Raw genomic sequence first — 103,476 nt, forward strand, 5'->3', positions numbered from 1 at the left:
TAGGTCTATAAAGTTGGACTCTGACTCTTAATAATTATCTACAGATATCTAGAGAAAAACAAGCTAACAGGTTCAGTTCCATCCGAGTTATTAGAAAGATCAAAGACTGGATCACTCACCTTAAGGGTTGGGGAGAATCAGGGACTCTGTACCGAGATTTCTTGCGGAAAAAGCAACAAGAAAACACTAGTGATCGCCCTTGTCGCATCATTGTTCATTCTCCTTTTACTCTCTGGTGTGTTTTGGAAGATCAAGAACCGAAGGAAGAAGTCTGGTAAAAAAATCTTATCTTATTAGTTATTACATATATGTTTAGTTTATCATGGTACCAATTGTTGAAATTTCTCTTGCATAGTAAACTCTGCGGTTGTGAAGGCAAAATCAGAGAACAAGTTACTGTTTACATATGAAGACGTTGTGAAGATGACAAATAACTTTGGTCGTGTTCTCGGCAGAGGAGGATTTGGAACAGTCTACCATGGCTACTATAACAACATTCAAGTCGCTGTTAAACTTCTATCAGAAACATCAGCTCAGGGATTCAAAGAGTTTCGCTCTGAGGTAATGTTAAATCTCAGATACTGATACCAGAAGGATAAATAATCTATAGTTAAGCACTAACTAGACGTTTTTTTATATGCCAAGCTGATGGACAAAACATTTGGAACCTAGGTGGCTACTAAGCGTTAACAAAATATTTATTTATTTATTATATTTTATCGATTTATATTACCAATTTTTAAAAAATTTAATTATAAAATTATTTTGACAATACAAAATCCAAAATCAGACAATTTCGTGGACTTACACTAACATTGTTAGTTGATTTAACCGATTAGACCGATTTTTACAACATTGCATGTATATGTTCATATAGGTTGAAGTTCTTGTGAGGGTTCATCATGTAAACCTCACTGCACTCATCGGTTACTTCCACGAAGCTGATCAAATGGGGTTGATCTATGAGTTCATGGCTAATGGAAACATGGCTGATCATCTCTCTGGAAAGTATGACCATATGTTGAGCTGGAGACAAAGGCTTCAGATTGCACTCGATGCAGCACAAGGTCTTGAGTATCTTCACTGTGGATGCAAACCTGCGATAGTTCACAGAGATGTGAAGACTTCGAACATATTGTTGAACGATAAGAACAGAGCTAAGCTTGCAGATTTTGGACTCTCGAGGAGTTTTCAGACAGAGAGTCGTTCTCATGTCTCAACTCTAGTCGCTGGAACTCCTGGATATCTCGATCCGCTGTCAGTTTTCTCTCTTTTGTCTCCCCAACAATTTAACAAAAAAATAATAATAATTGAATAATTGTTTTTGTTTTGTTTTGTTTGTGTAGATGCTTTGAGACAAATGGGCTAAACGAGAAGAGTGACATTTACAGTTTTGGAGTTGTTCTGTTGGAGATGATTACAGGCAAGACTGCGATCAGTGAGTCGCAGAGGAAACGTGTTCATGTGAGTGATTGGGTGATATCGATTTTGAAGTCTACTAATGATGTGAACAATGTTATAGATTCCAAAATGCCTAAAGATTTTGATGCGAACTCTGTTTGGAAAGTTGTGGAGCTTGCTTTGGCTTCTGTTTCACAAAACGTTTCTGAGAGGCCAAACATGCAACAGATTGTTAAAGGACTGAATGAGTGTCTTCAAAGAGAAGAGTGTGACAAGAATTATTGATGTCAACACCACAAATGTGTAGAAGTAAAGGGGTTGGAAATGAAAAAATGTGGAAAATTTGGAGGTGTTTTTGTAAGTTTGTGCTGTGTATCTTAAAGCCCTAAAATAGTTGAATAATGAGTAATTCTCATGTTGTGACTTGTGATGCAAACTTCTTAGAAGATTGGTTCTCTTGTTTGAGGGATAAATCTGCGGTGTTACATGGCAGTTTTGGAAGCCCATATATCAATTTACCGGGCCAACAATAAAAGTTTTGGAAGCCCATATGGTTTGCTTTCAAGAAACAAAGGAAAAGTAAAATGAGGGAGAGAAGAAGATGGTGACAGGGAGACAAAGACCCAATACCGCGTGGTACCCACGTACTTTTTTGCAAAAAAACGCAGATTCCTTTGGACTTTTGAGACGCACGGTCTGTGCCGCTGTCCCTACAAATCTTCTGTTTAACTCACGCGATCGCTCACTCCACGGCTTCGTTTTCAAAACGTGCTTTTTGTTATCGCGCAACATGAATGATTCACAGCGCAGAGTTCGGTGTTTCTTCGCACACGCGCGCGTCTCGTAGCGTCTATCTCTGATTTTGGGTTGACGTCAGACAAATTTAGTTTTGTCTTACTTGTACATTTTAAAATAAAAAAACTCTCGAACACAAAAACTTCGTAAACATTTATAGTATGGGACAAAGATACTCCCACCTTATTACTTTAAGTGGTGTTTGGAAGAAAAAAATTTGTTTCAAAATAATTGATTTTTTCATTATTTTAGATAGAATTTAGTATCATTTAAACTTTGTGAACAATTGTAAAATAATAATTTTTTCCTTATTGGTTGAATTAATTTCATTTAATGATATTTTTATGTAGCCAAGATAAATTGTATAGAAGTTTGTATTTTCTTAATCCAAGTGCAAAAATCTTAAAAATCACTTAAATTGATACATAAGAGGTTATACTTAATGCATGTGATTAACTAACAGAGATTAATGTTCCAATTGTATTAGTATGATTATGTGTATGTGTATGATATTTCTAAACAATCATGGTAGAAGTTAAGAGCACCTCCAACCTCACTCTATTTTTCACTTTAAAATAGAGTTTATAGTAAAAAATATTCTAATTGTACTCTATTTCTCACTCTATAATAGAGTGAAAAATAGGTTTACTTCAAATATAGAGTAATTTGTTTTTTTTTGTTCATCACTCTATTTTCTACTCAAAAATAGAGTACCATTGGAGCAAACTCAAATTCTATTATAGAGTAAAAAATAGAGTGAGACATTGGAGATGGTCTAAGTAGTACATTGGTTGAGAATTGATGATATTATGTGCAATGGATTTGATTGATTAATTTATACATTTGTATTGATATGTCAACAACTCCAAGAATTGTACTGGCTGTGTGACTAGCTAGAGTCCGATATTATTTGCAACTCCAAGTTAAGTAGTACATTGGTTGAGAATTGATGATATTATGTGCAATGGATTTGATTGATTGATTTATACATTTGTACTGATATGTCAACAACTCCAAGAATTGTACTGGCTGTGTGACTAGCTAGAGTCCGATGCGTTAACCTCTTCTCTGGCTGATAACTTTATTGGTTAATTTCAAAGAGAAGAGAACAAAATTCAAAAGAAAGAAAAGGGCCAAAAAGTGGAAAGGGTTGCACATAAATAGAATAGGTCAAATATTTAGACAAAAACTCAATGAATAACCCACTAAATGTCACTGTCAAACTAGAAAAAAAATAGTTATAATATTCAGTCTGTAATGATAATAATGAGTGATGTTGAAAATAATAAAAGCCAATTCTACCTGGGACTGATATAACTACGACTACAACAACCTCTCTCCATCCCCATAGGTTGGATAATAGCTGTCAGATTATGAAAGAAAAATATCAAATGGTTACCACGAGGGTAGTATCATCACTAGGAAATTTAATTTCTTATTGGTATAGTAAGTAATAGTCCTAAGTAATAAGGAGTAGTGATTACTATTTTTATTTATTTTTATTTAAGTAGTGATTTTTTTTTGGAGCAACTTATATAAGTAGTGATTATAATGGAGTATTCTGTATTCACTGTTTTTTTTTTCTGAACAGTTGAAGACATCTTTTAAAAAATCAACGTGAATATTAATGTTTTCGTAACTTTGATAGATTGCTAAATGTCAAACACAGTTTAGTTATTCCGGGTGAAACAAAATGCAACTAGTCTGCTCAATTAGGAAGAATAAGTCTTTTACTCTTTAGTCATCTGTTACAATTCAACCATTAAAAATAGTTTGCACATTTGTCAAATGGTAGGTGGTAGTCTGGTAGATGATAATGTTGAAGATCTGATTTATATAAGGTAACTACTCCATCGGAAACTTCATTGAAGAGCGGTGTCCAAAGAAGGTAAAGGAATAATGTATGGATTGTATACTTAAATTATGGGACATCATTTAAATCTGAAGCCCTATGCATTTAACTGAAGATATACAATCCCAACGTCTTTATTGAAACTCTGGTTTGGGGTTGAGACTTTTAGGAATAAACTAACTAACTTGCTTTGATAAGTCCAGCTCAACAAAATTATAAACCACCACAAGTTTGAAACTAGCTACTAATCTAAAAAACTTAGTAGTATTTTGTAAGGAAAAAAGTTTCTCAGCTACACCATGTTTAGTATAATACTAGGTGATTTTTCCGTGCTCATGCACGGATATAAATATTTCTAAAGTAAATATCTATAATAATTGATTGCTATTTACTTTTAATTTTAAATTAATTTATAATTTGTATGCATCATTTATATTAATAATATTATATTACTTTAATTATACATATGATTTTCTATATGTTATATCTAATCGGTTTTGTTGTTTTTACAGTCAATTTAGTTATCATTTAGGTAAATTAGATTGCATCTCTGAATTCAATTGTAATATTTTTTTATTCTATATATTAAAGTTTTGATTAATTTCTTATTTGCATTTAGGTGGTTGTTGTCTTAGATATGTAAATATACTTTATGAAGATTATGTATAACTTAATATATATCGTGCTTAGAATGAAATAAAAAAATAAACTAAAGTATATGATTCCAAATTACATAAATTAATTTAACAATAATATTCTGAAGTCTCATGCATATATATAAATTTTACCAAAAAAAACTAAATTGTAACAGTTGGTTAAAATTTCATTTTCATTTTTAATATGTTTTGAGTTGTCCTATGATTTATATTTATAAAATAAATTACTAATCTTATAAAATTATATATTCTTATCGTAGTTAAATCTATGATTTTATATATAAGTTGGATTAGTCGAATCACTCATATTATGAATATATTGAGTTATATATATTCTTTCAAATTCAAAATGAAGTATAATTCTTTTATTATAATTAAGTCAAATCAGGTCAATTTTATTTATCGTTTAAATGTGCATGTATTTTCATAATATTTATCAAATTATATGTTGATGTTTTTTAAAAGAATATTAAAAATAAAGCGGTGATCAATAGGAACTTACATGCATATGTAGTTGATACATTTTTGGAATCTCATGAACACATATCAATATTTACAATAATTAAAATATTTTATAAATTCTAAATAACTTTATGCCTTTGATTTATTGAATGGAAACTGAAATTTATTTTAAATAATCTTAAAAATGAGAATTCAGATTTTCTTTGATATTTTGATTATGGTTCTATTAAGTTCCACAAACATAAAAACATAAAATATAAAAGCAAATTTAATATTAAGAAAACAAATAACTTTAAAAATGATAAAATATAATATATCTACCTCATTAAACTATTTTGTAAGTATTTGATCAAACCATGTTTATTTTTAAAATTTATGTTCAGTTTTTTTAATATTTCTTAATTTAATGAAATCACATTATATACAAATTTATATTTTTCATCTAAGAAATATAGATATAAAGAAAGTATTTGATTACTTCAAAATATATTTTATGTTATTTAAAATATTTTTAAATGTAATATTACTATTTTGTGAACTTTCCTTTTTTTATGAAATCATATTATATATACATATATTCGTTTTTCAATTTGTTTTTTTTTTAATTTATAAAAGTTTTCCTTTTTTATTATATGTATATGTTTTTTGGAAATTTTTAAAAAGAAAACTAAAAAAGTAGAATTTCAAATGTAATATTTTTAGTTCATTAAGGGTATCAGTGTAATAAACCATCGTGAGAGTTAACGTGAGAGCGACACATAGGAAACTGACTTCTCAAATAATATTATAGAGATGGTGCAAACCATCCAGAGTTTAGAATTGTGTCGAAACCTACACGATGTATATGATAAATACATGCCACATATATGACGTTAATAAAAATATGGTACCAACATCATAACGAGGTTTAATTGATTTTAGTTAAAATAACTGGGGTCAGCTCGTAATTAAGTAAAGTTAAACTCCAATTAACAAAATCCGACCTGAACCAAACGAAAAACCCGACCCAGACTTAACCATTTCCTCCCCCAAATCGATTTCATTTAGAAATTTAGGGTTCATCGTTCAAAACAGAGAGAAAGAGAGATGGAATTTGGTGGAAGATGGAGCAATAAGGGAAAGGGCAAGGCAAACGAAAGCATGCAAGGGTTCTTACCTCATTGTCGCCTTATTTCTTCAATTACCACATCCGGATTCGATTTCGCCGAAACTGAATCGATCTCTCTCTCTCTCTGTCTCTGCAATCTATCTTTGTCTCTGACGAATCTTTCACTCTCTTTCGAAATTTCCAATTTTTTCTTGTTTGAAACCCTAAATTTCTAAATGAAAACGATTTGGGGGAAATGGTTAAGTCTGGGTCGGGTTTTTCGTTTGGTTCGGGTCGGGTTTTGTTAATTGGAGTTTAACTTTACTTAATTACGAGCTGACCCTAATTATTTTAACTAAAATCAATTAAACCTCGTTATGATGTTGGCACCATATTTTTATTGTCGTATATGTGGCATGTATTTATCATATACATCGTGTAGGTTTCGACACAATTCTAAACTTTGGACCATATTATACTAAACATGGTGTAGCTGAGAAACTTTTTTCCAATATGTAATCTAAATACGTTATATTTGCCGACAAAATGTCATTACTTGCCCCCACAAAAATGTTGAGAGGAAAAAGACATATAGAAAGCAGTTCCTTTCTATATTTCTTTCGTTTGGTTTTACCATTCACAGAATCAAAGACACAGTTTCTTCTTCTTCTCTATCTCTCTCTTTTTCTAAAGAAACGAGGTCATTTTTCGCTCAAGCCTGAGCTCTTCATCAATAACTGATTTCGCGTTACAGCACGATCATGAACGCCATTAACGAAGGAAAAGACTGGAGTATATACTAAATACCATCATACCAGTTAGACTGAGAAAACTTAAAAGAGAAAGAAATATTTATGTGTCTTATCGGGTGTTGTGTTGTCAAGAAGCTGTAAGGACAAAAACAAAGCTTTTTATGAGTTTCCTCTGCCAATTTGTGAGTTTCTCTCTCTCTCTCTCTTTCCCTCTCCTCTGTTTTTCAACTTCTTTCGCTCTGTTTCCTTAGTTCTTTCTTCTGTTGCTCTGTTTGGTTTCTCCATTTCTGGTTTAACTACTCTCTCTTGTTCTTGGTTCTATTAATTTCAGTCGGATTAGGTTTTGATTATCGTTTAGATAATTCTCCTGATCAAAAATGTTCCCATCTTTGATAGTGTTAAATGTTCTACTCATATAGTTTTTATTGTAATGGAGTAAGTTAACTTATAGTTTTAAGTTAATTCAATAATTCTCCTATAATCCATGGAGAATTCTGTGTGGGGTTTCTCTTGTTTGTTAGGGACGCAAGTGATTCATGCATATAAGATGTTCTTGTCAGTAAGTAAGTATACGGAAAATAGTTTTAGTAAGTTATGATAAGATATTCTGTTTGAGCCATGATTAACCCTAATCTTTAACTGGGTTTTTATCTTCGGGTAAGAGACGATTCTTAGTTTTTAAGAAAAATTAAGAACCGTCTCTTAAATAAGAGATATAAGAGCCGTCTCTTAGCCGAAAAGTGTAACAAAAAATAAAAAAAAATATCAAATCATGAGTTAAGAATCCGAGACCGGGGTTAATCATGCTAAAATAGTTTTGCTAATGAATCCTTAAAATAATGCTTAAGCTGATGTCAACTCCTCGCCTACTTCGTTGACCAATGAATGTACCTTTTGTCTTGGTTTAATATTCTTAATCCATGTCCTGTCTCCCAATGCATTGGTTGGTCCAAAAACATTCATAGATCTTTGTAATCAATGGTCTTGGTCTCTATAAAATTGCATTAGGATGGTAACGTCGTACATCATGTCAATTCTCATTTCTTGATGTTTTCCTCATTGACAAAGGGGGATGGATTTTTCTAGTAACGCCGGAATGATGATGGAGAATAAGAGGAATGTCGTCTGCTCTCTCGAAGAAAGCAACATCAAACGCCACAAGTCTGATCTCTCTTCCAAGGTACTGCTTAAATTAGTCTTTCCATCTTTTGGCTTATTAGACCAAAGAGTGCAGAGTTAGTGAACCTTTCCTTCTCTTTATGGTTAAACAGGAGAGGAAGGACAAAGTTGGAGAACGTATCTCGGCTCTTCAACAGATAGTTTCCCCTTACGGAAAGGTAACTTTCTCTGATTAGAAAATCATGAGTTTTCATCTCTTTTCTCTAAATCTACTTTTGACAAAAATGCCACAGACCGACACTGCGTCAGTTCTTCTAGACGCGGTGCACTACATAGAGTTTCTTCACGAGCAAGTCAAGGTCTGTATTCTTCTCTTCACCCGTCAAATACCATTGCCCAGCATGGTTATAACATCTGAGTTTTCATGTTCTTTTTGAACAGGTTCTAAGCGCTCCGTATCTGCAAACAGCACTGCTACGCTGGTGAGCATGCACTTGAATCTTGAACATATTATACTTTTGTTCACTGTGTTCTGAGAGCTCGAATACCTTCCACAAAATATTTTCTTTATAACTAGGTGGAGATAGAGCAGTACAGCCTGAGCAACAGAGGATTATGTCTTGTTCCAATGGAGTCTACAGCTGGAGTTGCTCAAAGCAACGGAGCTGATATATGGGCGTCAGTGAAAGGTCCTCCATCTCCAGCTTTGAATGTCAAGTCTCAATCACCCTTTAGATGACCGCTTCAGACGCCCCACAACCTACTAAGAATATCTTTCTCTTAAAGTCTAATGAAGAATAACAATTATTTTTATGATTTTAGACAGACACATAAACATAAACATGTTTTTAGAACAGCTTATGGTTGGCAATGGCTGTTATTTATTTAAATGCTTAATGCATACCCTTACTCGGGGACTTATGTAGAGTTTTAGAAAAATTAAATTTTTGAAAGCTTTATCTTTCCTTTGAAATCTCTGAGTCAGAGTTGGGTGATGACATTGTTTTAGGATTAAAATGGGCACCGATAGATAAAAGACCAGGAGTAATAGGTTCCACGAAAACCACCAAATTGAGGAGACTCTCCAAGCCTAAATGAAAAACTTCTCTCTGAGCTCAATGTGTACAAGCCTTGGCTGGCTAGACCGAAGGGACCGTACCTCCTTGATGTTGGTGGTGAATGTGAGCTGTGCGATATTATAAGAATCGCCAGAGGTGTGATATAGACCACTGATTCCAGAAATGTACTCAGCCGGATGGTTCAACTCAATCTGCAGACAGTTATGTCAAAGTTAATATTGAAGAAAAAAAGAAGATAGGCAAATGAAGATCATTGCATGGCATCTTGTTGGAACTATTTTTTGAACATTATGAATAATATTTTTTGAACATTATGAATAATGTATTCATATGTCAAAAATGAAGTTTTATTTGAATGAGAAATGGAAGTCTAATATGTGTGTGATTTGAAAATCTTGTATAAAATAGCAAATAAATACATTAGATATTTGATCTTGGATTTGGGTTTTGATTTGTTAGTTGAACTTTATGTTCATTAACTTAAATCAAATATATGTTATTATTTTATATTGATAAAATATAAAAAAAAATTCATTTTAAAGTATATTATTTTGTTTGAATTGGTCAAAACAATAATAATTTTACTCTTTAATTTCTTGGTCAAAATGTGAAATAAATTCACATACTAATTGACAAGAATTAAAGTTTTCATTAGTGCACTATGAAAGTTTCATTTTTATGTTGAAGAATGAAATTTGTGATTCTCATTATTTTTCTATAAAAGGGCTTGTAAGCATTATAGAAAAAATAGATTTTGAACAACAAATCACTTTCTCATACTTTGAATAGTTATGTTAGTATTTTTTATTTATTTTGAGTATGAGAGTACACTTATAATTTATTTTATAACAAAAATGAATTTATTTTATTCTAAATTCTTCTAAATCAAACATAAAATTCTTGGAAATTAATAATTTCATGTTCTTCGTTATTAACATTTAATTAGATAAAATATATAATAATATAAACTTTGAACTTAATTATGTGACATTAACACTTATAATTTATTGAAATATAAAATAACAATAAATTAAAATCAAGAATTAGTTTGAGATTCATGAACTAACGCGAAACAAAGAGTAACGTAATGAAAAATAAAAGGGTTTTTAGTAATTAAACCCCTCAACTAAAGATGAATTGTAAAATAAATCTTCAACTAAAAATCCTGTGAAATAAACCCTCAACTTCAATTCCGTTAACATATGTTACCCTCCGTCTAAAAAACCGTGACGGAGGGTGACATACGTTAACGGTTTGTAAGTTGAGGGTTTATAATGTTGAAAACTTAGTTGATGGGTTTTTTTACGATTGAAAAATAGTTGAGGGGTTTTTTCACTAAAAATCATTAAATTTTTAAATCTTTATTATCATTTATATATTGTTTTAGATTGATTTATAAGTCTTTAAAACTAATTTATAAATTTTAATACATTACTTTATAACCGATTTATAAAACTTCATAAACATTTTAATACTTTTACATATGATTAATACGGTTTCACAATTATTTTATAAGTTTTTACAGATTCTGATACTTTTTAGGATAAAATAATTTAACATTATTCGTGATACTACTGAAACATATATTGCAATACAATAATAATATATCAAATATATTTCTATTGATCAAGAAAACAAACAAAAATATAATGTATTGGAATAAAAATAATCATGCATTATTTTTTGGGATATGGGGAAAGTATGAGCCAGATGACGGAAAATCATGAAAATAAGAAAAAGTGTGTCCTAACTCTAAATAGAAAGATTGACTTCGTGGATGAATTATCCTCCACAATTTTTAAGACTTAATATAACTTAGAAAAATTAAATTATTTGATAGTTGACAATGACAATATAAACACACAAATTTTCTTATATCACTATTACCAAATATCAAATAATTTAATATTTTGAAGTTATATTAAGCTGTAAGTAGTGTTTAAAATTATTAATTTAGGATCTATAAATTAATTTTATAATAAAGTTATGTATTAAAATTTATAAATTAGTTTTAAAGGTTTATAAATCAAACTAAAACAATATATAAATGATAATAAAGATTTTAAAAAAATTAATGACTTTTAGTGAAAAAACCTCTCAACTGTTTTTGAATCTTAAAAAAAAACCTCAACTAAGTTTTTAACATTATAAACCCTCAACTTATAAACTGTTAACGTATGTCACCCTCCGTCACGGTTTTTTAGACGGAGAGTAACATATGTTAACGGAATTAAAGTTGAGGGTTTATTTCACAAGATTTTTAGTTAGGGGGTTTTATTTACGATTCATCTTTAGTTGAGGGGTTTAATTACTAATAACCCAAAATAAAATGATCGATATTCTGGTGAATGATTTAACGTACGATCACACTCACATTCCACAGAGTGTAGCAGCAACAACATGCGCTACTTTGTACGGCTCATTAGTTATCGTTGATCATATACTGTTTCTCAATTAAAACACTATATTCCTCATGCATGGAACCATACATTAATTTATTTATTTATAGCGACATTTTCATATGTATTCATGTATAATTTTGATTATCGTTTGTTCATAGTGAACATTCAGTAAAAAAATATTATTAGCCCAAGACAATCTTTGACTCCAGTACTTTTGCATTGCTTTTATCTATTTTGGGTTGAACTGTTTTAGGCCTGAGGTAAAAACCGATGTACTGTAGTCCGGATGCATCGTAAGTCCCATGGAAACCGCCAAGCTGAGGAGATCTCCCGAGTTTAAACGAGAATTTTTCGTTGCTGGAACTGGAGGTACCAAAAGGACCGTATTCACTAGTGTTGGTAGTGAATTTGAGAGATCTTATGTGAGGATTGCTACCTTCGTATTTGTAACACTCTCCACTTATTCCAATTATGAACTCGTGCGGATAGGTCAGCTCTATCTGCAGGATCCAAAATCACATGTTTGAGTTCTAAACTTATAACCATGATCATGGATCAATCTGTTATATACTCGTACTAATTAACCATATATATATTCTATACTCTATCATGTGGGTAACTACTTCAAAAATAAAAAAAACTTATCATGTGTCTCTTGTGATCTAGTATCACATATTAGCTAAAACAATGCAAGTTTGACGATAATTATTTGTTTGTTTTGTAAAAGGTTTATGAAATAAATCTTCTTATAATAAAGTGAATCCCTAATCCAAGATGTTTCATCTTGGTTGTTCTTAGCGTTTAGTTTGTAAATAAATATTGTGATGGAGAAAAAGAAGAGTAAAAATCAGACTTACAACGTCAAACATGTTGCCCAAACCTGGACCGTGACAGTCGGATAAAACAAACTTTCCGTCTACCACGAACTGGAACTGAATAGACATGATTCCTGAGGTATTATGAGATATAAAGATCTGAGAGAGGATGCCATTGTGACTTCCTTCATCCCAGTTAACAATTGTTGTGCTTCTAGCATCATGCTTCCCTACTGGTCCTATCTTCATCAACTTTCCTTCCATTCTTTTACGACCAACTCTCTTAAGCTTTCTTATTGATGTTACGTTTAATTTCATACAATATAGCCCATATCCCTTATATATTAATTGAGGAACATTTGAAAAATTATAACCTCAATTTTGTATTAATTAAAAAATAGCCCATCTTAGGTGTCAATCAATTAGGATGTTAAATAAGGTGACGTGTCAGCTGCATAATCAATTGAGAAATTGGTGAGTCCATGATTAAATGCTAGAGAATGTGACCATATCCATCGATATTTATAAAAAAGGGCTCATGTATTATAACGAAAGAAACACATAATTTAAAAACGATCAAACACTGTATAAACGAAGCGTTTCATCCTAATAAAAAAAAGATCATACAGTAAAGTGGATACTGTCGCGTGGCCACGTATATCGAAAGTAATCCGTATGGTTGTGAAGCCTTTATTACTCAGAATTGTTTCATAAGAAGACGTCATGAACAATAATTAGCGTAGACCATGGAACTGTCGAAAGTTGGTTGCCATGGCGTCATCTATCGTGTCTAATTCAGACGTTGGGATTAAGTGATCATGTATCTGTTTATAATTAAAAGTACACAATCAAATTAACACGTTGCTAAGAAACCATAGAAGTAATGTCAATAGTGTTCTGTAAATAACAGAGTTTTGATCAAGGTAAAGCTGGTGGCCGGTTTATAATTTTAATTAGAACCGAACCATATGTGAAATAAAACAGTCGGTATGAGTATTATTTGAATTCTCGCAAACCGGGATTTTGACATGGTATAGCGTCGAAAGTTGAATAAACTTGGCATGCACACTTCTGGATTATAAGGAAATGGAAAAATAAATTGAATATGGTAAACCTTAATCCCCAAGGCTTGATTAAATATAGATTGGAGCACATACGGAAAACTAAATATGTAATAATAATGGTATGATTTTTATGGCTTTTTTACAAAAAAATAATAATAATACTGGTACGCTCTTTCCTAAGAAGTCGTTATAATTTCCTTTAATTCGTAGAAAAGATATTTTTACTTGCTAGAGGGTTCTAAAAAAATCTATGACGGCAAGTCCCTAAGTAAAATGGAAAACGTTCTCACCAAGGTAAAACATTCCAATTTTTTTTTGGGAATTTAGTTAATGTTTCATAAGTGCAATATTTGATTTTTTCTTAATCATCGAAACATTTAACCTAAAATATATTACTATAAAAAAAGCTCGGTTTTCACCTTTGGTTGAGCACATCATATTGCGACGCTGCCAATAAGAACAAACAATCGATTCCCACAATATGGCATCTGTAACTTCTATTGTCGATTTGAAACCGTTCAAAACCAGCTGGACGATCAAGGTGAAGGTTATTCGATTGTGGAAACAAACAACTGGTGGTGGTGGTGAGACCATTGATATGGTTCTGTGCGATGTTAAGGTTTGGATGTTTTTTTTAAAACATTTCCCATGTACTATTATAGGGGATATGCATGCATCTCTTGACATAATTCTTTCTCCGTTTTATACACAGGGAAATAAAATTCATGCTTCAGTGAAGAAGGAGTTGGTGGCTAAATACGATCCCTTCCTGAAAGAAGGACACTCAAACATGTTCATCAATTTCTCCTTGGTGCATTCTGTTGGTTCGTATAGAACAACAACGCATCCTTACCGGATTAGTTTCCTATCCAAAACCCGTGTCCTACCCAGTGAACAACTGCCGGGGGAACTTTGCGGATTCCAACCCGTGAAGTACAACGAAGTGCTTGACGGCAGTCTAAATCCGGATTATTTAATTGGTTAGTGTCTTTTATAAAAATGTACTCTTTATTGCACCACTTATTAGATCTTACAAAACAAAACGAATCGTTTATATGCAGATATAATCGGCCATATTGTTAAGGTTAGTCACATTGAACATGTTAATGTCAATGGACAGGAGACAGAGAAACTCTGTGTGGAATTGCGAAACTCCGAGTAAGTGTTTTCATTTTATTTGATCGAGACCTTCTTTTTCGTTAATATAATTGTTTTGTTTTCTAATGTTATTATTTAATATTTTTTTTTTAATTTCAGTGATGAAAGAATTCCATTGGTGCTGTGGGGAAATGCTGCATGTGATGTTAATTATGCAATCCAGGTGCGAAGCGAGTACACAACCATATGTGTCTTGCGTTTTGGAAAAATCAACGTGTGGAATGGTAATTATAATAAAGCGTTTTTGTTTACTATTATTTCATAAATTATTAAGAGCTTAAAATTAACGTACCAATTGATCGTTATAACAGGAGAACTATGTGTCAGCAATGCTTTTAATATCAGTGATATTGTATTGGATCCGGCGATGACTGAGGTTAACAATTTCCTTGCTAGGTATTCACGGTTTTTTTTATGCCTCTATCAGTTGATTTATTTTTATGATATGGACATTCGTGAGCATGGAAAGTTTCAATGTATTGCCTGCTATTATATTTGATGGATTTGAATAATTAGTTTGCCAGAGGATGATCTCCCTTTAGCCATTGTGGAGTCACAGTATGAAGCCGGGGTAAACGGTTCCTCAGATGGAGATGCTTCCTTCCGCCCTACACCTAGAAAAACACTTGCGGAGGTTTTACAAACAAAACAGGTTTGTTACAAATGTCTAATTAACTATTGGTTTCTTTAACTTACAAACAATATATTTTCAACTTGGTTGTGACTTTAACTTGAATCATTACTTTCATGCAAGGTTGAGAAGTGTATTGTGCTGTGCACAGTCGCTGCCATTGATGCGGACATGGGGTGGTTCTACTGGACATGCAAAGTGTGTTCTAAGGAAGTCTGGAGTGTGCCAAAGTATAAGGATGATGTGCTCGAGCAATGTTGTTATTGTGCAACGTGCAATACTTACAATCCAAAAACTGATACTAGGTATGGGATTTTTTTATTTTTTCATTACTTTGCAATACACGTTGAAAAATTCAGGCCACTAACAACTGTGTATAATGTAGGTATCGGTTGCATTTGGTTGTGCTTGATAACACAACCAACACTAAGTTTGTGTTGTTTGATAATCATGTTGCTCAACTACTCAATCAACCATTGTTACATGTTGGTGGACCATCCGATAAACCGGAGGTTGTAATCTTACGGTTGCGTCGTACATAATTTTAATGTGGAATCTCCAGTTCTGATCTTTTGTTTGCAATTTTGTAGATTGCCCGAACAGATGTCCTCCTACACGCGCTTAACACTGTAGTTGGTAAAACATACCTCTTCAAGATAGGAATTGAACGAGAGAATCTACTCAACAAACACCAATCGTACCCGGTCTTAAAGCTAATTACAGACAAGAATTCGAAAAATCGGTATCAGGACATTGGTTGTACGAATGTAAGCTAGCTTTTTTTGGTTGATCTCATATTTTACAAAGGATTTTGTTTTAGTTTTTTTCATTCTATACGTTGGTTTTCTTCAGGCAGCTGAAGGCACCAACATTGATAGTATGGACATTCACTCCGATTTAGCAGATATGTCAGATTCTTTTGCTATGAGGCCTGCTAAACGAATAAGGGCCTTGAACAGGGACTTTGGTGAGAGCAATGCTCAGAATTCGGGATCAAACTGTTTCAGTTCCGTCATGATCAAGAAGGAGAAGTTAGACAAAAGTGGCTAAAATTTGGTTGAGTTTCTAGAGATATTAAGGCTTTCATTTTTTGCATTTTATAAGGGAGTTAGTTTATTTTATTTTGTTTTGTTTAATATTGCAAACTTATATTGCTTTAGCTATAAAGCACTATCTGTTGATTTCTCAGGTATTTTTATATTAAAGAAAGCCTCTTTAACGATTCTTGACTTCAATTTCATTCTACTCTATTATGTATTGTCTGAGTTGTTGTTTCATTCCTATGATGCCTAATTCCGCATCGATTTTAGTTTGTTTGTCGTGTATAGCTTTCACGCATGCAAGTATAAGTTGTTTATGCAACACTTCATAAAGCACGTCCAAACGAGAAGAATATTATTCTTCGTGATCTGCATCTTTAGGACGTTACATTCGAATTTACGTGCATACATGCGGAAATTTTTTTAAAATCAGACAACGTACTCATCCGTTCAAAAATGACAGGGTGTTAAGCTTCTTGGAAAGATTAAGTCATGTGTTTATTTCGTGTTTTGAAGTATATTCTTCTCGCCTTTATTTAAACAATTAGTATTTCTTTTAAGTATAAGAATATTTGTTATTATCATATATATTTCTAATATATATATATATATGGAGGAATAACTGGTTTTGTTATTTGAGATTTGGTAAATAGGTAAAAAAAATATTGGAAAACAAACATTTATTATAATGTTGTAGCGTCTGTGAATTTGAATTATATTAATATTATTGGATTCTTGCCGCTATGTAAATATTATTTTCCATATTAATGTATTTATGTATATAAACACTATATACATTGCTCCTACGACCAAGATATAGCGATATAGGTTGACGCCTTACAATTTCCTAACTCTTTTTCAAGCAGACTTATTATCGTAATACTTTCCTACTTCTTTATCAAGCAAACTTAATGGCGTCATACTTTCCTACTTCTTTATCAAGCAAACAGTTTTGGAAACTTTAGTACCATACACATATATATGTATTGAATGTGAGTAAATATTTAGTCATTAATACTTAGCTTTCTCTTCACGTTGAATTCAATACAAACCCTAAATACCATGGCTATATAACCAATTCGAGAGTTTCGGACTTCAATACACAGAAACACCTTCATCACAAAAGCTTAAAAAAAAATAATGATGCGTACCAGCGCGATCTCTGAACTCAAACCGTACAAGTCGATGTGGATGATTAAGGTTAAAGTGATTCGATTATGGAAGCAATATTCGGCTGCCGGTGGAGAAACTATGGAGATGGTGCTCATTGATTCAAACGTAACTTTACAAATATTTTTCAGTACTTCTGTCCAAAATGTTTGTCTATATGGCTTCATGTTCTCTTTGGCATGAAATCTAACTTATTGTCTTATTTATTGTTACATGTCTTAGGGTGACCGAATCCATGCATCAGTGAAGAAAGAGCTGGTTGCACAGTTTGAACCAGCTCTGAAGCAAGGTTACAGGAAAATACTCCTCAATTTTGCACTAACCCAATCTGTTGGTTCCTATCGAACGTCCAAGCATGCTTACAAAATCGGATTCCTTTCCACCACCCGTGTTCGTTACTGTGATGATTGGACAGATAATGTCCCGGAATTCTCACCTGTGAAATACAGAGAGGTTCTTGAAGGGGCTATGAACCCTGATTATTTGGTTGGTTAGTACCGATCTTTCCCTTTACTCAAATCATATTTTGAATTCATTTCTTTCGCTTATAGTGGTCTATTAAGTGTTAAAAGGTCTATCTGTTCTATATTGCAGATGTAATTGGACAGGTTGTCGAGGTGAGTAATGTTGAAGTTGTTGCTGTGAATGGAAAGGATACAAATAAGATAGCATTGCAACTGCGTGACTCGGTGTAAGCTTATTATACACATATTTGTGTGCCCCATCAGTAATATATTGCCCATCAATTCCTGGTGAAATGCACTGTGTTTGTTAGCGTATCTGAAAGGTGTATTTACAAATGGTGTCGTAGGGATGATCGGCTTACAGTTGTCCTGTGGGGAAAATTTGCCAATGATATTGATGATGCTATCCAAGGAAGTAACGGACAGTCTGTCATATTTGTGTTAAGGTTTGGCAAGATTAAAGTGTGGAAAGGTACAAATTGAATTATTGAATACTGAATATACTGTTGTACTTTACGAATTCATATGATGGTCCTTTATTTGTATCAGATGAGTATAGCATTTCAAACGCTTACAATGTTTCTGACATCTTTGTCAATCCAACGAGCGCAGAGGCTCATGCTTTTATTGAAATGTAAGTTTTTTCATCAATGTTGAATGTTATTAAAAATATATATTAATTAGCAACTAACATTGTATAATCTTTTATTGTCATTAGGTTGCCAAAGGATAACATGTCTTTATCAATTGTCGAGGCTAATCCTAACAGAGCAATTTCTGGCGTGTCTGATAAGGATGATTTTTTTGTGCACACAAGCAGAAAGAATATCGCTGAGCTTTTCTGTACTAAACAGGTTAGCGTTATACCTCTGCGTTAACTTTTTAAAATCTGGGCGTTCGTATCCTAGCATAAACTCTTTTAAATTTTTCAGTTGGAGAGGTGCATTCTGATGAGCACGGTTGTTTCTATTGACGCTGATATGGGGTGGTTCTATCTTAGCTGCAAAGTGTGTTCCAAAAAAGTTTTAACTGTACCAAATGAGACCATAGAAGATGGTAGTGGCGAAGATGTGATGGGGCATATATACTTTTGTGTCAAATGCAACACGTATAAACCTTCGATAATGCCAAGGTGAGGAACACGTCTTTGTTTTTATAGTAAGGTATATTTTATACCATAGATTCACTTTATAAACAGCATACCTATATGAGTTCAATTTATTATGAATTAGGTACAAGTTGCATTTGGTTGTTGTTGATGAAACAAGATTGACGACAAAGTTGCTTCTGTTTGATAACCATGCTGTGCAACTTCTTCGTCAACCATGCACTGAGCTTGCAGGACCGATGCTAAACGATATGGTAATCCGTTTTAAGTTTATTAAGCGTTTTTTCTTAGTTTTTTTTGTGCTAATATATACAATTGTTCATTGTAGCTGGAAGAGACTAATGTCATCCCTGAAGCTCTCAACAGTATTATTGGGAAAACGTTTCTCTTTAAGCTAAGTATTGAGAAGGAGAATTTACAATACAAACATGATACCTACAAGGTGATGAAAATCATCAGCAACAAAGAACTGATTGAGGAGTTTGAGCAATTCGTGTCGCCTAAGGTATTCACATTTGCCTAAAAACTTTGGTCTCCCAAAACTATTTACCTTTCCAGATTTTTTAACTAACTATTCCGTTTTTCTAGGCAAGTGAAGACACGATGGTGCCATATATGTCAGCCCAATCCGATGCTCCTGAGGTATATCTACTGGCTAATTCGTCAATTTGTTAATTCGTGTAGGGTTATATTCTAAATGTACTTCGTATCGATTTCACTATTCATTATAGGCTAATCTGACGCTACCCCGATCGTCGTCACCGAGCTCAGTTTCAATTGATCAGTCCACACCAGCGAAGCGTTTACGTGGGCCCGTACTGAATTTACAGGAAGCATTTGACGAGAGTTCCGTGAGCAAAAAATCATGTCCACTCAAAATCAAGCAAGAGAAATTAGGAAAAAGTGGCTGAAGAGTGTTGACGATGAGCTATTACGGAGGCTTTCTATAGATTTTTAATATTATAGCTGGTTTTTTTCCTTTCAGTTGGTGTTTTGCTTTTTGTTTACGTTGAGCAACTAAAGTGGAGTTTACTCCTGTTTTAATATATAATAGAAAGCCTCTTTCAATTTTATGTTATTTGCTTTCTGGTGCTGCATTGCAACTTTACTCTTTTTTGAATTTCGCTATTTAGTACCGGAATATTCAATTATCAAAGAAACATTGATTTCGTGTTTTGGTTTTGTCAAGTATTACACAGGTTTTTTATTGTCATCGCCCTTGCCTACTTTGAGTAACAATAATAGTTACTAAACTGAAATAAAATCTAACGTGCTATGGCCGAAATATACAAGGACGCACTGTTTAAGATTCAGCAATTATTAACAAATTTACAAAATAAATTTGACTGCCATGTCAATGACCTCTTTAATTGTATCATGATACAAAACTTGGATGACAGATGTAATATATTTGCGTAAGAGATATGAGATTAGTTTCCCATATGACATATATTTACTTTCCCTAAAAGTGATTCCATAATAGGGGAAGTACTTTTACTCTTATAAAAATAGTAATTGACTGTTTATTCCGTGTGTAGCAACCATGGATAAGCACACGCATACAACGGATGGTGGAGGTAAGCACTATATGTTTGATGGGTGAAAAAAGAATTTTGGTTCTATCCTTGCTAAGCACTTTAAATTACTACCCATCTATATGATATGCAGAGATACCGGTGGGAGACACTGGTGAGTTTACACAAAGCACTGTAAATCACATTGGAAGACAAGGGACATACAGAGCTGCACGATCCCAAAGGCGTCGTATTTTAAGCCAAACGAGATTAAAGAAGCGTGCGTTTTTCTAATCTATAAAACGTTAATGTTAATTTGATATATTTTCGCAATACGCCACTGTTGTATCCGCAGAGATCCGCGCAATGGGAAGCGCTGAAGACGAATCAAGAAATATTCATAGTGTTCAGAGGGATGCAAGGGCTAATAGGCGTCAAATTTTAGGAAACAAGCGAAATTTCAATGATATTCACTCTTCTAATACAGAGTCAGCTGATCTTTTAGAATCCAGTTCTACAGAAATTTTGACGAGAAGGAGTTTCTGCAATGGAATTGTTTTGACAGAGGGTACGTTAAATTATATTAGGTAGCATATAACCTCTTTCTGTAAGTTGAGAGTCAATGTAGTTGCTGTTTTTTATGTTAAAATTGTAGTGCCTATTTCGCAAGTTGATGTGCCAGTGAGAATAAACGTAGCAGAGAAGCAACCATCATTGCGTAATCAAGAGTTGTTCAGAGGAATGATATTGACAGACGGTCGTTGACTATATCTTTTCAATTAAATTTATACATACGAATAAATTGTTGCTACGTTTACTAATAAAGATTTTCACTTGCTTTATGGTTAATCATAGTGCCTCTCAGCGAAGGGTATGCTCCAATACATAAAGGAGCGAAGAGGCAACAAGTTCGCCAACAGACTTCAAATCAAGTGAGAATGGATGTGAATACGGTGGCATGGAGTTCTACAACGCGTATGAAAGCAGGGCGAATTCAAAGTAACATAATTTGCTCCAACACTCAACAAAATGTTTCGAACAGTCAGCAAACCATGAATCTGTCTGGTATGCGAAGTCATTTAGGAAAGGATAATATTATTCAAACATAGATGTTTCTTAACAGACATACTCATGCATGTTTCATATTATTAACTAAGGCGAAGTTGTCACACAAAAGGAGGACCTCCGACAGAATAACCGGGAGACCAATTCAAGATCCACTATCTTTAATGACATAACAAATGTTTTGGGAACTTCTAATAGAGTTGGCACTAATCAACGGCCAGTTCAAGTGGGGCAAAAGAGAAAATTGAGTCGAAGGGACTCCATATGTGTATCCCCGGGCGTTGATAATGCGAATCAGAACAGCAGAGGTAGTTTTGATTATATGCTTCTTATTTGTTTTAAGAAAACTATGACTAAGAATATATTTTACATTCTGCGCATATTTCAACGGATATTTGCGTTACGTTACAGGGACGGATTTGGATTGTCCAGTCAAGAAAAAGTCGAAAGGGCAAGAGATAATGAAACCAGATACTCTGCTTAACGTATCTAAAAATAACAGCGTAACCATATCTCAGCCTGTAAAGGATCCAGATTTTATAACTTGGTCTTCTACATTGTCATCGATACGAAGACATGATACTGGTTTAGTTATCGACTGTGATCCTACCCAGCCTTTAGATAAGTCATTCGCACCCGAAGTTGATGTAAGTTGTCAGACAGCCCCGGAGGTGGAAACTTTTACTACAGTAGATGAGAGTGATGAAGAAGGTAATACTTTATTATATGCTGTCTTTTCATTATGTTGTTTGATAATTTTGAAGCGAAAAGTAAACCACCTTTATTTTATTCTTTGTGTGTAGATTCGGGTGATGAGTACTGGGACTGTTCTAGCAATGATGCAGATGATTTGAACTCTGATTCAGACATTGACGAAAATGGTACTCTCGCCCAGAGGCAGCAACGTCAGTTATACATTAACAAGGTGTCCGAATGTTTTTCAAATTCATTTGGGGGGAATACGCAGAGTAATGCCATAACTTCAGTGTCTGGACCGCCTACCAGAAAAGAAGAAGGTAAAATGATACATACGTTTAAAATAACCCAACAGTATATGACAAACTATATAAGACCCTGTTGAATTCATCATAACAAGTAATTGACTGGCAGAGTATAAAGATGACGGAGATTTGACCAACGAATGTGCATACTGTGGAGCGCTATTTTGGTTTAACGAACGAATAGGGAAGGGCAGGAAGACAAGAAATCCAGTATTCACCATGTGTTGTATGAGAGGCAAAATAAAGCTTCCTGTTCTTAAAGAACCACCGGAACTGCTTTTAAGGCTGCTTACTAATGATGATGTTATCAGCAAACATTATCGGGACAATATAAGACCCTTAAACATGATGTTTTCCTTTACATCACTAGGAGGGAAAATAGATAATTCTATTAACACGGGAAAGGGTCCAAAAGTTTTCAAGATGCATGGGGAGAATTATCATTTAATTGGAAGTGTGAAGCCAAAACCTAACGAGACGGCAAAGTTTTCTCAGTTATATATCCATGATACAGAGAATGAAGTTCAAAATCGATTGTCTGCATTGAGGTAATAAGGTCGATAGAACTATTTCCCTTTCTTCATACTACCCTATCACTTATCGTGTTTCTGGTTCAATTTTGTATGTTGCAGTGGGAACAAAGAGAAAAGCAAAATTAGGGCGGATCTGGTAAAGGAAATTATGGAAATGTTGAGGGCATGCAATGTTCATGTGAAGTCTTTTCGGAATGTTATGGATAGATTTAATGACGCAGACGATACGGAAACACTGTCTTTGGTCTTGCTCCATACGCGTTTACAAGATGGACGTGTTACCAATCTACCCACAGCTTCGGAAGTAGCTGCGTTGGTTGTTGGTGATTTTCGGGAGAATATGGACAAGCGTGATATTATTCTAGAGAAAACGTCTGGGAAACTTAAGAGGATAAATGAGTTGCATCCTTGCTATCTACCTATGCAATATCCTCTTATTTTCCCTTACGGTGAGGACGGTTTTCGTCTAGGAATAAAAAATGGTTTCACAGGAATAACTAAAAACAAGAAACCTAATATAAGCATGAGGGAATTTTTTTCCTATCGGATTATGATTCGCAAAGTTGGATCGCATGTTCTTCTTCTCAGCCGACGTCTACTGCAACAATTTCTGGTTGATGCATATACTATGATTGAAAGCCACCGTCTTCGATTCATCAGAAAAAACCAGGCAAAACTAAGGACGCTAAAGTTCAGTAAGTTTGTTGCTGCTGCAAATGAGGGTCATTCAAATGTGTCTATTGAGGGAAACCGCATTATCTTACCAGCTTCTTTCACTGGGGGTCCTCGATATATGCATCAAATGTATTTAGATGCCATGACGATTTGCAAATACTTTGGATTTCCCTCTCTATTTATTACATTCACGTGTAATCCAAAATGGCCTGAGCTGGAAAGGTATATGCAGAAGTTTAATCTAAAGGCTGAGGACAGACCCGAACTGTGTTGTCGACTCTTCAAGATTAAGTTGGATAGGTTAATGGACGATCTTACAAAGAAATATCTGCTTGGGAAAACTGTTGCTGGTATGTATATACTTTGTGTGTATTGTGAATTTTAAAGATAGGTTGTGATGTCGTTTTATAATACCTAACTTATTCAGTGTATTACTCACAGCAATCTACACAGTCGAGTTTCAAAAACGAGGCCTTCCACATGCGCATATTCTGCTATTTATGGATGCGTTGCACAAGCTACCGGGAGCGGAAGATATAGATCGTATAATTTCTGCTGAAATCCCTGATAAAGAGTCTGAACCGAGATTATATGAAGTTGTGAAAAACATGATGATTCATGGGCCATGTGGTGTTGTGAACAGAGGATCTCCATGTATGGTAGATGGACGATGTAGCAAGTTTTTTCCACGGAATTTTGTAGAGACAACGACAGTAGATGCTCAAGGGTACCCCGTGTATCGAAGAAGGGACAATGGAGCTTTCATTGAGAAGAAGGGAATTAAATGTGACAACAGGTTTGTAGTCCCCTATAACAAGGAACTCTTACTTAGCTACAATGCACACATCAACGTGGAGTGGTGTAATCAGTCAAGATCTATAAAATATTTATTTAAATACATCAACAAGGGCCAAGATCGTGTCACCGCAACAATAACTCAAAAATCGACAACTGAGTCTGCAGCTGAAGGGAATACTGATGCATCTGGGGTCACAGCAGCCTCTGTCACTACGAACGCCTCAGAAAACGTTGAACCACAAGTTGATGAAATTAAAAAGTACTTTGAGGCCAGGTATATATAAAAGAGCTTTACTTGGGTAACGGTTTTTTTAGCTATGTTGTACTGTTAACAACAACTATATAATCCATTCCAGGTATATTTCTTCTTGCGAAGCAACGTGGAGAATACTGGCTTTTCCAACGCATTACCGATCTACACCCGTGGAGAAGCTTACATTCCATTTAGAAGGCGAACAACCGGTTATATACAGGGAGGGTGATACGGTTTCAAGTGTTATGGAACGCAGTTTTTTATGCAAGACAATGTTCTTAGCTTGGTTTGAATGTTGTATCAAGTACCCCGAGGCGAGAGAACTGACATATGCGCAAATGCCAACAAGATTTGTTTACGACGCAAAACAGAAAGAATGGAACCCACGGAAGAAAGGTTTTGCGATAGGTAGATTGGCGCCGGTATCCCCAGGTTCAGGTCCGCAATATTATCTAAGGGTTTTGATAAATAAGGTAAAAGGCCCAACGTGCTATGCAGATATCAGAACTGTCAATGGTGTTATTCACCCGAGTTATGAGGATGCATGTTTCGACCTTGGACTGTTGGATGATGACAAAGAATATATTGAAGGTTTGAAAGAGTGTAGTTTCTGGGCATCAAGTGGATATGCGCGCAAACTGTTTGCTAAGATGTTGATATCGGATAGTTTGTCTATGCCTAAATTAGTTTGGGAAGAAACTAAAGATATTTTGTCTGAAGATGTGCTTTATATGGAGCGAAAAAAACGACGTAATCCAGGTATATACTGATTGATTGTTAATGTATACGTCTATATGGTAAGGAGCGTTAATTTACTTTAAGTAAAAAAAATCGTAATTTTGTTTTTGTAGGTCTGATTTTGACCGAAGAAGAGATTCTTAATTCAACTTTGATTATGATTGAAACTATTCTACGTCAGAAGAATACTTCTTTGGATAAATGGACAACAATGCCAAAGCCAGTGTATAACTGTAATTCCCTCTGCGAGAATCAGTTGTTACAGGATGAGCTCAACTATCCAAGAGATGAGTTGCGTGTTAAACACGCTGAATGGCTTCCGCAGATGACAGATGAGCAAAGATCAGTGTACGAGGAGATAATATCTGCAGTTATAAACAAAAAAGGTGGAGTTTTTTTTGTTTATGGATTTGGAGGAACAGGAAAAACATTCATGTGGAATATTTTGTCAGCTGCAATACGATCTAAAGGTGATGTTGTACTTAATGTGGCATCCAGCGGCATTGCCTCTTTACTACTACCTGGTGGGAGAACAGCTCATTCACGGTTCGGAATTCCTATCAATCCAGATGAATCCTCCACTTGCAATATTCAACCAGGCAGTGATCAAGCCGAGGTAATAGAAAAATCTTCTTTAATTATATGGGATGAGGCACCTATGATGAGTAGACACTGCTTTGAAGCACTAGATCGGAGTTTGGGTTATATTATGAAGACTGCAGATGGAACACCTTATGGCGGAAAAGTTGTCGTTTTTGGAGGGGACTTCAGACAGATATTACCAGTTATTCCAAGGGGAAATAGGGCCGACATTGTAATGGCGACGCTTAATTATTCATACTTGTGGAAGCATTGCAAAGTTCTTCAACTGTCAAAAAATATGAGGTTGTTAGCAGAAACAAATATTCGCGAAGCTGAAGAGATTAAAGAATTCTCAGACTGGATATTGGCTTTGGGAGATGGAAGAATCAATGAACCAAATAGTGGAGAAGTTCTGATTGATATTCCGAAAGATCTATTGATTAAAGAGGCTAATGATCCAATTCGTGCTATTGTTTCAGAAGTATATGGAAACACTTTCAAAGATTCTAGAGATCCAATATTCTTTCAAGAAAGAGCTATTTTGTGTCCAACAAATGCAGATGTTGAGGTGATAAACAACTACATGCTTGATCAGCTAACAGGTGCGTCAAGTTGTACTATATATTAACCGCAATTTTCAATTAATACTTAGCAGTTCGTAAGCAAAAGAAATATTTTAAAAATGTGTTTTTCGTTATAGGTGAGGAGAAGATATACTTAAGTTCTGACAGTATCGATCCAACTGATACGAAATCGCAAGATGATTCTATTTTCTCTCCGGAATTCCTCAATAGTATAAAAACTTCAGGGTTACCAAACCATACTCTTAGACTGAGAGTTGGAACCCCTGTTATGATATTAAGAAATATCGATCCGGAAGAGGGTTTGTGCAATGGAACGCGTTTACAGATAACCCAGCTGGCAAATCATATTCTACAGGCGAAAGTGATTACAGGAACTAGAGTCGGTGAGATCGTATGGTTACATCGAATGTTAATTACGCCATCTGATACAAAGCTTCCATTTAAAATGCGGCGTAGGCAATTCCCATTAAAGGTTGCGTTTGCGATGACAATCAACAAGAGCCAGGGTCAAACATTATCAAACGTAGGGTTGTATCTACCCAAATCGGTGTTTTCCCATGGACAGTTGTATGTCGCTGTGTCTCGGGTGAAGTCAAGGAAAGGATTAAAGATTCTGATAACCGACAAGGATGGAAAACAGGAGAATAGTACCATGAATGTTGTCTATAAAGAAGTTTTCCAGAATTTGTTTGACAATGAGCAATGATTTGACAATATTTCGACATACTTGGCATAGCTTTGGTTGGTAAACATATATGCTTTCTTATCACATAAATTATACTGTAATTGTGCGTTTAGTAGTTGCGGTTACATGTTGTGTTGTCTACATGGTAGGTTTTAAAGAGAATGTCGATTTCGTGAAGGAGTGATCTCATTGAAGTATGACATCTACATTTTGCTCGACTATCTTATATTTTAACAGACGTATAAAATATAAATTTGTACACCGTAACGGATTGTTTAGAAACTATTATTTTGACTAACTGAAAAACTAATTCTTTTGACATAAGATAACAACAAATGCATTGATCTTTTTTCAAGCAGGTATATAGCTTAACAAACATCAGTAAGCAAGCGGAGACTTAATCCGGGGTTCACTAGGGCTAGGCTACAACGAGTAAACCTAAATGCTAGAAAACCTAAACCAAAGTCAAACATTGATCTACTTTGAATTAGAACTATTTTGTGTTATTGTGAACTGACCTATTCGGTATAATATTTTCCGTCACTGCAATGTGGAAACGCAGATCCATTTGAATGCTTTTTCTTCCTTTGTTGATGTTCAACGACATGTTCGTGTTAGGGCTGTCATTATTTATAAAAAATTTGGTTAGTATAGTAGTAAAACAACTCATTCTACCTAGAATGCATATGTCATGTTTAACTGGCAAGAATCTATATAACTTGATTATTGGTATTGAGCATCACTATTATTTTAGAAATTAAGATTAGAAACATAAAGGCTAAATAGTACATAACATTGTTTACGTTTTGTCCAACCCATCTACTATAGTTGCACGTAGTTATAAATTATTTATGGAGCAGCTAATTATGAGTATTAGAGCATACTGCATTTAATATCCAAGTTCGTCATTTCTTTGTAGTCAGATGATATATATAATCGTAGAAACCGTTTACAATAAGAAAAAATGTCCAGAATGTACATAGGACGGCAAACAAAAGTGGGCCACATTTAAAAAAAAAACTAAAATCCAATAACTACGGAGTACTAATAAGGTCCCGTCCAACTTTAAATAAAGGTCCAAGGTATTTCTGTATCGAATTAGATGTGCGCACGAAGTCGCTTGGTCCATCAAGGTATATGAGAGCCTTTTAAAAATATACTGGAATAATAATGAATGCGAGATTATAGATACTTTTCCATAACTATATAATCATTAAATACTATAGAAATTGTGTTTAACATATAAAGAGTACTTTGTAGTGTACTTACACGCTTAAGGAAATCTCCAATAATGATTCTAACACGCTTCTTTATTCACTTTCGATACGTAGCATAATATCTACAGTGCCGTTGCTCTAACAATTCCGTGACATTTAATTGCAAACATATCTAATGTTTTAGATTTCCTGTGTACCACCGAGTTTTCGCAAAGGTAAAAAAAATATTTATCACTGTCGTAAACAAGCTTACAAATATTTTATTACCTATACATCTAGGTTTAAATCTATTCTTTCTTTGCCATGCACGTTATTAAACTAGATGTGAACCCTAATTACTCTAAGACCTATATATATATACGTCCATGCCAGTGCACCAAAAACACACACAAAGTCTTCTATATTAACCTCTTTTAATTATGTCTGCTTTTACCTTACTGTCAAAACTGCAGTATGAGATTAAGAAACCTGCTATTCGTGTTCAAGTTATTAGCAAATGGAGGACCACAACTTCAGAGACAGAGCTGTTAGTTGTGGATGAGATGGTTTGTGTTTTTTTCTCATAAATTGTATATCTTTTCTTGAGGCCATAACTAACGTTAGGATGTATTTGTTTATATAGGGTAGTAAAATTCAAGGAACATTTCATGATGAATGCATGGAATCAAACAAAATCATTGTCAAGGAAGGTGAATGGTATGAAATATATAATTTCAAACTGATTCACAATTTCCGTATGGTCAAAACTACAACAAACCGCTACCATGTTGTGACCAACGTCAACACCGTTATTACCAAGCTGGAAGCACGATTGACATGCAACTACTATGTTTTTAAAGATTTTAAAACCATAATCCGAGGCCTTGCCCATCCCAAGTTCTGCATAGGTATTGTGTCTTGCATTAACTTATCTTTAATTATTTACAGTCTACAAAATCAAACTAAGTTTTGGTCTTTTACTTCGTAAATTTGAGTTGCGGTTTGCTTATACGTGTAGACATCTATGGATCTTTGGTGTTTGTTGGGAACCTTGAATTTGTTGAAGTTGCTGCTGGTATTGTGAAACCTAAAACGGTTTTTAGCTTAATAAATCCAGAGTAATTTTTCTCACATTTATACAGTTCAATTGTTAAATCTAACTTTGTTAGATTTTGTCATAATCTGACACTGTTTAACTACATCAATGGCAGGTACAGTCCTATTAATTGTGTTGCATATGGAACTACTGCTGTTGAATTACTAACTTATTGGAATTCAAGGAAAGCAAATGTTGTTTTGTGTGTGTTAAGTGTTTGGCAAATTGAAAGGGACGAAGGTAATAATATATAGCTTTATATTACAATGTATATAACGCTTACCTTTTCATTGTTTAAGTTATTAGTTTTCAATTTGAAATCGGTAGGTGGATTCAGATTCATGACCAATATTGAAGGTTGTTCGAAGATTGTATTTGAGCCTAACATTCCAGAGATTGAAGAATTTAGGAAAAAGTGAGTAGTACTTTACATTTGTATACCGATAAAGGAAGCTAACCCATAAAAGTGATTTTACATTTCCTTTTTAAAATTTTTAATATTTTGCAGGATTCCACCTCATGCCTATTGACGACTTGCACGAAGACAGACAGTATGACAAGGATGTTTGGTTTTTTTTAATTTACGCAGTTTTCTACAAGACTTTACATTTTTTTATTTGTTTCTTTTTCTGCTCTATTATGGTTTTCTTTTAAACTATGCTAATGTGCTTTACTACCTATTCGTTGTCTTATGAATAATATTATTTCGTGTTTCTAAAACATCTAACTTATATTTACACTTGATATATTTGTTCACTTTTCAAAGAAATTTATAGTTATGGATAGTTATACTCCTAATCTCATAATTTTGTATTTAATGATTTCGTGTGAAGTTCATAACCCAATCACAAACATGTATGCTTTCGGAAGCTAACCTTGAATCAAGTTGAACAAAGGTTCTTCACAATGCGCGGACAGTTGTGAGGCAATATTTCATCGTTACGAATTCTGTATGCCTCGCTTTGTTAATGGCGTTAAAATTGTCTGCATTACATTACTCTCGATTCATATTTTAGGATTAATTAACAAATAGAACTTACCAAAAGGTTTTGTTGAAAATACCTGCTTAAATCAGCATAGGATCCGCTTTATTATTTAGTTGTTCAGTGTATCCACTTTCTTCAACCGACTCCTTTTTTCCAGATAGAAACACCCAGATATCCCCTTTACAAGCATCACATAATCGATCTTCTGTGCAACAAAGAAGATAACAAATATAAAACCTGCATCCATATCAATTGGGATTTTGCAATTCGATTTATATAGCCGAAAATTATTTTGCGTTGTTTCAAAACCTCAATCTAATACATGTCCGGGTTATCTACATCTTACAAGGACAGAGTGGAAGCAGGGAATATGAAATTTCCAGAATCAATACGCTTTTCAATATCAGATCCGAAAACTATCATAACTAATTTTTTTATTGGGAAATGGAGACTAACCTTAGCGCGTTCCATCTTGATCGAAGAAGCGAATTTCCTGATGTATAGATAGTCGGACAGTAAAAAGTCGAACCTTGATCTGCTATCTGGGATGTTAGATAGTCTATGAAGAAATTTTGCGGACGAATGCGAGAGAAGAAATAAAAAAAAACCGACAAAATGAGTGAGGAAATGATGCATCGTAGCTGGATTTACTTTAGAGGATATGATTCAGACTTTATGATTTTGGGCTCCATTTATTAAAAATGGATGCATTTTTTTAGCTCATTATCTCAGAAAAGGCCATTGAGATCCGATCAAATAAACTCACTAAAAGGCTTTTGGCCCATCAGTCCCCTCAGTCAGTTCAATAACCATATCACATAAAAATATTCTTCATCTTGCCCATTATGGTTAAATAAAATAACCAATTAGAACCAAAATGTAATCTGTCGATAAAACAAACGATCAAAACATTGAATCATGTCCAGTTTAACAAATCTCAACTTCATTGCCTAACCCCGCGCAAGGCGCGGGTCTTATCCTAGTCTTTAAATAGTTCTCTAAGTTTGAAGCCTCGGATTGGAATATTCCTTTCCAGTCTTGTTAAACTTCTAATTTCATTTTTCCAGTACTTTATTACTTTATAATTTTAGGGGTAGTCTTCTACATTTTGAAATATTCCAATCTTGCATCAAATCCCTTCCAGAGATATTATTCGTTTGTTTATTTCCTCATAATAAAGAAGATTGCGTGTTTTTATTGCAACGCCCTCATATATTAACTCTTCCAGCAATCCTAAGCCCTTTTTGTGTTTCTTATCTATTGTAGTCTTGTAGCTCAGTTTCAACTTGTCTATTTTTTTACTCATTTAACAATTATTTCCATGAAATTCATGAGATGTTCAATCATATGTTAAGCTTTGAATGCCTAATGAACCAACACAATGTTCAAATGCACTAATGCAGAGTATAAACTAAAATGTTAAACAAACATTGGCTCTGAACAAAGAAAGACATCTCATGTAACTAATTTTAATTTTGATTATTTCTTTTCAGTCAAGTCCATCGCTATTTAGGCGACAATTGATTTTGATTCAATTATAAACCATAGGAGTAATTCCGAAAACAAGAAAAACTAAGAAAAAATTACATCTAGACATACTTTTTCATTGCCAACTTACATCTAGACATACTTTGAGCATGTCACATACTTTTTTTGGACAAAATACCTAAAAAACCCTTTGAACTCTAACCAACTAAAAAAGTGGGGTGACTTTACTCAATCAATCTCCCTTTACATTTACGATGGAACTTTAATGTCCTAACTCTCTAATTGGTTTTCTCTCTCATTCTTTTCTCCCACACATCTCCTTTGTCAAACGCCATATCTCTTTGAAAAATCTATCATTTTTTTTTTCTTGTCCTTCTTTCTTCATTTTCCTCTCCTCTTTCCTTCTTCTCGTTCTCTCTTTCCTTTTTTTTATATTTTTCAGATCTGAAAATCTTTCAAAACAACACTACCATCTTGATTGTTTACATGATTACTATCACCACAATAGTTTTTCATTGTCATCACCACAACTCTTTTCACGGCCACCGCCGCACTCGAAGAACCACCGCTGCAATTCTTTCTGAGAAAACCCTGAATACATAAACACAGAATTTTGACCACATGAACATTAATCCGACCACTGACCCTGATTCTGACCATATGAACAATAACCCTGATTCTGACCCTAACCACATCTCTACCAACAACCACGTTTCACCAAGCCAAGCTTCACCAGACAACGTATCAGCCAACCATCCTTCACTCAACCACACTTCTTCCAACCACAAAAGGCAACAACCACCATGTGGTGGTTTCACAGAGGAGCAAATAAGTAGTCATATATTTCAATTTAAAAATATTGACCACATCATATCTGACCATACATATTTATCTGATTTGTACTTTCTTTTGCACCTGTCGTTAGATTGGGTTTATCACACTTTAATCTAACGGTTCCCATTAAAGCACACTATTCAATAAATCTACCAATTAATTGTAACAAAAAAAGACCAACTAGTGTTTACTTTTCAAAATCAAAGTCTCGTTTCTATCAAGGGTACTTTGGGAACAAAAAATCAAAAAGGTAGTTCCAAAGTACACCTCCAGCTGAAAGTACCTTCAACATGTTATAGATCCAAAAAAAGTAACCCATAATGTAATGCTCTCAAAAACTAAAGGGGTATAAATAAAATATAATTTAAAAAGAAGCAGCATATTGTAAAGAAAGCGGTCGTCGTCGTCGTCTTTTCTCGTCGGAAGCTATCAAAAAGAATCGGCAGAGCCTCTCTCGCTTCTCTTTGCATTCACCGACTCACTACGGTAAATCTCTTTTCCCCTCTCTGTTTCGAATCCGAGAATCTAGCTCGAAGGATTCGAATCCCTTTGCTTCATTTGCCAAAACCGATCCTTGATGGGTTTGGATGATCTCGACCTTTGACCAGCTTTACTGTTCTAAGTTTTATCAAAGGTAGCTACTTTTTTTTAAGGGTTTAGAGTAATCAGATTTTAAGGATCAGTACTCTATTAGACAAGAACAAAGTTTGAATCTTTTAACCTGTTCTCGATTACTTGTTTTATGCATGATGAGACAAAACTCTACATTATCCTTTTTGGACATTGTTTCTAGATATAAAGTTTGTGACTTGATGTTACTACTATATTCTTCTAAGCTCTGTTTACCTTAAAAGTAAAATTTGTTCAAGCTTGCTTATGATGTTTCCTCTGGCAAACAGATCTTAAAGTGGAGTTACCAAGATGGCGTATGAACTAACTGAGCAAAAGAGTAAAAATTCTCTCTCTCAACTTAATATGTTTTTTTTCAGCTACAGTATAACCAGCTTCTTTGCTAGTTGTAAGCATTATGTGTAACTCTTTAGCTAAGATTATATATCTCTCTTTGTTGTGATTTGAGTCAGTTACAGAATGCACAAACTTGAAAACTCTTAGATTCTTTTTCTGTCTTATGACATCCATTTCTTGATTTTTTTTTGTTTGTTGGTTGCAGAAGTTGGGTTAGGCCTGATTGGCTTTGGTTTATCCTTTTCGTTTCTTGGTATCATCTTGTACTTTGACAGAGGTTTGCTCGCTCTTGGAAACGTGAGAATTCTCTCCCATTCTGTATCTTAGGAGACATTCCAACATTTGAATCTCATTTGGCTTTGTGTTGTTGTGTGCAGTTGTTTTGGTTGATAGGTGTTGGGCTTTTACTTGGTTGGCAGTCAACTTGGAGACTATTCACCAACGTTAACAACTTGAAGGTATGCATAGAACTAAGGCTAATCTTTGTTTAACAGTTCTTGTAGTAATCAATTCCTTTTGGGGGGTACCTTGTTGCAGGGCACAGTCTGTTTCGTGCTTGGACTCTTTCTTATATTTGTACGTTGGCCTATAATAGGCATTATCCTTGAGATGTATGGTTGCATTGTCCTATTCGGGTGAGACCATTTGTTTCTAGTTTCTTATCGATTTCTTCATACAATTACGTCTAAACTAACGTCACATGTTTTTATCATTTGCAGCGGATTTTGGTCAACGGTAAAGATGTTCCTTTCCCAGATTCCTTTTGTTGGGTGGATGATTCAGTATCCTCTCATGGTAAGCAATCCTCGTCAATACTTCCCTTGTCTCCTTCCTTTTGCTTTCCGAACGAACATTCAGAGCTTAGGTTACTGCCTTAAGTTCATTGCGTCCCTTTGTGGTTAGCTAAGTTAGCCTCTCTCGGAAATAGATAGACTCAAGCAACTTGTCATGAAATGTAGTTTCCACAGGATCATCCAAACAATGATTTAGAGCTATGAACATTTAAGGATTTTGGTTTCTTAGCTTAAATTGTTTTGTCTTTTTTTGTTTGTTTGGAATGTTCTGTTTTTGCAGGTTCTTGAGCAACTTGTACGAGGTTCTCGTTGAAAAAGATACATAAATCTCAATCCCATCTCTTCAGCCTCTTCAAAAAGCTTCTCTAGAATTCCAAAACAATTGTTGCTTTACTTTTTTTGTTTTCTTTTAGAAATAGAATCAAATCCTTTTACGTTCCTTTTTTTTGGGACATGACAGAGACTTTGCTCTGTTTCACATTCTAACTTTCTTTCTATATATATAAAAAAAAAGTAGTTTACTTCCTTTAAATGTTTTTTTCCTTATCGTAACGTACCAACTCAATCTTCATCATGTAACGTAGGAATGACGTAACTAAAGTTTAAAAAAAAAGTATTTATTTATTTATATCTCGTACGGACATTAGTTTCCAGCTGGTGTCTTGTCAGCAAAAAGATCAAATTGTTTTGTCTGAAAACATATCTGAAACAAAAATCGTCATCCAAGTGCGGATTTGTCTCGGAGATGTCTCTTCGTGCTTTCATGCCCGTCGAGACATTGACCTAATCTCCGACAACGACCAACGGAACAAGAACACAAACATCAAACGATCAATGTGGATTACGAGGTTGAAGAGAGTTAGGAGAACGATATTGGTTCTCGGCATTGCCAATTTGGCCGTCATTGTCTCCGGCTGTGTTCTGACTCTCGTTTCCAACTCAAACTGCGACAGCGCCTCCCAGCTATTCCCCCTCTACGCTGTTTGTTTAGCCGCATGCGTCAAACTAGCCTCCATGGTTAAGGTTGCCACTACACAGGAACTCATGGCTATCACCATCATGGATTCTCCTACTCAGATCAGCCTCGATAGAAAGGTGACGTGTTAAACAATCAAAGTCTTTGAATGCATGGCCGGTCCCGAGATTTTAGAAACTTTGACGATTTTGTTATGATTTCAATAATTAAAAAAAAAATTGGAAATTTATATTTACGTAATATTTTTCAAAAAAAAATTGGAAGTCATAGGCCAAAGATTACCAGGTCTATGCCCAGGACCGGCCCTGTTTGAATGTCATGTGACTCTAGAGGTCCATAGATATTTAGGATAGTGAGTATACATTTCAGTTTAGTGTGTTAATGACTATGGCAGATGAAGTATAAGACATGGCTTTGGTGGACTCGGTTTGCAATGGTAATAACTCTACTGCAGTTTCTTGGTGCAACTTACCTTATGTTCCGTGTCTCCACATTCGTTTCCCCTGATGGCATGCCAAGACATTGCGTTTTAGGTAAAACTTATGTCACAAAATTTACATTTGAGTTCTTTGTACTTATTCTTGATTTAAAATCTCTTTAGTAACTTTTTGTGCTCAGGGCTATCTCCAGAGACTCGTGGGTGGAAGCAAAGGCTGCAGGCTTCCTTCTTGATCACAGTTTGCTTCGTTGCGTTGGCTCAATGCTTCACGGGATCAGATATATTGCAATGGCGGTCTTTCTACGCAACTCAAGATGATGCATGGAAAGCTCATTACCAGGAGGTGTTTGACCATGGGATTCGTGAAGTTTTGTGCTGTCTTGGACGCCGTGAATATATGTACGTTATTCAGAAAGAACTTATTTCTTCTTCAGACTCTTGGCAAATTTGATATGTCTCTGTCTGCTTCCAGGGGTGTTATCGAGGAAGATGAAGTGTGTTCAGTTGCAAGACTGTTGGGTGATCTTGTTTCATATAGAGCATCAGGCACTGGCCATTTGGAGTTTTTGGCAGGTTAAAGATCTGAAACTCTTGTCTCTAGTTTTCTATTAGTTTATGAACCTTTTTTATCTAGTCTTTTGTCTATTGTCAGGCCTTGCTCTGTTGCAGAATAATAGCCAGTTTCCTAAATCATATGATGAGGACTGTATGGAAGCTCCAGCGTTTCATCTTCAGGAGGCTGCTACGTTTCATAAATTTGCTGAAGCTGCTTATACTGTACCTTTGAACTACACATACTCCAAAAGCTATTTTTTAAATTTGGTAGATGCATGTTTCTTAACCTGCGTGTGTGGTGGCATTATGCAGGGGCCACTGCTTGATGTTGGGAGAAACCCTGCCTTGTTTTTATGCACATGGGTCTGTAGGCAAGGGATCTTAACACCTTGGAGCCGTAAATGGTATACTATATACCTGGTTAGCTCGTTTCTATACGTTTTTCTCACTTGTCTGATAATGAGATAGAAAATTTTGTATGATATTAATGTAAGAAGTTTCCTTTCAGGAGGCCTAAACTTGATGGTGATAATTGGTGGAGAGGTCATGCAGCTGCCTTCCTTAAGTTTATAGATTTCCCTGCTCATGTTCTTCGCCGAGGTCGAATTTGTAGTGTAAGTTTTTTTTTTCATTTAATCCTATGTTCTAATACCAATAATGAAGATGGGATTCATAGCAGTGTTGTGTCAGAAAGATCTTGTATGACCAGAGTTTATTAACGGGAGAGGAATCGAACCATTGTGTTAGAGGTCCACATTTCGAGTGACCGCTGGGATGAAACTAATATTATATATTGTGGTTTCGGCCTTTCGGGTCTGGGGGAATACATAACCTCCTATGGTCTAACACAACGAATCAAAATAGTGGAAAAACAACTGTTTGAAGTTGTTTGGTATCTTGTGGCTTCAATGCAGCCGTTTCTCATCTATTCGTGTAATTGTTCTTTTATTTCAGGAGAAGTGTAAAGCAACATACTTCGTTGTAGTCTTACATTATCTTAGATGTGTTGTAATTGCTGTTCGAGGAACTGAGACGGCTGAAGACCTCATAACTGATGGTTTAGGTCGTGCTTGTTCACTAACTCCTGAAGACTTGGACGGCCTAGCAAAGTTAGTCTCTATTTCTCTACTCGTTTCTTCTGCACCTAATCAGTGGTAATGATTCTCCCTTTCTGCCGTTTTCATGTGTGTTTATGTTGTAGTCGCATTCGTGTTATGGATTCTTCTCGTACACACTACGGGCATTCGGGAATAGTAGAAGCTGCGAGAGATCTATTTACGCAAATAGAAGGAGACCCTGGAGGTAAGAGTTTAGGTTATAATGTAAAAATGTTCATAACTTGTCACACAAGCTTTCTATAAAGCTATATATATAAATGGAGAATGCAGAGTCAGGATCTAGTGGCTTCCTGTCCTCGTTGATTGGTGATGGAGGCGAGTGTGCTGGCTACAGCATTCGCATCGTTGGGCACTCCTTAGGAGGTGCTATTGCCTCCTTATTAGGAATTAGAGTATGTTTTCACTTCACAAAATATTACAGTACATTACCTTAACTCATCTTTTATGTCTGACTCTTGTTGGCGTATAGCTTCGTTGCAGATTCCCTGACCTATATGTATATGCCTACGGTCCCCTCCCATGTGTAGATCAAGATGTGGCAGAGGCATGTTCTGAATTTGTTACAAGGTTAGATTTTTTTTATTGAATCTTGATGACTTTAATTTGTTTACATTAAGTCATTTATGTTAATCCTCAAACAGCATCGTACTGGATAATGAATTCTCATCACGCCTTTCGTATGGATCAATCCGCCGACTACAAGTAGCAGCAATCAAAGTCCTGTCTCAAGATCCTAAAGCTGACACAGCACTCATTTTCAGACTCGCACGCCGGTTCTTGTCTGCTAGCAAACGGCACAGACAAAATGATGTCCAAGAACAAACTACAGGAGAAGCTATACCATCAATAGTAGTTGGTAACAACTTTTATCTCTAAGTCTGATGATAACTCTTTAACTTATAGTTTTTCCATCAAGAAAGATTTGCTTCTCTTCTTGTCTTTTTGTTTTTGTCAGTTGACGATTCACAAGAAGAAGCAGTAGCAGAAATGAGGCAACATGATGAGGAATTCATTAATCCGTTCCACGAGACGGCGGTCTCAACAGATAGTCCTGTCTCTCAGTTTATAGGAACAGTTCAAACAAGAGTAGATGATGAAGCTCCGGAGATGTTCTTGCCTGGTTTAGTCATCCATATTGTACACGAAGGAAACAACATGAGCGTGCCTATATGGCGAGGGTGGCCGATATGTGATGTGCCAGATGGTTACAAAGCTTATGTTGCAAACAGAGAGAGCTTCAAAGAAATTATGGTTTCTCCATCAATGTTCCTTGATCATCTTCCCTGGAGGTAACTACTCTCCTCTTTATCCATAACGTCTATTTTTATTTTATTTTAAGGTGAAGCTCTCTGAATCTTAGCTTTCGGGATTTTTTTTTGTTGTTTCAATGCAGATGCAGACACGCAATGCAGAAGGTTTTAGAATCTCGCAATCTCTACTGCGACCTGACTAGTGATCTGACATAGTATGACACAAGACATGAAAGATGTTTCGATTAAATAACAGCAGAATGTGCATATATGTTTTCCTAACCAAACATTCAAACAACATTACTGAATGAACAATGTCATTTACCTTCATAATGGAATTAGTTATTTCTATTTTTGGCAAAGGCCACTAAAATAAAATGGTTAATATTTAGATGGTACGTGAAGTGATTTAACACTTGACTGGTTAGGACAGTTTGCAGTAATAGATTCCTTTAGTATTGTCGGCTACTAGTCGTTATTATAGAATTATTTTAAAATTTAGGTTTTTTAGTTACTTGTGCAGCAAGAAGCTTTGAAATAATTATAGCTTTGATTTAGAATCAAATCCAAGAAGCCTCACTGCAGCTTCCTTGAAGAGCAGACTTGTCTCTTAATTTCTTAAAGTAAGGCAAAGATGGATAACCCTCGAACCAATTCTGGCTGCTATGATACATTCAAAGTAATATTCAAAAAGAAGTTTTGTTTAGACTATTAATATAGAAATTCATATTTGACAAGATTCTTTTTTCTTGTCAAAACTTCTCAAATTCGAAAACAGACAATGTTGGTGACTATAAAAAGAAAAAGGTAGCAACTCAAGTTGGTTAGGATGCTCTTGAAAAATCATAATCTTATAGTGTTATTGGGGGGATCGTTTGAGATAGTTATTCGTTTTGCACTATATTGAAAGTTGAAAGAAGAGAAGCTGCTGGGTAGATCCATTGAAGCTGGGGATTTGGACTAAAGGAGTCTCTTCTCTCCTCTTAATAACAGAAAGTTATTTTTGAATTTCTTTCGACAGTCTTCCATCGAACTATTTTATATATTTCAAGATGGCTGGTCAAGTCTCACGTATGTTTTCCTTCCGAAATTAAAATTGAGAACGAAGTTGATGGTGTTAATATGGTCTAACACGAAAAATCAGCAAAAGATGTTTCATGAAATAGCTATTCACTACATTTTATGGTTGTTTTACATCATTCCAATGAAACTATTATTTGATTGTAAGAGAAAAAAAAATAAACAAAACTAAGATTGTTGATCTGTCTTAATTAATCAATTTTAATATAATGCATATGTTACTTCTCAATAATATAGCATACGTACTTCTTTTACGAGTATAATAAAATAGTAGTTGATGAATAACGAATCGCAGTAATGACAAATTAAACATTATAAAGTGTATACATTCATCATGGTGCAAAAAGAATATCTTTGACTCGAGCTTTTACGCTGAGTGGATCGTGGATTTACTCCGTCCTTAGATTTGCCTTTTCCCCTTGATATTAAAAAGTTATATATCTAATCTATTAAATCCAAGAGTCAAAACATCTAGTTTGGCAAACATATATAATATGGAAAATCCTTTAAGGACTAGGAGTGGCCACAAGCCGAGTACTTGGTATTTTCGGTATACTTAGTACTCGGCTTGGCTTGTACAAGTATTAAAATTTTGGACTTGTATTTGATTTGTTAAAAACGAGTATTTATAATTTTAAGTACTTGCGAAAAATTGATGGACTTGGTAGTTACTTGTCTTGTTTTATTAATTGTTACTTGTAAATTTTTTACAAATTATTTGATATTTTTTGGTAAATTATTTGATAATTAGTTGAAATTTAAAAGTAAATAAATTTATTATATATAAATAATATGTCTTTGTTTTTATTTTGTCATTGTTTTTCCTGTTTTTTAGTCATTCATAAATAGATTAAACTAAAAAAGAAAAATTCCAAAATTCTTATATAAATATATCATTTATGTTTGATTCACTTATAAACATTGAAATATAAACGAGTTGTTTTACTATAATTTAGGAAAATGTATCTTTGTTCAACTAAAAAATGAATAATAAACCAAATAATTAATTTTATCTTATGATTTTGTATTTGTATGTATTTGCAAGTAGTTTAAATAGACTACTTGATACACATCTTGGTCAAAACAAGTATTCGATTTTAAAGATCAAGTACCAGCCAACCAAGTAGTGAACATAGGCAAGTAACAAGTAATTGTAGCCACTCATAAAATACATAAATTTTAATTAAATAATGAAATATATATTAAGTATTTAATAAACCAAATATATATAACAAATAACTAAATAAGTAAAGGATAACAAGTAATATACTATGTAACAAACCAAATAGTTAAAATTAAAATGAATTTGATACTTAACTTGTACTTGCGAGTAATAAAATCCGCTTACTTGTTAATCGACTTGATTGGAGCAAATACTTGTTTTTTCAAACCAAACCGAGTCAAGTAGCGAGTACAAACCGAGTATCAAGCATTTGTGCTCAGCTCTATTAAGGACCACACTTTTAAATTTTTGTTTCAAACATACTATTACTATTTCGAATATATATAACTTGTAATATAATACGCTTTTACTTCTTGAGTAATTGTAATACCAAATAATATTTAGTTCAATCATCAATACTATTAAAACAGAATCAATATTTATCTACTTACAAATAGTCTAGGTTGGACCATTATATTCAATTATATTTCCTATTATTTCTACTCATATCTAATTTAATTGTTAAATATACATCATACCTAAAATTAAGGAACTAACTAACTAATCTATTATTTTTTAAACTAATGAATTTAATTTATATTAATTCAAAATTCAAATAACTACTCAATTATATTTTAGTTATTAATGTAATAAATAATTGTATATATATATATATATATATCTATTCATTCGTATATATACAACTATATATTAATCCAAATGCAAAAACAAAAAACAAATTGTTCAAAACTCTCACCAAATACATAAAAATATAATTCTTATAGTTAGAGTATTAAAAATATATAAATATATATCATAAAATAAATATTAACAGTAATTATATGATGAAACATGTTACTATTGATAGTTTAATAATTATATTTTTTACGGGTTACTCAAACAAACATGTAATATATATATCAAATATATTAACACAAATATATCATAAAACATTACATTAAGTCATTAACATAAATCGAAGCCAGAGAGTAAGAGTCAATATTTTAATTTTTTAAAAATAAAAATATATATATATATATTATAAAAATTAAGAACTAAACATATTAAAAACATATATCCAAATTAAAATAATAAATATTTACATTTCTAATGCGAATAATGAAATTAAATTTTAAATTTAAATAAGCCATAGACAAAACATCAAAAAGTATTTAATAATATGTGAATAACAAAAGTAAACTAACTAAATAAACAATTATATTTTTTTTGCAAGTGTAAATCATTAATTTGTAATAGACGTATACACATTATTGATGCTCAAATCTATTTTATTTTTAGTATGCATCCACTCAAATATTAATCCATTAACAAGATGGAATTTTAGTTGGACTAAAATTGTATTAAAATTGGAATATCAATTTCATAATATATTTACTATTCATCTGAACGTTCATGAATATATATTACAATACTCAAAATATAATAATAAATCAAACCGGATTACATATTGGGTCATCTATCAGTTCAACCAATAACCAGATCTCGGGTTTTAGTGGTTATTACGGGTTTTATAGAATTTTTAAATAACAGTTTTTTTTAACTAAAATGGATTACATATGAACCACTGAATTTAGCAATTTAACTACGGGTCGGGTCGGGTTTCAAAACATTGAATATAATGTTTCATTTGTAATATCTAAGTGTAGATACAATAAAAATACAAATTTATATCAAATAAATTTGGAATGTTTCAAAAATAATTCCGCGCTTTGAAAGCGCGGATCAAAATCTAGTCAATTAATTAAAACTTAAACCATTTATTACTAAACTATAAAAACATCATAATTCTTTCCATTTCACATTTTTTGTCAACAATCTGAATGAAATAAAAACAACGTTTGTAGTGTAGTAGTTTTGTTATAACGACTTTATAAATGTATATATGTCTGTGTATTTAATTGGCTTTTGAATAGTAAAGGAAAAAAGTTAACTAAAATAAAGCTGAAAAAATGAAGAAGTAGATAGAGATCTAGAGTTACAACTTACACGTACGCAGGAAGAAGTCAAATAAGGAACAAAGCAAAACTGAAAAACTTCAGCTGTAGCTTTTCAGTCTCTCTCTCCTCACTTCCCAAAGTTTAGTCAAACTCATTTCCTTGCCGCGTAAAATCTTCCTTGGTTAGTGCCCAAAAACACTCTTTCTTGTTTTTTTTTTAATTGGCTCGTATTTTTCCATTCATTCTTCTTCTTTTGTTTTTGATAAAATGTTATGTCAACTTCGCTCGTAAAAGTAAAAGATAAGTCAACCTCGCTTACAAAATGTCAATATTTACAATATATTGTTTTAAAATCATTATTACGTTAGCTGGCTGAAGTCCTCAATATATACCGTGGTACGTACGTGTTTAATTTTCTTTTCTATTTTTTCTTGGATATTGGATTTGGCTATACACACTTACTTTCACACGTACAACCCTAAAAATATGTGTCAGAGTTGTGTGTGTTGGTTATGTCAACTATAATTTCTGAAATGAAAACATGTTACGTAGTGCAGCAATAGATTCTTTTCCTCTTTTCAACTACTTCACTCACTAGGTCATATAACCCGTATGTAATTTAGTTGCTGAAGATTAAAATGCGTCGTTCAATAGAAAGTAACAATAGATAATAATAGATCATAGAAAGTGATTCCAACTTCCAAAGCTATTGCAAATACTTCTATAGATTCTTTTATGGCTACCATTAGAAAATTAAAGCGTAATAGATTGGCCATGAGCTACATTAACAGTTACATTGTAACAAAAAAATCAGAAGCTTGAATCTATATTTAAGTAATATAAGTTGTTTATATCAGCAAGGCAATCAATGGCAGGTATGTGGCAGCCGGTGAGATGGTGGTTACAGCCAATAGGTGACAAATGATCAAGACAATGGCAGATATGCGGCATTTTTCTCAAACATATGTTTCGTTACATATCAAAAGTAACAAATAATTGTATATGTTTGAGCAAAAAACGCAAATAGCTCTATAACTTATTTTTATGCGGTAAAAATAGCTCAAAATATAACATAAATATCCTTCCATATATTGATCAGGTTCATCTGAATTACTTTTTTTAAACTAAAAAAAAAGAAGTAATTCAGATGAACTTTCATACATAGTTCAACATATATAACAAAAACCTGTTCATTTTCCATGTAACTGGATATTTCAATGTAACAATATTCTTTTTAGAAAGTCGAGTCGTTGCTCCCAGGTTTAAGTCGATCCGACAAAAATGCATGTTTTTGCCCTTTAGAAAACTATCAAAACTGATTCGACACCCAAAGAGACTAAACTTTCTTGTTAAACAATATTTCCTCCATTTTCGAAAGTAAAATTTTCTAAAGTATACACCCTTATTAAGAATTTAATAAATATTTATAATTTACTTTATTTTTTAGTATTTTATTATACACTTTCCAATAATTTTCTACCAATGAAATTTAATCAATTCAAATATTTTCAATTAATATTCCTCAAAAGTATAAAAAGGTACCTTAACAATATAGAAAATCTATTTTTGTAGAACAAAAAAAATCTAAAAAATTTTACTTTCCGGAACGGATGGAGTATATTTTAATGTTAATTGAAAATGAATTACAATAATAAAATTACATTTTAGTTCTAAATGAAGATAGTATTTCTGTTACTCAAAAAGGAGAGAGAGCATTTCTGATATATTTCACTTTCGGCAACTCATTTTTATTCATTTAGTTCAACAAAAAACTAACTCTACAGTGACCAGTAAAAAAAAGAGAGAAACTATTTCTGACATGTTTCACTTTCGGTCACACGAATTTCTCTTTCTTTAAACAACTAGAACTTTACAAAGTTAGAAAATTTTATGACAATTCATCGTCGTATTATTAATAGCTAAATCTATTCCACTAAAATCGATCATTTACCGACTGTTACATATAAAATGATATTATTGAACTACGATCACTGTAAATGAATGAATTTCATTAGTATGAAAGAAACAAAAGATTTATCTAACTTTAAAAAACAAACATATATCAGTTTCAAACTTCTGGGAAAAAAAATCCAAAAGGAAAAAGTAAAAACGATAACCCGAAGAACAGACAGCGTTAGGATTTTGACTTTAGGAAGCAACATAGAAAACCCCACTTGACATTTCTTTCTTGCCATTTACTCTCTTGTTTTCTTTCTCTCGTTATTTTACCTTGTTTTTTTTTTTATAAGTTTAGCTTACTTTGTTTCTGCATATTTTTAAAACAAAAAGTTCTATTTTTTAGATAATTATAAATAGAAACCAGTCATATGCGTTATGCAAAAATTATAATTTTAAAGTAATTATAAATAGTCACCAGTTTTTTTTTTTTGGCAACAAATAATAGTCACCAGTTATCGGCGTTGGATCTACAATTTTCATATAATATGGTGAGTCATGGGGGCGATGTCAAGGACACTTCAACGCACAATTTTTGTATATTTTTTATTTCCAATACAGAAATATGTAATTCTTCAATTTAAATATAGCTCACACTTTGTCCAGTACTATGATATAGTATATTTTAAGATTATAATCACCACGATATACACCCTGAATCTAAGTTGATTAGTAAAATTACCTAATGTAGTTGCTATTGTTAAGTACAATTATTATTTTCTGTACTGTATAAACATTCTCCAATCCCAAAGGCATTTTTAAATTTAATCAAACCATAGCAAAAGTTACCCCGATCATTCACTAATTTTGTTCCAAATAAACTCATTCATTCTCTTCTTCTTTTTTGGTAAAACATTCTCTTTCCTTTTTCCCCTAAAACGATTGTTGTACGCTCTAAAAAAGGTGTAGATTTTTTTCCAACAAAAGAAAATAAGAATCAAATGTCACAATTTTTATATCCATTGTATAAAACTCACAGTTATAAAGTTCTCCGACCACAACCCCCTAAATCATTATAGAGTACCTAGTTAAAAGTATTGTTATTTGTTCTATTTTTGTTTGTATTCAGACACCGAGTAGTCAGAGTATATATAAGAGAAGCATGAGGCATGAACAGAGATTATAAGATTAATAGAAAAATGTTAACTAACCGGAACCGACCACATAAATAATTAATTCTTGCCTCCCAACACTTTTATTAAAACTTTTGTACCAACGATAACCTTTTGAATATTTAATTTCTCAGTCAATACTCGCCGAACAAGTTTTGCTTTTTCTCTCTCCTCAAAATCTCCATTCACATTTTTGCTCTATAAATATGCATCTCACTTGTTGTCTCTCCTTTTATACTTGAACCAACATCTCTCTCTCTCTAACATAGTGGCCTCCATTAATGGCGACCAACATATTCACTCAAAGCCCTAACTACTCTCCATTTCTTATTGGAGAAAAAATTCCTCAACAGAAACACAATCTTGGCCACATCTCTCTCTCAGACAAAACCTTTAATAAAAAGCTTGTAATCTCTTCTTCTATAATGGCCCCTCCGATTCCATCTTCTTCTCAACTCTCTCCTCCTTCTTCTTCTTCTATGGTGGCTCATCTTCCTCGCGCACCACCAACATCATCTCTGCCGTTGTCTAGAGTATGGAGAGAGATACAAGGAAGCAATAACTGGGAGAATCTAATTGACCCTTTAAGCCCTATTCTCCAACAAGAGATCACTCGCTACGGGAACTTACTCTCCGCTTCTTACAAAGGTTTTGATCTAAACCCTAACTCCAAACGTTACTTGAACTGCAAGTATGGCAAGAAAAGTCTGCTTAAAGAATCCGGAATCCATGACCCTGATGGCTACGAAGTCACCAAGTACATCTACGCCACGCCAGACATCAACATCAACCCTATCCAGAACGAGCCTAATCGCGCACGTTGGATAGGGTACGTAGCGGTTTCCTCTGATGACTCGGTGAAACGTTTGGGGAGGAGAGATATTGTGGTGACATTTCGTGGGACCGTGACCAACCCTGAGTGGATGGCTAACCTAATGAGCTCCTTGACTCCAGCTAGGCTTGACCCTCATAACCCTCGTCCTGACGTCAAAGTTGAATCTGGCTTCTTGAGTTTATACACATCCTCTGAGAGTGAAAGCAAGTTCGGGCTAGAAAGCTGCCGTGAGCAGCTTCTCTCCGAGATCTCGAGGCTTGTCAACAAGCACAAAGGCGAGGACATGAGCATAACCCTTGCGGGACATAGTATGGGGAGTTCTCTAGCTCACCTTCTAGCTTACGACATAGCAGAACTCGGCTTGAACAAGAGAAGAGGCGAAAAAGATGTTCCAGTGACTGTCTTTTCGTTCGCGGGGCCAAGGGTTGGTAACTTGGGATTTAAGAAAAGATGTGAGGAGCTAGGAGTCAAGGTCTTGAGGATCACGAATGTAAATGATCCCATCACGAAACTCCCTGGCTTCTTGTTCAACGAGAATTTTAGGGCGTTAGGTGGCGTTTACGAGCTTCCTTGGAGCTGCTCTTGCTACACTCACGTGGGAGTCGAACTCACGCTCGATTTCTTCGACGTTCAAAACATTTCTTGCGTCCACGACCTCGACACTTACATCAGTCTAGTGAACCGTCCGAGAAGCTCGAAGTCTACGGTTGCAGAAGACAATTTTGGCAGCAGTTTTTTCAACAAAACAAGTGAGATGATGTTCCCTAAAGGACAACGTCGAGCGTTGCGGTTAAGAAACGCAGCGACCAAAGCGGCGTATCTAATTGGGTCTGTATCCAATCATATGATGTACTGTAATATATTTTAGGTCTAGATATTGATCGGAGGTAAAAATTTTGGGTCTTTTTTTTTAAAGATAGCTAGGTAAAAAACATTTGTAGTACATGTATAGTTTTTCATATGCAAAACCTAATATTGTTTGCATATGTATTCAGTAATCAGTATATATATACATGGTGTTTTGATTAGTACTTATTTCTCATATCTTAGGTTAATAATTATTTCCCGCACGTGCGGGCATAGAGATTTTATAACTACTTATTAATACATGTATTACTAATTAAAAAATAATTTTAAATTATTATTTATGTTTTCATTGAAAATTCTTATTATGTATTAGAAATTTTTAAAATTCCTTTGTGCACTATCTTCATTATTAATAAATAATATATAAATCTTAGAGATCACTTGATATTCTCTTTCAATTATATAGAATTAATAATTTTACTTAATATTTAGTTATGTATTTTCTGTTTTTAAACTTTTAACCATTTTATTAAAATATATATTTTTGCATAACAACACAATATATACATGAATTATCTTTTTATTTTAAATATATTTTTAAATTATAGATAATTTTTATTTTTATTAATTATAAGCACTTATCTAATCAAATAAACAGTAAATTCATTTTTTATTTTTATCTAATTTATTTAATTTATTCATTAAAGATATAAACAATATTAACCGTGCTAACTTTTAATGTGAGAGCTTCGTTGTCAAAATTTACTTCGCAAATAATAGTATAGATTTCCAGCACAATGCGTAAACAAAGGATTTACTTTTAAAAATTCCTTACTATTTGTCATGTTTGTATTTCTTTTTATTTTATTTTATGTTTTTGAGAAATTACTGGATTACGTTATATTAATTTTCGAATTTTTTTTTCTGAACGATAATGTACATGGCTATTTTCGTTTCATGCCTCTTCTTGTTATTTATGTTCTATCAGTTTTTTGGATTAAAATACAGATACTAATCTCAAGATCTAGAGAGGTAATGCAATTCCACTAGCTAGAATTCAGTGGAAAACTTATAGCTTAATTTGCTACTCCCATTTTTAGTTTTGTCACATCTAACATGTTGACCCTACTCAATGATGCATTTTATTGTTGAAGAGTAATATAAAATTAGTTTAAGAAACTGAATTTATATGAAAGAAAATAAGTTTTAACAGATTTATATTAGGACAAGGTTTGTTTCACATAGGAAAGACATTTTGGAACAATATGCATGCATCTTAAACGAAACTCTATGAATGTCCGGGAAAGATCGTCAAGGCATAGCAAAACATTCGTCATGATGAGCACGAGAAATGAGAAAATAAAGCCCCCCTAAACATTGGAGATACATATGTACATCCAAACCTAAAGCCACGAGTCTATTTAAGAAAAGAATCTGGAAAATAAAAACCACAAAGAAAACCCCAAAGCATGTTTCATAATGACAAAGACTAATTTTCGATATATCGTGTCTTCTTGTGCACTAAACCGAGATGTTTTGAATGATGTCATCAGGTACAAGTTGAAATAATTCCCGATTAACGAAAAAAAAAAACAGAATTACCAAGGAGGCTTTAACGGTCAACACTTCTTTTGGTGATGACTTTGTAATTAACATGGCTGTAGAAAATGGGGTACGAAATCACTAATTGAGTAGCCGGTAGGGTACTAATTAGGGATCACAGCTAGTTTGTTGACTTGTGAAGATCCCTAAATCTTTTTTATATTCCGCGGTTTGATCCGATGATTGATCCACTGTTTATCTTAGGGTTTTTTTTTTCTCTTATCTAGCATTTGTTGCTCTGGTTCTTTTTTGTGCTTGAGCGAAAACAAAAGAGAGTACTTATTCATTTAGACATAGTACTTATTCATTTTGACATAGTAAATTTTCGCAGCAGCAAATACGTAGGGCTTCACACGGATGATCGATGCATTTGAATGAATTATGTATCATCTATATATTTATTACTCTTTTCGTTTTCATCGTTTTCTGATTGTCATATTTAGTTGAAATGCATGCCGTGAAACTAATTAAAACTGAACAACTCAGAAACATCGAGTTTACTCATGAAGGAACTAGAAAATTATCCGGTAGTCAAGAGATTTTAGTACTCTTTCTGTTTCACTATAAGTAGTGTTTTAGTTTTTTTTTTTTTTTTCAATTTAAAGCTATTTACCTTTTACAATTATTTGTATTACGTAATATGATGTCTATTGGTTGAATTTTTTTAATTCAATGATGTTTTGATGTAAAATAGGTAAATTTAATAATTTTGTATTTTCTTAATTATTATGCCAAAACCTTACAAACCAAATAAAATGAAACAAAGGGAGTAGCAAACTTATGGCTGTGTGACAAAGAAGTGTGCAAATTCTGACACAGATTTCAGTATGAAAATGGATTACTAAACATATTTGATATTTATTACTAGTTCATCATTTTAATTAGAATAAAGCTATTACTATCACACATTTGCTACAAATATGTTAAAACTTGTTACCATTTTCAATTTAAGCTCTGACAAAAAAAAATCAATTTTTTTTGTATAACCCTTCAGGGATTTAAATTGCTACGGGAAAAAAATCCGAAAAGGAATCCCTTTATTTTTTATTAGTTAAAAGTATATTTTTGTCAAAACAAAGAACCAGCTGAATAGAAATGATAAATTTGTATTAGTTTAAACACAAAAAGATTTCATTAGTTGCCTTCTTTACGAAGCACTGTTGATCTTGCAACTACTATAACAATTATTTATTTGTTATTATGAGTCCACAATAATATAATTAAATACTTTTCTATTCGTTAAAGTTCATAACATCTATGTCCCAAAAATATATATTAAGATCCGTCAAAACTTAGATTCTGAATGAAGAAAGGGACATCCAATGTGGCGCGTACTTACTAGCATGGTGGTGTAGGTTTCTATTTTATATTTATTCGTAGATGTATTTTTAATTTTCTTGATAATTTGTGAGAGTACATAAATATACCATCATTCCTTTTCTAATCGATCATAGAACTTTAGGCTTTTGGCCTATAATATTTTCTGATATCAGACGCAATGTTTACTAGGAAGCACTGTGGCCTAATAGTCAAAGTTTAAAGGTTTCTACATTCAGGTCTAGAGTTCAAATTCTAAACAATGCAATATCTACAGAAAAAGGTCTGGATTTCAACTCCCGGAAAATGCGGAACGTAGAAATGACGAGACCAAACAAACATTTAAAGGGTATCCCTACAAATTTGTGACCAAAAGGTATCCCTACAAATATTACCTTATTTGTATATATCTATCTTGTAGAAGTATCTTTAGTATCTGTTAAGAAACATATACAATAGTAAAAAAATAAATATAACGTTGTTTGTAAACATGAATAGCAGTAAGTTAGAAAAAAAAAATAATGAGCTTATAATATAAAAACAAATTGGAAGTCCATGGACTTATGTTATTTGATATACATATTCAAATCAAAATAATAATTTAAAATTGATTTATATCAAAAATTAATTCAAAAATATACATATATTTAAAAATTGATTTTTTACTAACATATTTTTCAATAACCATTATAAAAATATTTTCAATATATATAAGAAAAATACAATTACAAAGCTCAATTTCAAACACCAACTTAAATTATGGTTTTTATATTTCACATTAAAATTTAAAAATATAATATATGTGATTATTTATATGATTGTACGTATAAAATATTATTATTTATAAGATTCCTTATTTGATGGTACGCATAAAATACGATTAATTATATGATAACACATATTTTGTGACCTATGATGATACATATAAGATATATAATAGTGATTAGGGTTGGGCGTTCGGGTTTGTTTGGGATTTCGTGTTCGGTTCAGATCTTTGAGGATTCGGTTCAGATGTAGTCATTTAGATAACAAATTTAAATTATTTTAAGAATTTTAAAATTTATTATATGCTTTAATTTTTTAAAAATCTATAAACAATACAATATATTACATATAAATTTGAATAATATATGTCAGAGTACCTAACTTAACATATAAATTAGTTTGGTTTAAATATTTGGATAGAGAATTAATAATTATTTAAGTATTTTTGGAGTTGTGAGTATATCAACTATTTCAAATATATCAAATAATTTTCCATAACTTTTAGCCAATAGAAATTCAATAAACACCATTAATTTTTTTTGAAATTTATAATTTTTCATTAAATAATACATTAAAAAATAATAATGTATCTTTTTGAAATAATTGTTTTTTTAGAGTATGGATCTTTCTGAAACAGAATGAGTATAATTTATATTTTCAATTTAAAAACTTCATACGTCAATTTTCTTTTATTTTCAAAACTAAGTCATCGAGTATATACATATAGAAAATAACGTTTGATATATTTTACGATTATATAAACTGTCCGTGCTCTATTTGTCAATGACAGCAATGGGATTTATGTACACACACACAGTCGCACAGATATACATCTACAATATTTTTTCTTATTTTGTATGTCAAGTCTCCAATGTGTTGCTTCTCGTGTTTTGCGAGGATCTATATTTCCTATATATTCCTTTTGGAAGCTTACAGAGCAATATAAAATTGCACAGCGTAAATCAAATTCGCAAGATTTACGCTGTAGTATTATTATAAACTCAACGTTACGCTTACGAGTTATGTTAACTTACGTCGATAAAACAGATGAATTTGTGAAACTGAAAAATGTTAAGCCATGCACGAGATCAAAGTTTGCCAACTAATGTTAATCATCTGATCTTAACTCTATATATAGTCTTCTAGATCATCATGAAACACAGCAAAAGAGGCCAAATTCCCTTAAAATTAATGTACAAATTCATATATACGATACACACAACAACAAGAAAAAGTCTTGGAAAATGTTAAAAATATTTGAGAAATAACACTTTGTCATCATTTACTTAGTATTTAACAATATTTGTAAAATATATATTTTCCAAAAACATGTAGAATTTAATTACTATTTCTAAAAAGTTAAGTTTTGTTTTTATGTTTTTATGCTTAAATTTTAAATTATATATAAAATTCGACTCAGAGATAAAATTTGTAGGTACATCTTTATTATTGAATAACATAAAATCTAAATTAATTTAAAAATAATTGAATAAATAATATAAAATTTTGATAATGAAACTTAAATCATCCAAGACAGATAATTATATATAAACCAATTACCCAAATTAATATATTATTTTTATTTGTATTTTAGACACTTATATATATGTCTTTAAAATGTATGTATATCCATTTTCTTTTATTTTATATATGTAGACGGTAGCTCTTGTTCTTTTGAAAAAGTGTATCTATCGAAGAAATACTCTCATCCATTATGAAATTCATAAACTTATATATGGTTTGAATCAACCTAATTGTTTATAAAAATATTTTTCAATGAGTTTTGTTAATTATGGAAATGTCTTATAATCTCCGTGCCACATCCGTTTGGCCCGCGGTACGATATTATATTTAATACGATAAAAAATATTTTTCTACAGGGAAAATAAAATCGGATTTGAAACTTTACTATAAATATAGATTTAATAAATTATTATTGATTATTTACATAATCAATATACAACCTTGAACGGGTATTTGCCTAAATAGTTATTTTGATCCTTAAGTTTTTCTTTTTTATCTTTTTTCTAAAGTTAATTAACCTTTGTTCACAACGAGTTTCGTAACAAAGAATACGAACAATGATTTTACAACGACATGGAATTTTCTAACTTGAGACTTTAATTTTCAAAAGAGGTTATCCAGCTCATTGGCCCCAAATTGATTTCATTTGACAAACAACAAAAATCTTGTACAGGGAAGAATCTAACTAGAACTGTGTTTGTAAAAGCATAGAAATCAAGCATGAATGTGACCTTGATCTTTGGTTTGACGGTACTTATCCAAAACTGTGATCTGATTGGCGAGTTCGTGGGAACATAATATGATCTCAAAAGTTAATTGAAGAATTGTATCCTCAAAAGTTTTTTTTTTAAAATGTTTTTGAAATTAAATATCGTTCAGACTAGAGAACAAGATTCTATTTCTCTTTCTGACTACAGATTGTTCAAATTTTCGCCAGTGATATGAAGATGTTCTTATAAAGTCAGACAAAATGTAGAGAAATTGTAGAAAACAAATTAAATCACAAGAGACATGTCGTTCTCTTCCGTGTTTGTTCATATGGGCGTCTGAGCAGACCGTTTATTTAAGTCGGATTTGGACAATTTAAATGTCTGATGAACGAACGTTACTGCGCTCCCTACATTTTATATTTCGCACGTACGTGCAACGCAACCCCGTTCTATAAAAATGCATTTACATGAAATTATATATTTACGGAGTTGGATTAGCATATGTTTGATAACACGATAGTGAATCTATATGCCTTTCCAAAGAGATTAATAAATGTTTTTTACTGATGGAGGTTTGTCTAATATTATTTAATGGCCTCAAACCCAAGCTTTCTTTAATTTAGTATACTATAGTATACTACAGTACTCTATAGCTACAATAACACCTTATTTATCTATTAGGCAGAAAATTTGGAACTGTGTTACATTAAAAGAAAAGACGACAAAGCTGGGTTTTACTGAATTATCTGACTGTTTTACTCAATCATATAACAGTTGAATTAGTATATAATATTGCAGTTTTTTTTTTTTCCATCTGAATTTAATTTATAAAACTGAGAAACATACAAAGATGGAATCCAAACCGGCGGAAACACATTACAATCCCCGGAAACTTAGCTCACAAAAGAGAATCTAGAACCCAAACAACGGGCAACACATAACAACTACAATTATCACTAGATAAAACTACACTCCTGCATCTAAACCCATAAACAATCCTAGACCAGGAGAAAGAAGAAAGTCCTTTAATCATTGAAACAGCCGGAACTCTTGCCGAAACCCATACAAGCACAAGAGAGAGTGAGCGATGCAGTGACCAATACAACGAAACCAAACTCAACATACCTGAACCTCCAGTTCACGATACCAAGCCAGAACCACAAAACCTACCAAATTCAAGAGGAAACAAACACCTGAGGTTAAACGCCCCTTCTCAACCAAACCTTCGTCGGCAGGCCTAAGACCTCAACCTCTCTGTATTGCTTCAACGAACGAAGCCACCGAGGAACAGAGAAACATAAGACCATCCGGGAGAAACACTTATTAAAAGGCCGGGAGAAGGACTCCTTAACTGATATGGAGAGGTGACAGGATATCTGAAACTTCTGAAGGATGTAGGCCTGTTCTGCTCACCACACAACACTACGCCACCGTTACCCCACCGCTTACACCGTTACTGAAACAAGACCGAAGACAACCACTAAAACCCAATAGAGAAGCTTTAGATTCAAACTCCCGAGAGAAACAAGATCAGAGTACACAGATCTGAGGAAACTCGAAACTGGTTCCATCCATCGAACTTCACCGGCGCTAGAGACACGATATCCTCTTTAAACAAGACAAAAGACAAACCTCTAAACCTCCTTGTTCCTCAAACGAGCATGAACCTGATGGGGAAGAGATGTTGCCGGAGAGCAACCTAAGAACCACCAACTGCTACAGCCATAGATGAAAGAAGACAAGAAAATCATCTTCGGTGCCGGCGAGGAGCGCCAAACACCGGAGAACGGCGGATCTAGACCAGACGGGGGCTTGGCGGCGTGCTTGATAATATTGCAGTTATATTACTAACTTAATTTGTATTTTAGCTCACGAGATATTTTGTTTGAAAATTAAAATAGGAAGTTTGGTTACAGATCACATCATTTAACATTAAACATGTCGGGAATAATAAAGACATGTTTATATATGGTCAGAACTGAAATTAATATTCAAATTTCAAATTTTCACGAATCACATTGGTCAAGAAGGGTGGGGCAGAAAACACGTACGTTTATATTCCTGAATGTGCATTAGATGTGTGTATATTTATATTAGTTTCACTCTCTCAAAAAAAAAACGTTTAACTAATTGTGATTGCGTTTACAGAAAGAAGAACGTCTGTTTTGCATGCAAAAAAATCTCAAGAGTTCGTACGCATCTTAATTACGACTCCAATTTGTACTCTTAAGAGAAGCGTTGGATGATCCAGACAATATGAAACATCGTTTTCGTTCTTTCCTTATAAGGATCGATGTAGTAAATTTATTTGTTATTTTTGAGAAAAAAAGAGACGGACAACGAAAACGATAGGTGAGAGAAGAAGTTTCCATCTTTGCGGGCTCTATATTTCAACTTTTTTTTTTTGAGCAACGAGATTTTATAAATTAAAGCAAAGCAGGAAGAGTTTGGGCCCGAAGGCAATAGCTAAACAACAGAAGCAGAAGGATTATGGGCCTTAAGGGCCCGTTTTGCTAGAAAGTCAGCTTCTCCGTTCTGGGAACGGGAGATGAACTGAAAGTTGATAGAAGCAAACAGCGATGAGAGATGATGGATATCCTGTAGGACACCATAGATCTCTGTAATCTGGCTTTTGCTGACGATTGCTCTGATGAGTGTTGAGCAGTCCGAGAAGATTGTTGTTGAGCGGATGTCTGATTGGATCATCCTCTCGATCCCGTTACGGATCGCAATTGCTTCGGCCATGAGTGGGGAAGAGACAGAATCGACTGTCTGGGATCCTGATAGGTTCGTGGGCGATCGGTCTCTGTATATGCACCAAGCGATTCCAGCTCGATTCGTGGAGACATCCCATGCCGCGTCAACGAAGCATGTGGTTTCACCATTCGAGGTCGGGTTCTGACGCATGGTGTTCATTGGTTCCCGGTGAGTTCCATTTCTTCCTTTCTCTACATCTTGAGCTTGATCCCATTCTAAGGCAGCTGATACTCCTTTCGTTGCTATCTCCTCAGGGCGATATGTCTTGTCTTCGAAAATAAGCCTGTTCCTCGCCGTCCAAAGAGCCCAGCAGATCCATGGGAGAAGGGGAGATCTCACTCCTGTGTGGGGGAGGCAGATAGTTTGTCTGAATCGAACCAATGCCGTTGCAAAGTCAGTGTCAACAGCTATGTGAACTGGTGTCGAGATCGGTATGTGTTTCCAGACTTCTTTTGCGAAGGGGCATAGAAAGAGGGTGTGCATTGATGTTTCTACCTCCTTGCACCTAGGGCAGTGGCCAGCGGCCATCATACCTCTTCTTTGTAGCTCTGCTCCAATAGGTAAAGCTCCTTGGATGATTGACCAAAGAAAAATTTTAAGCTTTGGGCTTGTTTTTACTGACCAAATGTCTTTTATCCAACTAAATTCTTGATTAGATTGAGCGTTGATTGGAGCCGGGAGAGAGGGTATCATTGGTGGTAGCGCTTGAGAATTATACCCTGATTTGGTGGAGTAGACTCCCGTTTGCAGGGGGAGCCAGACAAAGATGTCCTCAGCGCCTTCTTTGCTTGGCTTTATACACTGGATTTGCGAGCTGAACTCTGGTAGAAGTTGGTCAATTCTCATCTTGTTCCACTGTAGATCATCTGTTAGGAGGTCAGACACTCTCAAGTCTAGAGCTGATTCATTAATTGGGCCGAATGGCTTGAGTTGGGAGTTGCTCGAAATCCATGAATCCTTCCAAATTTTTGTGTTTTGACCATTGCCAATGGCTTTTCCCAGGTTCTCAAGGAGCAGATCCCTTCCATGGAGGATGCTTCTCCATCCATGTGAGCAGACCGCTGGGAGTTGAGCCTCTAAGAAGCTTCTTTTGTGACAATACTTCCCGGTAAGCACTCTAGCAAGCAAACAGCTAGGATTGGTTAGGATTCTCCAGGCCACTTTCGCAAGAAGTGCTTGATTAAAGAGTTGGATGTCTCTCAATCCTAGACCTCCTACAGCTTTTGGCTTAGTTAGTTTTTCCCAGGCCACCCAACACATTTTTTTCTTGTCTGTTGATTCATCCCACCAAAACCGCGTGAGGGCTGATTGAATTCTGTTGCAGAGATTCTTTGGGAGTTGAAAACAAGACATAGCATAGGTAGGGATCGCTGTAAGGATCGCTTTGAGCATGGTGAGCTTGCCTGCTCGTGATAGGAAACGGGTTGACCAGTTCGAAGCTCTCTGCCTTATCCTATCCACAATTGAGGTAAACAGATCCTTTTTTCTTCTCCCAAAGTGCTCTGGGAGACCCAAATATTTACCCACTCCTCCCTCCTTTTGTATTCCTAGGATTGTTTTAGCTGAGGTCTTTGTTTCTGCTGGGGTTTTGACAGAGAATGTGATCGATGATTTAGAAATATTGATCATTTGACCTGAAACCTTCTCATACTCTTGCAGGATCTGAAGCATGGAGAGGCAACATTCGGATGTTGAGTTGCAGAACATCATTGTATCATCTGCGAAAAGCAGGTGATTGACGCGGGGGCTGCCTCTAGCAACACGGACTCCTCTCATCGAGCCATCAAGTTCTGCGTGTCTACAGAGGCCAGAAAGGACTTCACCACTCAAGATAAAAAGGTATGGCGAGATTGGATCCCCTTGTCTAATGCCCCTGTGCGGTTTCACCTTTCCATATATTGAGTCATTGATTAGGAAAGAATAGGAGACAGTTGTGACACACTGCATTACCCAGTTGATCCATCTACTGTGAAAGCCCAACCTTGTCATCACTTGAGCAAGGAAATCCCATTCTACGCGGTCATAGGCTTTTGACATGTCCATTTTAACCGCCATAGAGCAATTTATTTGAGCCTGTGAGGTTTTTAGATACTGCAAGACTTCGTGAGTAATTAACACATTGTTTGTTATTACTCGTCCAGGGATAAACGCTGATTGATTCTCTGAGATGATATCCTTGAGGACCGGTTTCAGGCGCAGGGACAAGAGCTTTGAGATGACTTTGTAATAGACGTTACACAGAGCAATAGGTCTGTACTCTTCCACTCGCTTTGCCCCTTGGATCTTTGGAATCAGTCTGACGTGTGTTTCATTTAGGCTGGTAGGCACATAATCCCTGTATCTCTTGGATTATGGACGGGCCAATAACGTCCCAGTTTGAATGAAAGAAGCATGCTGAGAAACCATCGGGGCCCGGTGCTTTGTCTGCATGGATAGCAAACAGGGCGGCTTTGATCTCTGATGGGGTCGGGTCTCTGATAAGTGCTTCATTCCATTTTGGGGTAACACATGGCTTGAGGGCTCTAGAGATTATTTCTTCGTCAGTTTCTACACGGCTTGAGGTGAAGAGCTTATCGTAGTAGGCACATACCAGATCAGATATCTTTTCTTCATCAAAGACAGGTATGCCATTTTCGCTTTCTAGGACAGTCAATCTGTTTTTTGCTTTTCGGGATTTTGTGACTGCATGGAAGTAACCTGAGTTCGAGTCTCCTAGTGTTAGCCAGAGTTGGCGACTCCTTTGTTTCCAATAAGCTTCTTCGGCTTTATAGGCTTCTAGGAGACTCTTGTTAATCTCTAGGATTCTTCCTTCATTAGGAACATCACTTGTCATCTGAGTTTCCAGCTCTTCCCTTAGGTTTTCTATTGATTTCCTGCTGTTTTCTTGATATAGCTTACACCACTTACAAATCGCTTTGCGGCACAGTGCCAACCTGGCTTCTACTCCAAGGTAATTACACGTTTTCCATATCTCAGTCACTAAGGCTTTAATCTCTTTATTATCTTTCAATCGTCTGTCGTATCGAAAGAGGTTAAGGCCTTTCTTCTTTGTGGTGTCTAGGAAGGAGATGATTGGGCGATGGTCAGATGCTTCATATTTGAGATATTGGCAGCGACAGGAAGGGAAGAGGTCCGTCCATTCAGGGTTGCTAAGGGATCTGTCAAGACGGCAACGCACCAGGTGATCTCCTCTTTTGCCTCTCCAGGAGAAGAAGTTTCCGGAATGCTTGAGGTCGAACAGATCATTCTCTGATAGAAAGGATCTAAATGCCACAAAGGTACCTTCTGCTCTAACCGGACCTCCTTTTTTCTCACTGTTATCAACTAGCTCGTTAAAATCTCCGGTTAGGAACCAAGGTCCTGTAGGTTTTGCGTGTAGGGAAGATAGAGTAGTCCAGAATGCATTTCTCTTTGCATGATCTGGTTCCCCGTACACAAACGTAGCGATAAAAGATTTTCCTTGTGAGAGAATTCTGGTATCGATGTAGTTTTGAGAGAACGATAGTACTGTAACGTCCACATCTTTCTTCCAACTGAGTATAAGACCTCCTCCTCCGGGGCTATGTGGGGGAACAATAAAGTTGTTTTCTTCTTTCAGCCACGGGAGGACCTTTCTAATTGTTTCTTCTGTGTTCTTTGATTCCATCAGGAAGGTGATATCAGGAGACTTCTTTTTACGGAGCTCCTTTATGCGCTGGACTGTTTGCGGGTTCCCCAGGCCGCAGCAGTTCCAGCTCAAAACCACTAAGGAGCCTGGTTTTGGGGAAGCCGAAAATCCGAGCTTTTCCTAGACATGGCAGGGATCAGCTGGATAGGCGGGTTCAAAGAGGAGACGGGGGGGGGCTCGTGGCTTTGTTTGAGGAGGGTTCTTTTGGATGACCTTTAGAAGAGGAACCACCCGTTGATCTTTTCTTATAGCTTGGTGAGTTCAGCATTTGAGAGATCCTCCTCTTCTTTGAGCTAGCACCTTTTAAGATGTTCGGTGAGTGCCTTGGTGATCTAGTTCTCGGCTGCCTTGTTGATTTTTGTCTTGTTTTATTTTGAAACTCCAGGAGTGTTTCCTCCTCTTCCTGCACGGTTCCAGTTTCCTGAGCAGTGACATTAGTCCCTTCAGCATGCAGAGGAGGGCTGACGATAATTGATTTTAATCTTGTAGTGTCTCCCCTGTTGTCAGGTGAGGGGGTTCGGGCTCTGGTGGAATCTTTTTTCCTACCGTTGGGGCTCGAGTGTAGATCTCCTTCTACACTTGCCGGTGGTGTACGGAGGCTCGAAGTATCCGGACGCCTGGTTTCTTGGAGGGAGGGAACATTCGCCGGTGGAGGAGTAACTGGGTTACACTCAAGGAACCGGTTATGGTCTGCACTTGCCTGCTTATCTTTTGCAGCTTTGATTATAGCTCTAGCCGTTTCTTCCATCTGGCCATTTGCATCTCCCGTCAGAACTCTCTGTCTCCGTGCTGCTGCTTCGACAGGGTCAGGGCAGCTTAGGTATTGGCGCGTTACCTCATGTAGCTCCTCCATAACTGCTTCCATTGACGGGATATGCGAGCTAAGATCTGTGGTTGCCTGAGCTTTTGGGGGCCTGGCATCTATCTGAATCTCTTCTGTTTGTGTGAGTGCATTCAAGACAGTAGTCTCGGTGGGCACACTTTTGGGTCTCCATTGGCCTGCACTTCGAGATGGGAAGAGATCTCTGTTGCGAAGTTGGGTTCGGCTTATAGGGCCTCTCTCCTTTGTGTAAGATGGTGAAGCATAGTCCCTTGTTTCTTTTTGTGGAGCTTTTTCCTTCCATGTTAAGGTGGTCTCCTCAGGGTGTTTTGGATTTCTCACTGGTGGAGGTATGCGCGTTTGTTTGGTGCTAACTCTCTCACCGAAAGGAACACCATGCCTGTCAACTCGCTCATGGAACACCTCAGTAGGTTGTTTCGTTAGTGCATTGGTGTTGGCCTCCTGCAGCTCCCCTATATACGAAGGAAGAGCAGATGAGTTGAGGCGTGGAGATCTAGTGGGAGGCTTCGGGAGATTTCTTGAGGAGTTTTGGTTTGGACCCTCTCCCCATCTGGTCTCTATACCAGGAGGGGGTTTGGGTATCTCCTCCAGTAGTTTACGAGGGCATGCTTTCCTCTGGTGGAGTAGAGAGTAGCAGTAGGAGCAGTGCATCTCAAGTTTTTCGTATTCCAGTGTGATAGGGCTCTCTTCTCCTGAGTCGAATTCCACGATGGATTCTTTGATGAGAGGTTTGAGTCCATCGATCATAACTCTGACCCTTGCCGTTGTTCTGGTGAGTTCATGGTTCTCTAGCGTGCCAAGCTCCTGGCCCACGCGCACAACCATATCCTCATGCCAATAATGTAGAGGCAGCCCTTTGATTCTGATCCAGAACGGGATCTGGGAGGGGAAGGCGGTGGAGATGATGGGCTCCCACCTCTGGAGAATCACCATCCAATAGGCAAAGTGGTAGGGTCTATTGTCGAGGACTCTTCTCAGATCATCTTCTCTCTCGAAACGGTACTGGAAGCAGTTGTTTCCCAAGTCTGATCCTACAGCTCTTCCTATCAGATTCCACTTGCGAGGGAGGGACGGAAGGAGGGCCCAGATCTTCTGCTCCTGTGGATTCGTGATTCTTCCTATGAGCGTAAGTTCATTATCTTTTATCAGGACTGAGGTATCGAGACTTGGAGCTTTGATTCTCATGATGCCGTTACCCTTTTCTTCTGTCATTTGACCCTTTCCTTTCTCTGTAGACGAGAGTCTCAAAGCCATGAGTTACTGGAGGAGTATCTATGTCGACTCCAAGCTGGGGGGTGGCTCTGTAAGGATCTTAGGAATGTGTAGGAAATGGGGAAACAAGATTGAAAGAAAGGGGCGTCGTGTGTGTGTGAAACTGTAGTCTGTTGGTGGAGATTATGTGGGTAGCTTGAGCAATAGGATCTCTGGATGGTTTGAATCTGAGGCCTGAAGTTTGAAAATCTCTTTTGGTATCGATGAAGGAGTGTTTGGAGGAAGCTTCTTTTGGCAAAGAAGCAGGGTTTCCAAGCTGCTGGTGGTTAGAGACCAGTAGACACTTTCCTTCCTTGGCAAAGAAGTGAGTAGTCACTTTCCTCCCAATATCCTTTGGTCAACTGGTGAAGCCTTCCTTGGAAACTGTGTCTGGGAGAGTTTTTCTCACCGAGACTTTTATCTAACTCCTATATTTCAACTAGTAATAAAAATAATTACTGATAAAAATGTTTCTCTTAACTGCCAATTTGAACGCTGGATTTCTATCAGTCCAGTAATTACTAAAGGGTAACAAGTTTTCAATGTGAATTTAATTAGTTGTACTGTATTTATTTGATATTAGTTAAACATTTAAGCAATACTATAGCAAATTTGAAAACTTGTAACAATGTTTTTGTTAAAACTTTGCACTTTCATGATCGTAATAATTTAATTTTGAATTCAAAATTTGGTTCTATAGTTGTGTTGGATATTATTTAATCCCATTCGGCTTGGTAAACCATGCTTACTGCACAGGCTTGGTAATTCTTCTAGATTGTTTTGGAAATTGGATTTTTATTTTACATATAGTAATTCAGAAAGGAATTATTGTCTGTGAATAATATATGAATTCTTTATGTGAAAAATAGATTTGTTGCTACAATTTTCACGAAGCAATATAAGATGAGTTTTCCAATCAACCACACATTGATATTCTTGTCAATATATTGTTTTACTTTTTTCACACACGTAAATAGATTTGTAGCTGTTTTTCTATATCAAACATATCTTACAATATTTCATAAGAAAGGCCGGTGACAAAAAACAAAGGTTTTATATCGAGTTTTTGTGTTTCCTATTTATATTTTATTCAATTTGGTCATGAGTTTTTACGTAATCCATGACGCACTCGAGTAGCGTGTTTAAAGTATATATGTTTGGAAAAACGATAAAAGTAGGGGACTGGCGTCAATAATTTTGTTGGTCCGTTTGTAGCAATCTCTCGTTTATCATGTTCTTACAAATGAGGAGATAAAAGAAAAGTAAAATTGGCTTGATGTATAATACCAGACAAAACCAAGTGATCTCTGGATGTGTTTAGCTGTTTAAGTCCATGTGCGTTTTTTCGAAAATCTTTAAGCTAAAGAGTGGGGATGTACTAAGTACTAATGCACTGTTCCTAATATATAACAAGTAAATTTGTATGGTTGAATGTTAAAAGTTCCATTATTATGACATGGCTGGAGGGTTTACAACAGTTACATGGAAATGGATCTGATTAAAAACTACTCTCTCCGTTTTATAATATAAATAGTTTGACTAAAAACACAAAGATTAAGAAAATTATTATGTTTTAAAAAATATTGTATAATAAATATGTTTGATATAGTGTAACCAATAAAAAATAAGTCTATTTAATTTGATTGGTCACACACTGTATTCAATAAATGTAAAAGTTACATAGAAATATAAAAATTAATTACATTTTGAAACAAAAAAATTTCCTTAAAACTACTTACAATAGAAAAAGAAGAGAGTAATATTTTATAAACAATATTCAAAATCAAATTTATAGGGGAATTTCGGGGAACCCAATAAACACGAGGCAAAATAAGTATCATTTGTTACTACTTGTTTAAAGAGTGATCAATGAATGAGATAGGAATAGGATTGGTTTTTAATTGTCGGAAGTCGCTTAGCTAGGAAGTCCGTACGTGGTCGCATGAGCAGCCGCAATAATTAAGGAGGTCCAATGCTCAACTAGACCGTGGAGGGGCCAATGGTCCACCCAACTCTAAACTAATTTTGTAACCATTATGCCAAAAAACCTAACAAATCTTACAATGGTCAGATTTATTCTAAGCGAGCCGAACCAAATGATTAACTAATTAGCTTTTAGTTAAAGTTATACTATATCAATTACCCAAATAAACTACCTATTACAATTAGTTAAATCTTCCATAAACCAAAATTCACAGAAATAATGCTTCATGAAATATTTAGATATTAAACCCCATAAGAAAACAAAATTTCATAAACAAGAGTTATTATTAAAGCCTTTTTTGTTTTGTGGCCCAAAGGTGATTAAGCTGACTCGATAATCGGTTTAATATAACATTAAAGGTTTACTTTTGATTTGGTTCGGTTTATTTTTCTATAATCTATTGCGAGATCACGTGAGGCGCATGTGGACATCCAACGAAATGGGCCAATCGCTTTAAAGTGAAGACTTTTTATTACCCCATAAAAAAGCATCTAATCTTTTTCTTTCTCAAAACGTCTTTTGCATCTCTCTCTCTCTCTCTCTTTCCCCTCCTCCTCCGGCTCCATTTGGCGATAGAACAAGTCATGTACCAATCATCTTCCTCCACGTCATCATCGTCGCAAAGATCATCGCTCCCCGGCGGTGGAGGCGGTGGCGCAGGACTGATCCGATACGGGTCAGCTCCCGGATCGCTTCTGAACTCTATGGTGGACGAAGTCATTGGAGGGTCAAACGCTCGTGACTTCAACTATCCACCGCCTGATAACTTCCTCGGTGATTTCTTCGCCGGAGCTGATTCTTCCTCGCTGAGATCCGAGTCCATGACTTGCGGAGTCAACTCATCTGACGGCCAAAAACATCTTGGCAGCAACAACAACAACAATAATAATAATAAAGATTTGCTCATGGACAGATCCTACGGTGGATTCAACGAGATCTCACAGCACAAGATCAACAACCACGTCGGAGGAGGAAGTAGCTCTGGATCTTACTCTCTAGCTAGACAACGTAGCTCTCCCGCTGACTTCTTTAGCTACCTCTCCGGTGAAAAAAACAGTGAGTTTACTATTTTTATTCTTTTCAGGAAAAAAATATTTGATTGATATAATATAAAGGATTCATAACTTCTAGGATTTGCCATAATCGTAATGTAGTTATAAGATTAAGTTGGTTACTAGATGAAGAACAACAACCATCATTCATTCTGACAGATCTATTTGGTGAAATCTATCTGTCAAGAGGCTGCTGAGGGTACTTTTGGTATCTTATTATACTTGATTACGTAGCTTTATAACAACAGTTTCCACTTTCCACAGTATTTTTTACGATACGACGCTATAATAAGTTGACATTTGTGAGATCAAGGGTGTTTGGTAATTTTGGCTGGTTGGTATTTGTGCAAGACGTGATCCTCGTATCTTTAAAATGACGAAAAGGTCCTTTGTCCGAACCACGTGCTTGAAAATACAGTACAATGTGGCTCGGTTACCCTTAAAATAGGATATTATTTAGTATATATCTTCGAGGGATCCTATAAGCCAAGTTGTATTTTAAAAATTTAAATAAAATAAGAGGATGGTGTTTGTAGTTCGTGACCAATAGTATGTCTGCTGATGTGGCGTAATAACATTGGTTGTTTAGAAGACTATTTATATGGAAAGCGATAGATCTTAATTGGTGGATCTATCTTTTTTTTTTTTTTTTTTTTTCAATGGTCCTGCAGATTTCATTTGCCTCGTTGTTATCTAGTAATAATAATATCTTCCACTTCCACCGAATCTGGATGTGACTTCCAACAACTAACCGGTCACCAATCTGAACCGGAATCTAACTAACCGATATCCATAAAACCAATCTTGCTTTTGGATCGATTCGTTTTGCTAACTCTTTATTTACATACACGCAATTTGTTTCTAACACGACGTGGAAAGTGAAATGATTGCTTCGAAATTATTCTCGTAATAATGTGATAACAGTCTAATACACTTTACTTTGAAAATCAGGCTTCTCGTTGAACCAACCAACCAGTGATTATAATCAGCAAGGAGGGTCTAATGCAGGACGTGGACCATCGAGACTCAAGTCTCAGCTAAGCTTCACGAGTCACGACCCACTGTCTCGTATCTCTGAGGTCAATGAGACGTCTGTCCACGATGGTTCAGGCCATTCGTTTTCCGCGGCTAGCTTTGGTGCCGCCACTGATTCTTGGGATGACGGTTCCGGTTCAATAGGGTTTACTGTGACCCGACCCACTAAACGACCCAAGGACATGAACTCAGGTCTTTTTTCACAGGTAAACCATTTTGTTTTGATATAGGGTTTCAGTTCACTATACTATTTTTGTCAGGGGTTAATCATCCTTTACATGTTAATATGTTATACTAGTATTTTCAATTCACCAATAAAAATACTCTTTTTTTTGTAAATGAAATAAAAATACTTTGTTTTTACATGTTATATTAGTATTTTGAATGCAGCAACTTTTTCTTGATATTGTTGTTGTTGGGATCAAGGGGGCAAACACTAACGGAATCTCATTTTATTAACATTGCTTTTACAGTATAGTCTTCCTTCAGACACTTCAATGAACTACATGGATAACTACATGCAGCTTCCCGAAGATTCTGTACCATGCAAAGTTCGAGCCAAACGTGGCTTCGCCACCCACCCGAGAAGCATCGCCGAGCGGGTAAGTTCAACACACTCTTTTCTTTCGTAGCGAGTTGCAACCTAACTAATTATGTTGTTGCTAATCTATCACAGTTCAGTGATAAAATAACCTACAATTATATGTCGCTGAAAACATAGAAAACGATTAACGAGAGGTTTATTTATTTGTTTAGCATAAACCTTCTTGTCTATATGTACTGATGATGACGATATATGCAGGAGAGGAGAACGAGAATAAGTGGGAGACTAAAGAAGCTACAAGATCTTGTCCCCAACATGGATAAGGTTACTCTTCACTTTGAATCATATCAAATTTAGTGTATAGTTGTAAACATTATTAAATAAAAATGTTAATTTACTTATATGATATTTACTTTTTACTGTTTTTATTAGCAAACAAGCTATTCTGACATGCTGGATTTAGCGGTACAACATATCAAAGGCCTTCAACACCAACTTCAGGTCCCCTACAAAACTATTAACCGGCTTATTTTTCTAATTACATCAGCTGAATCCATTTTTAGATTTCTCTATAAATTCATTGATAAATATATACATATACGTTTTAATCTACAAACGCAGACTTTGAAGAAAGAACAAGAGAATTGCACGTGCGAATGCAGTGAGAGACCAAGCTAGCCTAGCTACGCAACTCTAACGCTAGGGATGCAGTGAGAGAGAGGTAGCTGCAACCCTAACGGTAGGGATCATTCTAAATTTATCATATGCTGTTTGATAATGTAAGAGAATTAGAGAAGATGTAAATAAATACATTATCAATTGCCTAATTCTCTTATAAGCTTCCCTCATCGAAACAGTGCCAATTGTCCATTACATTTTTTTCAAGTCTTATGTTCTCTGAATATTTGGAATCATTCGAATTATGAATTGACAATTATTTGGTGTTTCAAAAAAAAAAAGAATGACAGTTATTTGATTTTACAGTTTTTATCTCCTTTTCTTCTAGTTTCAATTTTCATAAAATAATATCTCAAACAGAAGATTGATATGTCAATTTGTTTAGTTGCATCTCAAATCATTTTGAGTCCAATGCAGACTCTCAACTACTCCAGCCCACACCAGTTTGCTATGCGTCCTCTTTCTGGATCTTTTTTAAATCGTCATTATAATGCTTTAAATCAATAAAAGTAGATCTCTTTGTTCATCAATCTGCTGTTTTTTTTCTTTGTAATATTTAGAGCATGTTACAATTGATGATTATTCATCTATGTGACATAGATAGGTGTTGGACATGTGTTTTCATTTAGAAAAGTGTCACACATCACCTCCTCATAATTTTGTCCTTTTCTCACATGTTTAACCGACTTTGTACACTATAAATAGTGCTATTTGTTGTAAATTAGACGAGATAATGAAATATTTATGTGTATTTTTATAAGTGTTTATATAGTAGTATATTATTATTTGTGTGTTTGAAAGTAACGAAAGAAGTGTGAGATAATGAGCACAATCACTTTGATCTCTTACTCTTATTCTTATGACTTACAACAACAACTGAACTCCTATTTAAAGGAGTAACAAGTCGGTGGACTTAACCCACATAAGAAGAAAACAAATATTTATATAGTAAGTTAATGGATAATCACAATCCAAAATCAACTTTATCTTTTTGGATCATTATCTTTAATGGATCATTATCTTTAACACTCCCCCTTGATTATCCATTTTTATATTACGTAGTGCCTCGTTAAAAACCTAGTCATGGAAAAACCCATTGGGACAAAAACCATGACAAGGGAAAAAGAGTACACTGTCCGTAATCTCCCCCTGAGAATAGAGGATCTAGCTTTCTTGTCACAGGTCACGCAAATGCCGCATTCCGATACTATAGACGTGTTTTCGGAACGTTGTAGTCGGAAGGGCTTTTGTGAACAAGTCAGCTGGATTGTCGCATGACCGTACATATTTAATGTCCACTTCTTTATTTTTCTCGAGCTCCCTTATGTACGAGAAAAATCTTGGAGGGATGTGCTTTGTCCTGTCGCTTTTGATGTAGCCTTCTTTGAGTTGAGCGACACAAGCCGAGTTATCTTCAAATAATTTTGTCGGCTCTTTCACGCTGACTATTCCGCTTGATTCTTGTATGTGGTGACTCATTGATCGAAGCCACACACATTCTCGACATGCTTCGTGAAGTGCAATAGTTTCAGCATGATTCGAAGATGTCGCAACCAGAGTTTGTTTCTGAGACCGCCAAGAGATCGCAGTTCCACCAATTGTAAAAACATAGCCGGTTTGCGATCGAGCTTTATGAGGATCTGATAAGTATCCTGCATCTGCAAAACCAACCATACCAAACTCGGGTTTTCTTAAATACATTAACCCTAAATCAACTGTACCTTGAAGGTAACGGAATAAGTGCTTTATTCCGTCCCAATGTCTGCGAGTAGGAGCAGAACTATATCTCGCAAGTAGATTAGTAGCAAAAGCTATATCTGGTCTGGTACAGTTTGCAAGATATAACAGCCCACCGATAGCACTCATATAAGGTACTTCTGGACCTAATATCTTCTCGCTATCTTCGCAGGGCCTAAAAGGATCACTCTCAACATTGAGAGTTCTACCAATCATTGGAGTACTCAAAGGAGTCGCTTTGTCCATACGAAAGCGTTTCAATAACCTTTTCGTATAGTTTGATTGATGCACAAATATTCCTTCTCGGAGATGCTCTATCTGGAGCCCAAGACAAAACTTTGTCTTGCCGAGATCTTTCATTTCGAACTCCTCTTTCATATGAGTTCGAGCATCATCAACCTCCTTTTGATTTCCAATTATGTTCAGGTCATCAACGTATACAGCAATGATCACAAAGCCAGATGACAATTTCTTTATAAAAACGCATGGACATATCGCATTATTAACATATCCTTTACTCAAAAGATATTCACTTAAGCGATTGTACCACATGCGTCCGGATTGCTTTAATCCGTATAGTGATCGCTGTAACTTGACCGAACAAATCTCCCTGGATTTTTCTTTCAATGCTTCAGGCATTTTCAATCCCTCAGGGAGCTTCATATATATATCGCTATCCAACGATCCATACAAATATGCAGTCACAACGTCCATGAGATGCATTTCAAGATTTTTAGACGCCGTTAGGCTCATCAAAAATCTAAATGTAATTGCATCCATTACCGGGGAATACGTTTCCTCAAAATCAATTCCCGGTCTCTGAGAAAAACCTTGGGCAACTAATCGGGCTTTATATCGTGTTACTTCATTTTTCTCATTTACTTTTCTCACGAATACCCACTTATACCCAACAGGATTTATATTCTCAGGCGTTATGACTATAGGTCCAAAGACATTTCTTTTATTCAGGGAGAATAATTCAATTTGAATGGCCTTCTTCCACTCCTCCCAATCATGTCTTTTTTGACATTCTAAAATGGACCTTGGATCGGGATCATCATTTTCATGATCGATCTCTTTGGACACAGAAAAGGAGAACATTCCATCAACATCTTTTATCTTATTTCTGATCCATATCTTTTCATCTCGGGCGTAGTTGATGGAAATCTCATACTTTTCTGTTCCCTTCTCGTCATCTGGACCATCTTTATCTATGTCTTCTTTCAGACATTTTTCAGTATCAGGTTCTTCTAGAACCTTACTTTGTTCATCCAATTTCTTTTTCTTTCGGGGATTTTTATCTTTAGAACCCGCTGGCCTCCCCCTCTTTAACTGAACCCTAGGTTCATTCATTCTGTTACCATTAGTTTGTTCTTTAGGAATATCAACTCTTGATGGAACATTTTCAGCGGGTATACATGACTTCGTCACCCTTCTTGTATCTGTGAATGCATCTGGTAACTGGTTTGCCAAATTATGCAAATGCACAATTTTCTGAACTTCCAGTTCTCTTTGATTCGTAGGGGGATCAAGGTGTAACAACGACGGTGTACACCAAGTAATCTCTTTAGGAATTTCTCTAATTCCTCCCCCTAATGCTGGAAATTCATCCTCATTAAAGCGGCAATCGGCAAACCTTGCCGTAAACATATCACCAGTTACTGGTTCCAGATATCTTATTATACTTGGTGACGTATAACCCATATATATTCCCAATCTCCTTTGTGGGCCCATTTTTGTTCTTTGTGGCGGAGCTATCGGAACATAGACCGCACATCCAAAGATACGGAGATGGGATACATCTGGCTCTTGTCCAGATGCCAATTGTAAAGGGGAGTACTTATGATATGCACTCGGTCTTAGCCGAACCAGTGCAGCCGCATGCAATATAGCATGACCCCATACAGAAATTGGGAGCTTTGTTCTCAAGACTAACGGTCTTGCAATCAACTGCAACCGTTTTATCAATGACTCAGCCATGCCATTTTGTGTATGCACATGGGGGACTGGATGCTCCACATCAATCCCCATTGACATACAATAATCATCAAAGGCTTGCGATGTAAATTCACCAGCATTATCAAGCCTTACTTTCTTAATGGCATATTCTGAGAACTGCGTTCTCAGCTTTATTATCTGGGCAATGAACTTTGCGAAAGCCGTATTTCGTGTCGTCAAAAGAGACACACTTGACCATCTAGTAGATGCGTCAATCAATACCATGAAATACTTAAATGGCCCGCATGGTGGGTGGATCGGCCCACATATATCACCATGTATTCTTTCTAAAAATATTGGTGATTCATTGCCTACTTTTGCTGGTGATGGCCGAGTTATAAGCTTTCCTTGAGAACATGCATTACATGTAAACTCGCCCGTTTGCAAAATTTTTCCGTTTTTCAACGGATGGCCATTCGAATTTTGCACTATTTTTCTCATCATGACTGAACCAGGATGTCCTAGCCTTTCATGCCATATTTTAAATGTATCAGTAAACTTCATGTTTACCACGGCATAGGACTCAGTCATGGTTATTTTTGTACAATATAGTCCAGAGGATAACATTCTTAACTCTTCAAGTATATGTTTTTTCTCGGACTTAATGCAAAGAAATTCAATGCCATCTTTACTCATAGTCTCAATATGATATCCATTTCTTCGGATATCCTTAAAACTTAACAAGTTTCTATGAGACTTGGGGGAATACAATGCATAACTTATTTCAAATATCGTTCCCCCTGGCATTGAAAATTTCGCTCTTCCAGAGCCCATAATAATCTTTGCATTACCAGATATTGTACTTACGCTTCCAGCGTAATTTCTTATTTTGAGACTGGAGAAATATTTCTTATCTTTGATTATTGTGTGCGTTGACGCACTATCTGCCAAACACAAATCTCCATCCATAGTCTCAAAGTTTGGCATTCTTTCTGAATTTAAAATATTCATAAAACATATATTATTAAACATTAAACATAACAAACATAACATATATCTTACAACAAAATATATAGATACTATAATACAGTCTACTTATATCACATCTATTTATATTACTCATCGATACTCTCTGGTTCAACCAGAAAGTCTGATACGTCGAGATGAGTATCATCATTTAAACCATGAAAGGATGGCCCAGGTTCATCAGAGATGAAGTTAGTTTCACCTCTTCCTTTCTCTTTTCCCTTTTGGGATTCTCTATACAGATCGGCTAAATGTTTTGGTGTACGACAGGTACGTACCCAATGACCTTTCATGCCGCATCTGTAGCAAACCGTTCCCGTTTGCCTTTTATCATCCTGGCCCTTTTCATTCCTTTCATTTTCGTGGAAGTCTTTATTATTTCTTTCATCATAGGGACGGAATCTTCTTCCTCGTCCTCTTCCACGACCATGATAACGGTTTCCACCACGTCCACGACCTCGTCCTCTCCTATTATCATAACTGGATGATGCAACATTCGCTTCAGGGAATGGAGCAGATCCAGTGGGACGAGCTTGATGGTTTAAAGTCACGAGTTGATTATTCTGCTCCGCTACAAGGAGGACTTGCATCAACTCCGAGTAACGGGTATATCCACTCACTCGGTATTGTTGTTGCAGGATTACATTTTCAGGATGGAACGTGGAGAGAGTTTTCTCGATCATATCATAATCACTTATTTTCTCTCCACATAACATCATCCTCGAAGTAATTCCGAACATCGCGGAATTAAACTCACTAACACTTTTGTAATCCTGGAACCGGAGATGGATCCACTCGTGTTTAGCTTTCGGTAAGATCACATATTTCTGGTGATCGAACCTCTCTTTTAAAGATTTCCAGAGGTCACAAGGATCCTCTTTCGTAATATATTCATCCTTTAAACCATCATGGATGTGGTGTCGTAAAAATATCATGGCTTTAGCCTTTTTCTCATCCGACACCGTTTTTGAACTATCGATGGTTTCCAAAAGCCCGTTTCCTCTCAGGTGCATTTTTGCACCCACTGCCCAGGTCATATAATTATTTCCCATAATATCCAGGGCATTAATTTCGAGCTTTGTCAAATTCGACATGATAACTGTATTCATAGAATAATATATATAGTTATAGTAATTACAAGAATTTAAATGCGTAATTTAAATGCAGAAATTAAAGGCATAAAATAAAAGCATAAACTTAAATTGCAGAAATTTAAATTGCAGAAATTTAATTAGCATAAATAAAATCGGGAGGCTCAGCCTACCACATGATCCGAGGAGTCATAGACTACCATATTGATCATTTTTCAAAGTCCGAGGAGACATGGTCTACCATTTTGACTTTATTTATTTTAAGGTCCGAGGAGACTTAGTCTACCATTTTTGACCTTTTTATTCACGGAGGCAAAGCCTACCACGTGTTTCTCTGATCGTGAAGGCATAGCCTACCATAACGATCAGTCGGGGAAGGCAGCGCCTATCATCCCGAACGGAGAAGGTCCAGCCTCTCACTCCGAAGCAATAATAAAATTTAAATAAAATAAGTATATTAAAAATACATAAATTTAAACATTACCTCGGCTGGTTTAAGAACTTTTCGGATTAATAAACTTCAGTTGGTCAGAGCCTCGTGCTGATAACGTGTTGTAAATTAGACGAGATAATGAAATATTTATGTGTATTTTTATAAGTGTTTATATAGTAGTATATTATTATTTGTGTGTTTGAAAGTAACGAAAGAAGTGTGAGATAATGAGCACAATCACTTTGATCTCTTACTCTTATTCTTATGACTTACAACAACAACTGAACTCCTATTTATAGGAGTAACAAGTCGGTGGACTTAACCCACATAAGAAGAAAGCAAATATTTATATAGTAAGTTAATGGATAATCACAATCCAAAATCAACTTTATCTTTTTGGATCATTATCTTTAATGGATCATTATCTTTAACACTATTCTCTTTTGTAAAAAGTCAGAAGTAATAATCTCATTTCTCCTTTTCCTTACGTACACACACAAACATAATATAATATTAATACAGAAAGTAAAAGTACTCTCTCTCTCTCCTTATTTTATTCAACACGTTATCAACACGAAGTTCTGACCAACTGAGGTTTATCAATCCGAAAGTTCTCAAACCAGTCGAGGTATTGTTTAAATTTATGTGTTTCAATAAACTTAATTTATTTAAATTTAATTATTATTTCGGAGTGAGAGGCTAGGCCTTCTCCGTTTATTATTCGGGATGATAGGTGTTACCTTTCCCGACTGATCGTTATGGTAGGCTATGTCTTCACGATCAGAAAAACACGTGGTAGGCTTTGCCTCCGTGAATTGAAAAAGGAAAATTTACGTGGAAGGCTTTGCCTCCGTAAATAAAAAGAAAAGGTCAAAAAAGGTAGACTAAGTCTCCTCGGACCTTGAAATAAGTAAAAGTCAAAATGGTAGACCATGTCTCCTCGGACTTTGGAAAATGATCAATATGGTAGTCTATGACTCCTCGGATCATGTGGTAGGCTGAGCCTCCCGATTTTCTTTCTGCAATTTAAATTTTTGCAATTTAAATTTCTGCAATTTAATTTATGCATTTATTTTATGCTTTTAATTTATGCATTTAAATTCTCATCTTTATTATAATATTATTCTATGAATAATGTTATCAAGTGAATTTTGACAAAGCTCAAAATAAATGCCCTTGATATTACGAGAAATAATTATAAGGCTTGGGCAGTGGGTGCAAAGATGCACCTGAGAGAAAATGAGCTTTGAAAAATCATCGATATAATCTATATTGGATGAGAAAAAGATAAAGCCATGATAATTTACACCACTTTAATGATGGTTTATAAGATTAGGTGTATCATGAGAAAAGATCTAGAAGATCTTTGAATAATTAAATCCTTGAAAGAAAAGATTCGGTTGGAATAAATAGTTGGAGTTGATGTAAATCCTCCTTGAAAACTAAAAAAAAAAAATGAAATCATGATACTAAACCATCAAGTCGGTCCTACTAGAAAAGGACGAGGGTGTAGATGCGGTTGAAACCCCCTATCGTGGTTGTGGAAGAAGACGAGGAAGAAAATTCCGTCCCTATGAGAATAATGAGAACTTCCACGAAATGAAAGTGGTCGGGCAACAAAAGACAAACATAAAAGGTTTGCTATAGATACGGCCAGAAAGAAAATTGGGTACGTAGTTGTCGTACGCCAAATATTTAGCCGATCTATATTGAGAATCAAAAAGAAAAAGAGAAAGGAAGTATATTAAACTTCGTCTCTTATGAGCCCGAACCATCTTTCATAGCTTGAATACTCATCTTGATGATTCAGATTTTCTGGTTGGTCCAGAAAATGAAAATAAAATATCGATGTGAAATGAGGATTATTTTCCTGAAGAATATTTTAAGATTCAGGATGAAGATAGAAATACTTGGCAGATATTGAATCTCGCACATGACTTCTAAAGGTAACAAATATCTCTCCTCTCTCATAATAAATAAGTATAATATTTAGTAATATACACATATTATTGGCTCTAGAGGAGTTTATGATGAAAATACATACATAAGAAAAAGGATGGCAAAATTATAAATGAGTGGTAAACCTGGAGTTTACTGATAGCCATCTCCAATAATGTTATCGACATTATTGTGAAATGTTGAAAAACCAGAAGTTTTTCACATATAGTATGTTAAGAAAATAAAGAAAACCATCATGGTGATGAATCATCAAACAAGTTCACAATATGTGATTTCTTTAAACAGACCCCAAATTAAGATCTCACTCTAAAGGATTTGAAACATAATTCAACCCAAATGGGAAAACTGAATATGTTATTGGTTATAGTGTGGGATTCAGTACGAGATTTTAGACATGGAGTGTTATCATCTCGAGGGGGAGAATTAAAGAATCCTAGTGAGTGGAATATTGAAAAATTATGTTCGCACTTGAAAAAGAACTTGATAAAGTAAATTCAAGTAAGATGATCCCCTTGATCGGGTGTAAACATGCAGTTGTGCATGTAATAAAGACATATACAATCCAGAGGGATAAAGTATATGGATACTTAGAAATATGCTCGCAAGTTTGCTAGAAGAATATGATAAGCTGATGGAATGAGATATGTGAAATGGATTACAATGAAAAGTAGAATAATCCATTTTACATATCTCATTCCATCAGCTTATTTTGATATTCTTCTTTTGAATATGAGATATCAATATGAGATTATTCTACTTTTGAAAAGTGGGTGTTTTTCAAAACCAACCCATATTTTCAATTCAAATCCAAAACCAACCCCTTTTTTTTTGTCCATACTATTCATCAATAAAATTTCCATACTATCCTTATGTTTTTGAATTATTCACAAAATTGCCATTTTTATTTATTTTTTTATTAATTTCGAAATTAGCAAAAAACCAAATACACCCAAACCATTTCTTCTTATTTACAAAAATGCCATCATCATCAATTTTTCCAACCACCATGAACCACCATTTTTGAGCTCTAAAGCTCTAGAATTCAATTTTCAACCACTTTTTTTCTCATTCTAACCCAAAAAACTTCATTTCCTCTCATCTCCTCTACATTTCCATCTAAAAAACTCTCATAACTCTCATTTTCAAAACCACAAACTTCATATTTTCGAGTTTCTTCATTAGTGAATCGTTAAACATGCTTCTTTTTGCTCATACTTGGAGTTTGGACAGTTGAAAAGGTTGGAAACGAGCTTTACACAGGAAAAAGGTAACTATTCACATGGTTTTCATTTTTTTTTCAGATCTGTGTCGCGACGGTAGACTGTTTTGTATGTCTACGCCTCCATGGAGACTTACGATGCAGTCTATTTGTCAACACACGGGTTAGTTTTGCAATTGACCAGACAAATTTTTTTTCTAACGCAGACTTCCCCAGTAGTCTCTGTCTTTACCTTTGACAACAAAAATAAAACTTTCGGTAGACTTACTCAGACGTCTACTTAAAAGAGGTTAGTTTTTCATTTGACCGAACTTTTGACTTTACAAAATAGACTTCAACGGAAGTCTACAAAGTGTAGACTGCCAACGAAGTCTATAAAATGTCAGTTTTGCATTTGACCAAAATTTTGACTTCGTGGAATAGGTTAGTTTTGTGTTTGACCAAAAAGTTTAAAAAGCAGTAAAAAATTTATTAAATTGTAGACTTCATATGCAGTCTTCTTATCCTAGAAAAAAAATTGTAGACTGCGTATAAAGTCTGTCTTTTTATTTTGGTCAAATGCAAAACCAACCCGTCGGATTTGAAAGTAGACTTCAAAAAAGTCTACACACAACGTAGACATTCATTTCGATCTAGTGATTGGAAGTCAAACTTGGTCAATTGCAAAACTAACCTCTTTCAAAAAATTTCAAACATATAGACTGCATATGAAGTCTAGTTCTGAAAGTCAAATTTTGGATGAATTCTGGTCAATTGCAAAAACTAACCTTTTTAAATTGTAGACTGAAATGAAAGTCTACATGAACAAAATCACAACTTTTTTTCAACTATAGAAAGCAACCCGTGAAATGGTCAATTGCAAAAACCAACCCAAATCGTAGACCTATTTCACAGTCTACGTTTGTAAACTGAAACGAACGTCTAAATTGTCAGAGACGGAATATTAAGTCTACGTAGAAAAATCTATAAAAATGCAAATTTGTGTATTATTCATTAAGTTTTTTCTAGTTTTTTTTGTTTGAAACTGTGTGTTAGTTAATCCTAATGGGTTTGGGTGATTTTGAAAAGAATTGTTTTTATAATTATGAAGGTATAATTTATTTGATTTGACAATGTTGTTAGCTAATAATTGTAGACGTATTTGTAAGTCTTCGTTTATAGTTTTATGAAACATGAAATATTTCTTTGCTGATTATGTAAACCTGTATTTTTTTTTGCAGGATATGGCTCAGATACCTGTTGTATATGGAGAATGGGTGGTGAAAGGCTCTTTGTGGGAGTTTGTGGTCAATAATCGGAAAGGAGGGAGAATGTTTCTTGTGCCAGATGGTTGTACACATGGTGAACTTCATGAAATGGCACAAGAAGATTATGGTCTGGACAAGAAAATCGAGAAGGTGGAGCTAACATATTCCTTACCAGACGTCATTCTACAGCAAATGGCTCTGGATACTCCTCCTATGCATGTCACGAATGATAGACAAGTGCGGAACTTGATCGAGTTGGCCAAGACACACTTTGTACGCCTTTGTGTATCAAGCCAGAGCCAAGTAGAAGCTGGAGTTGATGATGATGCGGATGTGTCTGATGGTGATGATAGTAATTTTGCTGATGAAGATACTGGTCAAGATACTGATTCAGAGTGGGATGAAGATAGTAATGATGCTGATGATGTTCAAGCAACTGCTGATGATGTTCAAGCAACTGTTGCTGTTGATGTTGACGATGGTGTAAACTACAGTGATTACGGGAAAGTGAAAGATGAGGATTCTGACGAGGATGCAAATGAAACGCTTTATGATGGTTATAAAGCACAGTTCTCTGGTGGGGAAGGAAGATCGTTGTCCTTAAAGGACAATATATATGTCGGTCAGAGTTTTGCTAGTAAGGATGAGCTTGTTTCAAAGCTGAAGTCGGTGGCTGTGGAATATAAATTTACATTCTCAGCATATAAGACAACGAAAACTCTGTATGTGGCTAAGTGTCGTGTTCAAGGATGTGGTTGGAAGCTTAGAGCGAGTGTGAAGCATGGGCCAAAGACATTTTGGGTGACAAAATATTCAAAAACTCATACATGTTCAGTGGCGGATCGAATGGCTCAACGGAAACATTTTACTCCGAAATATGTTGCAAGACTATTTATAGAACGGGTTGGGATCATAGATGGGCTTACACCAAAGCATATCAAAGACGCGATGAGGAACATGTTTGGTATGAAGCTTGATTACAACACTTCGTATAGAGCTTTGTTATCTGCGCAAGAGTTGGTGAGAGGAACAGCAGAAGATGGATATGAGAATCTGCCTTCTTATTTGCGTCAGATCGAGATATCGAATCCGGGAACTGTCACATGTCTTGTGAAAGATGGTGAAAACAGATTTAAGTATCTATTCCTATCTTTTGCAGCTTCGATAGCTGGTTTTAACTATCTTAGGAGGGTTATTGTGGTGGATGGGACTCATCTATGTGGAAAGTATGAAGGAGTTATGCTAGTTGCTGCTGCCCAAGATGGTAATTTTCAGATTTTTCCGTTGGCTTTTGCGATTGTGGATGCGGAGAATGATGAGTCATGGGAATGGTTTTTTACCCAATTGCGGAGATGTGTTTCAGATCAGTATGCTTTGGTGATAGTTTCTGACAGGCACGGTTCCATTAAGAAGGCGTGTGAGAAGGTTTTTCCTTGGGCAGGGCGAGGAATATGCTATTATCATCTACAACAGAACATAGTCCAAAAGTTCAAGGGAAAGCACATGTTGTACTTGGTCAAAGGCGCTGCTTACGCACATACGCTTTTCGATTTTAACCGCTACATGGATGAGATACGGAGTATAAACCCAAGCCTTGCAACATATTTGGAGAATGCTGACGTCTCTTTATGGTCACGAGTTCACTTTCAAGGTGACAGATACAACATAAAGACTAGCAACATCGCAGAATCCATCAACTCTGCACTTAAGCCAGCCAAAGGATTCCCAATCTCATTCCTTCTTGAATTTATACGCGAGAAGCTAGGAAGGTGGTTCTTTAAAAGGAGAGAAGATGCTTTGAGTCTCACTTCACATCATAGTCGGGGAGTCGAAAACTTGTTGGCTATTCGTGAAGAGTATGCAGATATGATGAATGTGGAGCGTATTGATGGTTGGCGATTTGTTGTGAGAGGAGGACATCGAGATTGTGTTGTTGACTTGGAACTTCGGAGGTGTCAATGTGGTGTGTTTGATATTGAGAAGATACCTTGTTCACATGCCATTGCAGCTGCAAAGGATGCAAATATTCATGTCTCTACGCTTGTATGCCCATCCTATTCAAAGAATTATCTTTATGCAGCATACGCGGCAAATATATATCCCAAAAGTGACGTTTTGGAAGCTCCCAACACTGATGACACATCACCTGCCAATGAAGAAGAAGCTCCTAACACTGATGACACAACACCTGCTAATGAAGAAGGAGCTGATAAGGCACGTAAATGTCTTCCTCCAGAGGTCAAGCGTGGAAGGGGTAGGCAAAAGAAGTCGAGGTGGCAGTCTTGGCTAGAAATTTCCAGGATGAGGGGAAACCAACCGCGAAAACTGCACAAGGATTATAGTTGCTCCCAGTGCAAACAACCGGGTCACACTCGTCCTAACTGTCCAGGTTAAACTGGTGTTGGCTTTCTTATTGCTTTAGATGTTGTCTTATGTCTTGTGTGGAACTTATTAGTTGTATTGTTGCTTTGGATGTTGTTTTATTGCTTTGGATGTTGTCTTATGTCTTATGTGATGTGTGAAACTTATCAGTTGTCTTATTGCTTTGGATGTTGTCTTATGTCTTATGTGATGTGTGAAGCTTATCAGTTGTCTTATTGCTTTGGATGTTGTCTCATGTCTTATGTCTTAATGTGTTAGTCTTCTGTTACAGAACGCAGACTTCTTTTGTAGTCTTCTTTTACAGAACGCAGACTTCTTTTATAGTCTTCTTTTACTTACCGCAGACTTCTTTTGTAGTCTTTTTGAAAAGAAGACTAAGTCTCTGAGTTGTCTCGAATTTGTATTTTTGATCGAATATGAGCTAAGAAAGACTAATATACTGATAAAAAGATGATGTCTAGATAGTAGTCGAGTAGCAGACTTCTGTAAAAGTCTTCTGTAAAAGAAGACTAATACTTAAGTCTGCTGCAAGCAAATTACATAAGTTTGTTACAAACAAAAGTGTGCTACATCAGCATGTTACTCACAGCACAATACAATAGTCTGGTACAAAAGACTACTACATCAACCTACATATATCCGATGAGGAAAGTCACCAAAAAACTTCATACTTTCCCTCAATTCTACCCAAAGAAGTGGATTAACCTTAGTCATAGACACCGAGATGCTTGTAATCACGTTTCTCTGTGCCGTTTATCCTGGTCTCATCAAATATCTCACTCGCCATCTGAGACCTGATTGTCTTGATCTTCTTATCACACAGCTCATGAGGTGGGAATGGCATGCCAAGTGCATGACATTCTATATACTTCAAGCAATACACTCCACAGTCACCACTTTGTTTGTTTTGTGGCACCCCAGATTCACGCTCATGTGTGAAATCAACCGTGTACAACTCCCTCTCCGCACCGGTAGATAACATACGCAGCATGTACGGCAGCATGTGTGCAATAGGCTTCACGGCCTTAGCAATTTCTGCATCCGTAGCGTAAGCAAGATCACTATCCCAAATGACTATGCGTCTCCTCGGGATTGATATCCAGCAAGCTACCCAATGATCGTTCTTGACCAATAATGGCGCATATATATCATCAATCTCCAGTGCCCATGTCTTATTTGATCTGCTATACGCTGGTTCCTCGCCTGTGTAGTAGTCTAAGGCGCCAGGAGGGAGTAGTTTACCTGAGCCGTCAGGATTGGCAGGAGAGGCCAGAAACTCTGAGTACTTTGCTGTCCACATTTGAGTAAATACAGCATCCAACATGCAAATTCTGTCCGACCTAAACCATTCAGGGTGCTTTGTGTATCGGAGCCTTAAAAGATTAATGCCAGCATCCATGTGCTGCAGTTACAACATTAGAGACTTCTACATCAGAGACATCTACATGCGAGAGAAGTCTACATGAGAGAGAAGTCTACATACCGTGTCAATCAACCATTTTGTTGGAGTTAGTAGTATGTAGAACCAATCACTTGATGAACCTTTGACCTTCTGTCGCCATTTGCTGTGAATAATCAAATTAAATAAATAAAACACTACAAAGTCTTTATATAAAGAGCAATTAATTTAGGAAATAGATGACTTACGGGTCAAGTTTCACCCAATCAAGAAGAGCAGAGAGCTTTTGGCGATCAGGATTAGCAAATGGGTTATATCCCTGGCCTTGCTTCGGCTGGTTAGGTATAATAACCTTTGCCGTGCTGTTTCCATCAAAAGGAGACTGCTGAGTTGCAGCAAGCCTACGTTGCCGCTCACTCTTAGCACGGGCCACAATGCGAGCAGCTCTCAGTTTACCAACTTGTTTCAGTTTTTTCACAGAACCATAATCAATGTGTGATTGTTCTTTATCTACTACAACCACACTTATGCCTCCATTCTCATTTTCACTCTCACTCTGCATTTGTTTTCAGTAGAAATAACACATTAATAACAGCCACAAATTTTATACAAACCAAAAGAGAACATACAAATGCACACGTTTTTCAAACCAAACAAGCTAATTTTCCAAGGTTCCAAAACAACATGAAAAAGGGCTAATATTCCAAGGTTCCGCACAACATGAAAAAGGTTCCACCGTTCCAAATCCAAATGCAAATGCAAACAAGTTACTTCTTTTTCACTGATTTTTTTCCTCTTTTCGGATCAAGTGGTTTGGGAGATGTTTTGGTACTAACCACAGTGGCTTGGGTGTCTCTAGCTTTGGCTCTTGTTGTCATTCCTTTGGGAGCTGTTTCCGCAGCTTTGCTTTCCTCGGCTCTGCTTTCCTCGGCTCTGCTTTCCTCACCTTTGCTTTCATCACCTTTGCTTTCATCACCTTTGCTTTCATCACCTTTGCTTCCTTCAGCGCTGTCCTTCTTAGCTTTGTCTCCATCAGATTTGTTTGCCTCAGGTACATCAGTAGATGAACCAGCTTTGGTGTGGTCTTCTTTCCAACCTTCACGCACCATCTTCTCAACAGCTCCCACTTGAGTTGTAAGGCCCTCAATCATGTGGGATTGTGTCTTCAGAGTGTTCTCGCATCTGCTCAGCCCCTCAACCATATTAGAAGTCAGGCCAGTTAGCCAACGAACTATTTCTCCTTTCATGGTCTCCACATCCAGGCCAGGGGACTCACGAGCCTTTTTGCGTGATTCTGCATCAGACTCTGTGCGAGAAGGGGACACTGTCTTCAAGCTTCGCATCATCTGACCAGCTTCTGTCTTCATCGGATGGATCTCCACCTTCACATTTGTCCACAGTTTTGTTCCGACAAGAGGCCAGTGACTTTGTTCCCACGCCCAGCCTGAAGAAAACATTGCCTTCACTATGTTATCAGCCTTCTCATCTTCCAGCTCACCATCCCAGCGAGGGAACATTTCAGAGTAATCCTTCATAGCAAAGTTCTTAGTCCTAGTCTGCAGAAGATAAAACTATTAAGTTAGTATAAAACCACTTTATATCAAATTAATGCATATATAAACATAAGAAGCATACCTGTTTCAAGATATTCTCCTGGAGTCTTCTCTGGCCTTTGGCACCTAAGAAGGCAAGTAGAGGTGGGGTCGGAGAACCTTCTATAGGGAGACCATACCCAGCTCCGAATTCAGGGAGACAGCAGTAGACCCAGACTTGAAGAACCTGAACAAAGCCTTCAATAGCATACGTCTTTGTCAAGTCTACACCCTTCACCGACTCCATCAAGAATTTAAAGGCTACTCTTCCCCACGGATAATCTTCAAAAGCATCTAGATCCATCACTAACCTAGCCAGGCTAGCCCGTGTGGGTGACGAGGTTCTTCTTGCTTCGATGAAGCCAGCGTAGATGGCTAGATACCCTAAACGCAGCCGATCATCTCGAGACCATGTTCTGCACATCTGACACGCTGCAGTTAATTCATCAATACTTGGCCCCCGGTCGAAATTCACTCCCATCTGCGCCCAAAATGCTTTCATGTCAGCCGTTACCTCAACCAACGGATTCTCGAGATTCTTCACATACTCGCAGTTCAGGCCAGTTATCTCTTCAAATTCATGCAGAGAAAACCTCAATGGTTCAACACCTACGAGACTCCACAACTCAAACTTCTTCTTGCAGTCAAGCTGAAAACACAGTATATAGTGCACCAGCCTTGAAGCCCATCCAAACTTCATTTCGTGGAACTTTAAGAACACTCCTACTCTCGAGTTCTTGAGCTCCTCCCATTCATCTGCCTCGAGTGCTTCTTTAAGAGCAGGGAAGAGCTTGCTGTCATTGCTGTAGTAGGCAATGCTTTTATTCGGAAAAGGTTCCTGGCCTACACTATACAGCCTTTGTGGGAAATCAAGTTTATCCATTTTGAAACCTGCAGCAAAAAAGCACAAACAAAAAATTACACAAGAGAAGTTTACAAACGAATAAAAGAAGTCTACAATTCAAAATTAATTCTATGCGAGAAGTCTACAATTCAGAATGAAGTCTACACGAGAAGTCTACAATGCAGAGTGAAGTCTACACGAGAAGTCTACAATGCAGAGTGAAGACTACACGAGAAGTCTACAATGCAAGATGAAGTTTACCCGAGAAGTCTACAATGCAAGATGAAGTCTATCCGAGAAGTCTACAAATCAAAATGAAGTCTACACGAGAATTAACCATTCAAACTAAATTAATAACCCAAACTCTATCATAAATCGAGAATACGAAACCATCTAACCAAACTAAATTTGTCATCCTTCGACGGAAGCCAAAAACAGTATACAACAATTCAAAAAATATGTCTACATATCAACAATGATGTGTACCTTAAAGTAGACTGACCGGAAGCAGAAAATGGATTAGAGAAGAAACTAATAGGTTAGTTAACAAACTAAGAGAGAGGTTACAGGAATATAAGTCAACTAGTTAGGTTATTAGTTAAACGAGAGAAGACATAGAGAGATGACGTACCGTTCGTTCCCTGAAAAGATGAAACACAGTTTGTTAGCTCGCTAGAGTAGAAGCCGTGAGACTGACAGGAAGCAGAGATTTGGAAGTCGCCGGCTCAGATCTGAAAAAGAAAAAGGTAAAGGTGGTTACTTTTAGCAACGGAGCGGACGAAGCCGAAGACAAGCCGAAGACATTTAACTTACCAGAGCGACGGAGTGGACAACGACTAGTTTAAGCGGCGGAAACGGTGTGGCTAGAGTTCGCCGGAAATCTCCCCGAAAATCGCATGAGAGAGAGAACGGCGGGGATTAGGGTTTTTTTTACCCCAAAAAGCTTAACAAATCGTATTTATATTCTGGGTAACTTTTCTGGTTAGGTTAAAAGAGGTTTGGTTTAAATTCGATTTGGTTAATATTATATTGGTTAAATCCGGTTAGGTTAAATTTGATATGTGGACTTCTTTGTCAGTCTACAACGATTTTTTTCTTTCCCTTTATTATTTGCGAAAATTAAAAAGATAACTTACTAAATTTTTTATTTATTTTTTATATTTATTAATATATGATTTAACATTCTTATTCATAAATATGGAAATTTAATTTAAAATAAAAAGATTTTATGTGAACACCAATAAAATAGACTGAAAAGGACGTCTCCAGCTAAATAGACTTTTCTGTAGGTCTACGAAACCCTAAACCCCAAATATCAAACCCTAAATGTTTTGCTTGATAATCAAAAAGTCCCAATTATACAAAATATAAACTACTAAACATTAATATGCTGATTTAAGTTAATAAAACAAAAAAAAACAAAATCTAAAATCTAACCCTATGAAATCAACCACTAAAAGACATAACATGTTATAACCTTTTGTTTGTAAACTATAAACATTGTCCAACACATGATAACCAAATTAGTATATATTCTTGAAAATTATTCAATTATATGAAATTTTAATTTATTTAGTTCATATTATCCATTATATTGATGATTAGTTAAAAATATCACTATAATTATTTTTATACATTTTCAAAATTAAAATTTTAGATCAAATTAGAGTATAGACTACAAACTAAGTCTATAAGGTAGACTTCTAAGAAAGTCTAAACATTTGTAGACTTCGTTTTTTACGTGTAGACTTCCAAAGGATAAAAACGTAAAATACATTTATGTTTTTTGTTTGGTCATAAGGGTTAAATAGTACTTTCACTACCCCTTTAGGTTGGTTTTGCATTTGACTGAAAGTGGGGTACACTTTTATATTTGACTTGAATATTTGGGTTGGTTTTAGCAAATCTCCCTTGAAAAGTAGAATAATCTCATATTGATATTCCATCAGCCTGCCAGACATTTTGATGAAATAATGATATCTCATATTACAGCTGAAAATGCTCCAATAAAAAAATAGTGTCATAAATGGACGATATATGAGTCTATGGCACGCTAGAGACGTGATAGACCACTTTGGTTCCAAAGAGTCCTCGAAAAACAGCAAAAATATAAATAGAGGATGAATCTCATGATGAGACCGTTGATATGGTTAATGTAACAGTCAGGTACCTGGGTAAATCATCCATGATGACAAAGAGATCTCGATTAACCATATCAGTACGGATAAAAAGATGGAATCAAAGAGAAAATAGATTGTTGACAATAAATAAATGAAAAAGCGCTATAAAAATAAAGATTATGAGTCTACCTCTATGTATGAGGGTAGAGTGAATTGATTGGCCATCAATTCGATATAAAGCTCGTTAGAATAACGAGAGATTTTTGGACCAAAAGTCCAAGGTATATATTTCTCCAAAGAATGAAATGAAAGATGACCTTGAGGTATGAAAAACGGCTTGTTCCAAGGTCACTGGAGAAAATTTAAAATAGATGAAATATATTGAAATGTCTGGCAGGAAAAAAATAACTTAAGTTGCATCTTGATGTTTAGTAGTCCCTGGAGAGTTAAAGATACTCTCGGGAATATATAAAACTCTGAATGAGTTAGAACAAGCCGTATATAAGGTATCTTGAACCAATAACTGGTGATATGTTTACGGCACGATTTGGCGAAGGATGAATTTCCTGCGTTAGGGGGAGGAATTTGAGAAATTCCTAAAGAGATTACATGGTGTACACAGTTGTTGTTACACTTTGGTCCCCTACGAATCAAAGAGGGCTGAAAATTCAGGAAATTATGCATTTGCATAATTTGACAAACCAGTTACTAAGTGTGTTCACAGATACGACATGATATACCCGCAGAAAATGTTCCATCCAGATTTGATGTTCCTAAAGAACAAACTGATGGTAACAAAATGAATGAACCTAGGGTTCAGTTAAAGAGGGGGGAGACTAGAGGGTTCTAAAGATAAAAATTCCTGAAAGAAAAAGAAATTTGTTGAGCAAAGAAGAAAGATTCCAAAAGAACCTGATATTGAAAGATGTCTGAAAGAAGGCATAAGTGGAAAGGTTCCAGAAGAACCTGATACTGAAAAATGTCTGAAAGAAGGCATAGATAAAAAGGTTCAAGATGAACCAAATAAAGATGATCCCGATGACGAAAAGGGAACAGAAAAGTATGAGATTTCCATCAACTACACCCTTGATAAAAAAAGTTATAAGATAAAAGATGTTGATGGAATATTCTCCTTTTATGTGTCCAAAGAGATCGATCATAAAAGTGATGATCACGATCCAAGGTCCATTTTAGAATGTTAAAAGGACATGATTGGGAGGAGCCATTCAAATTGAATTATTCTCCCTAAATAAAAGGAATGTCTTTGGACCTATAGTCATAACGCCTGAGAATATAAATCTTGTTAGGTATAAGTGGGTATTCGTGAGAAAAGTAATACGGTATAAAACCTGATTAGTTGCCCAAATATTTTCTCAGAGACCGGAAATTGATGTTGAGGAAACGTATTCTCCGGTAATAGATGCAATTACGTTTAGATTTTTGATGAGCCTAACGGCGTCTAAAAATCTTGAGATGCATCTCATGGACGTTGTGACTGCATATTTGTATGGATCGTTGGATAACGATATATATATGAAACTCCCTGAGGGATTGAAAATGCGAGGGGCATTCAAAGAAAAATCCAAGGAGATTTGTTCGGTCAAGTTACAGCGATCACTATAAGGATTAAAGCAATCCGGACGCATGTGATGACCTGAACATAATTGGAACTCAAAAGGAGGTTGATGATGCTCGAACTCATATGAAATAGGAGTTTGAAATGAAAGAACTCGGCAAGACAAAGTTTTGTCTTGGGCTCCAGATAGAGCATCTCCGAGAAAGAATAATTGTGCATCAATCAAATCATACGAAAAGGTTATTGAAACGTTTTTGTATGAATAAATCGACTCCTTTGAGTACTCCAATGGTAAACAGATCTCTTGATGTTAAAAGAGATGTTATTTTAAAAGATCCAGGTAAGATCTTATATAAATAAGTACTTTGGAGATGCATATGGTAATAAAACATTTGTGAGCTTATATGTCTTGCAAGTTGTATTTGATAAAATATAGTTTTAGACACTAATGTCTTTGCAAGATACAGCTCATTTCATATTTATGAAAATTAGAATGGCGTCGAGAACATGTCAGTTCTCTCCGAGGTACGTATTGATTCAGGATTGGTTTACCTAGAAACTCCGAGTTTGGTATAGTTTTGCAGATACATGCCATTTACAATTGGTGGAGCCGCGATCTCTTGGCGGTCCCAGAAACAAAATCTGGTTGCGACATCTTCGAATCATGCAAAGACTATTGCGCTTCACGAAGCATGTCGAGAATGTGTGTGGCTTTCGGTTAATGAGTCACCACATACAAGAATCAAACAAAATAGTCAACGAGAAAAAGCCCACAAAAATATTTGAAAACAATTCGGCTTGTGTTGCTCAACTTAAAGAAGGCTACATCCAAAGCGATAAAACAAAGCACATCCCTTCAAGATTTTTCTCGTACATAAGGGAGCTCGAGAAAAATAAAAAAAGTGGACATCGAGTATGTACGATCATGCGACAATCCGGCTGACTTGTTCACAAAAGCTCTTCCGACTACAACATTTCGAAAACTCTTTTATGGTATCGGAATGCGGTATTTGCGTGACTGATGATAGGAGTTTTAAGGCTCCTAATCAAATGTTGTAGTATAAAGGATGTCTAGCCAGTTTTAAGTGATTCTAAAGCAAAGGGAATGCAAGACCATGCTTAATCTAAGTGCTATCAATTGGTGAGATGATTTTTTAACTAGATTACTACTAAAATGCAATAAAGGATAAAGCTTTCTTTCTCAATATGAAGCATGAGGACTCATGGGGCTAGGCATTTGATCTTGGATGATGTAGATCCAATCTAGAGGTGGCAACCTATCAATCAAACACTTTTCTTATGCCTAGACACTAAGCTAAACAAGCTCTATCTCTAGATGAATGTTCTTTTGAATAAGCAATTCAAGTATCTAATCTCTTAGGTTGAATGTTACTAAATCAAACATGGAGAACAAGCCTAATAGCAATCTTAACTCATTTATCAACTAATCTCTTAGGTAAAGCAAGCAAAAAACATTTAATAGTTGGTTAAGACATTTCAACATACACCTTATGGGTAGTAAATGCCTAGAGATCTATTTTAGTATGATCATGACTAAAATAGCATTGAGAACCCTCAACAAGCAAGGAAACAAGTAGATCTATCACTAAACATTCTAGATCTTCTCTAATCATCCTTAATTACCCTAACCCATGAATCCAAAATAGTCTACTCACTAATAAACATGAATAACTCAAAATCATGGATGATTCAAGCCTAAACATGATTAGAGAGCTAGATAATCAAGCAAAGATTAGATCTTTCAACTCAAAGTTCTTTTTGATTAGATAGAAATTAAGATCTCCCCTTAACCTTAGCCCTTAACCTTAGGATTACAAGAGTATTTATATGTTCTTGGTAAACCTAATGGTTTCCATTAAAAAGTCTAAAATGCCCATAAAAAATGTTTAAAATCGCCAAAGTAATAAACGCGACCCGGGGTAGGGATAGTCAGCACCAACCCGCGTGAAGCATTCCGCGTTGGAGCGTCGAGCAGCTTCGACTCATGCGCGCGGGTACGGCTCCCCGCGTCTCTCACCCCGAGTCGAGACGTCGACATTTCCTCCTCTTCGTGCGCGCGGGTTCACGATCCCGCGAGCCTTCAACCCGCGTCGTCGAGCTTCATCTCCGGAGTCAAGCTTCAATCAAGGCCGAGCTCGGGCATCTCCGTCATACTCTCAGCCCTCACCGCTGCGAAGCTCAACCGCGACCAAGCTTCGTCCACGGCGTCAGTATCTCCATCTCCGCCGCTTGCGCCACCACGGGATCTCGTCCAAGCACCACTCTTCTCCAATTCTCGTGCTATACTCCTTCATGGAGTGCTCAGCTTCATCACCGCGTTCTTGTCCCTGTCGAATCGGGCCTCGCCGTCGGGATTCAGATCCGGAGAAAAGAAGTTGTGAGCTCCAATGGTGGATTTTGGAGTTATTGCACATCTGGCCCTTGACGTTTCAGATAATTACGATTTGACCCCAAACCTATCAAAAGCGCAGAAAGGTCCACTCGAATCGACCCCAAAGTTTTCAATCGTGGATTTAGCCCAGGCGAATATTTCGAATTTGCAGCATTGGTCCCTGGATTCTTGTCAACATCACAGTGGACCCAAAACTTCTAAAATGTACAATTTAACCTTTGAATTTCGCCCCAAACTTCCAAATGAGCATTCCAACCCCTATTATATGCAAATGCGTATACAAATGCAACACAAGGACCTAAATGCAACCTAAAATGATCATAATAAGCTAAAAGATGAATCTAAAACTTATTAAAATCATGAGATATCAGTGATATGTGACAAGAAAGCTAGGTCCACTATTCTTACGAGAGATTACGGGAGTGTACTTTTTTTCCCTTGTCATGGTTTTTGTCTCAATGGGGTTTTCCATGATTAGGTTTTTAACGAGGCACTACGTAATACAAGGATGAATAATCAAGGGGGAGTGTTACAATTGATGATTATTCATCAGATGATTATTCATCTATGTGACAGGTGTTAGACATGTGTTTTCATTTGGAAAAGTATCACACATCACCTCCTCATAATTTTGTTCTTTTTTTACATGTTTAATTGACTTTGTACACTATAAATAATGCTATTCTTTTTTGTAAAAAGTTAGAAGTAATAATCTCATTTCTCATTTTTCTTACGTACACACAAACATAATATAATAATATAATATTAATACAGAAAGTAAAAGTACTCTCTCTTTATTTTATTCAATAGAGCGCTGTTTTTACCACTTAAGAAATAATATATTGAAACTGTGACAAAAAAAAAAGGAATAATATGTTGAATCTATTTACAAGTGACAAAAAAAAAGGAATAATATGTTGAATCTATTTACAAATGAGAAACTGTGGTCTTTTCGTAGTATTTTTTTTTTCCATCGTGGACTTTAAAATTTCCTCAACTCTTCCCTGATAAGCTTAGAATTTATATCTTTCACTCATAGAAGTCGGAGAAGCCCATAAACAGTTGTACAAAAAAGGCCCAATTAGTCAGGTCGACTGAACTCATTTGGTAACATCTGAATTATTACCTAAAATAGTAATAGTTTATTAATAATAAGTTTCCTTTTTTACTAAACTATAAAAACTAGAATTTCATATCTGATTTAGGTACAATGATATATAGCAGATGGATATGTGTTTGTATCCTGGTATGTTATGAAATTGACAGAGCAGTCCTGAGGTTATTTCTGTTTTAAATAATTTAGAAGTTATATGTTTATATACATTATCTTATAAAATTTTGAAAATACTATGTCAGTGTTTCAGTATGATCATAAATTTAGTGCTGTAGTTATTTTTTCTTTCGAAACAATGGGATCCGAAGCTAATAACAAAGCATGCAACATGAATACTGTATTATGGAAACTCAAAAACAAACTTATAGTAATATAATAAACGAATAGAAACACCATTCGCAACACACATTCTTTCTCTACTTTTACACATTGAAAATACAACAATTTCAATACCATATACAATACACAAAAATATAAAAATTTCGTTTGTATAAGTTCTACAGGGGCAAGCCCTAAATAAAAATCACACACTTATTGTACGTAAACACTTCTCGAGTGAAGCAATGTGACTTGAGAACAAAGGCAAATACGGAGAGAGACTTACGAAGAGTTAGAAGACGGTGCAGTTGCAGGGTTGAATGCTTTCTGCTCAGCGCAGCTGAGCTCCTCGTTTGGCCCCGCGTCTTCCCTTCCGATACCCAAGAGGTCGAGGAAGTACAAGTAGTGTGAGACTATGTTGCTCATTGGCTCAATGTCGCCTTGACCACATGTGTACTCTCCGTACAAAACGTTCATGGTGGTACCAAAAGTTGGGCCACGTTTGGACAAAGTATCATTCTTTGTCGGTTTCCAGTTCCCAACAAAGATGTCGTGAGCCGAGGGCTGAGCTTTCTTGATTGGCGTCATCCATCTCCAAATTGCAGCTTGGAAGGCGAGCGTCGCGTTCTGCTCGATGTACTCGGGGTGGTTCAATAGATCGGCTTTTAGGGCTTCTCCAGCTGCACCGTAGTTGAAGTTCCTTCAAATAAACATAAGTAAAAGTATTAATTAGCCATGGCGCTTTGGTTCCAGTCAAGAGGATAGTGTCAAAATCAATACTCCATCCGTTTTAGAATTTTCACTCAGAAAACATGTTAAATTTTGATTACAAATGCATTGTTTTTTTTGTAATTAGTTATTTCCCATAATTTTTAGTCAATCAAAATTCAGTAAACACATCTAATGTCTTTAAAATTTACAATTTACCATTATTACATGCATTGAAAATGTAAAAACTGTATCTTCTAAAAACAATTTTTTTCTTTTCTAAGAGCATCTCCAAAAAGACTCTCTATTATAGAGTTTTGCAAACTCTATATTTGAAGTTTCAAGGTGTTCTTCTCCAAAAGGAAAACTTCAAATTTAACTTCAAAACTATTTGTAATTTACATTATGCTCCTTATATTTATCATAACTAATATAAATCCATAAAACTTTTGTAGATAACTAGCACATATATAAAAATATTATAGTAATATTAATTAATAAAATATTACATTAAAATATAAAATTATAAATAGAAATACATAATTAAATATTAAACTACAAGAAAAATACCACATTATTACATAAAATTATTTTATTAATGCTCCATTTTCGGTTATACAAAATTTGTTTGGACAATATTTTAGAAGTTCCGGAGAAAAAATTTACTAGACTATTAGTGTTGATGTAATATTTAAATTTGTATAACAATTATGTCTTCATGTATATATCTTCTTAAAAGAATTATTAAGTTTCTTTTGTAATATTCTTTTTGTCTAAATTTAGTTTTAAAATATTATAAATCTTTATTTTGATTTTTAAAAAAACTTTTATATGTAAAATTTTAATTTATAAAAATAAATTTGAAATATTTAAAATTTACAAAAGTTTTAAAAATTAAAACCATGAATGAAAAAATACTTAAGAATCATAAATGTGATGTATAATTAATTATAAGGACCAAAATGCAAATAAAAAGATGAAACTTCAAATTTAGAGTTTTGAGTAGTGAAACTTCATATAAAACTCTAAATTTGAAGTTTTGAAGTTCCTTTTTGGAGAGCCAAAAACTCTATATTTGAAGTTATAGAGTTTCTTTTGGAGATGCTCTAAAACATGGAATATTTTGAAACAGAGTGAGTATTTGAGTATCCATTTCAACAAAACTAGAAATTTCTATAAAACAGTTTTTCATTTGAATAATTTAGCATTCTTTCAAAAAATAATATATTAATTAACCTTTGAGATCCTTGAAATTGAGATTCAAAATAGAGGAGAAATGAATACCAGTAAATGGGTAAAGCACCACGTCCGTAGTACTCAGCTCCAGGGCTGCAAGGGTACTTGTATTTCCAGGTCTCGTCACAGTAAGATTGCATTGGACTCATCTCCCTGTTATAGCACAGACCCCAAGCTAAAGGCCCTCCTGTCGCGACTCCGTATCCACCTACATAAACACAACCACATTAACACTCATGCTAGTAATGCACAGCTGCTTTCTAAGAGTTTTGGAAGAGAAACAGACAGGAAGTTTTGCTGGCGACATGACCGAGGAAGGCAGCCATTTCTTTCTGTCCCATGAGCTTTCCACCAGTGGTACCAAACCCGAGAGGCTCGAAGAGAGCAGCGGCGGTGATGAAGGACTGGTAGTCCCAGAAACCAACAGCATGAGCTATGGGAGTGTTTCTTTTGGCAAAGAGCTGCTCAAACTGGTAAACCTGAAAGTAATCTGATATGGTCTGGTTACAGCAGTACTCGGACCACCAGACACATTCCCATCCCTGCGTGCACACCTTCTTCCCCTTCACTTTCTTCACTTTAATCGTCTTGTCTTCCCCGTTCGCAACCAAAGCCAGGGATGATATAGCGAGTAGAACAAGGATAAACACTGAAACGCTCCGGATCGTCACCATAGCTTAACAAGCAAGTATCAGCTACAAAAATCATTTTTTTTTAAAAGAAAACAATTTAGACAGCTTTGTACATGTCTTGTCTGAATCAAAACAGCAACAATACAAAAAATATTGGAGTTCTTTTATTTCTAGTAACAAACAACAGTTGTGTAGCTGTAGATTAACCAATATCATACAAAATTGGAGAGGATGAAGTACAAGATTATAATTTCAATTATAGAATTGGGGTATACATCAATGTAGATCAGAGATTGTTAGATTACGAAATTAATATTAAATCAGCTCTACATAATCTCAAGATTAGTTATGAATCGTTACCAATGTTAGAACCAAAGTACTAGGGCAGTACCGCTTACCTGCAATGTTGCGCAGCTAGATCCAGAGAGAGACAACTACTTTTTTTTTCTTTTGCTTCGTTGCCGAGATATTAAGAGATTCTCAGGGGAACGAGAGAGGAAGGACTAAACTAAAGCTGGTGATGGGTCAGCGGTCTCTATCAACCGTTGGATTAGAGTGTAAGCAACGGCGAAGATTGCGTTTGGTGAGGTGAATGTGTCGGTATGAGAAGACAGGGTGGTAAGTGGTGTGGGCCCTACTCAAGTGAAGTGGAGCCTTCCACCGACAGCTGAGCAGTCCAGAGAATCTCCTTAACCAACCGGTTCATTACGGTTTGATTTCGATCCGATTCGATCTAGCTTCGATTATTTTTAGACTTTCTGTTTATGTTGTACGGCCCAATGGGCTTTTAGTTATGGCCCAAGAGGCGGTTTCTTGTAAACCAACCGATTCGATATAGCTCTCCTCTCCTCCTCCTCCTCCTCCTCCACCACACACACTCTCTCTCTCATCGCCGTGAGAATGGCGTCTGCTTCGAAGCAGAATCCTTCTTCTTCAAAACCTCCAAGACACCCGTTTTCAATCGCGGCCTCAATCCCCTCGAAAGCCTGCGCTGGGGAAGAATCCCAATTTCGAAACCCTAACCCTAGCTCAAGCCTCTTACCGTCGAATTCGCCGATTTCGATGTCAGTCGAAGATCAGATCCTCGGACGCTCCACTCACCTAACCCGACCCGAGCTTCTACGACGCCGATCGCACAACCTGAAGCAGCTCGCAAAATGCTACAGAGACCATTACTGGGCCTTAATGGAGGATCTCAAGGCCCAACACAGAGAGTATTACTGGAAGCACGGTGTTAGTCCTTTCAAAGAAGATAATCATCACCACCAAAACAAGAGGCGTAGGATTGATGGCGGTGAAGTTGAAGGTAGCGGAGACAACGACAACGGCGTTAAGAGTGATCCGAGTCTGACAGGAAACTGTGTTGCTTGTGGTAGTGGAAGCAAGTCAAAGGCCATGCCGTTGACTAATTACTGTCAGCTTCATATCCTGTCGGATAAAAAACAGAAGCTTTACACTTGTTGCACTTTCGTCAACAAAAGGTTTACTTTGTCTCCTTTTGTGTTGCATAGGACTGTGTCTGAGGATATAGTCTTTGTTATTACATTTGATTTGTGTTCTGAAATGCAACTAGCTCTATTCTAACCCGGTTTGTTGTTGGAATTTGTATATGCAGAGCTCAGTCAAAAGCAATCACGTGTCCAAAACCAACGCTTGCATCGACCGTGCCTGCATTGTGTAACGCGCACTTCCAGAAAGCTCAAAAGGATGTTGCTAAGGCTTTGAAAGATGCTGGTCATAATGTTTCTTCAGCGAACAAGCCTCCCCCTAAACTACATGATATTGTTGCCGCGTTTGTGCATCATATTCAAGCGAAGAGAAAGAATCCGGGGAGAGAGAGCAAACTAAGAAGCTCGGTGAAAGAAGAGATTACTAGCTAAGTGGGAACTGTTACAGTTGCAGATGGGATAACTTGTGTTCCACGGTTGTGCGCAAAAGCGGAATACTATAGCATCATGAGTGAGAGAAATGGGCAGCTGATACTTAATATGTGTAACGATAGGCATAGATACTGTATTCAACTATGCCTCTGATCATGATGAAAGTTTGTAGATCTTGGTAGATTTTTGAATGACTAGCTTCTAAGAGTTGTTTTGTGGTGTTCAAAGTTCATTCCATTTTGCCTATGTTAATGGTGCTGACGACAGTCATTGTTAGTATTCTTGCTTAAGACTACATAGTATATTGGCCTTTTATATTGTTTTTTTTCGGTAAACACTGACCCTGAGGCTACAATTTACAAGGAGCTTCAGCCAAGATTGGAGCAAGATTGACACAAAGGACTATTTAAGCCTTGCAGATATAGAACGACCATGAGGGTATCTTCGAATTTTGCAAGGCACTATCTAGATACACATTTCAAGTTATATACTTAATCAATGTAGATTTTCAAACAGTTTGCTTTTGAATAATGTCACAAACTTGATTCAGATCATCCGTATTGAGCATCCAAGGATCAGTATCAATTGTTGTCAGTCATCCACTTTTTCACCAGTTTGGCCAGTTAGTGAATAATGAAGAAGATAGCACATAACATAAGAAATCCATCTATCTTCTTTCTTTTCCTCCCACTCGATTCTCCTGAGAAATCAAGGTGCAACAGCACGGAAATAGGCACACAAATCTCTCACGAAGAAGGTTAAATTGATCCAGTTAATATTAGTTACCTCAGCAAGTAGAGGCATGTAGCCAGTTAGTGATAGCTATTATAAAACACAAGCCTCTCACCACTGCACAAGGACAACAATCCAGCTTTCATATCTCAGCACTTACAAAGCTTTACAATTGTATAGCTCAAGGCATATTCATTCACAAAGCAAATTAGGAACTTGTCATTCTCAACATCACACTCGGTTAACAGACATAGTTAGATTAACTGAAAGCTTGAGACTAGCAAGGAAAATGAGAAAGAATATGATGCTTTTTATTAAGTGATACCTTTATTGCCCGTTCACAAAAAATAAATAATTAGACTAGATACTACTAAAGATACATGGAATGAGAGTAAAAAAAAAATTATTATTCAGTTAAATTTCAGAACCTTCCAATGTCTTTCTGAGATCTCCTCCTCATCTAAACAGTACCATGATGTCACACCTTCACTAGACTTCCTGCTTCAGACGTGACAATGAACCATTCAGCTGCACAACTGGACAGTACATGCAACGGCTTGAGCCCAGTACTTGAGCCTAGCTTTCACATCATCCGGATTATCACCTGAGGAACAACAAAAATAAAAACACTTTCAGACATCAAAATGGCATTAATGTAATTTTCAAACATTTTCAGACATGAGTCAGATCTGTGGTCTGAACGATTCATAGTAACCTTAAACATTTGTTTAGAGTTTTTTTACCGGGGCTAGATATCTTCCAGTTGGCAATAGGAGGCGCCGGAGAAGAATCGTCCACCGGCGAATTTTCCGGCGATGACTTGTTGTTGTCGTCAGAGAATCTCTGGCTCATGGAATAGCAAAGCTCTAGAGCGGGGAGAGTGCTGCAGAGCTCAGGGATCTCGTCGTAGCTGAAACCAAAGCCTAGATCTAGACAACCCTTGAGATCTTCGAGATCGTCGTCGGTCAAGCTCTTGGATCTCGTCAGATCGTCTTGGTTATTATTATCCAACGTGGCGAGACTCTCCACGTAGCCTTCTAGCAACACGTGGCTCTTTTTCTTCTTCTCCAGCTTCTTCCTACTCTCGATGGATTCGGAAGCAATGACAGGTGTGCATTGCGATGGATCTGATGGTTTGTAGCGAACAGAACTCATCACTCTCTCACTGTTTTCTCAGGTTGCGGTCTGAATCTCTCTGTCTCTCAGCTTCCTTTTATAGCTGTGTGGTCGGGAAAGTATGTGGAGTCGATTTGGTTTGGTTGCTTATAAAAGCTGCAATGAGCTGTACATGCATGATCATGATGATGATAGACTGATAGTGATGATGATGGAAGTCATATTCTCTCGCGTGACTATTGACTATTGTCGTATTAAAATTGGTGGGCCCCAGCGATAGGAAGACAAATTAAGCAGCGATTAACGGAAGGTAATTACTTCCATATCAAATAAGTATCATTGACTCAAAAAAGTTTAAAAGACTTATAGAAAGTTTTTTGATTTGATAATTGATTTGTCATCATCCGATCCGTTACTCCCTATTTCTTTTTTTTTTCTAGTCAGCTGATTAATCAGCCATTTATGTTAAGGCGACATGTAAATGTGCATATTGCTAGTAACGTGGTGATCATCAGGATTGAGGACGGCATGTTCTCCATGTGTTATTATATCATATGGACCCTTTGGCCTTTGCGTGTGAATGTGAAACAGTGACCATTGGTAAGGACTTTGTTGTGACACCCAAGAGATACAGTTGGAGTTAGTGCTGGGGTGGGACACGTGCCTGATAAAGAGTGGAGAGATCCTTTTTTTTTTGAACAACTGAGTGGAGAGATCCTAAATAGAAAGATGAATATAGGCCAACAAACACCACGTCTCCATGTCCTTTATCACTCAATAATTTTTTGGAGCTGGTAGGAGAAGAATACAGAAGTCACATCATTATTGGTGTTCAGCTCACACTTAATACATATATGGTCCAATCTTTTTTTACATGTATGTCCATTGTCCAGTCATATTTACAAATGATATGTTCTGGTATAACTCACTTTTTAACCGTAAACAACAAAGTTATTAAGATTTTATTTCTTTCCTATAATCTTTTTCAATCAAAAGCAGATAGATTTATTTTGCACACTTGCACTCTCGTGTGTTGCGAGCCATAACGGAGACACTGCCTGGTGGGATCGACATGATCTATCTAAAAGGCAAAACATGATCTATCTAAAACGCTTTTGCCTTTTTCCATTAGCCCTTGAAAGGCTACACACATGTCACTTTTACAACACAAGAAACTCGTAAAGGCACAACACAAATATCAACAAAGACTATGGCTCTGAATGGTAACAGTGGGACGAGCGGTGTGGGGACGAGCGGTGCGGAATGAACGGATTAAATACTGCGGTATGAATAAAGTGCGGTTTTGTTAACTGCGGAATATTAACAGTTAAAAAAGTAAAAGCGGTATATAGTAAAATGTGAATGGTAGCAAAAATGAAATGCGGTACCGAACCAATAGTAGAATGGTAAAAATATTATAAGTCATGCGGAATACAAATTAAAATTAAATATATTAATATAACAAAATATAATTACTAATAAATATATGATAAATTAAATTCTTTTTATGATACAATATAGACAAAGATACTATCAAAAATTTAAATTTACCCACAACATATTTGTAATTTTATCTATCATTCGAGCCATATATTCGTCATCTACTGCATTTGTAGATTTGATATTTCTGTACATCACAATCGTTGTCTTAGCATGTGTTGTTTATTATCGTCTCTATCAATACTTCAACAAAATCTGCATCTCAAAATTAGAAATTTTGATAATATTATATAGCCCCATTGTACATTAATTTACATGATATATTCTAGATTAAATTATTTAATATATATAACTAAGTTTGATATATATATATTATAATATATTTTGTATATTACATAGTTAATTATTGTCTTTCTAAAATGACATTTTCTGCTTATAAATGAAAAATTAGATTAATATATATTTTAAACTTAATTATTTATATTTAATAAAATAAATAATTTGAAATGAAAAAGTTGAAAAGAAAGAAAAAAGCTCACCAAACACATCAAACCGCACCGACTTATCTTCTTATGCGTTTCATGTCCGGGTCGTAGACCACACTTCCAATTCTATTTTTTTCTTTTAATCACAAACCACACTATGTGTTATGTGTGTGTTGGTTACAGAAATGAAAATACGCATGCGTTTACTTGTATCCACTACAAACATTGATAACCTATTTCTTAATAAAAATACTAAAAATTATAATGTTTGAGGGATGATAAGAAGATCAAAGCCTCGTTTTCCTTTCTTTCGTCTGAAATTTCTTTTTCATTTCGTGTCCTTAACTACATTAAACGCGTTATCCATGCATCTGGTTGAAATAAACAGATGGTGCACTTATCCGATCTAGTATATACATATATGTTTGATGTCAGCATTAAAAATAGCGTAGGGATTCTTTAGTCAACTAAGGTTTAAACTTGAGTTGAAGAGACGAATCCAACCAACTTGTATGACAAATTCTTCGAGTGTTGCGTCTATTCCATCGTGTCATCTGAATAAAAAAACGCTTAGGTAATGGATTTAAACATATTATAACAAGTTAATTCAGTAAAACTTCCCTAGATATACATAATGAACTGATTCGGTTCAGTTTTACACAGTTCCGGCTAATTATTTTACGTCACCACTACAGGTACCATTTCCTCAGGGAGGCTCCTTCTTAGAAGAAATGAAAATAGAATTCCCAATCCCACTTATTCTAACATGTATGACTTTTTAACATCTTTATATATAAAAGAGAGTTTCCTCTCTCCAGGACGCGCCACGTCAGCGGCCAGCTAGATAAGTTGATGCCTCTCATCGCGACACGTGTCGCGTGCGAACGAAACTATGCGTTTCATTTATTTGAGAATCGTATTGGGTTTTCCTTATTTCTTACGTCTTGCGCTCTATGTCTATCGTTCGCTGCGGCCCAATAGATATTACGCGACCTCTAACCCTAATTGCTCAATCACGTGAAATCCTTTCGTTCCTCTCTTTCTGCAGCGGCGATGTATGACGTCTGCTATACCTTTCTCTTGATTGAAACGGCCGGAGTTATGGATCCGTCTTTATTCCAATTTAATTCAATCGTCCACTACAGACTCTTTGCTGCGCCGTTCGTATCTCATGGGCGGTGTGGATCTGTATAAATATGTAAGTACTTCTTATCTCAGTCTCATACTCTCTTTATTCCGGCGATGATGAAGAGGAAACTGAGGACCGTAAAATCTTCTCCGACGACAAGGAGTACAAAATGTTCCACGACTTTAAGATCCAGGCCTGAAAGAATCGGGTAACGTTATGACCCTTCTTTGTTTATCCAATTTTATAAAGTTGAATAGTTTATCTGTTTCATTTTTAGGGTTTTTTTGAAGAAGATCCCTTCAGGTCCATCTTCCCCCTTACTGATCTGGAAGAACCTTGGATCGACATGACCACAAGGGAATATTTGGAGTCTATTGTCTCCTTATGTGTTAAGAAGCTCAACGAGGAGAAGGTGAGAGTACTCATCAATTCAAATATAAGCATTTTGTGTGTTTTAATTTTGTTGTTATACTCACATATAGGATGGTTGTGTGTGTTGTTTACTTACTTAGAATACAACCGATTTGTAAGCATCCTGATGGTCCTCTCATGGAGTATCAAGCCAAGGCCATGGATTTTGGAGGAAAACCTCCTTTTCCCATCCTCTGCAGACCAGCTTCTACCATATCCTAAGCTAAGACTTGCATAGGTATATTCATATGTTTAGTCTTTTATTTTCTGTGGAATTACATAATTGCTGTGTTATTTGAATTACTTAGAGCTCTTTCAATGTTTGTCGATGAAGTGATGTAAACATAGTTATTCGCCATGTCGTTTGGGGTGATTTTTTTTTTTTATTCATCTTAGTCTCTATTCTCTAATCCTTCAATCTGATCATTGCAGATTTGGTATGCTGGTGGTTGACTACGAGGAAGACCAATCATAATGTATTGAAATGAGTCTTTTATGAGTAAGCTGAGTCCCAAGTGGATTTAGGTTGTATTGATGCTAGCTATATGTCTTTTGCGTTGAGACTTATGGATTTAATATTGTTGAGACTTATTGATTTAATATTATGGATTTTAATGATGGTTGTTATATTATGTTTGATGTTTATTTTATATCTTGGATACTTTTTTTTTGAGCAAAAATATCTTGGATACTTATATGGAGAGGATACCCTTAATCATTCGTTGAGTGAGAACGGTTACCTGAGGTAAAATTGTAAAAGATAAAAAACTGATGAATATAACTCATAACGTTATGATGTTTATTAGTTTATCTTTATTTGGAGTACTGAATTTGTTGATACTTTTGTATTTCGGACGTTCACATGATGCAATTTTCCATTAGTAGATATATACACTTAAATATAATTATGTACAATATATATAAATTTGGTTATTAATTTTGACGATGAAGCGAACGTCTTGATAAATATGAAAATATTAGACTGTTAAAGATTTGGCAAAAAAATATCTTCCAATTCAATGAACATGAGTTTTTAAAAATTGTTGACAAGTATTCAAGCATGTTCAAAAGATTGTTCTCAAAGAGATGACTGGATTTAGTAATTTAAAACAAAATAAAATAAAAGAAAAGTAGAAACAAAAATAATAATATTTCGAAAAGAGCTTGGATTTAAGAAGTCGAAACATAAGCTAGACAAAATAAAAATAAAGAAAATTGGAAAGAAAAGTTGATGAAACTAAACAGGAAGTGTAGGCCAAATTTACTTCTTCTTTTTCTCAAGCAAATGGTCTCGATAAAAGATGTCGTTAGTGGTTCCTGTAATTATGATCCTCCCATGACATGCGACTCTCCAGTTGACTCCCCATGATAAAAGTCCGGCAGGTGTTCCTCCCACGGTTGAGTGTAGGTTATTGCGTTTCTGGGAGGTCAAGAATCTGAAGCGAGGTGGTGAACTCAGGCGGTGTCTTATATAAACATAA

General features: G+C 35.5%; 14 protein-coding genes, 1 long non-coding RNA gene and 2 pseudogenes across 21 annotated transcripts; 11 read left to right on the forward strand and 6 right to left on the reverse strand.

Annotated features, from left to right (window-relative positions):
• The window catches only part of LOC106370173, a 2,298-nt pseudogene extending 1,610 nt beyond the window's left edge, over positions 1-688 (forward strand).
• Positions 689-6,731: 6,043 nt separating this feature from the next.
• Positions 6,732-9,752, forward strand: LOC106370171 (annotated as a pseudogene).
• Positions 9,753-11,647: 1,895 nt separating this feature from the next.
• On the reverse strand, positions 11,648-12,753 carry LOC106370170 (protein RESTRICTED TEV MOVEMENT 1). The gene is made up of 2 exons (XM_013810231.3): positions 12,463-12,753; positions 11,648-12,105 (listed from the first exon to the last, which is right to left on the reverse strand). The coding sequence occupies exons 1-2, from the start codon at positions 12,736-12,738 to the stop codon at positions 11,788-11,790; spliced, it is 594 nt and encodes a 197-aa protein (XP_013665685.2). The 5' UTR covers positions 12,739-12,753; the 3' UTR covers positions 11,648-11,787.
• A 1,212-nt stretch (positions 12,754-13,965) lies between these two features.
• Positions 13,966-16,323, forward strand: LOC106369494 (replication protein A 70 kDa DNA-binding subunit D-like). Its single transcript, XM_013809643.1, has 10 exons — positions 13,966-14,103; positions 14,197-14,464; positions 14,546-14,642; positions 14,742-14,866; positions 14,954-15,038; positions 15,159-15,294; positions 15,397-15,578; positions 15,659-15,785; positions 15,864-16,040; positions 16,126-16,323. Exons 1-10 carry the CDS (start codon positions 13,966-13,968, stop codon positions 16,321-16,323), a joined length of 1,533 nt encoding a protein of 510 aa, XP_013665097.1.
• A 1,133-nt stretch (positions 16,324-17,456) lies between these two features.
• On the forward strand, positions 17,457-19,796 carry LOC106369493 (replication protein A 70 kDa DNA-binding subunit A-like). Its single transcript, XM_048743254.1, has 11 exons — positions 17,457-17,591; positions 17,706-17,973; positions 18,078-18,174; positions 18,295-18,419; positions 18,497-18,581; positions 18,666-18,801; positions 18,880-19,079; positions 19,180-19,309; positions 19,384-19,560; positions 19,644-19,697; positions 19,740-19,796. The coding sequence occupies exons 1-11, from the start codon at positions 17,457-17,459 to the stop codon at positions 19,794-19,796; spliced, it is 1,464 nt and encodes a 487-aa protein (XP_048599211.1).
• Positions 19,797-20,598: 802 nt separating this feature from the next.
• Positions 20,599-30,305, forward strand: LOC106369492. The gene is made up of 19 exons (XM_013809639.3): positions 20,599-20,632; positions 20,724-20,744; positions 20,925-21,137; positions 21,225-21,326; positions 21,425-21,568; positions 22,046-22,345; positions 22,438-22,650; positions 23,006-23,183; positions 23,268-24,193; positions 24,285-24,915; positions 24,998-25,653; positions 25,746-26,816; positions 26,915-27,189; positions 29,153-29,245; positions 29,323-29,389; positions 29,698-29,797; positions 29,891-30,015; positions 30,103-30,190; positions 30,284-30,305. The coding sequence occupies exons 1-19, from the start codon at positions 20,599-20,601 to the stop codon at positions 30,303-30,305; spliced, it is 5,259 nt and encodes a 1,752-aa protein (XP_013665093.3).
• Positions 30,306-33,440: 3,135 nt separating this feature from the next.
• On the forward strand, positions 33,441-35,368 carry LOC106370169 (vesicle transport protein GOT1-like). Of its 2 annotated transcripts, none has more exons than XM_013810229.3 (7): positions 33,441-33,569; positions 33,983-34,032; positions 34,255-34,346; positions 34,427-34,507; positions 34,587-34,684; positions 34,769-34,844; positions 35,124-35,368. In XM_013810229.3, the coding sequence occupies exons 2-7, from the start codon at positions 34,005-34,007 to the stop codon at positions 35,154-35,156; spliced, it is 408 nt and encodes a 135-aa protein (XP_013665683.1). In that variant the 5' UTR covers positions 33,441-33,569; positions 33,983-34,004; the 3' UTR covers positions 35,157-35,368. The 2 variants fall into 2 exon arrangements, with proteins under 2 accessions (XP_013665683.1, XP_048599423.1); XM_048743466.1 differs by lacking the exon at positions 33,441-33,569 and adding an exon at positions 33,587-33,717.
• Positions 35,369-35,441: 73 nt separating this feature from the next.
• On the forward strand, positions 35,442-39,579 carry LOC106370168 (diacylglycerol lipase-beta). Its single transcript, XM_013810227.3, has 14 exons — positions 35,442-35,938; positions 36,214-36,352; positions 36,438-36,657; positions 36,731-36,831; positions 36,911-37,035; positions 37,126-37,217; positions 37,322-37,427; positions 37,768-37,922; positions 38,015-38,115; positions 38,202-38,323; positions 38,401-38,498; positions 38,573-38,787; positions 38,887-39,220; positions 39,325-39,579. Exons 1-14 carry the CDS (start codon positions 35,678-35,680, stop codon positions 39,395-39,397), a joined length of 2,142 nt encoding a protein of 713 aa, XP_013665681.1. The 5' UTR covers positions 35,442-35,677; the 3' UTR covers positions 39,398-39,579.
• Positions 39,580-45,862: 6,283 nt separating this feature from the next.
• LOC106370800 (galactolipase DONGLE, chloroplastic-like) lies at positions 45,863-48,647 on the forward strand. Its single transcript, XM_013810784.3, has one exon. The coding sequence runs from the start codon at positions 46,731-46,733 to the stop codon at positions 48,150-48,152; it is 1,422 nt and encodes a 473-aa protein (XP_013666238.2). The 5' UTR covers positions 45,863-46,730; the 3' UTR covers positions 48,153-48,647.
• A 7,828-nt stretch (positions 48,648-56,475) lies between these two features.
• LOC125579275 lies at positions 56,476-58,821 on the reverse strand. The gene has a single exon (XM_048743255.1). The coding sequence runs from the start codon at positions 58,819-58,821 to the stop codon at positions 56,476-56,478; it is 2,346 nt and encodes a 781-aa protein (XP_048599212.1).
• Positions 58,822-64,998: 6,177 nt separating this feature from the next.
• Positions 64,999-67,988, forward strand: LOC106371163 (transcription factor bHLH128). The gene is made up of 6 exons (XM_013811200.3): positions 64,999-65,565; positions 66,513-66,802; positions 67,070-67,198; positions 67,399-67,464; positions 67,573-67,641; positions 67,762-67,988. The coding sequence occupies exons 1-6, from the start codon at positions 65,094-65,096 to the stop codon at positions 67,816-67,818; spliced, it is 1,083 nt and encodes a 360-aa protein (XP_013666654.1). The 5' UTR covers positions 64,999-65,093; the 3' UTR covers positions 67,819-67,988.
• Positions 67,989-72,608: 4,620 nt separating this feature from the next.
• LOC125579276 lies at positions 72,609-73,532 on the reverse strand. The gene is made up of 2 exons (XM_048743256.1): positions 72,947-73,532; positions 72,609-72,766 (listed from the first exon to the last, which is right to left on the reverse strand). Exons 1-2 carry the CDS (start codon positions 73,530-73,532, stop codon positions 72,609-72,611), a joined length of 744 nt encoding a protein of 247 aa, XP_048599213.1.
• A 9,484-nt stretch (positions 73,533-83,016) lies between these two features.
• Positions 83,017-89,339, reverse strand: LOC125579409. Its single transcript, XM_048743467.1, has 2 exons — positions 83,885-89,339; positions 83,017-83,805 (listed from the first exon to the last, which is right to left on the reverse strand). The coding sequence occupies exons 1-2, from the start codon at positions 84,722-84,724 to the stop codon at positions 83,017-83,019; spliced, it is 1,629 nt and encodes a 542-aa protein (XP_048599424.1). The 5' UTR covers positions 84,725-89,339.
• A 2,924-nt stretch (positions 89,340-92,263) lies between these two features.
• LOC106371162 (chitinase-like protein 1) lies at positions 92,264-95,416 on the reverse strand. 3 transcript variants are annotated; one of them, XM_013811198.3, is made up of 4 exons: positions 95,201-95,416; positions 94,457-94,865; positions 94,219-94,378; positions 92,264-92,926 (listed from the first exon to the last, which is right to left on the reverse strand). In XM_013811198.3, exons 2-4 carry the CDS (start codon positions 94,842-94,844, stop codon positions 92,509-92,511), a joined length of 966 nt encoding a protein of 321 aa, XP_013666652.1. In that variant the 5' UTR covers positions 94,845-94,865; positions 95,201-95,416; the 3' UTR covers positions 92,264-92,508. The 3 variants fall into 3 exon arrangements, with proteins under 3 accessions (XP_013666652.1, XP_013666653.1, XP_048599425.1); XM_013811199.3 differs by having other exon boundaries at positions 95,194-95,328; XM_048743468.1 differs by lacking the exon at positions 95,201-95,416 and adding an exon at positions 95,163-95,200.
• A 229-nt stretch (positions 95,417-95,645) lies between these two features.
• LOC106371160 (INO80 complex subunit D) lies at positions 95,646-97,017 on the forward strand. Its single transcript, XM_013811195.3, has 2 exons — positions 95,646-96,283; positions 96,418-97,017. Exons 1-2 carry the CDS (start codon positions 95,703-95,705, stop codon positions 96,680-96,682), a joined length of 846 nt encoding a protein of 281 aa, XP_013666649.1. The 5' UTR covers positions 95,646-95,702; the 3' UTR covers positions 96,683-97,017.
• BNAA10G03900D lies at positions 96,980-98,732 on the reverse strand. Of its 3 annotated transcripts, XR_001274476.2 has the most exons (4): positions 98,158-98,718; positions 97,843-98,018; positions 97,469-97,531; positions 96,980-97,382 (listed from the first exon to the last, which is right to left on the reverse strand). XR_001274476.2 is itself a non-coding variant. In XM_013811196.3 (2 exons), exons 1-2 carry the CDS (start codon positions 98,567-98,569, stop codon positions 97,939-97,941), a joined length of 492 nt encoding a protein of 163 aa, XP_013666650.1. In that variant the 5' UTR covers positions 98,570-98,732; the 3' UTR covers positions 97,705-97,938. The 3 variants fall into 3 exon arrangements, 1 of the variants encoding a protein (XP_013666650.1); XR_001274475.2 differs by having other exon boundaries at positions 96,980-97,531; XM_013811196.3 differs by lacking the exons at positions 96,980-97,382; positions 97,469-97,531 and having other exon boundaries at positions 97,705-98,018; positions 98,158-98,732.
• Positions 98,733-101,352: 2,620 nt separating this feature from the next.
• On the forward strand, positions 101,353-102,627 carry LOC106451077. 2 transcript variants are annotated; one of them, XR_001289493.3, is made up of 4 exons: positions 101,387-101,792; positions 101,862-101,996; positions 102,097-102,233; positions 102,428-102,627. It is a non-coding gene; the product is annotated as an uncharacterized LOC106451077 (long non-coding RNA). The 2 variants fall into 2 exon arrangements; XR_001289492.3 differs by having other exon boundaries at positions 101,353-101,996.
• Positions 102,628-103,476: the final 849 nt, after the last annotated feature.

The sequence above is a fragment of the Brassica napus genome, chromosome A10, assembly GCF_020379485.1.
Source record: "Brassica napus cultivar Da-Ae chromosome A10, Da-Ae, whole genome shotgun sequence".
In the NCBI taxonomy this organism is placed as follows: Eukaryota; Viridiplantae; Streptophyta; class Magnoliopsida; order Brassicales; family Brassicaceae; genus Brassica; species Brassica napus.

What these genes read in the sequence shown, in the direction of transcription:
- LOC106370170 (XM_013810231.3), bottom strand. Translation starts at nt 12,738, where the DNA reads ATGAAATTAAACGTAACATCAATAAGAAAGCTTAAGAGAGTTGGTCGT. An exon ending in TGGGCAACATGTTTGACGTT is followed by an intron (nt 12,106 to 12,462) that starts GTAAGTCTGATT and finishes TGGATCCTGCAG; the next exon opens with ATAGAGCTGACCTATCCGCA.
- LOC106369494 (XM_013809643.1), top strand. Translation starts at nt 13,966, where the DNA reads ATGGCATCTGTAACTTCTATTGTCGATTTGAAACCGTTCAAAACCAGC. An exon ending in AATCCAAAAACTGATACTAG is followed by an intron (nt 15,579 to 15,658) that starts GTATGGGATTTT and finishes TGTATAATGTAG; the next exon opens with GTATCGGTTGCATTTGGTTG. An exon ending in GACCATCCGATAAACCGGAG is followed by an intron (nt 15,786 to 15,863) that starts GTTGTAATCTTA and finishes GCAATTTTGTAG; the next exon opens with ATTGCCCGAACAGATGTCCT.
- LOC106369493 (XM_048743254.1), top strand. Translation starts at nt 17,457, where the DNA reads ATGCGTACCAGCGCGATCTCTGAACTCAAACCGTACAAGTCGATGTGG. An exon ending in AAACCTTCGATAATGCCAAG is followed by an intron (nt 19,080 to 19,179) that starts GTGAGGAACACG and finishes ATTATGAATTAG; the next exon opens with GTACAAGTTGCATTTGGTTG. An exon ending in CCCAATCCGATGCTCCTGAG is followed by an intron (nt 19,698 to 19,739) that starts GTATATCTACTG and finishes TAATTCGTGTAG; the next exon opens with GGTTATATTCTAAATGTACT.
- LOC106369492 (XM_013809639.3), top strand. Translation starts at nt 20,599, where the DNA reads ATGGATAAGCACACGCATACAACGGATGGTGGAG. An exon ending in GAAAGCAGGGCGAATTCAAA is followed by an intron (nt 21,569 to 22,045) that starts GTAACATAATTT and finishes GTTACGTTACAG; the next exon opens with GGACGGATTTGGATTGTCCA. An exon ending in TTTAGCTTAATAAATCCAGA is followed by an intron (nt 29,798 to 29,890) that starts GTAATTTTTCTC and finishes CATCAATGGCAG; the next exon opens with GTACAGTCCTATTAATTGTG.
- LOC106370169 (XM_013810229.3), top strand. Translation starts at nt 34,005, where the DNA reads ATGGCGTATGAACTAACTGAGCAAAAGA. An exon ending in GGTTGCATTGTCCTATTCGG is followed by an intron (nt 34,685 to 34,768) that starts GTGAGACCATTT and finishes TATCATTTGCAG; the next exon opens with CGGATTTTGGTCAACGGTAA. An exon ending in TGATTCAGTATCCTCTCATG is followed by an intron (nt 34,845 to 35,123) that starts GTAAGCAATCCT and finishes CTGTTTTTGCAG; the next exon opens with GTTCTTGAGCAACTTGTACG.
- LOC106370168 (XM_013810227.3), top strand. Translation starts at nt 35,678, where the DNA reads ATGTGGATTACGAGGTTGAAGAGAGTTAGGAGAACGATATTGGTTCTC. An exon ending in GCCAAGACATTGCGTTTTAG is followed by an intron (nt 36,353 to 36,437) that starts GTAAAACTTATG and finishes TTTTGTGCTCAG; the next exon opens with GGCTATCTCCAGAGACTCGT. An exon ending in CCATTTGGAGTTTTTGGCAG is followed by an intron (nt 36,832 to 36,910) that starts GTTAAAGATCTG and finishes GTCTATTGTCAG; the next exon opens with GCCTTGCTCTGTTGCAGAAT.
- LOC106370800 (XM_013810784.3), top strand. Translation starts at nt 46,731, where the DNA reads ATGGCGACCAACATATTCACTCAAAGCCCTAACTACTCTCCATTTCTT.
- LOC125579275 (XM_048743255.1), bottom strand. Translation starts at nt 58,821, where the DNA reads ATGGCGGTTAAAATGGACATGTCAAAAGCCTATGACCGCGTAGAATGG.
- LOC106371163 (XM_013811200.3), top strand. Translation starts at nt 65,094, where the DNA reads ATGTACCAATCATCTTCCTCCACGTCATCATCGTCGCAAAGATCATCG. An exon ending in CGAGAAGCATCGCCGAGCGG is followed by an intron (nt 67,199 to 67,398) that starts GTAAGTTCAACA and finishes CGATATATGCAG; the next exon opens with GAGAGGAGAACGAGAATAAG. An exon ending in GCCTTCAACACCAACTTCAG is followed by an intron (nt 67,642 to 67,761) that starts GTCCCCTACAAA and finishes CTACAAACGCAG; the next exon opens with ACTTTGAAGAAAGAACAAGA.
- LOC125579276 (XM_048743256.1), bottom strand. Translation starts at nt 73,532, where the DNA reads ATGCACCTGAGAGGAAACGGGCTTTTGGAAACCATCGATAGTTCAAAA. An exon ending in TGGTGGAAACCGTTATCATG is followed by an intron (nt 72,767 to 72,946) that starts GTCGTGGAAGAG and finishes CAAAACATTTAG; the next exon opens with CCGATCTGTATAGAGAATCC.
- LOC125579409 (XM_048743467.1), bottom strand. Translation starts at nt 84,724, where the DNA reads ATGGATAAACTTGATTTCCCACAAAGGCTGTATAGTGTAGGCCAGGAA. An exon ending in AGGAGAATATCTTGAAACAG is followed by an intron (nt 83,806 to 83,884) that starts GTATGCTTCTTA and finishes TATCTTCTGCAG; the next exon opens with ACTAGGACTAAGAACTTTGC.
- LOC106371162 (XM_013811198.3), bottom strand. Translation starts at nt 94,844, where the DNA reads ATGGTGACGATCCGGAGCGTTTCAGTGTTTATCCTTGTTCTACTCGCT. An exon ending in TGTCGCCAGCAAAACTTCCT is followed by an intron (nt 94,379 to 94,456) that starts GTCTGTTTCTCT and finishes GTGTTTATGTAG; the next exon opens with GTGGATACGGAGTCGCGACA. An exon ending in GGTGCTTTACCCATTTACTG is followed by an intron (nt 92,927 to 94,218) that starts GTATTCATTTCT and finishes GTTTATTTGAAG; the next exon opens with GAACTTCAACTACGGTGCAG.
- LOC106371160 (XM_013811195.3), top strand. Translation starts at nt 95,703, where the DNA reads ATGGCGTCTGCTTCGAAGCAGAATCCTTCTTCTTCAAAACCTCCAAGA. An exon ending in TGCACTTTCGTCAACAAAAG is followed by an intron (nt 96,284 to 96,417) that starts GTTTACTTTGTC and finishes TTGTATATGCAG; the next exon opens with AGCTCAGTCAAAAGCAATCA.
- BNAA10G03900D (XM_013811196.3), bottom strand. Translation starts at nt 98,569, where the DNA reads ATGAGTTCTGTTCGCTACAAACCATCAGATCCATCGCAATGCACACCT. An exon ending in CTGGAAGATATCTAGCCCCG is followed by an intron (nt 98,019 to 98,157) that starts GTAAAAAAACTC and finishes GTTGTTCCTCAG; the next exon opens with GTGATAATCCGGATGATGTG.